Here is a 136,039-nt window from a genome sequence, read left to right on the forward strand (position 1 = left end):
AGTAATGAACTCATTCCTTCTGTAAAAGATATTTTTAAGAATTTTGGAATGTTTCTTAATCTGGGAATACTGTATGTTATCAAAATTTACTTCCATAGAAATCGAATTCTCATTTTGGTGGTATCTCATGTTTTTGTAAATTTGTTCAGTTTTCTTTTTTGCCTGAAACTTCCTTCATGTAATTATTTTGTAAAGTTCCATCTTCATTGCATTCCTTGGCTACCTCATCAATAGCATTGAGACAATGCATCTGCCACATAATTTTCTGTACCCTTTACATAGCAGGTGATGTGGGTCTTGTGATCACTGGCGAAAGCGACTGGGAGAAGGTATTGGAGGTCATCAGCAAATTTGAACTTGCATCAAGTGCGAAGCTAATCAACATAAAATCATGCATCATGAAAGTGGGGTGTGGAATATTTTTGCAAAACAGACGAGACCTCAATGTGGTTGCCCATACGAAAATTTAGGATATTGACTACAGGTCTGATATCAATCGTGCTACTGCAGGAAACTCTAGGAAAATCCTTCACAGCGTTCCAGCTAGCATCGGAGAACATAGCGCGAGAAGACTCGACGACATCCAAAAGCCAGACTCTGCAGATATGTACATGGTCTCTGAAGTCAACTGTGTGGCACAGGTTTTACCAGTAAAACGTGAAACAGCAGCAATATTTGTCACAGCTTTGGGTCATTTTGTAATTCATGGTAACATTTTCAAGGTAAAGTTTGACATGTTGACCATTTCCGCTGGAAACCTGGGGGATAAAGTCTCACCGATGCTATGGAAGAAGACACCCACGATCATCATGTCCCACTTACCAGACGAAATTACTCCAACTGTCTTGAATCAAACCTTAGATGTAGAGCACATCCCCAATGGCTTTTATCATTGTTCACAATTTTCATTTGAACTCAGGTATACTCGAAACAGAGTTCGCCCATCGAATATGGTAGAAGTTAGGAACATATATGTGGAATTTATTGGGAAGCAAAAGCAGAAATGTGACTGTACAAAAGAGCTGCACCACAGCTAGAAGGTCATTTGGATAAATATCAGCAGCCCTCCCGTACCAACAACTGTGCAAACTACTAGCACAGGGCGGTAAGCAGGAAAGTAGCAACCACAGCAAAGCGTGAAATCCATCTGAGAAATTGCGACCTGATAGACATAGAGGAAGACACGATTGTGTGCGCTTCACCGAAGGACGTCTGGCGAGTTATCAGACAATTGATAGCCACAATAACGCGAACTCTACCTTGCCTGCCGATTTTTTGAATCCTGGCGATGTAACATGTCCATTTATAATGAAGAAATGCTGTAAACAGAGTTAAGTCATGCCCTTGGTGCTACTCACAAACGCCAAGACTGCCTGTCTAGACAAGCACAGTGTTATGCTTGGGAAAGAAAGGTCATGTACAATCCGTATGTATGCAACAGAACAAACATAAACGAAATTGTAGTCACAAGCCCCATGTAATCAATGCAGTCTAGTCAAAGCCTGCTGGAGGCATCAGCATAACTAGCAAGCGAACAGTTTCTTCAGTGCAGTTTCTTCAGTGGGCACAAAAAGTTTGTGGGAAAACTTATTGTTCATTTGCACATTAGTGGAAAACATGTGAAATTTCAGTTGTACACAAGTGTCTCAGTAACATCGCTGAATCGTAACTTTTAGGTTCCCCACGCCTGTTGTAAGTAGGTTGTTTAGGTTTTCTTATTGGTAACGCCACGTAGCGCTCTGTATGAAAATCACTGGCTGTGCTGTGTGAAGTCTGTGGCTGGTTGGCATTGTTGGATTACTCGCCATTGCAGTGTTGGGCAGCTGGATGTTAACAGCGCGTAGCGTTGCGCAGTTGGAGGTGAGCCGCCAGCAGTGGTGGATGTGGGGAAGTGAGATGGCAGATTTTTGAGAGCGGATGATCTGGACAGAGACAATACATTTGTAAGACTGGATGTCATGAACTACTATATATATTATGACCTTTGAACACTATTAAGGTAAATACATTGTTTGTTCTCTAACAAAATCTTTCATTTGCTAACTATGTCTATCTGTAGTTAGTGCCTTCAGTAGTTTGAATCTTTTATTTAGCTGGCAGTAGTGGCGCTCACTGTATTGCAGTAGTTCGAGTAACGAAGGTTTTTGTGAGGTAAGTGATTTGTGAAAGGTATAGGATATTGTATGTCAGGGCCATTCTTTTGTAGGGATTATTGAAAGTCAGATTGTGTTGCACTGAAAATATTGTGTGTCAGGATAAGTACAGTCTTGTATAATTGTTCAAAAGGGGACGTTTCATACTGTATAAACCTAGCACGTACCTGATGGCTTATAACAGACAAGACATTCCTGTTCTCAGAACACGTACTTTGCCTGTCATGTATCGCTCACATTCGCGAACTTTAACTTTCAGTGTGCTACAATCATGCGATTGTGAGAACTTATTTGGCCTTGACTCATTTGATTTGTTTGGCTTTCAAATTCAGTACAATGTGCTGGCATTCAATGCATTCAATGCTAAAGACAGTGTAGCTAGTTTGCTAAAAGAATTCCCTTAACTCTTTTCTGAACGTTTAGGCAAGGCTAACAGTTTTGTTCCACATATTGGTCTACTATGAATTTCTATGGTCAACGTAAATTTTACCAGGCTAGAACTGTTTCTATTGCATTACTGGACGAAATAGCCTCTGGAAATAAAGAATTGCAAGCTATCGGAGCTATTGTTCCCATTGGTTTTTCTTCCAAACTTTCAGGTCGCATTCGCCTCTGTTCAAGTGCATGGTCAACCCACAAACTGTGATTCATACTTACTCCTTACCTCGCTCAGAGGATCTCTTTGATAGATTAGGCGCTGGTCGCTACTATTCAAAAATTGATTTGTGTGATGCGCGTCTTCAAATAACGCTCGATGAAGAATCTCGAAAAGTGTGTATAGTGAATAGTCATTTGGGCTTGTTTGAATATTTGCGTTTGCCTAGTGGCAGTGCTTCCACACATGATGTTTTCCAATGTTATTAGGAACAGCTGACTGCTCAAGTGCCAAACTGTTCAAACTATTTAGACGATATCGTTGTAGCAGGTCGTACACCTGAAGAACACACTGCAAGTTTGCGTGCTTTGTGTGTTACCTGATGCAGGACTAAAGTGTAGACTGGACAAGTGTGATACTTTTTTAAACATGAGTTACAGTATGTTGGTCATGTCATAAACAGTCAAGGTTTACATCCTCTTCAGTAGCATTTGTTAGTCATACGAGACCTGCCAGTTCCTCGCTATGTCACAGAATTGCAGTCAGTTTTAGGGAAAATGAACTATTATTCTCGGTTAATACCGAATGCTGCAGAAATTGGAGCTCTATTCGACCGCTTGCGTCGCAAGCATGTCCCCTTTGTTTGAACAGATAAGTGCCAAGTAGCTTTTCGAGAACTTTAAGATGCGTTGCTCAGTGATCGATGCTTAGTTGACTTTGATCCTGACAAATCAACTGTATTGCCAGTTGACGCTTCCTCTTATGGACTCGGTGCAGTTCTTTCACATAGATTTGGTGATAAAGACAGGCCTGTTGCATTCGCATCAAAAGTGTTTTCCAAAGCTCAGTGTAATTATTCACGAATAGAGAGAGGGGCACCGGCTATTGTGCATGGTGTCACCAAATTCCACCACTATTTGTATGGCATGAAATTCTACTTAGTAACGTATCACAAGCCTTTGCAGTCATTGTACCTACTGGCCAAAAATTGCAATGATGGGCTTTGTTGTTGTCTCAATATCAGTACGAGATTGTAAATCTTAAGACAGATCAACATGGTAATGCGGACGTACTTTCACGTCTTACGATGGACCCTGATACAGACTTCGACGCTTCTGCAGCATTTTGTTGTCACATCGATGGTCAGGATCTGAATTGCTTCAACCTTTGCCTCTGAACAACAGCAAAATTGCACAGGCCACGGAAGCTGATTCAGATTTGGAGATTCTGCTAAACTACATTCGCACAATTTTGCCTCGCTCATAGTATAGCATTAAGAAGTCCGTAGCACGACAATACTTTGCACGTCGGCATAGCCTCGCTATAAAGCGAGGGGTGATTCTTGTTCAGAATGATAGTGGACTGACACTGGGGGATGATTACGAAACAGCGCGTCGAGACTGTACTCGGGAGGGTATGGACAGCCAAATAGAACAGGGTCACGCATGTGGGGAAATTCGGTCCGCTCCACCATACAAATTCTCTTCTTGGCCGAAATCGCAATCACCATGGCAACGTGTGCACATAGCTTTTGTGGGATCTTTTTGGTTGCTTGTGGTATACGCTTATAGCAACGATTTCTCACCTCCTATCGTTCGCATCCACAAGATGGACCATCGCTGGCGGACACTGCTCCACCTGCTCCACCATCCTCAATATCCGGCGTCGAAGTACGGACGCAGACGGTGGGCGCGAGGCGAGATCGTTCGTCGACTTGGTGCTTGCGTGTATCCCATTTCAGGCCCAGACGGATTGCAGCGCCGAGATCAGGATCAAATTCGCCACTGTAATGTGCACAGTGATACTTGCGTATCTCTTCGCCCAGATTCACAGATCCCGAGGACGCTGTGGCCACAACAGCTGTCAAAGGGTGTCGTCACGACACCACAGGACGACCCCGTGGAGACGGAGGCGTCGCCTCCTCCTCTCGTCCTACCCAAGGAGCTGGACCCGCCAACGCCGCAACAGCTTGCGGCTTCTCCATCTGGTTATGGGTCTCAGGAGTTGGATGCTTGCCCTTCTGTGCGTTTTCCGGGGGACGTTTGCACCTGAGCGCAGACCAGATGGCGGGCTACAACTGGAAGCCTGGCGTCCAATGCAGCCACAGTTTCCAGTCCACCGCTGCCTCCACACTCCTGCCTTCCCTCCCGGTGTCGCGCTCCTTATACGACGAAGGTCCGTCGTTTTGGGGGGAGGAATGTTATGGCGTAAAGTCGAGCGCCGGCACGCCGGTCGGGAACGATAGAGCAGACAGGGCTGTGAAGAAGACGTCACCCAATATCACGCTGACCGACCTCTATCTAGGACCACAACGCGACAGCTGCGGCCTTCAGGGGAAGAGAACATGAGCGCCATGCCCAACTTGTCGCGGCCACTTCTACAGCAGAGATTAGTCACATCAAGACCAGTGACTTAGGAATTGTTTATACTGAAGAGATTTCTTTCTTCCATGTCGCCCTTTGTTTGCAGCACTTCTGTGTTATTGTCAGAGTTAAGTAATGTCATTGATTCATTTCGTAATAAAACTCTTTATTACGATTTGCTAGAAGTATTGACTAGTGATCCGAGAAGGAGGTTTCCTAGGCCGCTGGTATTCAACAGCTTGACAGTATACAACAAAATTCAGTCTGGAATCGGAACTAATGTGTCGTAAGTACTGGTAATAACACCAATTTTTAACTGCAGACAGAAGTTGCTCGACTGTCAGCACATTAGGTACAGAAGTAAATTCAGTGAAAGATCTCAAATGAAGATGTATTTTAAGTACAGAGCTTATGTGTCGGCAATCTAGATATAAGGAAATTCATAAGAGTTTTATATAAATTCCACATAGCACCAAACATGCGTCTAAAAATTATTTTTCAGTAAGAAAATATTGTAGAAATCTGGTGTTCATTAGTAATAGAGAATTATTCGGTTTGTTTTGAACTTTCACCAAAAGGAGAGTCCCTCTTTGAACTTATGGTAGTCCATAAACACTCTTGGTGTTATGGTATCTGCGTCGTTGTATGTACTACGTACATTAGGGTGCAAACCAAGACTGGAGGATAAACTTTTCTGTATTCTTTATTTTATAAGTAACAAAGATTACATAGAAGGCTTTTTTTATTTTACTCCAGAGTCGTTTGCACTATATTTAGCTTGATCGTAGGATGTCTACGAGCCGCTGGTGGTTGTTCCACTCGGCTAGCGCCAGCGGCGTGTCCCCACCGTTATTCCTGACTTCCCTGTCGGCCCCTGCCTCCAGTAGCGCAGTTGCCGCGTCTGCTTGTCCACGCCGTGCCGCATCGTGCAGTGGTGTGTCCCCACTGCTATCCCTGGCGTTGCAGTCGGCAGAGGATGCCGCCAGCAGCCGCACCACAGCCGCCTCGTTATTCCATGCAGCATGATGCAGAGGCGTGTTCCGCCAGCGGTCTCTGGCGTTGACATCAGCTCCTTTCTCCAGTAGAAGCCTCGCCACCTCCACGTGTCCCCTGGCTGCTGCCCAGACCAGTGCGTTGTGCTGGTTCTGGTCCATCGCCTCCACGTCCGCCCCCTCTGTCAGCAACGCTCGCACATTGCTCACTGACCCCTCCTTAGCTGCCGCAATCAGCATCTTGCCCTTCTCTTCTCCAGAAAGATCCCTGCAACAAACGGAGAATACTTACAAATATCTCCAAACACGCACGTCTGAGGACGAAACACTATGGCAGAAGCAGAACTGTGATGAGTCCCTAAAAGTCAAGAAGGTTACCGCAATGCACTGGTGTCCAAAATTAAAGCTTCTAACTGCGATTTTTCGTCCTGTGCCCAATTCACGATGTAATCATGCAAACTGTCAACAGATGTCTGCACAACCGTGTTCTACATGGAAGTTAGCATTCCAGTCAACGGATAACCACGCCCACGACGAAGTCAGCGCAGCTAGCAATGGGGTAGTGTTTGCTGGGTACTTCCACATTCGCAATCGCTGTAGACACAGTCACAGATGGTGCAGTATAATACAGAGAAGACGCATCCCAGGCTCTCTGCAGTGGAGGGCCATTGGAAGAATGGGAGGAGGACAGTCACAACCTGATGTGGCCCGATGGCTTAATATGAATCGCACTGTTGTTTCTCAGATGTGGCGACTGTTTGTAGAGACGGAAACTGTATCTCGAAGACGAGGGCAGACCACGTATGATACGAGAAAGGGAGAACCGTTATTTGGTTAAAAGGGCAACACGGTACTGCCTTACTACTGCACGGCAACTGGCACCTCACCTTGCAGGATGCAGTGGATGTGTTGTATCTAGGCAAACGTTATGCAGAAGATCTCACCAGAGTGCCACTTATTGTGAGGGGCCTGTTGTTTATGTACCTCTGACACTTCACAGAAAGAAATGTGTAGAGTGAAGTCGTCAACATCCCACCGAATGGCCGAACAGTGGGCAAATGTTATCTTCACACGTGAGTCCCAAAATGGTGTGGAGAGTGTTTCTCGACGGATTTTCATATGGAGGGAACGTGGAACAGAATTTCGTGACCCAAATATCGTGCAAAAGAGACTGAAATCAGGGAGGTTCTTTAATGGTATGCTCAGCGATTACGTGGACTACCTGAACACCTCTTCATGACATTGTATGGGTGAATTGGCAAGGCTTAACTCCTGTAAGGTATCGTGACGAGATCTTGGAACCTCATATGCCGTCGTTGCGAGGTGCTGTGGCCTACACTTCGTATTGATGGACGATAAAGGTACGCCTCATAGAGATCAGCTGATTGAAGGTTTCTTGGAAATTGAAGATATTGCACATCTGGGATGGTATGCTCGACCTCCCAATTTGAATCCCATAGAGTATGTCACGGATACACACCTCTACCAGAAAACTTCAGTGAGTTTGTTTTTACTCTGCACGGCAGAGTATACGAGAGGATGTAGAAAATCGTACATTCAAGGCTACAGCGAAGAGACAAAAGAGAAATACGAAACGTATTGTGGTCTCTATGACGCCAACCCATTCTCCCCATGAACAATGGAGAAGAAGTCATAACAACAATGATTGAAAATAGAAGACAGAAGTGGTAACAAACTGTAGAAAGCATCAACATAACTCACAGTAGTCGGAATGTGGAGACTGCTCGAAAATTAGGTGGTATACCTACAGATACACCAGGCTTTGTTGGCAGTACAGCAAACCAAATAGCCTTCCAGTAGCTGAAAAACGGTAAAGCGAAACACAGACTGAAGAAAGGGCATGCGAGTAGACTAGATGCTTTCCATAAAGAAAATAATGATACACTCGATCATACATTTACAATATCAGAACTGAAAGAAGCAGTCAAAAGTTTAAAGACTGGGAAGGCCGCATATTAAAAATGAACAGATGATACGTCTTGGTGTCGGCTCTAAATTGTGGCTGTTGGAGTTTATGAACTGCTGTTGGGCGAATGGATGAATTTGAAATCTGCAGACAGGCAAAAATAACTGCAATTCTTAAACCTGGTAAGGACCAAGACGATCCTAAGAGTTATCGGCCAATCTCTCTGTTGTGCACAACATACAAACTGTTTGATACTAAACAGATTCAATGAGCTGATTGAGGGCACCCTAATAAAAGAGCAAGCAGGATTTTGACCTGGTAAATCTTGTACCAGTCAAGCTCTCAGCCTAACCCACTATACTGGAGATGGGCTTGAGAAAAGACGAACTACAGGAATGGTGTTTATAGATTTTATGGAAGCATATGATACCATCAGTCTCAGAAATCTCATTGCAAAAGTGCAAAAAACAACAAAAAGCCCTCAATTCACTTCTGTACTCAAATCAGTTCTATTTAATGGAAGGTATTTTGTTGAGTTCCAAGGTAACAAGAGCAGATGGTGACTACAAAAAGATGGACCTCCCCAGGGCAGTGTTCTTGCCCCCAGGTTATTCAATATTTATACAAATGACCAGCCTATTAGTCCCTGGTCAAGATCTTTTATTTATGCTGATGATAGGGCAATAGCAGCTCAGGCATAAAACTACAAGGATATTGAGGAAATACTAGCTGAGAACCTGGAAAATCTTACCAACTATTACAAAGAAAACCAGTTGAAACCCAATCCAAGTAGGACCCAAACTTGCCTATTCTATCTTAACAACAGAGAGACGAAGCAAGAACTGAATGTTTGGTGGAATGACACAAGATTAAAACACTGTCCTCTCCCTGTGTACTTGGGAGTTACTCTTAATAGGACACTGTTATTCAAGAGGTATATTGAGAAGAGCAAGGCAGAAATACAATCACGGAATAGCTTACTTGGCAAGCTAACAACATCAAAATGTCGAGCTAATCCAAAAGTTTTACTCACCACCGCAATGGCACTCTGTTTTAATATTTCTTAAATTTAAAGAACCTCTCTCACACCGGCCTGATTTAACTTCACTGATTAGGATAATAAAAACATGCGTATATTAAGGGAATTTTCATTGACAAAGCAGGCTTATCACATTCACACAGTTCAATACTGTTCTGTCCTGATTAAATTAAGCTTAAATTCCGTAAGGCAGTGAAGCAATTTCGAAGTCTCGGTGCGACGAAAATTGTCAGTCGATCTCCTGGAAACATTTGTAATAATAATTATTTTTCGGTGATCACATGGGTAAAACCGGAGATCTGCTGGTAAGACCGTGTTAGCCTATTTATTTGAAGTAACTGGATATCTTGAGCATTCAAAACGGCAGGTTCGTCCAGTGTAAATCAGACGTTCCCCACTGATCCCGTGCAACACGGCGTAGTAAGCAGACACTGTCAATAATAATAATCCGTTAAATAATACTCAAAGGCACTTACTTTAGTTTAGTTCATGTATTAAACTCCTTCCCATACAGAATCTCATCAAGATGGCGACTCGCTCAACAATACATACATATAGATCCTTCTTTTACGACTAATCGGCAAGAAGTCCCTTTTCTTTTCATAAGAGAAAACATAGATAGCAGAGAAGCTATTCCATGGAGTAAATGGACACTCCAAGGAATAATTGGGGTTGAAACTACTTTGCATTGATAATCGGTAAGATAAGAAGAGATATTTCGAGATATGTACTGAGTTATATAATTTATAAAATTTCTGAAAATATCATCGAGAGACCGCTGCAAGAGACATTACACTGTTACTCTGCTGCTGAGTTTGCAAGTCCTAACTTGGGAGCAATGATGCCACACAAACAAGCAGGACACTGTCCTGAACCAGATGTGTAGACATATTACTGGATGTCTTAAGCCAACAAGAGTAGAACACCTACAATCCTTGTCAGGAATTGCTCTGCCAAATGTCCGACGTTCAATACAGAGCAGAATTGAACGAACAAAACAGGTTCAAAATCAACGTCATCCGCTCCATGGGTACCAAATGTTACCTAAATGCCTTACGTCAAGAAGTAGTTTTCTCCACTCAACCCAACCACTCACAGGTTCACCAAAAACTTCTAGAAAAAGACTGTGGCAGGAACAACAAGAACATGCACACGATTCTGAGGAAGTGCTGCCATCAGGTGCGGAACTTGAGTGGGAGAGATGGAAAACCGTGAACAGGCTACGTTCAGGAATAGACAGATGTAACAGAAATCTGCACAAGTGGGGAATCAGTGAAAGTGCTTTGTGTCCATGTGGGAGCATCCAGACGATGTCCATTAGTAAACCACCCAAGAGCGTGCATGGCCCAAAACCTGATGACATGCACCGAAGTAGTGAGGGCATATGTGGACTACTGGAAGAATGACATGTGAAACAAAGACTGTATAAAATTTTATTATACTGTATATAGGTTTCCATGAATTTTATTTTATAAATTAGCATTGTAATATTGAAAATTTTATAGAGGACAAATTATTCTATAATGTGTGGATTTATTGTAAATTGTTTATAGTATGCATACGAAATATATGTAGTAGTGAGACGGGTTGCATCACTCAAGCATCCACCAACAATTCCATAAGACTTGCGAGTAGCTCTGAGGGAGAAATGGTGTTATTGCCTCCACATGAGATTGATGACATCATTCACAGCTTGCCTTGTCGATGTCCTTACCGCAATAACCATATCGTTGGTAAACTTTAAGTTTCATTTCTCAGTACTGCAATATGTTATCCTTCTACCCTGATTCTTCTGGTCGACTCTCTTAAACCTCACTCTACTCTTCATAATTACTAAATCTATGTTTACATCTGGGTACACCTTACATCCCAATATCTGATTTCGGAATCTCTGTCTCACTATGATGTAATCCAGCTGGAATCTTCCAGTGTCTCTGGGTCTTTTCCAAGCTTATTTTTTCCTCACATGTTTGCTGAACAGAGTATTTGTTATTACCATCTCAATTTCACTGCAGAAATCAATTAGACTTTCACCCCTCTCATCCCTATGCCAAGCCCATATACCCCATGACTCTTTCTTATTTTCTTTCCGCTGCAACTGCATTTCAGTTGCATACTTCCTCTCTTTTCTCATTTTGCTTGTGTCGTTACCATGTGTACCTGAACTATCGTTGTTGGCGTTCGTTTGATTTCGAATCTGGTGAGAAAAACTCTGCCATAGAGCTGTTCACAGTAGCCCACGCTCTCTCCTACTTCTTATACATAATGAATCCTACTCCCATTACAGCATTTTCTGCTGCTGTTGATTTTACCCCAATGTGTCTTATGACAAATCCTTAGCCTTCTTCTGTTTCACTCCAATGACCCCCCACCGTATCTAGAATGGGGCCTTTGCACTTCCGTTTTTAGACTCCCTAGCTTCCTAATTACGATCAAACTTCTGAATTCAAAGCTCCAAGTCGTAGAAGGTTAGCCCTTCGTAAATTATTCCGTATCTTTTCCATTGTCACTTCGACCTTGGTAGTCGACTCCCAGAGATCCAAAAGGGTAACTTGTCCGGAATCTTTTCTCAATGCAGATTGTATCAAGACAGTTTCCCTGTTAACGACGTACGTCCTATGGATACACGTTATGTGGTTTTAATTTATTCGATTCCATTGCCTTCTGCATCCTCGCGTCATTGATCATTACTGACTCTTCACCCTTTTAAGGGCAGTTTCCCACCTCAAGGGAAAGGGAGTGCCATGAAGCTCTATCGTTCCTCCACCCTATTTGACAAGGGCTTTGTCAGGAAAATGACGACTTCTTATGCTGGACGTCTTTGCTGACACTGCTGTTAATTTTCGTTCAGAGGTTAAGCAGTGCCTGTGCTGGAACCTGGGACACAGAAAATTTTGACCACTTGTCAATGGCGCACTCCTAAGCCATTGGTATATAAAAGCAGACACTGTCCCAACGTTTATTAGAGTAACGTATAGAAATGTGAAGTATGTCGTTCAAGAACTTTTTGAGATTTTGGTAACATTGTTAACAACGTCTTTTACTTTCGAAATAGTACAGCACCAAGAAGAAGCAGTGCGACATAAACGAAAGTTGGTAGGTGTGTTTCTAAATCTGGAATATTATGTATTTTCAAATTTCAATGCAGTTGCTCAAGAATGGCGATAGTAGCACCACTACGAGGAAGCCATTCACGCTTGCTTTAAAAACACGCTGTAACGGGCTTGAGCGTTAGTTACCTTTGAGTCTGGACGCAGTGAGTTGATGTAGGGCAAAAATGCCTTTGAGACGACAAAGACGCTGTTAATAACATCTCATAGAGACTAAGCGAAGTCTGTACTAGGGCTACGAGATTCTGGTTGTTCCTTCCGTGATGTAGAAATATTTCACAGTAATGTACCCACTATACATGCCTGATGGCAGCGGTGATTAGAAGAATATTCGGTCGCAAGAAGACTGGGTTGCACACGGCCACGTGGCACTACTGAGAGGGAAGACCATCCTGTTCTGCGTATTACTCTGGCGCATTGTAATACATCTCCAGCAGCAGTTTGAGCAGCAGTTGGCACCAAGTAACACAATGAACTCTTACAAATCGGTTACTTTAAAGACGGCTGCGAACCAGATACCCTGTAGCATGCGTTTCACTGATCCCAAACCACCAGCCTCGGTGCCAGTAATGGGCATGTTTTGATTAGGCCAGTTGGGGGCCTACAACCAGCCTTTCTGTGTGTTAACACACTGGACCTGCACCTGGAGTTATGGTCTGTGGTGCTATTTCGTATGACAGCAGGAACATTCTCATGGTTATCCCACACACCTTGTCTGCTTCAATCTGGTGATTCGACGCATTCTACTGCCATTAACGAACAGGATTACAGGGGTAGATTTTCAACAGGATAACGCTCGCTCACTTACCGCTCTTGTAACCCAACATGCTCTATAGAGTGTTGACAAGGCTCTGGGCATTCTCAATCATCAGGTCTGCTTCCAGTAGAGCAGATATGGGACATCATCATACAGTAACTCCAGCATCATTCACCAACAGCATTAACCGTCCCTGTACTGACCAACCAGCTGCATCAGGCATCGAACTCCACTATAAATACTGATATCTGATACTTGAGCAACACAATCCATACATGTTTGCATGCCTGCATTCGACCTTTTGGCAGTGCTCCAGCATTTCGCGTGTCCAGTGGCTTATCTCGCACTTACATTAACTTGCGATCCTGCAATGTTAATCAGTTAAATATGTTACCCTGGCAAATCTATTCCCGACGTTTCACTGTTCTATATTAACAAATTTTCGGTTTTGTGATTCTTTTAAATCCGTGTATTTATAACTGTAAACTATTTTTGTTTAAAGCTGTTCTCGCTTTTAGTCTTCCAAAGCCTATATTTATGTAGGACCTCTTACTAGTCACCACAGACGTCTGATGCCGAAGAAAAAAGGAAGCTTTGGCTCTCTTTCGCCCTGTACATTGTTACTCACATTACTACCATGTTACGCACGATCTGCTCTCCAGGCTGGTTTTCTTAACTCACTCTCAATAAACTTTTCACTCCATTATCGAGTATTGTCCTAATATGTTTCATTTCCTGCTCTTAATAGTTTATTTCCTCATGCTTATGTTTCTCTGGCGCATTTTAGCCAGCTTTCTCCTCTTTTTGTATTAGTCTTTTTATGCAGAAATATTTTTCCCGTTCCATGTCTTGTCTCTTATTCAACAACAATATTTTATTTTCTAATTTTTTTTCAGCTCCTTTTCTACTGATATTCTGCTAATTTCATATCCAGTACGTGTAACGTAATTTACAGACTTTGCCTGAGATCATAGACATTAATTATTTTTGATTATGCTGCATCATCTTACATTGATGAGTTTCTGGTTTATCTACAAAGTATTCTTCGAGGTACTCTCTATCTTTAGTCTTTCCTGTTACACTTACTTCTCGTTGGTTGTCTTCTTATATCAAATGTCTGATGCTATTTGTATACGACAAATTGGGTAAATACCTATCAGGCCCTCAATCTTATAAAATTTCAGCGTACATTCTCTGCAGCTTTCTATATTATCAGACCCATGGATGAAGTTTTGTTGACTGCCTGTGTGCATAAAGCTTTTAGACTGGGAAAAGTATTCTGAGAAGTATTTGCTCAATTTGTGGACCACTCGAGTAAATGATTTGGCCACATCTGTGGCTGACCATAATAGGTAATTAAAGCCCGAAATCCTTGAATCACTGGGAGAGAATAAGTTTTCTTAAGTCCACTGAAACATTACTGATCCCATTGTCATTGTTAAAATACCTGGTAGGGTTCCGTGTTTTCTCCTGAATAGGTACACACTCCTCTATTGCCCAATAACTTGTTGGATTCTGCTCTGATTAATTGTAAAGGCACATTGAATACTCTCAATTGCCACTTTTGGGCCTGTTGAATTCAGGCATCAACTGAACTGTGTCTTGCAACAATATCAGTTCACTATCAGATAGGGTTTCTATTTCACAAAGCGAATGTAAAACATCGGTGACTACCACTATAGATCAATGATTTCAAAGAAGAAAAGTGAAGTGATGACGAATTTACGCTGAAACTTCTGTCACTTCGCCTGTAAAACTCCCTGAGCTACAGAAGGTTTTACAGCTGGCGACATATGGCTACTGTGTCCATCTCCACTCAACCATGCCCACACAATAGGATTGTCCTGATTTTTATTGATCCAAAATGGCCTCCTTCATCACTTGGACACCGACAAGTCCGACTTCCACTTTCGTAGAAGCTCATGTTGCCACGAATGATTTCCAAAAACTGCCAATAGACGTTGTCACATACGTCTCTCGTAGTAGGATAAGCTACGGATCTCAGCTCATTTGACTCCCCCAGCTACGGTGTTACCACACACCCTGTGAGAGAATTTCTCATTATGCCGTTAGGAGAATAATCGTGGAAATGCAAGTGAAGGGTTCTTCCCTACATGGGTAATTCATGAGATAGGAAACCATGTACGTCTACGTCTACGACATTACTCACAATAAAGCGCCTGGCGGAGGGTTCAATGAACCACCACCAAGCTGTGTCTCTACCGTTCCGCTCTTAAACGAGGTGCGGGAACATTGAGTACTTAAATTTTTCTGTGCGAGATCTCTTATTTTATCGTGATGATCATTTCTCCCTATTTAGGTGGGTGCCAACAGAATGTTTTCGCAATCGGAGGAAGGAAACTGGTAGTTGAATTTAATGATAGGATCCCGTCGCAATGAAAATCGCGTTTGTTTTAAAGATTGTCAATCCAATTCTTGTATCATGTCCGTGGCACTATCTCCACTACTTCGCGTAATAAAAAATGAGCTGCGCTTCTTTAAACTTTTTTGGTGTCATCCGTCAGTCCCACCTGATACGGATCCCATATCGCACAGCAGTACTCCAAAATAGGATGGACAAGAGTGGTGTAAGCAGCCTCTTTAGCAGACGTGTTCCACCTTTTAAGTGTTCTGCCAATGATTCGCAGTCTTTCGTTTGCTCTACCCACAACAATATCTACGTGATCGGTCCAGTGTAGGTCATTTGTAATTGTAGTCCCTAAGTATTTAATTGAATTTACAGCCTTCAGGTTCGTGACATGTATCGCGTAATCGAAATTTTGTGGATTTCTTTTAGTGCTCGTGTGAATAACTTCATACTTTTCTTTGTTCAGGGTCAATTGCCACTAATATTGACCAGGAACGATAGAGGGCCTGTAACAATTCCTTGGGGAACGCCGAATATTACATCTGTTTTACTCGATGTGTTTCTGACAGTAAATCACGAATCCAGTCGCGCAACTGAGGCAATATTCAATAAGCAAGCAGTTTAGCTTGGAGACGCTTTTGAGGAAATGTGTCGAAAGGCTTCTGTAAATCTAAAAATATGGAATCATTTTGACATCCCCTGTCGATAGCACTCATGACTTCACAAGTATAAAGACCTAGTTATGTTCCACACGAACGATATTTTTTTAAGCCCTTGATGATAATGTGTCAATAAATCGTTTTCTTCGAGGTAATTCATAATGTTCAGACACAGCATATGTTCCAAAACCCTACTGTAAATCGACGTTAGTGATGTGTTGTTGTGGTCTTGAGTCCTGAGACTGGTTTGATGCAGCTCTCCATGCTACTCTATCCTGTGCAAGCTTTTTCATCTCCCAGTACCTACTGCAACCTACATCCTTCTGAATCTGCTTAGTGTATTCGTCTCTTGGTCTCCCTCTACGATTTTTACCCTCCACGCTGCCCTCCAATACTAAATTGGTGATCCCTTGATGCCTCAGAACATGTCCTACCAACCGATCCCTTCTCCTGGTCAAGTTGTGCCACAAACTTCTCTTCTCCCCAATCCTATTCAATACTTCCTCATTAGTTATGTGATCTACCCATCTAACCTTCAGCATTCTTCTGTAGCACCACATTTCGAAAGCTTCTATTCTCTTCTTGTCCAAACTATTTATCGTCCATGTTTCACTTCCATACATGGCTACACTCCATACGAATACTTTCAGAAATGACTTCCTGACACTTAAATCAATACTGGATGTTAACAAATTTCTCTTCTTCAGAAACGCTTTCCTTGCCAATGCCAGCCTACATTTTATATCCTCTCTACTTCGACCATCATCAGTTATTTTGCTCCCCAAATAGCAAAACTCCTTTACTACTTTAAGTGCCTCATTTCCTAATCTAATTCCCTCAGCATCACCCGACTTAATTAGACTACATTCCATTATCCTTGTTTTGCTTTTGTTGATGTTCATCTTATATCCTCCTTTCAAGACACTGTCCATTCCATTCAACTGCTCTTCCAAGTCCTTTGGTGTCTCTGACAGAATTACAATGTCATCGGCGAACCTCAAAGTTTTTATTTCTTCTCCATGAATTTTAATACCTACTCCGAATTTTTCTTTTGTTTCCTTTACTGCTTGCTCAATATACAGATTGAACAACATCGGGGAGAGGCTACAACCCTGTCTTACTCCCTTCCCAACCACTGCTTCCCTTTCATGTCCCTCGACTCTTATAACTGCCATCTGGTTTCTGTACAAATTGTAAATAGCCTTTCGCTCCCTGTATTTTACCCCTGCCACCTTTAGAATTTGAAAGAGAGTATTCCAGTCAACATTGTCAAAAGCTTCCTCTAAGTCTACAAATGCTAGAAACGTAGGTTTGCCTTTCCTTAATCTTTCTTCTAAGATAAGTCGTAAGGTCAGTATTGCCTCACGTGTTCCAGTGTTTCTACGGAATCCAAACTGATCTTCCCCGAGGTTGGCTTCTACTAGTTTTTCCATTCGTCTGTAAATAATTCGTGTTAGTATTTTGCAGCTGTGACTTATTAAGCTGATAGTTCGGTAATTTTCACATCTGTCAACACCTGCTTTCTTTGGAATTGGAATTATTATATTCTTCTTGAAGTCTGAGGGTATTTCGCCTGTTTCATACATCTTGCTCACCAGATGGTAGAGTTTTGTCAGGACTGGCTCTCCCAAGGCCGTCAGTAGTTCCAATGGAATGTTGTCTACTCCGGGGGCCTTGTTTCGACTCAGGTCCTTCAGTGCTCTGTCAAACTCTTCACGCAATATCGTATCTCCCATTTCATCTTCATCTACATCCTCTTCCATTTCCATAATATTGTCCTCAAGTACATCGCCCTTGTATAGACCCTCTATATACTCCTTCCACCTTTCTGCCTTCCCTTCTTTGCTTAGAACTGGGTTTCCATCTGAGCTCTTGATATTCATACAAGTCGTTCTCTTATCTCCAAAGGTCTCTTTAATTTTCCTGTAGGCGGTATCTATCTTACCCCTAGTGAGATAGGCCTCTACATCCTTACATTTGTCCTCTAGCCATCCCTGCTTAGCCATTTTGCACTTCCTGTCGATCTCATTTTTGAGACGTTTGTATTCCTTTTTGCCTGTTTCACTTACTGCATTTTTATATTTTCTCCTTTCATCAATTAAATTCAGTATTTCTTCTGTTACCCAAGGATTTCTACTAGCCCTCGTCTTTTTACCTACTTGATCCTCTGCTGCCTTCACTACTTCATCCCTCAAAGCTACCCATTCTTCTTCTACTGTATTTATTTCCCCCATTCCTGTCAATTGCTCCCTTATGCTCTCCCTGAATCTCTGTACAACCTCTGGTTCTTTTAGTTTATCCAGGTCCCATCTCCTTAAATTCCCACCTTTTTGCAGTTTCTTCAGTTTTAATCTACAGGTCATAACCAATAGATTGTGGTCAGAGTCCACATCTGCCCCTGGAAATGTCTTACAATTTAAAACCTGGTTCCTAAATCTCTGTCTTACCATTATATAATCTATCTGATACCTTTTAGTATCTCCAGGGTTCTTCCATGTATACAACCTTCTTTCATGATTCTTAAACCAAGTGTTAGTTATGATTATGTTGTGCTCTGTGCAAAATTCTACAAGGCGGCTTCCTCTTTCATTTCTGTCCCCCAATCCATATTCACCTACTATGTTTCCTTCTCTCCCTTTTCCTACACTCGAATTCCAGTCACCCATGACTATTAAATTTTCGTCTCCCTTCACAATCTGAATAATTTCTTTTATTTCATCATACATTCCTTCAATTTCTTCGTCATCTGCAGAGCTAGTTGGCATATAAACTTGTACTACTGTAGTAGGTGTGGGCTTCGTATCTATCTTGGCCACAATAATGCGTTCACTATGCTGTTTGTAGTAGCTTACCCGCATTCCTATTTTCCTATTCATTATTAAACCTACTCCTGCATTACCCCTATTTGATTTTGTGTTTATAACCCTGTAGTCACCTGACCAGAAGTCTTATTCCTCCTGCCACCGAACTTCACTAATCCCCACTATATCTAACTTCAACCTATCCATTTCCCTTTTTAAATTTTCTAACCTACCTGCCCGATTAAGGGATCTGACATTCCACGCTCCGATCCGTAGAACGCCAGCGTTAGTGATATGAGCCAGTAATTCAGCGTATTACTCGTATTTCCCCTTTTGGGTATTGGTGTGACAAGAAAAATTTTCCAGTCTTTAGGTGCGGATCTTTCTGTGAGCGAGCTGATGTATGTAATTGCTAAATATGAAACTTTTGTGACAGCATATTCTGATAGGAATCTGACAGATATACAATCTGGATTGGAGGCCCTGCCTTTATTAAGTGATTTAAGCTACTTTGCTACACCGAGGATATCTGCTTCTATGTGTCTCACTTTGAAGTTATTCTTGATAGGAATTCAGGAATATTCATTTCTTCTTGTGACTACGTAGGCTTTCCCGGCGTAATAAGTCTTGAAAGTCTTTTCGGGTTTGCTGCCGGATCCTAAAATCAACTTGACTCGATATTTCGGCGATCCAGCTGGTCGCCATCTTTAGGAAAACACTGCTTCTGCTGATGAGTCCCGCTGAGAACTGTTCTCAGCGGGACTCATCAGCAGAAGCAGCATTTCCTGAAGATGGCGAACAGTTGGATCGCCGAAATATCGAGTCAAGTTGATTTTAGGATCCGGCAGCAAACCCGAAAAGACTTTCAAGATTTATTTCTTCTTATTTGGTCAAGACGTTTCGGAAAACTATGAACAATAACTGCTTTTGTGGCACTGTCACCAGTGACTTCACCATTGTTATCACTCAGTGAAGGTTATTGACTGCTTCTTTCCACTAGTGTGCTTAATGTATTACCAGAATATCTTAGGGCTTTCTGCGAGGTTACTAGGCAGAGATTTCGCTGAAAACTGAAATTGCTCCCAACACACCAGCAAAGTCGTTATTTTTGGGGAAATATTTAGTGTTATCTTACGCAAGTCAGCTGTGTTAGGAACTGAAAACGAGTCATGCAACAAACCTGTAGAAGGGTGTATAGATCCCCTTATATCCTTGCCTCGTCGAACGCCACAATTAATGAAAGGAAGAACTTTATACTAGACCTACAACTTCTGCTTCGTCAAAAACGTAAAATAGCGACATTCGATTTCTTGACTTTATCACTTGGCTAATTGCCCAACATGTCTCTCTGTGATTGTGGACAGTCTACACGTAAAGTGACTGAACTCACCGCAGGAGAGAGATGGCGACGTCATCAGGCTGCGGAGTCGTCTGGGGAGAGGTGGGGGGCACAGCTGTGGCTGGGCTCCGGCCGTCGTCGGTGTGGCCACTGTGCGGCTGCGAGGAGGGGCCGGTCCTGCTCTCCCCAGCGCTTGGCGTGCTGCACAGGAGGAACACTGCCTCAGAAAGGGTTTTCACATCGAATCCAGTGGTCAGATTACCACAGACTGTACATCTGAGGTACTGTCCACACACAGATAATAGAACACACACTGCCAACGACAGTAGTGGCCCACGTAAGACGAATGACAGCATTCAGGTAATCATACTTCTTCCTTCTCCTCATTTTCTCATACCTGTAGCCTAGCATATTACACAGTATTTGGTACAAAATAAATATAAGATGCGTACAAAGCTCAACAACTGTGCTTACAACACCCATTGGTCAACATAATTTCAATATACAACAGCATAAATCACTAAGAAATTTGAATGACAGTAACCCTTAAATGCACTTAATGTGGTACTACCGTCATGAGATGGTGTTTGTAGCTCGTATGTTAAGGGGGGTTGGACGTCAAACGGACCGACTTGGAGCAGAAGAGGCACCAGAAGATACTAAATTCTACTGTCTATATTTTTACAAATGAATTCATAGAATTTTTGTCTGCATGACCAGGATTCACAATCATAGCAGTGGAAGTTCAAAAACATAGGTAAATAAATTATTTTTACATGTAAAATTTTATAATTTTTTCACTTACTATTGGTTGCATTTTTTGCTATAGGTACACTTTTCTTCATAAGTAAGAGAGATTCTTCGATGAACTTTGCAGTATACAATCCATACATAAAGGTATATGAAATTCTAGAATTTATTTCAATTTCAAGAAAATGAATGACCTGTTACATTTTAAACTTCATGTTTAGAAAAAACTCAAATTTTATAATTAATTATGTCAAACTTTACGACAGTTTTTAATAGAGATGGAAAATTCTAGAGTTTTGCATTAAGGAGTTTGTGTTTAATAAGGATACCACGTTGGAAAAGGAATGGCATATTTATTTTGGGTGTTACATGTACCTGAGAACAAAGATTTGTGTTTTGCAGAAAATGGCCATTAAAGCTTCTGGCTGCATTTGGCATCTTTTAGAACTGTCCAGCACCATAAAGAGGTTTTTTTTCCAGTTTGTAAATCAGTTTTCGTCTTTTCCACACTCCTATGATTCACTCATTCCGAATTTATCACTTCCAAAAATGATTTATGTTCTTTCACTACACGTTCTGTGTTTATTGCATATAAAGCTTTGATGCAGTTCACTTTGCCCTTGATTCCCATTTTCTCTAAAATACATATCCGGCTTTACACACTATCATAAAAAAAGGAAACTGCATCATAAACACCAACAGCAAGTACATCTCTTCCACACAAAAATTGGTTTTTGGCAATCTTTTCCATGCACATTCATTAAAGCTTTCATTGGGGTTTGGGTGCCGCCATCAACACGTTTCTTCTATGTCAATAGTCTTTTGTTACACGTATGACCATCTCTGGCGCAAATATAAACATTCGAATTTTACACAGCGAAATACACGTATGTATGACAGCAGACGTCTGTGGTAAGGGGTGTAGCGCTTACTCTGGGTACACACAAGACCAGATAGCGTGCCTTATAATCACTGAAATATATATGTTTTATACATCAAACTTTTCAGAAAGATTACAAAACAGACATATTTTCGAAAACTCGATTTTTTTTTAAATTTTTGACTCCCTACCCGCTTAGGAGACAGGAATCCGACTATAGGGGGAAGAAATAGGAGATAGGTATCTAAAAATCTCTTTGGGTTCTTTCGTCGCTGTGGTCTGTCAGAATGATGCGAAAATAAACCCAGAACACGAAGAAATGGGATATAAATCAAGAAGGGGATGAATTATGCCAGTGATATGATGTTGTGCAACATTACTGATGGCCCAAAACAACACAGGGACCGCAACGCTCTCGTAACGCGATAGCACATGGGGAATGGCTCCATTTCCGCCCTGGGGCCACGATGACGACAGCCTAAAGGCCGGTTCCCACTACAGCGCGGCAGCGCGGCGTGCGGCAACGGCAGCGGCAAGCGTTTTCCGCGTTGACGCGGCGGCTCGCGGAATTGGCGTTCCCACCTGGAAGCGGCAGACGCTAGCGGTAGCCAATGACGGACAGCCACTGAGGTACGGGCTGGGACCCACCGAAACGACCGGTGTGTTTGAATAACGATATCTTACACCTACATGAAGGAAAGACGAAGTTGGGTGAAGACATACCAATTTTTCATTTTCTGTACAATGTACTCTTTCACATATTTCATTATTCATGTTTTCTCATTTCAACATAAACAGATGTCATGACTACCGTTCATGATTGTTCACTATCCCCTAACATATTGAAACAATGTACGATAAAAGAGATTATTCAGATAGTTAAGCAAGACAAAAATTTAAAATGTGATACGGTAGCAGGTACAGGAAAGCACTAAAAACACAGAGGCTTGGGGGAAGGGATGAAAGTGGAAGCCACCTGAGAGAATTTAGCACAGAGCATAATGTAATCATCGCCAGCACCTTGCTTAAGAATCATGAAAGAATAATACATACTTGGAACAAAGTTTTCGAAACCAGATTTTAAATTATAAGATATTTCCTGGTGCAGACGCAAACCTACAATAATTTATTGGTTACGAGCTGTGGTTTACAACTAAAGAGACAGTAAACGGTAGCAAATTAAGGAAATGGAACTTGAATAAGTCAAGACCCACAGTTTATCGATAATCTTAAAGTTACCGTAATGCAACAACTGACTGAAACAGAGAAAGGAATCAGCTAGAATACGAATGGATATCTTTGAGAGAAAAAAGTGGTGAATGCAGCAGAGTATGTGAACGGGAAGAAGGTACAGTAGAAATCGTTAGATAAAACGTGATATATTAAATTTGACACGAGGGAAATATATAAAAATGCAGCAAATAAAGTAGGCCATGGGAAATAGAAATGTCTAAACATGACGTTGACAGAAAGTCCAAAATTGCAACGCGATTTTGCACTTGGAAAACAGGGGAATGAAAATGAGGAAGAACAAAGAAAACTTTGCTCAAAGGAGAAGCAACTGCCAAGGACTCATCTGGCAAGCCAGAAATAAGCAAATAAGAGAAGGCTAGAAAGTGGAAAGAATATGTAGAGAGGAGAGGGGGAGGGATTGTACAAACTAACATAAGCACAATGTTAGATTCCTGTGAAATGTCTGAACACGCAAGGCAATACTGATCCTACCACTTAGTTAAGTAGACACACTGAAGAACTGCGAAACTGTGTTTATAGCATTTGCATGTTTAGAGAAAGATTTTGACAATCTTAATTAAAACATTCTTTGAAGCTCTAAAACATAGGGCCACAAGATTATCTACAACTTGTACAGAAACGAAACTGCATTTCTAAGACTTTAATGACTTGCAAGGGAAGCAGTAATTGAGAAGGCAGAAGTAGAGAGGATATAAAATGAAGACTGTGAATAGCAACAAAAGCGTTCTGAAAAAGAAACTTTGTTCACATCGAATATAAATTCTAATGATTGGGTACAATTTTACAAAGGTATTTGTGTGGAGTGCAGCCTTGTATGTAAGTGAAACGTGGGCTATGAACAGTTCTGTCAAGAAGACAATGGACGCTTTCAAAATGTGGTGATCAATAAGAATGCTGAAGATTAGATATGAGGATCGTGTAACTAAAGAAGAGGAACGGAATTAGAGCAGGAAGAGGAAGAGGAAATTACGGCACAACTTTGACTACAAGAGGGGTACGTTGACAGGACATATCATGAGGCGTCAAAGAGTGAGGACAAAGGGGTTGGGTGATAGTATTCTGATAATAATCATCTGTTGAAATGCTATTCTGCTGTTTTATCGATTAATGTAAGCAGTGAATTTACTATTCCATGCACTTCTCTACGAAACATTTAAACCAGAACAGAAATCAGCTGAACACCAAATCTTTCAACCACTGTCAGACAACTACTGCATTCTCTTTCAACTTTCAATAACTATCACTGGCTAGCCACACACACATAAAGATATAAGGAGGACAGAAATAAACAAACATTAGTTTTCAGCATATAATTCTTTAGATTGGCAACATGCACATAAACAAACCAAACTGGAAGGGACATGAGGTGAACACACTGTAGTTATGACTTCAAATCAGTGTTTTCGGTAAAATGTCTACAGCAAGTGACAGAAGAAAAAAGAGCGAACATGAAAATGTGCTTATGTTCCATAATCTAAGTTTTAGTTCAACCTCCAGCATGTGACCAGGTCAGGGGAAACGTAGATGTCCGCCAAAACCTCGATTCACTGTAAGTAATCAGTTGTTGTTGTTGTGGTCTTCAGTCCTGATACTGGTTTGATGCAGCTCTCCATGCTACTCCATCCTGTGCAAGCTTCTTCATCTCTCAGTACCTACTGCAGCCTACATCCTTCTGAATCTGCTTAGTGTATTTATCTGTTGGTCTCCCTCTACGAGTTTTACCCTCCACGCTGCCCTCCAATACTAAATTGGTGATCCCTCGATGTCTCAGAACATGTCCTACCAACCGATCCCTTCTTCTAGTCAAGTTGTCCCACAAACTTCTCTTCTCCCCAATTCTATTCAATATCTCCTCATTAGTTATGTGATCTACCCATCTAATCTTCAGCATTCTTCTGTAGCACCACATTTCGAAAGCTTCTATTCTCTTCTTGTCTAAACTATTTATCGTCCAAGTTTCACTTCCATACATGGCTACACTCCATACAAGTACTTTCAGAAACGACTTCCTGACATTTAAATCTATACTCGATGTTAACAAATTTTTCTTCTTTAGAAACGGTTTCCTTGCCATTGCCAGTCTACTTTTATATCCTCTCTACTTCGACCATCGTCAGTTATTTTGCTCCCCAAATAGCAAAACTCCTTTACTACCTTAAGTGTCTCATTTCCTAATCTAATTCCATCAGCATCACCCGACTTAATTCGACTACATTCCATTATCCTCGATTTGCTTTTGTTGATGTTCATCTTATATCCTCCTTTCAAGACACTGTCCATTCCGTTCAGAGTAATCAGTTATTCACGTAAAAATAGATGTGAACTGTTTTATAATCTGCAAGTATCACATATCAAAACAAAACTGAATCATTCTAGATTCCACCGAAGATGCCTTAAAGTAAAAGGCGAAACGCGTCTTGAACCAATAAAGTACATTGGATAAAGAAAAAAACGTTTGTTACGTCCAAAGGAAATAATCAATAGCTGTAGGTAATTAGCAAATTACATCTTATGACATACCAGCAAATTAGTCTCGGTTTAACTTCTCATTACACATGCTATTAAATGCTGTTTAAAAAAATTAATCTATCCCTTCCGAAAAAACTGTAGTTTCTTTCATATCTTGGTAGTTAAACAGATTTTGGATATTTATCATGCGACGAAATACATGAGTTTTTACAAGTTATCGTTTGCAAAAAAACACGTTTCGATTTCTTGAACCGTTTGCGAAATTTGCAGTTGATACAACCACATGGTTTACGACGAGAAGGACGAAGTATCGGTCGCGTCGCGAGCGACCCGCGCGCGGTCACCGCACAGCCCGTCCGCCGACATATCATCCAATATCTCGAGAACGGTGATAGCTATCGTTCTGCTCTCAGCTTTGAAAACAATTTCGATATGTTGACTAAATTTCATACGCAATAATGTATTACCTAAAATGAACTGTACGCAAAGTCCACGCAATGCGTGTTTACCTCTGCACACTCATTCAAATTTCGTGTAAAGGTTTACGTAAATGCGATACAGCAAGTAACTACGACGAATAACGAAAAGAAATTCGGTCCTTTATCGAGAGAAGATATCAGGCTGTAACATGCCCAAGAATCAAATTTTTCTACCGAATAGTTTCCTTGGAATCGGATGATAAGTATTTCATAGCTGCCGCCGCGTCCGCGCCAGCGGTTCGGCGAAAGTTCGTGTGGCCCGGGGGTCCGTACCTGACGTCACGCTCAGCGCGTTCTATGATTGGCGGCGCGCACCTGGAGCGCGGCACGCGGCAGCGGAAGCGGTTCGACATGGTCAAACCGCGACGCAGAGCCTGCCGCGCCTTGCCGCTAACGCCATTTCCATGGCAACCACGCCGCTGACGCGCGGTTTTGACGCGCGGCAGCCCTAGTGGGAACCGGCCTTAAGTCGCCAGCCACCCCAGGCATCGCGTCGCCCCCTGGGTAAACGGCAGACAGCAAGGGGGCTGCATCGGGGGTCACCACTGGGTGAGGCGAATGCCGCGCCGAAAACTGGGGTCGACCTCCATGTCTGTGTACAGCGAGAGAAACTCGACAGCGCCGAACTGCTCCTTTGCCAAGAAGACTACCGTCACAAGGGACGTCATTTCCGTCTCGCCGCTCGCTACTCGCTATCAAAGACAACTGAGGCGTAAGGTATTTATGGTATAATGAAAAAGTTGATCTATGAATACTAGAAGTACACATATAACATGTAGGGATTAATTCTTGTCACTTTACTGTTCCATCAAGTTGTTAGACCTCCATGAGCCTTAAAAAAGAGTGCTCGTACGCCATTGCTGAGTAATGGCTCCTCTGCGAGTTTTTTCTGTATGTTGGTATTTTAATGCCTCACAAGGAGGTGACAAAATAGCCAAATACAGTATGTCTACAAGGCACAATGTCGTTGATAAATGTTGCATAATATGAAACGAATGAGGTACGATAGAAGACAGTTACCGAATTTTCAGATGTTTAAGTGAATTTCGCCCACTTATGGTGAATAGAAAGAAACGCTTGTTGCTTACTTTGATGTTCCTTGCATAAAATTGCACGATAGATCGTCATGTGGTCGAATGAGTCATTTTAGGTGAAAATTGCCAGTTAATTTATACATCTATTTCTACTCTTAACATCACCATACAATTACTATTCTTTTCCCCCAAAATGGTAACAAGAAATACAGATTGAGTTATCAGTTCCCATCCATAACTTTTTACATATTACAAACATAGAAAGTCTTCTACAGAGTAGAAGGAGTTCTCAAGCAGAAACTTTTTCAGTTTATTTCCAAATTTTACCATACTGTCTGTTAGACATTTTATATCACAGGGTAAGTGGTCAAAATTTTTTGTTCAAACCTTAATGGCAACCTAAAGAAAACCTTAATGTTCAGTAATGAATGTAATTTTTTCTTCTATTATTGTGATCATGTACTTCATGGTTCCTTTTGAACTGTAGTAGATTGTTTACAACAAGTTTCATGAGGGAATAAATATACTGTGAAGCGGTAGTCAGTAGGCCCAACTCCTTAATCAGATGGCTACAAGACGATCGTGCGTGAGCGCCACATATTATTGTTACAACTCGTTTTTGGGCAATGAAGACCTTCTTTCTTAAAGACGAATCACCCCAGAACATTATTCCATATGACATTGCTGAATGAAAAGAAGCAAAATATGTCAACTTACTGATTTATCTCTTTTCAAAATTTGCTATGATTCTAAGTAAAAATGTAGCGAAACAAAGTTTTTTTAGCAGTTCCCAAATTTATGTTTTTCCAATTAAAATTCTCATCAATATGGACACCTAAGAATTTTAAAAGTTTCCACCTTATGTATTACTTCACCACCATGTGTTACACTTATCACAGATGCAGTACCCCCAGAGGTGCAGAACTGTATATAATGTGTCTTTGTGAAATTCAGGGTGAGACAATTTGCAGAAAACCAAACAATGATACTTTTGAGAACTTTGTTTACATTTCTTCCAGTTCTGTATGAGTACTGAGAGTGATAACAATACTGTTCTCATCTGCAAAAAGAACTAATTCTGCTTGCTGTGCATTAGATGGTAGATCATTAACATATATGAGAAACAGTAGTAGACCTAAGATTGAGCCTTGGGAAACCCCATATGTGACTTCAACCCAGTCAGAATTATGTCCCTGAATTCTGTTGGTTGAGTTACTACTAAATACAGCTTTTTGAAACCTTTTGGTTAGATGTGATAAGATGCATTGGTTGACTACACCATCAACCCTACAAAATTTATCTAGCAGTATATTATTATTTACACCATCAAATGCCTTGGATAGGTCACGGAAAATACCCACCGGTGCTGTTTTGTTATTTAATGCTTGTACTATCTGGTGTGTGAACATTTAAATGACATTCTCAGTAGAGCACCCCTTCTGAAAGGCAAACTGTGATTTGGTGACAATATTATTGTTGCCAAGATGTGATAATCTTCTACAATACATCGCCTTCTCAAAAATGTAGGTAAATGATAGAAGCTGTGAAACAGGTCGGTAGTTGCTGATGTCTCTCTTATCTGTGAAATAAAAGGTGTCACATTCAAATTCAAAACTGAACGCTATTCAGTCTGTGAATCCAAAGAAGAGTGAAGACACCGATTGAAACAAGTGTACTGTTACAAGTCACTGTTTCAGAATTAATAATGCGATGTGTGACAGATAAATTGAAGCATATCGAAAAAACGGTGAGATGTCATTCTGGCTTCTTACACAAACGCACCATCAGCTGCAGTGTAACTGATCAGGGTCTCAAATCTCCATGACAGGTAGACCAGACACCACAGCACGTTTATATAATGCCCATGAACAGTGTCAGATGTTGTGTGATACTTGTGAAGGATACAGAGACACTTTCTACGCATGTGTTACCTGCAACTGACATAATTTGGAAGCTGCTCCACTCTTGATCTCCAGTTGCGTGGCTGGTATAATTGTGCAGCAATAAGATTTTGGGGCATTTAGATGTTACAGTTGAGTTGCACATGACCACGAGGGCAGGCATTATCGTTGTCAAGGTTACAGTCTATCACGTCTGGTCAAGACAAGGGAAGAATGCCATATTGCATACTGGGCTCACAGTGATCCCTTTACAACTGTGCCTACCATCTGAGACCAAATAATGGTCTTTTATCAGCAATGTGTTATCCTGCACCATGGTTCAGAGATTCATTTATTGGTTTATTTATATATTTATGTCATTTTTGCAATACCCTGTTGGGTGGAACAGCGATCATTGCAATTTATAAATAACAGACTCATTAGCCAGAACATTATGATCACCTGCCTATCATCGATTAAATGTGTACTGGCAATAGCAGCGTCACTTCATGAGGAATGACTGCTAGTCAGACGCATGCACAGTCGATGTAGGATCAGCAAATGTGCTGTCCATCTGTAGATGGGGAAGGTATGCTGTATGTCCCAGTTTGAAGGAGGGAATTTTATGATGACCTGAACGCTTATCACGAGCATTTCAGAATGCATGATTTGTTGAGTGTTCGAGGAGCGCTGTGGTGATTGCCTTCGACATATGGCGAAACCAAGGTGAAACTATGTCCAGACGTCATGGGGTTGGGTGGCCATCCCTCATTACATTCTCGAATGTTGTAGGCCGGGCAGACTGGTAGAACGCGACAGACGGTGCAGGCTACAAGTGTGTCTGAACACACAGTGCCCTCAAGACTCCTAACAGTGTGCCTCTGCAGCTGACAACCCATACATTTGTTAATGTTAACATCATGACATCAGCAACTATGACTAAAATGGGCACATTAGCAGCTCCTGGACACCTATGCTGTGGGACCGAGAGAAACTGGCGCTTTTTCCAATGTGCTCTAGGGAAATTCACCTTGACATACATAGGTCCAGTAGAGATTGTTCTAGGCACCATGATGGCCAACAAGTAATATACACTTGTTTCAGACCACATACTCCTCTTCATGAGGATCATGTTTCCCGATGGCAGTGGCGTTTTTCAACCAGGTAATGCACCATATCACAAGGAATGGAAGTGATGGAGTATTTCGAGGAACAGAGTGGCGAGTTTCAATTAATGTGCTGGTCCCACAACTCACCAGATGGGAATGCGATCGAACACATCTGGGATGTGCCTCGACGTGGCGTAACAGCTCATTCCCCTCGTGAGGAATTATTGGGAATTAGGTGCCTTGTGTGGGCAGTGTGGCGCCAATTCCCTTCCAGATCATGATGCGTCACTGCTGCTATCCGTTGCAAAGGTGGACATATCAGGTATTACATAGGTGATTATAATGTTCTGGCCGATGAGTGTTTATGTTTTAGTCCTTAGTAGCAGTTTTCATTTAGTCTACTGGTTACTGGTTTTGGTATACAGTACCACCTCAGGACATCATCTGCCATGCTCTCGGGAAACTACTAGGTACCTCAAATATGTCAAGCTTGTAATAACTCTTATTTCTTTCTTATTTTGAACATTATAATATGGTATGTCTACAATATAAGATTTTCACTATCCTTATTTCTGTCTACTAGTATGCTCCAACATTCATATGGATATCGATGTGGTGCTCTACATAGTGGCATTCGTTATTTCAAATCATCTTGCCTAATTTTGCTATTTCATTTTACATATTGCTATTAACACCACAATGAGAACTGATACTGTAATTGCAGTAATAAACAATATAACTCTTACAACTATTGAAAGCCTCTATTAATACTGCATCACCATGAATTTTCTCTAGAATCTACAACTACTACTGTTACTACTATGTTACTACTGACATTTGTTACTAATATTAACACTAATACAAATACTTATACTGCAGTTACAAAAGATAACATTATATTTTCTGCCTCAGATAGAAAGGTTACTAGCTTACTGCCTTGTATAGCTTTGCTCTTTCCATGTACCGTAATCTAAGGTGGACACACATACACACGCAATTTATTAGAAGGTGGGGTCAAATAAAAGCAGCCAGAGATTAGAGTTCTATAGTACAAAGCAATACAACAAAGTAAATGCAGCACTAAGATGACTATATCAGCTGTTGAAAATGACCACCATTCATCTCTTGATGCTTTTGGGCCCTGGTCGGTAGGATGCTGAAGGCGGATCGAAGGTTGGATGCTTGAATTGCTGCAGTCTCATCTGGAGTGTTCTGCTGCAGTTCTTGATGACTGTGAGGGTTGTTGTGATTGTCTCTGCTCTTGAGGGCTCTCGTGCAGTGTAATAACACACTGACAGATCAGGTGACAAAGGTGGCCAGGTAGGGCCCCAACCAGGCTGACCTAGGCTAACATCTGTGAATCATGAAATTGTGTATCTGTGATCAAAGGTTCGGCTTGCTGTATGACCAGTTGCTCCATCTTCTTGGAAGTAACTCCATTAAAGCTTCCACAAATAGCTCCAAAATGTTGGCAATGTGATAGGCCAAAGTCAACAGCTGATTGAAGAAGGTGAAACCAGTAATGCTGCGTGCAGACATTGCACACCAAAATCCAACCTTATGATCGTGCAAAGGTGTTTCGTGGAAGTTCTGCTGACTCTCTGCTACCCAGGACCTGTGATTCTGTTAGTTGACGTAACTTTCAGCTGAAATTAGTCTCCATCAGGCATAAGGGAAAGATCCATGTCCAAGCCATTCATTGTTATCTCAGTGAATGGACATTCACAAATGTGGAGGTGCTTAGGAACATCTGCTGGTTTTAATGCATGACCAACAGACATGCGATAGGGATATACAGGGTGGTCCATCGATAGTGATCAGGCCAAATATCTCACGAAATAAGCATCAAACGGAAACACTACAAAGAGAGATACTCATCTAGCTTGAACTGGGGAAACCAGATGGCGCTATGGTTGGCCCGTTAGATGGCGCTGCCATAGGTCAAACGGATATCAACTGCGTATTTTTAAATAGGAACCTACATCTTTTATTACATATTAGTGTAGTACATAAAGAAATATCAATGTTTTAGGTGGACGACTTTTTTCGTTTTGTGATAGATGAGGCTGTAATAGTCACAAACGTACAAGTACGTGGTATCACGTAACATTCCGCCAGTGCGGACGGTATTTGCTTCGTCACGCATTACCCATCTCAAAATGGACCGTTTACGAATTGCGGAAATGGTCGATATCTTGTTGATATATGGCTATTGTGATCAAAATGCCAAATGGGCGTGTGCTATGAATCCTGCTCGGTATCCTGGACGAAATTATCCAAGTGTCCGGACCGTTCGCCGGATAGTTAGCCTACGTTATTTAACGAAAGTGTTCAGCCACATGTGAAACGTGAACCATGACCTGCAACAAATGATGATGCCCAAGTAGATGTTTTAGCTGCTGTCGCGGCTAATCCGCAAATCAGTAGGAGACGAATTGCACGAGAATCGGGAATCTCTAAAACGTCGGTGTTGAGAATGCTACATCAACATCGATTGCACCCTTTCCATATTTCTGTCCACCAGAAATTGCATGGCGACGACTTTGAACGTCTTGTACAGTTCTGCCACTGGGCACAAGAGAAATTACGGGATGATACTACAAGATGTTTCACTGCATTATAGAATGGCGATGTACTTCCAACATTATGGATGTCTGGCACATAGCTCGCGTACGGTTGAAGCGGTATTGAATAGTATATTTCATGACAGGTGGATTGATCGTCGAAGCACTATACCATGGCCCGCACGTTCACCGGATGTGACGTCCCCGGATTTCTTTCTGTGGGAAAAGTTGATGGATATTTTTTATCGTGATCCACCGACAACGCTTGACAACATGCGTCAGCGCATTGTCAATGTATGTGCAAACATTTCGGAAGGCGAACTACTCGCTGTTGAGAGGAATGTCGTTACACGTATTGCGAAATGCATTGAGGTTGACGGACATCATTTTGAGCATTTATTGCATTAATGTGGTATTTACAGGTAATCATGCTGTGACAGCATGCGTTTTCAGTAATGATTAGTTCACAAAGGTACATGTATCGCATTGGAGCAACCGCAATAGAATGTTTAAACGTACTTACGTTCTGTATTTTAATTTAAAAAAACTACCTGTTGCGAACTGTTCATCTAAAATTGTGAGCCATATGTCTGTGACCATTACAGCGCTATCTATCACAAAGTGAAAAAAGTGGCCTAACTAAAACGTTCATATTGCTTTATGTACTACTGGAATATGTAATAAAAAATGGGGGTTCCTATTTAAAAAACACGCAGTTGATATCCGTTTGACCTATAGCAGAGCCATCTAGCGGACCAACCATAGCGCCATCTGGTTTCCCCCTTCAAGCTAGATAAGTTTTTCATTTGACGCTTATTTCTTGAGATATTTGGCCCAGTCAATCAATGGACCACCCTGAATATGCAGGTCTGCATAATTAGTGTGATATCCTGGTGTCTTGTGACAGGTGTTGGATTGATTTGGTAGGTCTCTGAAACATTTTCTGGCGCACTGCAGCCATGTTTTGTAGTGTGCAGGGGAGTTAAGGCATTTTTTTTTTTTGCTGGTTCAAAACAGATCCTGTTTGACATCAATTTCGGATTAAGCGTTGCATGGTACTCGTTGCTCACACTTTAACACCACTAAATTTCGCAGAAAACAACTGACCACATCGTTTCCACGACTTAGTTCTCACATAACTTTTCACAACGAACGCCTGCTGCTCCACTGCGAGTACCATCGCCCCCTTTGCTCTGCTCCACTCACACTGGCACAGCCCGCACTACAATCTGAACTGATGTGGATCACGTGGAGGATCACATGGCGTGCATGTCACAGGGTGTGGCTATATGCATATATTCCCGTGCAATCGTATCCAACCTCCCAGGCCACTTTCATTTGCTCCACACTGTACTAACAGAAGTATCTCTCTAGGTTTGGAGCCAGATTGGCCACGCCATCATGTCCGGCAATATTTTACTGCCTCGAGACAGCATTGCAACCGATCAAAGTGTATCACTTGTATTTCACTCATTTTTCTAATCTTCTTAGATACACAAGTGGTCAACTCCCTTAACACTTTTGTTATTGGACCAGCCAATCGTAGTAATGTATTGTTTTCTTCACAGTACCTAAGACCAAGAGCATGTCTTCGTCCCTGCATTGGTGTCAGAGGCCACTAGCAGATGGACTATGGAATTATTCAGCCACGTGTAGCTGTCATTACTACCAACACAGAAAAGGCTACTACTGGAGTGGTGCTGTGAATATAATGCATAGACTACTGGCATTACAGCAATGAATCACATTTTGTACTGGCCCAGATGAGTATCGTCAGGCACTATGGCGGCGACCTTGGTCGCATTCTTTCTGTTTTCTGGAGACATGCAGCAGTGTTACTTCTGGGGTCATGGTATGTGGATCCGCTGGGGATGACCTCGGCTCAAGACTCATAGTGACTGAGGACGCTGTCGGCACAATGGTATGCCACTGCCATCCCATGTCCCTGTTTGCTACCTCTCATGTAACAGTATTGTGACATCAACAATCAACACGAAAATGCTCACCCACACATGGGATGTATCTCCATAAATTGTTTGCCTGATGTTGAAATACCCCCATGTCCCGAAAGACATCCAGATCTAACATGTCGGGGGTCAATCCATTGCAGTGCTAGTAACTGCGATATCAAGGACGAGTTGCAACGGTTATGGCCCACTTTCCGTCAGGAGAGGATAAAATGACTTTAAGATTTACTTCCCAACAGAACCAACGCATGTGTCCTGGTAATTGTGGTTGCAATACCAAACTATAAATTGGTTCATACCACTAAGTTATGTGTAAATTTGACTCGATTTTTCAATGACTGATATAATGTCACATACTGTATCAACATGTGAAGTAACATTTCGTTTCGTCAGGCCTTCCGAATACTTCAGTTCTTGTTGATGCAATGTATATTTAAACATAAACTCTACATCAAACGATGTTCATAGTCTTACGTGGAGGTTATCTTTCCAGTCTTACATGCTTCACTTTCTCCAGACTCTACCTTTCTCTTTTGCAGCTGATAAAGTCCATAGATTTATGTTCATGTATGATACTCATATAGCAACGCACCAGCAACCTACTTCCAGATCCATTCCCTTCCAGTTTAATTTGGGAGATATATAACCAACAATGAAACTAGAAACTCCATCCACTACATTAATATATACAGAAACTTTGGAAAAGAATTTTAGCTTAGGAAACAAGCCCCATACTACAACACTGAATGAACATAATACAAAGAAAGATGTTGACATCGATTAAAACAATAAGTTTACTGTTAACCATTGCCATCTCTGCTTTTTAGAAACTAAAATTCGATTTTTTCGCCATAATACTTCGCTAACGCCACCCTCCTCTAATTTGTTTAAATATATGCTTGTGTAGTGACAGAACTCACGACATGCCACAGACGGAGGTTGAGTGGGGACCTGTGGTCTGCACAGCTGTGACGAGGGTCCGGCCACAGTCGCTGTGCTCACTGTGTGGCTGTATATTGGGGGTTGGTCCTGCTGTGTCCAGTGGCTGGCCCACAGTGCAGAGGTAGACTGTTTCGATACATGTATTCACACAGGGACCACTGGGCAGCTGTCCATCCACAGATGATGGGACCAACACAGCCAAAGGCGACAGTGGGTCCACTAACCCACTAAGATAAATGACTTACTAGTGAGACAATCAGTTTACACGCTGCTTCTCTTGAGTTCCTCATACTAGCAGTTTAACATACCAAGTTACAGTCACTCAGAAGTTATATTGGCAAAACTTTTAAATGTACTTAATTTGCTACTATGTCCATCAGATGGTGTTCGTAGGTCATATGCTACAGACTGGGCGGTAGGGGGAACATACAGTAAATATGATGACAGATACTTCTGAAATGACCAGAGAAGCAAATTCAGAGAAAAATGGAGCACAATATCTGTCATATTACGAAGCTACTGCAGTAAAAATTTAACTTCCATTAAAACCTTTATCACAGAGTTGGAACTTCGGCCAATACATTTATTTTATTCACACTGGCCAATGAGCACCCACACGAAACAGGTGAACATTGAATAGTACCTGACTGGGAGGCTGAACGAATCTATGAGTATGATCAGCAAAATAAGCAGACACATTAATTACATAATATATATTTATGCCTAAGTGCTGATCACAGGTTGTCACTCACTGAAATTAAGAATTTTGTTTCGTTACTGTGTTCAGTGTAATGATTTTTATCAGACTGTGATTAGTGTGTGTGTGTGTGTGTGTGTCTTATATTAGTGCTTAATAATTTAAATATAAGTGCAATGCACAGACAAAGGAACTATGCTACATATGCTACTTGATGGAAGTTTGTATGCAGTGTGATAATCTGTGAAAAAGTTGTGGCTGGTGTTTGGACAATGTGGAATTTACAAGTGGTGCTTATGAAGCAAGTGCTGTGATGGAAAAAGAAAAGTATTTCAAGAGCCGTGCAAACCATGCTACATGTAGCAGTGGTGTTTAATGGCAGTAACTGTTGGGAGATCCGTGTATCAAATGAGAACTACTGAAGATGTGGCAGTTTCTAGTTTTGCCAGTTGTAGTTTTGTTCTGTGTGTGTGTGTTGGTTAGCGTTTGTGATTTCTCATGAAGAAATTGGGCAATGAATTTACCATTGACATAAAAAGAGAGGCTTCATGTATATGCATGTAACGTGGATGGATACTTGTGTGAAGTGGCTGTCATGGTAAGCAATGCAATAGTGTACATAGCTTGACGCAATGAAGAAGATACTGGTTGGGTTTTGTGACATGCACCCTATTTAAGTTAAGAAATGCGTTTCCCAAATTTGCTTCTAAATAATTCAGATAGAATTACATATTTAAAGTTAATGTGTAAATAATAGGCATCTTGAAAACATAGCTGTGGCGATAAGCAGTTTCATTCAAACATTAATTCTCGTTTATAATTATGGGATACACTTCTGCAACAATAAAAATAAATGAGAAATGAATCACCGAGTGTACGGATTATTATCTGAAGGATATGAATTCCAGTTTTTGAAGCAGCTCGGTAAGTAGTGCATAAATATTCAGACATATCTAACAATAAAAGTAATTTATGAAATTTACTTGTCACTAGCATTGTAGTGAGTATTTATATTGTGATATGTTGATTACAAAGAATAGAAGGATCTGAAGATCTCTTTCATTTTGATGTTGTTAGGAATGGACCAATAACTGGAACAGGTCAGATAAGGAAACCCCTAAGCTCTAGCAGAAGAAAACACTGCAGGACTAATCTTTACTAAAGCCACTGGGAAAATTAAGCAAATACTGGTCAGTAGATATTTGGCAGACCCTTCTCTAAGAGCCAAGTACGGAGTTTTCACACAAAAAGCGCCTTCCTTTGTGTGTTGCACAAGCTAGTGACTGAAGTATGTCAATATCACGAGAAACAACAGACTAGAAGTGGGAAGGAAATGTGAAGGAAGACAAAGCATTATGCGGAACTGCCTGAAGCGGCAGAGCTGTTGTGAAACCCTGTCGCCTTTCTTGGGAGGTGGTCATGTGGTGTTTAAGAATTGTGTTTTTATACACCTTCTTTAAGAGAGATGTTTCATATATGCTCCGATTGAGAATGACAACATTTTCCTTAGAGCATAGTAAACTTCAAAAATCTTATTTCTAATACCCCTCGAATACTTCGTTAGAGTTAATGAATTTTGTTACAGAACTTGTCAGCGAATCCCACATATATATCTAGAACGTAAAAGGGAGATACAAAACACACAAAACTGTTGTACTGATTTGGGTGCAGCGACTATTGTGACTGACTACTCCAGTACCACGAATATTTCAAGATTTGCAGAATGAGAAAATCAAATAGGGAATTTAAAACACGTTGCTGCCCACCTTGAACTGTGCTGCAGCATTCTAAGGTTCACTATGTGATCAAAAGTATCCAGACAACTGGCTGAAATTGAATTACAAGTTCGTGGCGCACTGTGTAGGTAATGCTAGAATATAATATGGAATCAGCCGACCATTATCCTTGATGACAGCTCCTACTCACGCAGGCATACGTTGAATCAGGTGCTGGAAGGCTTCTTGGGGAATGGCAGCCCATATTTCATGGAGTGGTGTACTGAGGAGAGGTATCGTTGTCAGTAGGAAAGGCCGGGCACGAAGTTGGTGTTCCAAAACACCACAAGATGTTCTGTAGGATTCAGGTCAGAACTCTGCGCAGGCCAGTCCATTACAGGGATGTTCATGCTGAGTAATCACTCCGGCACAGGCCGTGCGTTATGATCAGGTGCTTGATCAGGTTGAAAGATGCAATCTCCGTCCACGAATTGCTCTTCACCATAACCGCCTCCGAATTTTACTGTTGGCACTACACACACTGGCAAATGACGTACACCAAGGATTCGCCACACCCACTCCCTGCCATCGGATGGCAACATTTTGTACCGTGATTCGTCACTGTATCCACTGCAAGTACAATGACAGTTAGGTGGGAGGTGACAAAACTAGGATTTCATGGTCTAACGGCTGCTCTTAAGCCACACATCACGAAGGTAATTGCCTGGTGTAAGAAGCGAAAGCATTGGACGGTTGAGCAGTGGAAAAACGTTGTGTGGAGTGACAAATCATGGTACACAATGTGTCAATCGGATGGCAGGGTGTGGGTATGGCGAATGCCCTGTGAACGCTCTCTGCCAGCATGTGTAGTGCCAACAGTAAAATTCAGAGGCGGTGGTTTTATGATATGGTCGTATTTGTCATGGAGGATGCTTGCACCCCTTGTTGTTTTGCGTGGCACTATCACAGCACAGTCCTACATTCATGTTTTAAGCGCCTTCTTGTTTCCAACTGTTCAAGATCAGTTGGGGGATGGCGATTACATCTTTCAACATGATCGAGCACCTGTTCATAATGCATGGGCTGTGGCCGAGTGGTTGCATGACAGTAACGTCTTTGCGAAGGACTGGCCCACACAGGGTCCTGACCAGAACGCTACAGAACACATCTGGGATATATTGGAACGCCAGCTTCGTGCCAGGTCTCACCGACCAACATCGATACCTCTCTTCAGTGCAGAATGAGCTGCCATTCCCCAATAAACCATCCAGCACCTGATTGAACGTATGGCTGCGAGAGTGGAAGCTGAGATGAGGGCTAAGGGCGGACCAACACCACACTGCATTCCAGCATTACCGATGGAGGGCTTCATTGAATTTGTAAGTCATATTCAGCCAGGTGTCTGGATACATTTGATCACACAGTGTATACAAGAAAATGGATATAAGTAGTAGTGTATTTTACTGCACATGCACATCTAATAAAAATTTGTGGTGGACATTGTAGGCCTGGCAGTACACACACGTATCGCTGTGTAACGTAGAATTGTGACTTGTCTCACGCTTACCTGGTGTCTGTCGGTTTCTCTGCAATCAGGTGAGTCAACTCCACAACAGTTTGTGGGTCGTTGACTACAGCCTCAGCCCAGCCCTGCGTCGCCATCACATGGAGCAAGTGGGCCTTTATGAAGGCGACGGCGGCCTGCTTCAGCCTGTTGGCGGAATGCTTAATCGCGATAACACCTGCAGCTGCCGCAGTCTCGACAGACAGCTGGGCGACCACCTGTTGCTCACAGTGCGCTTTCAGTACCGACAGGCCGTATACGTCGGCGGCGACCAGCAGCTTTGGGGCCATGCTGGGCAGCTGGGGCACCTGCAGGGTGTAGAGGTATGCCAGCACCTGGCGCAGCACAGGACCCTCTGTGTCCGAGTGTACGAGCTGGCTGCTGCTGCCCTCTACAGTGACGCGACGGAACATGTCCGCAAACACGGGACTCCTGGCGGCCAAGACAGCCCTGTGAGCCACAAGCCGCGTGTGCCCGGCCAGCAGAGTCACCACAGCGCCGTCCCCGGCGTCCAGCAGGGCTCCCAGATCCACGGCCGCGGCCTCCTCAGCCTCCTGAACTCGTCCCACTGTGAGCGATTCTGAAACACAGTTTCCCAAATGTTGGAAAAAGTGGGAGTGGCTGTCAGTGCAGAGTTAATCAATGCCACAATTTAAAGGCATTTCTAAAGCTGCTATCAGGATAAAATTTACACCCAACATAGATTATAGTGTGTAGATGAAGGAAATAATACTTTTGAAAATCTATTGCATCTCCTCTTAAAACTTCCCTATTTGCCTGTACAAAATGCCACAGAAGGAATAGAGGCCTCTTTCTACAATTACCTGCTCAAAATATCAAAATGAATATCTAGCACAAAACTGAGAGCATACATTGTTCAACACCCAGTCCCGATTTCTGCAGTTATTTCAGAAAACAATGATATTTCATGCCTGAAATCTGTATCCCTCTGCCCTTAACTGCTATACCAGCATGTTTCTTTCCAGGAATTGATACAGGGGATCAAGTAACTGCTGTCACAGTCTGGAATGACTTTCTAGAAACGTGACATAGAGGTGGCGGGCATAGCTAGATGGCAACTTCTGACATATTCCAATATGACAACACCCAACATTTTGTAGGGTAGTGGCATAACGCCCCCCCTCCCCCCCAATGGATAAAATAAAATTTTATCTGGAGTACAAATAACTGTGCCTAATTGCGTTTTGGTCACAATACTAAATTATTTCTAAAAGATCATGTTTATCATGACTATTTCGCAACAATTTGTAGCTATTACATAATTTACCATCAATAAATTTTTATTTTCAAATAATAGAAGTAATGAATGACACACTGTGGTGCACGCTACAGCTTGTCAAACGAATGTATGAACTTCATCTTCCAAACATAATGCTCCTGCTGCACACAACAGTTTTCACTTTGTACCATGATGGAGAAATCGAGACATATAGATCACATATGTTTCAATATCTCATAAAAATTTCTAGCAAATGACCAGAAATTTCGTCATCACTCACTTCATAATAATAAATGAAAAAATATTAAACTTCAACTCAACACTTACTATGTAATGGCTACTATTGTAGTGTAAGATGTGTACAGTACTTTATTTTTATTATTATTTGTGGCACCTAGTCAGACACAAAGCCTTGGCAAGTTAAAATCGTTCGATTTCTGACACTGCAGAAGTAAGGAGTCCAGCAATCAAGTGATTCAGAAACAGTAAGCAGAGTGCATGAATTTTCACTTGATTGATTTTAAGTAAAGGTGCAGGATGAGGGTGACGCAAGTGTCAATAGAGATAGAAGTGGTGTAGAGGAAACAAGTTTTGTAACAAGTGCATAACTTCACTGCAGACAGTTAGTTAACTTCCATTTTTGAGTAGTCTTAGACGCAATGAGAAAGGCTACATCATTACAAATAAGAAGTACCAATTGTATAATTGACACATTAGTCTGAGGTTTAATAAAGCATCTACAAAAGCTAAGTATCATTTATCTTTCATCACTTTCAAAATAAGAATTTTCTAAGGAAATATTCTTCTTACAAGGGAACCTCCCCATCGCACCCCCCTCAGATTTAGTTATAAGTTGGCACAGTGGATAGGCCTTGAAAAACTGAACACAGATCAATCGAGAAAACAGGAAGAAGTTGTGTGGAACTATGAAGAAAATAAGTAAAATATGCAAACTGAGTAGTCCATGCCAAAGATATGCAACATCAAGGATAGTGTGAGCTCAGGAGCGCCGTGGTCTCGTGGTTAGCGTGAGCAGCTGTGGAATGAGAGGCCCTCGGTTCAACTCTTCCCTCAAGTGAAAAGTTTACTTTCTTTATTTTCGCAAAGTTATGATCTGTCCGTTCGTTCATTGACGTTTCTGTTCACTGTAATAAGTTTAGTGTCTATGTTTTGCGACCGCACCGCAAAACCGTGCGATTAGTATACGAATGGACGTGCCTCTCCAATGGGAACCGAAAACATTTGATCGCAAGGTCATAGGTCAACCGATTCCTCCACAGGAAAACACGTCTGATATATTCTATACAACACATGACAGGAATATGTTGACGACCCACCTAACTTGTAAACTTGGCGAATGGGTAAAAAGATTCTTCTACCTTGCCCGATTTAGGTTTTCTTGTGGATGAGATAATCACTCCCAAAAAAGTGATGAAATCACAAGAGCTTGTCTCATAAACTGCACCAAATGAATGCAACAGTTTCACAGTCGCACAGTTTTCCCTGTGCTCTGCCAAAACATATGTTTTTAACGTTTTCAAATGTTTCCATGTGTATACCGTCAAATCCTGCATGTGTACAAGTAAATCTGAACATGTTCTGGAACTTTGGAGAGCGAGGTTGATTGTGTGTGTGTTCCTGAACTTTGATAATTGTCTGAAAATAAAAAATTAAAAATTTTCACTCAGGGGAATACTTGAACCAAGGACCTCTCGGTCCACAGCTGCTCACGCTAACCACAGGACCACAGCTCTACTGAGCTTGTTTACTCCTTAAAGTTGCCTATCTTGAGCATGGACTACTCAGTTTGTACATTTTGCTTGTTTTTTTAATAGTTCCACACAACTTCTTCCTGTTTTCTCGATTGATCTGTGTTCAGTTTCTCAAGGCCTATCCACTGTGCCAACTTATAACTAAATCTGAGGGGGGTGCGATGGGGAGGTTCCCTTGTTAGTGGAGTTTAGTTAATCGCTAAGGATGATGACTTGGTGTGTGTGTTTGGGTGTTTGGGTGGCTGGGAAGGGAAGGGGGGAAGTGGAGCTCTAGCTAGTGTCTGTTTGCACTCTGGGATAATGCTCTCAGAAAGGTTGGGAGCCATTACTGTAGGGGGATATGTCAAAGCCAGTCATAGAGAATATGCCATCTTTTCAACACACATTCTTTCCATCATTTCGTAATTGATGACACCCTACCAAATTGTTGCAGATGGTACTGATAACTGACCTTTGTTGTTGTAAGTTATTCATTACAAGCTGTAATTAGCGCTGAAAATAGTCACAGTTCCAGTTCCTACATTAGACGACCAGGTTGATCCTTTAAATGACGTTTTAAATTACTATTATTTATTGCAGCTATTTTCTATCAGCTATCTCTGAAAATCTGAGAAACAAGGAAGCCCTGGGATAGACAACACTCCAGCTGAATTTGTCGAACCTGGAAGGATTGAAATTAGAAATCTGTTAAATACTCCCTTGTGTAACATATAGGAACAGGGGTAATTGCCCTCAGACCCTATAGAAACATTATACGATATTTATTCTTAAAGGAGGAATGTCTTAAAATACAAAAATTACCGAAGTCTTAGCTTAGTCGTGAATGTCACATCAAATAAAAGCTTCCTCTGTCTTCGAACAATTGACACACGATTATCATAAAGTCAGTTTGGATTCGGAAAAAAACCGAAGAATTCAAGAAGGAGTAATATCTTTAAACTTAATTTTAAATTGTAAATAAATAGCTTTTGTAGGTATACAGGAAATGTTTCATGATGTAAAATGGCCAAATAAAGTTTGAGGTACAGAAGAGAGTAGGAATATGCATAGAGAGTGATATGTTATGTGGAAGCTGTATAAAAAGGAGAGGACTTCTATTGGAGTGCACTCTACACAGGTTCTACACATATTCATGAATGAATCCGGCAAGGTAGTGTACTATAAACAATTATCTTTAATCTATTCAACAAACACGTACTTAGGAACGGAGAGTAGTGTTACATATAGTATACAGGAGAATAGAGCAGGTATGCGTGGCACAGCTGTTTTATCTGAAAGTGAGTCCAATCTAGGCCCTTGCTAGTGGCCTCTGGGTGCATCAGAACGAGAATGCAGTCCCAAAAGTGCTCCTCCAGGATGAATTTGGATAACGGGATTGAAATCATCTTCCAAAACCTTCACATACCGTTCGGTAGTCACCAAAGGAATACCGCACCGATTATTCCACGAGTGGACACTGCACACCACACAGTCTCCCGTTGAGGGTGAAGTGACATCTCGATCGCCAAATGCTGACTCTCAGTCCCCCAACTGTGCCAATTTCACTTAGTAAAGCATCCATCCAAATAAAAGTAGCCGACAACAACCTGGCGTGTTCGATGGGCATTCTAATTCCCATCGTGTCCCGCGCCTGTGGCACTGGACTGGATGAAGAAGACCCATTGAGTTCCCTCCATGGTCGCCAGATCGAACAGCTACGGACTTTTACTTGTGGGGAACTGTGAAAGATAACGTCTATCGACGTGAGCCACGCACGCTGGAGGAGATGACAGCGACATGTGCAGCGATCTACACAGTAACAGTGACTGACATAGTTGCGACGAGCCGGCCGCTGAGGCCGAGAGGTTCTAGACGCTTCAGTCCGGAACCCCGCTGCTGCTACGTTCGCAGGCTAGAATCCTGCCTCTGTCATGGATGTATGTGATGTCCTTAGGTTAGTTAGGTTTAAGTAGTTCTAGGTTCTAGGGCCATTAGATGTTAAGTCCTATAGCGCTTAGAGAGTTGCGACGACCGCTCGTCGTTCTGCTATGTGTAAAGCCGTCGACTTTTTAACACTTGAAGTAACCATATGCTAAGCTAAAGGCTGTGCAACATATGTGATCGATTATTAAATGTAAAATAAACACATAAGTAATACTTTTCGTTCCTTATGGTGTGTATACATTTTTCTGGCGGACTGTATATAAAGAAGAAAGAAAAAACGTAAATTAGTTACGGAGTTCGGCGTGTACACATTTTATTCAAAATGTAAACGTCACAACATATATTCGGATTAAGGTTATGACATCTTCGGTGTGACAGCCGTCATAGGCAATGACGTGGCGCAGACGAATAGCGAAATTCTGCGTGACCCGCTTAAGTGTCGGAACATAGATGCTGTCGATGACCTCCTGAATGTCTGTTTTCAGCTCAACATTAGTCTCGGGGCTATTGCTGTACACCTTGACCTTAATACAGCCCCACAAGAAGAAGTCGATGTATTCAGATCAGGAGAATATGGCGGCCAATCGAGGCCCATGCGAGTGCCTCCTGGGTACACCAGAGCCAGAATGCGGTCCCCAAAATGCTCCTCCAGGACATCAAATACTTCCCTGCTTCGAAGGGGTCGAGCACTATGTTGTATGAATCACGTCTTATCGAAATGATCCTAACTTCGGATAATCGTGATGATATCATCTTCCAAAACGTACAGTTCGGTAGTCACCAAAAGAATATTGCACTGATTATTCCGTGACTGGAGACTGCACACCACACAGTGCTCTGTTGAGGGTGCAAGACTTCTCGATCACCGAATGCGCAGTCTCAGTCCACGAAATGCGTCAATTTCGCTTATTGACGAACACTTCCAAGTGGATGTGTGCTTAGCCGCGAAACGAAACCATATTCACATCAAAGTCCTGTTCGTCAATTCTGCAGACAACAGTGTAGGCGAAACATGACTGCTGGCTTAACGGCTGAGAAGCTTGAATTTTGTATGGGAAAAGATGCGGGTCTTCAACAACTACATGCCGCAGTGCCACCCAGTTGATTCCCAGCTGTTGTGCAGCTCGTGTGATAGATTTCCTGGGGCTGGTTTGAAACACAAGACCTGTCATGTTGATGTTTTCAGTCGTTTTCATCCATTTTGGACGACAGACATTGCGAACACTGTCAGCAAGAAAGCTACCCGTTTTCTCAAATTTTCCAAACATATTCTTTATTATTAGCACACACGGACCGGTTGTCTTCAGCTTGATCTCGGTCGCACCACTACCTTTGAGCCGCATTTGGGCTGCTATTACTAGCGTAGCAGGCCTCCACAAGCGGTATATGTTCAGGTACACTGTACCGTGACGTTTTCTCGTGCACATGGCCGACACAACAAGTCACACGCGCATGCACATACTAATTAACATCATCCCCCGCGGCCAAGCATGCAGTTTGAACGTCATAAAGCAAACCGTTCAGAATCTATGAGGATTTCATTTCATGTAGGTCAATAATTGCACCCTCAAACTGCCTGACAGATTAAAACTGTGTGCCGGACCGAGACTCCAACTCGGGACCTTTGCCTTTCCAGGGCAAGTGCTCTGTCGACAGGACTACCCAACCACTACTCACGTCCCGTCCTCTGGGCTTCAGTTCTGCGAGTATCTCGTCTGCTACCTTCCAAACTTCACTAGCACTTCTGCCAGGAAGTTGCATATCAGCGCACACTCCGCTACAGAGTGAAAATTTCAACCTCGAATTGTCACCCTTTATGAATAACTTTCCTTCCTGATTTCCATCGTAAACATGTTGTTGTTGGTGTTGTTGTTGTTGTGGTCTTCAGTTCAGAGACTGGTTTGATGCAGCTCTTTCCTGTGTAAGCTCGTTCATCTCAAAGTACCTACTGCAGTCTACATCCTTCTGAGTCTGCTTAATGTATTCATATCTTGGTCTCCCTCCACGCTGCTCTTCAATACTGAATTAGTGATCCCTTGATGCCTCAAAAAATGTCCTACCAACAGATCCCTTCTTCTAGTCAATTTGTGCCACAAATTTCTCTTCTCCCCAATTCAGCACCTCCTCATTAGTTACGTGGTATATCCATATAATCTTCAGCATACTTCTGTAGCACCACATTTCGAAAGCTTCTATTCTCTTTTTGTCTAAACTATTTATCGTCGTGTTTCATATCCATACATAGCTACACTCCATAAAAATTCTTTCAGAAACGACTTCCTGATACTTAAATCTAAACTCGATGTTAAGAAATTCCTCTTCTTTGGAAACTCTTTCCCTGTCATTGCTAATCTACATTTTACATCCTCTCTACTTCCACCATGATCAGTTATTTTTCTCCCCAAATAGTAAAGCTCATTTACTACTTTAAGTGTCTCGTTTGCTAATCTAATTCCCTTAGCCTCACCTGATTTAATTCGAATATATCCCATTATCGTCGTTTCGCTTTTTTGATGTTCATCTTTCATCCTCCTTTTAAGACACTGTCCGTTCCATTCGACTGCTCTTCCAGGTCATTTGCACTCTCTGAGAGAATTCCAGTGTCGTCGGTAAACCTCAGAGCTTTTATTTCTTCTTCGGATTTAAATTCCTACTGCGAATTTTTCTTTTGTTTTCTTTACTGCTTGCTCAATATATAGACTTAATGACATTGTGGATAGGCTACAACCCTGTCTCACTCCATTCCCAACCACTGTTTCCCTTTCATGCCCCTCGGCTCTTATAACTGCCATCTGGTTTCTGTACAAATTGTAAATAGCCTGTCACTCGTTTGCTAATCTAATTCCCTTAGCCTCACCTGATTTAATTCGAATATATCCCATTATCGTCGTTTCGCTTTTTTGATGTTCATCTTTCATCCTCCTTTTAAGACACTGTCCGTTCCATTCGACTGCTCTTCCAGGTCATTTGCACTCTCTGAGAGAATTCCAGTGTCGTCGGTAAACCTCAGAGCTTTTATTTCTTCTTCGGATTTAATTTCAGAATTTGAAAGAATTGTCAGAAGCTTTCTCTAAGACTAGAAATGCTAGAAACGTAGGCTTGCCTTTCGTTAATAACCCAAATAACGGTAAACATACGCCAGTGTATTGCCGTTACATCTTTCACGTTAGTCAAATATATTTTTTTCAGCTTTGGAAGGCAAGAGTTAATTGTGAATGGAAAACGAGCGCAGTACTGTTATGTCGTCCGTCAGTCCCTCCAGATGGGGATCCCACACCGCACAGAAATACTCCAGAATAGGACGGTCAAGCTTGGTGTAAGCAGTCTCTTTAGTAGACCTGTTGCATCTTCTAAGTGTTCTGCCAATGAATTGCAGTCTTTGGTTTGCTCTACCCAAAACATTATCTATGTGATCGTTCCAATTTAGGTTATTTGTAATTGAAATCCCCAAGTATTTAGTTGAATTTACAGTCTTCAGATTTGTGTGACTTATCGCATAATCGAAATTTAGTGGATTTCTTTTAGTACTCATGTGAATAACTTCACATTTTGCTTTATTTAGGGTCTATTGCCACTCTTCGCAACAAACATATTTTATCTAAATCATTTTGCTGTTCGTTTTGGCCATCTGATGACTTAACAAGACTGTAAATGAGATCATCATTTGCAAACAATCTGAGAGAGCTACTCAGATTGTCTACTATGTCGTTAATATTCTTCAGTAAAAACGGAGGGAAAAATTTGGAAATTTGTGGTAAGGTCTTATGGGACCAAACTGCTAAGGTCATCCGTCCCTCAGCTTACACGCTATTTAATCTAACATAAACTAACTTACGCTAAGGGCGACACACAGACCCAAGCCCGATGGAGGACTCGAACCTCCGACGGGGGGAGTCACACGGAGCGTGACAAGACGCCCAAGATCGCGCTGCTACCCGGCTGGGGAACAACAGATGACCGATAACACTTCCTTGGGGAACGCAGGATATTGCTTCTGTTTTAATCGATGACTTTCCGTCTATTACTACGGACTGTGATCTTACTGAGAGGAAATAACGAATCCAGCAGCACAATTGAGGCGATTTTCCATAATCATGCAGTTTGGTTAGAAGACGCTTGTGAGGAACGGTGTCGAAAGTCTTCTGGAAATCTAAAAACATGGAATCAATTGGACATCCCCTGTAGATAGCACTCATTACTTCATGAGTAGTTGTGTTTCGCAACAACGATGTTTTCAGCATCCGTGATGACTGTGTGTCAATAAATCGTTTTCTTCCAGGTAATTTATAATGGTCGAACACACTATATATTCGAAAACCATACTACAAATCGACTTAGTGACGTGGGCCTGTAATTTAGCGGATTACTCCTACTTCCATTTTTCAGTATTGGTGTGACTCGAGCAATTTTTTAGTCTTTAGGTACAGAACTTTCTGTGGACAGGTGGTTGTTTATAATTCCTAAACATGGAGCTATAGCATCGGCATAATCGGAAGGGATCCTGAGTGGGATACAGTCTGGACTGGAGGCCTTACCTTTATTAAGTGATTTAACCTGCTTGCTACACCGTGGATTTCTACTTCTATGTTTCTCATCTTGGCAGTTGTTCTTAATTGGAATTCAGGAATATTTACTTTGTCTTCCTCGGTGAATTAGTTTCGGAAAACGTGTTTAATAACTCTGCTGTGGTGGCACTGTCATCAATGAGTTCACCGTTGTTATCGGGCAGTGGAGGTATTGATTGCGTCTCGCCACTGGCGTGCTTTATGTATGACCTGTCGCTGTCCATTTTCACTGTCAAGTGTCCTCAGAGCCAGTGATAGGCCGCAGACACGCACTGCCGCAGGAGGAACACCTGTTTCTGGAGGTGAACCGTGCGCCAAGTCTTATGACCATGGAAAGGGGTTGCTTGGACGAAAAATGCACTCTCGTCTACCTCTCGCTAAAGGGTCACTAAAGGTGGCATTTGGACATTTAAGCTGCTGATTCAGAACAGCTGACACCATGAACTTGCCTTTCACATATAGGAAATATTGAAACAGGTATAGCTACGGTCGCAGGTTCGAATCCTGCCTCGGGCATGGATGTGTGTGATGTCTTTAGGTTAGTTAGGTTTAAGCAGTTCTAAGTTCTAGGAGACTGATGACCACAGATGTTAAGTCCCATAGTGGTCAGAGCCATTAGAAACCATTTTGAAACAGGTATACAGAATCACTGCATACACACATACATATCTTTCGTGCATTGCCTGGTGGATTTCCCTTTCACACATTTGTAACCACACGGAAAACGTTAATATTTGGTGTTCTGTCAAACATTTCGGTAGTTATGTCACTTTGTACGTATATCCACACACGACTCTCGGTGCTTACTCATTAAATGCTGTTGTCGTATGTCTCCCTGTGGCCGCCACGCCTACAGGAGAGATGACAGGCTGCTCCCTGCGGAGGACACAGAGCTGTACCTCACCATGGTCGTCGTATTGCAGGACAAAACAACTTGGTGGCCAAGGAATAAGCGTAGGAAAGATGTTTTGCTCAAAATGCAAGTCCGTCTGGAGACTACACACCCTGTTCCTCGATGCTCAAAAACTTGGTGACGTTTTCACAATTCTTCTCTTACTTTCGTTTCTATCCCTGTGTGGTCAACAGAGAACAGGCGATTGCTCCAGTGTTTTTCTTTCGTCCGTGAACATTATACTGCTGTGTGCATTTTGTTAATACTCTACGGTTTATCTATCATATCTGGCCTCATTCCTGAATAACGAAAGACGTCTCTCCTGTATGTATAGTACATCTGTTTGCTACCAGGTTTTCTGACACAAAAATTAAAGATTTCTGGGACACAAATTAAAGATTAATAAGATTAACTTAAATTGTATAGGCACTTCAGTATGTAGCAACCATAATACTATTTTCAGTTTTTATATATCTTGTGTACTTCACCGTCGTAAGTAAAATTGAGTACGCCTGTCACAAGACTTTCATTTTGCTTCTACGCATCCACCATTCATTACCTTATCTGTTGCCCATAGAAAGGTACATTTTCAATTGCTTGCTTTTTCCGTATGTACTTGCAAATAATAACCCATCTGAAACGTACGACCACTAACAGCCATAATTATTAGTCTGCAAATGGCGCAAGTACTGATATAATATTGTTTAGTACTCTGTTCTCACTCACCAATAGAAATATATGCACTTATACCCATTACACCATGTATGTCTACATGTAGGATGGTGTCTGATCTGTACGTATAACTAACTACACACACTAACGCTGAATATTATACACTGAAAGGTCTCTGTTGGATTCCTTTCATGTTAATTTCTTAAATCTGTTGTCATTTACAGCATACATTCCATTTCTAAATTTACTGTGGTGTTTCTGTCTCTATCTGGGAGGAGACTGAGCAGTGGAACGTGTTACTTTTACACATAATCAAGAACGATCTGTCACACTACTACACTTTAAAACACAGTTTATATGTAATTCATGTCACACAGTCTCATACGGAACCTACATCCGCTTTCTTTTATATACTGTATATGATAAGATACTGTCATCCCCTTTTCTTCTGTGTGAAAGGATGGACGAGCAAATGTATTTCTAGTTGCATGCTTGATGGTAACAGACAAGCCTGTCTGCTAGAGAATAGTAGGACCAACGTCGGAACAAGTAGCTACGCTTTCTAAAAGCCAAGAGGTTTCTATTCTTAGCATGGTCCTGTCCATCCCTTGTCATGTTGGTATAGGAAGCTGCCTCTCTGGTCACCTCCGTTTTGTATCTGGAAGCGTCCTTGGTAGAGGCCCAGGGCAGTTTGTCCACAGTGAGCGTCTCAAGTGGTAAGATCTCCGGCTAAGCGCGTTTCTGCCACGACCACAGGACAATGGATCTCTTAAGTTCAGCCTAACTGAAAATTTAATCACCTTTATTTCAGGTTTAGATCTAAAATATCTAATGTTATCTTACATTGCAACGCAGTGTAATTCGAGTGTGAAGTTCAGAATATCTTCCAGTAATTGCTTTGTCACTGCTTTGTCAGTAAAATGGAACCACGTGAGGATGATCCGTAACTCTAACTAAGATCATCAATCTTACATGTGAATGTGAGTGAGATTATAACGCCTCGTCTTGACAATGTTTTTCAATATAGCAACTTTTCTTTATGTTCAACCCACGTGGGGTGTACTTTGTGAGACCAGTACCACGTGCTTATACAATTGTTTGACCTATCATGTTAATAGTAAGACGATAGTAACCAGTTCGAGGTTTTTCTTTTCTAATTTGTGTTTCGATGTTATTTATTTTAATTATCAAAATTATTGCGGAGTTACACTCTTTGTGTAAACCAAGTTGACCATATGAAGCATGTAGTGTAATCATCAAAGTAGCCCTCAGCTATTCTTTTCGGGAAGATTTCACGGAGAGTTAGTATGAATTTAGTATGCCAGTGTGTGGTAATTTCATGATGGACAGGATTGCGCTACGAACGTAACTTCTTTGGGTGAAAATTGAATCGATTGGATGTGGTTAATTTCCTCTTGCATATGTTTCAACGTTCTTCGGATGTTATTTTATGAATGCAGTGTTGTATGCAGTCTCCCAATCTTGGCTCCATATTTGATGTTCCGTAAGATTACAAACTCACATTTTCTCAATCCTAAATAAGGCACCAGTTTAGTTATGAATCAAGTTTAATATGCTAAAATTTTAACCGAACAATGATCAATGTTAAAATAAATGTCCAAATATAAACTGATTTATTTCTTTTTATTTAAATTGTCTTTTTATATATATATCGCCGGCTAATTAATTACAGAAATTTTAAGTTTGAAAATATTTCGTAATTTCAAATGTTTGTAAAAAAAATGATTTTAACTATACATTCAGAAGAAGTACTTATGACATCGAAACTAAAACATATTATAAAGTAATTCTATTTCATAAATTTTAGATCGAAAGACTACATACTACGTTTGAAATTATATTAAAGTTTTCAGAAAGGCAGCTGAGAATATTGACCTGTCCAGGATTCGGAAAATAATACTGGTATAGACAAGTAACGTTAGGGAAAAGTAGTGCTAGAGGAGGATGTCCCATTGCATGTCCTCTTACTTAAGTTCAGGCTCTAGTTAAGAACTGTGCGAACTGCGTCGGATAGAAGAGAGAAGCCATTCCGTTAGTTGGCTTAGTTCACCTCAGTCTACAGTACCTGTGTCTAAATATTTCCTTCTCATGTTAAGACTTAATTTTTGCGAAAAACTTAATAAGAGCGAGTTTTTCCTATTTCTAGATCTCGTCAGATGGAAAATTAGATAGCAAATAATCGCTTTGGTTACAAGGAGAATAATTTAATCCTTCGTGCTTCCCACTTCCTGGGTTCCCAACTAAATACTTAGGATAAAACTGAAAACGCTCAGCCCATTGTGTCAAAAAGACTGCATATCAAAAATCATAGAAATATGTAGTCTGATTTGTTTTTAAAGGTCTGAGTCATAGTTCGTCTCACATAGCTATGACGCGCCAATGTCTGCTCGCGTCCTGCCCATCGTGGAGTGCAGGAGCTCGATTTCTTTGTTTACTCGCCACCGCGGCTCCGTGCACTGCTCCCTGTTACGAGCGAGCCGTGGCGCACACTGAACGCCGGGTAGCGACCGGGATCACTTTTCAAGTTGAATATGCACGGCTACGACCTTTCGAAATTGAGTTGTGCGGCATGATGTTAGCCTGGACCCACAGGATGTAACTGGCATTCAGTTTTCCATTACTGGAAACGTTGTAGGTGTCAATATGCACACCAAAGTATTGTGCACCGACATTGACATCCACAACGTGCCAAACCTCAAGGACCCTGACGGACGTGGAAGGGCCTCCATTCGATTAGGGTCTTTGAGCTCCCGATTGAGGTCCCACCAGACATCTTCATGTCGTCTTCCAAGCCATATGCAATGTATGCAGTCACCAGGCCGACAGATGGAAAACCTTTGATACCTATCCTGTTCTCAACAGTGTCTGTCAACTGAAATTTGAATTAGTGAAGCATGTGCCATTCTAACTGGTTGTAGGACGATGCAGGGCCATCGTCAGATGCAGCCCCTTACCTGTGCCTACTGCAACTAGGAAGGAAATTCCGCCAAAACTGCCCCTGGCGCTGGCCTGGAGAGGCACCGCTCAACGACGCTGCCCCCATTGCGACGTCCACTGTCCATCCTGTCACCGATGCTGTGGTCACGGCATGAACTGCTGATCTTCAGCACTACTCACATGACCCATTACAAACGATGACTGCCATCGCAGAGACTGATCTGGCACTTATCACAGCATTGGAACCAGAGCTGTTAACTGGAGGAGATACTCACCTGCCTAACACCGATGACACAAACACAGAAATGGATCCTAGTGATGTACTGACTTCTGCCTTCCTTCTGTCAGCCATTGAGCCAATGGACAATTGCTGCCATAACCCTGAAAAGCAAGTTTGCAAACAAAAGCCTCAATGGAAAAGCCAGAAATGGCACCATGACCATTGGATGACTACCAGTAACAAATGGTGCCTGATGAGGAACAAATGTCTGATGACGCCAAGTCCTCTGACACCTTTTCCCGTGATTGCTTAATGTCATAATGACACAGTGGTGCCAATCCTTTTTGCGTACAATCCAGGTGGCATAACTCTTTTGGTATCGACTCCACTTGTGTGCACGGCAGACGACACAACATCTATAGTAATGAGCTTCTGGGAATATGAGGTAGAGGATGACACCACACTACCGCCTTGCGCTACCGAAGGGAGTGTCCAGATGGAGGCATAGGGCAGAGCAACAACACAGTGACTGACAATGCTACAGACGTCACAGCTGGTGTACCATGGACAGCCACTGACAGAGTGCATGTAACTTCCCAGTTGGGCATGGGGACTAAATAACACTGACAGGCCATGCTCAATGTCAATAACATCAATGCACACCATAAACTGACAATGTTACAAGGCTCACAGAACACAGGAGGAGATCTATGTCATGGATTCCGTCAGTTATTTCAGATATACCACTCATGTTTTCCACGTATCTGCCATTGGCAGTGGCATGACGTCCTTCTCTTTGAAGGCTTGATTGCCAAAGATTTCACTTTTCTCCTTAACAGAAGGGGCATGGCACTCACTCTACATGGCATCAGAACTGTAAACATCTACACCATCTGCCAAATACACACCATATGAAGCCCTCTCCACGATTCATTAAAATGTAAATATCGTGTGACTGGCGCCTCCCTCAGGTAGAACATTCGCCTGGTGCAAGTCTTTCAATCTGACGCCACTTCGGCGACTTGCGGGTCGATAGGGATGGAATGATGATGATGAGGACAATACAGCAGCCAGTCCCTGAGAGGAGAAAATCTCCGACCCAGCCGGAAATCGAACCCAGGTCCTTAGTACTGGCATTCCGTCGCGCTGACCACTCAGCTACTGGGTGCGAACTTTCGATTCGTTGACACGTGGAAATAAGTACATGGTGATAGGGAGGGTTTCACACACCATACCAGCAATTCCCATCCATATACACGTCATCTCTCTCTCAAGCCCAGTTGTTTGGGGAACATGAGCAGCTGAAATATGGTCCATTGGTTTTTCAGACCATGCAGCCTATATAGGCACTTTCACCTCACGATGCCCCTGGAAACTGAACGTATCTCCAACATCTGCCTGAATGCCGACAGCTCATGGAGGCAATATGGAAATCCGGCACCCTAACTGATTCCTTGAAGAGTGGAAGCATCAGTGTCTATTGATCCCTGTTGCTCCAGAACTCTAACATGAAGGTCTTTACTTGACTTTTTACACCACACCTGAGAAGGGTTGCCTGCTTTGTGGTCTCCCACAATCAGGCGTCTTTAGGAGGTTGTCACAACATCTGCACTGCCTTATGTCGGTACTGTAACATTACTGTGCTTAGGCAGACACTGTGTCTGATGGGAGTCTTCGCTTCCCTTGATTTCAGCTAGGCCTTGGAAAGGGTTCATCGCTCTTATCTGGCAGCAGTGATGCCAAATATGGGATTCCCAGACAGCTGAGGTGCACATCTTGGATCCTATGTGATGGTCGACTTATGCTGTCCAACCTGGTATAAGGATTGGTGTGGCAGATGCTCTTTACATACGTTCTCGCCCTGGAACCGTTACTTTGCGGCCTCCGTCAACTCCTCAGTGAGTCTGTGGGCGACTTGGTCCTTGTCCTGCGCAATAGAAACGATGCGGGTGGAGTACTAGGGAATTGCTTTAGGCAGCGTCATTAACATTTGCAAATCTCGCGCGTTGCCTATAGGACGTGGGCTGCCTGCTGAATGCATTACTCTGCTGTAGGTCCGTGACGTGATAACATGTCTAGGCATTGATTTTTACTGCCAACTTGGAGCGATTTGTCGCCCTTAACAATAGGCGCTCATTATGCTGGATCCCGGCAGAGCTCCTTTACAATTGACTCTGAACCCTGCACATCTATAATGGACGCAGTATGCAAACGTTTGTCTTGCATCGCAAATCCTGCACATGGCCCAGACTTTTCACATCACGCCGTCAATGGATACACACGTGTTAGCCAAGCTGGCATGTTGTTTAAGGTCCGCTATGAGTCCCCCGCCCTCGTGAAGCGCAAAGAAGGCCTCAGTTTTTATCATCTCCAACATCAAACAACTGTCCTCTTTAAATTCTTGGACGCCAAGATGTGGCAACGTATTTCGACTTGTCTGATTAGCCAATTGACTAGTCTCTGCCCCAGTGCCGCTGACAAAGGTCCCAACGTCCTTTTCCTGCTGGAACTATTTCTTTCATGAATTCAACTACATCTGGACCCCGCTTCTCCTTCCACATCTACCGACGGCCAAGGTAGCGTATGTCTCACTGCAATTGCAGCTTCTGCTGAATGTGATTGAGGAAAAACAGCCCCTTGTCTCGTGGAATGCTGTATAGAGGGAAGTGCAGGCCCTGACTATTGCGTCAGATGTTCACTCCACCTGATACATGATGATTAATGGAAAGCAGGTATTAAAGTCTCTTCTATGCAGGATACACCTCATAGCATCGCCATTACATACCACATGTGGCCTACAGCGATGGTTGTGAAGGCGAGGTGAATGATGTTTGGCCTTTGGTCCAGCAGATGTCGGCATTCATCTCACACATGACTCCTGACACCACTACAGTCCCAAACTTCTCTTCCCAGGCATGGACTATTTCCTGTGGACTATGACTCAATCAGGAGCTTGGATTAGCGGACATGCTGCCTACTACCTGTTTGGTGGTGGTCCCTCGATTTGTGGCAGTACCTTAATGACTGTTGTTGTGCAGTTGTCAAGAATTCTACGAACCAACAATATTTATCGAACATTCTCAAGGGTGCTTTCTGTAACCACCTTCGCAAATGGATCATACATGCTAGGAACAGCAACATACCTTCCTTTCCTCCATTTTACAGAATCTATCCCCTGAACAGTTATTCATACACACTTGTGAAAAGATGTGCGTCAGTGAATTACTAACTCTTCCCTACCACCCAGATGCTCTCCCAATGATGCTGAAGGCTATTGCCAGTCTTTGTGGGGATGTGCTAGTGCGGCGGAGATGGCTTAAAAACACAATTAAAAAAGACCTCCGTTGTATCCTCCTTTCCCCTTTGGTAAACATTAATGGTGTCTTATCAACTGGGGCTGCACATGAAGTTGAGGAGATCATTTTCTTTTGGGGGGGGGGGGGGGGCTTCGTTTACGATAAGAGTGGCGATGGCATTAACTTCTTCTTTTCCTTTGTATGCCTAGGTATAGCCAAGAATGTTAGAAACATGGTGAAAAAAAGTGGTCAGTGAGGCATAACTGACATTTTCTCCACTCAGGGACTGGGCGTTGTGTTGACTTCAACATCATGTTATCCCAATCGACACGCAGGCGCCGAGGTGACTTCACCTGAAAAACCTTGCAACAAGTGGCTGGACTCGACACAGGTGAGGCTCCTGGCCTATCCACAAGCATCATCATTGTATTCAGTTTTGTAGGCAATAACATTATTAAATTTTACTTTGTAATTATTGCGGCACAGAGTGGCTGCGAGATTTAGGCGCGATGTCACGGACTGCGTGGCCTCTCTCGCTGGAGGTTCGAGTCCTCCCTCGGGCGTGGGTGTGTGTGTTGTACATAGCATAAGTTAGTTTAAGTAGTGTGTAAGTCTAGGGACTGTTGAACTTAGTTTGGTCCCTTAGGAACTCACACACATTTGAACACATTTTTTCTAATTATTAGTTTGCGGGTTATTATTACTGCTCTTGATTTTTGCTCATTTGAACTACTCCATCCAACTAATTCAACAAGAAGAAATACCTCTAAGGGAGTAGTTATGTACAAAGAACTGCATCGCCCATCTCTCACGATTTTTGTAATTCTGTGGGATATTTTGAAAAATTTGAGCATCATTTTGTATATGATTGCTGTGGCTTTGCGGAAGTTCGTTGACAATGTGATGCATTGTGTTGATTTATTGGTTGTCATTCCTCCAAATATAGAACAATTGTGTTGCATAACGTTCAGCAAATGCATCATGTAGCTGTTTCTCACTGATATTCGTCTCCAAAGTCAGTTTTGCACATATTTCTATAATACCAATAATTTTGGAAGTGCTTTCACTTCATCAGTGGCTTCTGAATGAGGTTCAGATGAAAGAGCTTTGTCAAGAAGCAGCAGACAAGAAGACGAGTGGGCCACCAAAGTGCTCTTCATTTTCTCTCAACTCTGAGAATACCATGAACTCTTTTTCGTTCTGTAGTGCATTCGTCCCTCATAATGAACTGACGTGATTGGAGTTCTGTACCCATTACAGTAGATTTGTGGGTACTGGATGGAGATATCGCGGTGTTGAACAGTCGACAGTAAGTTAGTTGCTGAAAGCAATGTTTGGCCACTATCGAAAAGAGTTGCTCAGTTCCAGATGGTGCAGCTGCAAGGGTACTACTTTATTCCGACCACATGTTTTCAAAATAAATGAAATGGACAACGTTCTGATGTTGCCTTCTGGGGCATGTAGGATATACTGTCCACGACATTGACTTGTAATTGTATGCATGGTTGTGTCATAGCCTATATGTTGTTCTGGAACCAATCCCAGAAGATTCGTTTGAACAGATGTGCCCAATTAGTCAACGTCACAGAGTGTTTCCCATTGCTTATTGTGAACGAAAACGTTGTTTGAGGCTCGATTCGGGGCAGCCACTCCCAATAGTTTGTTAGGGACTGATAAGCATATGTCGTCCATCGAAACCAGTATCTCATTATTGAGGTTTGGTGTGAATCGAATGTTCGGGTTTTGATTATTAGAATGCATGTATGTTAACCCTCAACTGGAAGCGATATTTTAACGAACATAACTATAATCGCTAGTCCAGATGGACCCTTGAATATAAATTAAACACGATCCCCATAAAAGATATAATTCATATGTAAATGCATAATGACTGTATTAAAATAAATTTTATTTCTAATATAAATAAACTTTTATTGAGTAAAAATTTTACATTGTGTTATTTGTTTAACTTTAAGTCCTATGTTTCATATTTTACAAGAAATTTTAGTATGTTAGTTTGGAATGTTACATGATTGCTTACATCAAAAAACCTAGATATACTGTGGGGTTTCTCATAACCTCCGCTTAACATAAATAACGACTCTACATGCCACCAGTCATAAACAAAAATAATGAAAACGAAACGTGGAGGTGTCCGAATGTTATCTATATCAGTACCTGAACGCAGAACGGCACTTGGTACACAACACTGCTTTTACTGCATGCCGTTTACAGATGAATTTAAAACAAGTGTCGCATTTTTGTGATTGTTTGCTGTTAGTTTTAGGACCACATCAATAACATTTTCCTCTTTTTCGTAATCCACATTGATTACATTGTGAATTTTCTGCTCATTGTTCATTTTGTGGTTCATCAGCTGCCCCTAGAAAATTATCTATCCTGCTCTCAAATCTACTGAATATGAATAATCTTTCTTTCTGTGATAAAGGGCCTCATCAACTTTAGTCCAATTTCTTTTATGTAATGATTACTTTTCATATGTTTTACACCATTTGATGCCTTCCATAATACGAATCCACTTGCACTCGCAATATTCAATGTTCTTCTAGAGACTGAATAATTGGCGAATTTCTGATCTCATGTATCAACACCACCTTTCATTCTGTTGTAAAATTCAATTATCTCAGGTTTTCCACTATTTTCATTGACTGAATTCTCATGGTGCATTGATGAGATCTCCACTGCGCTTCGATCCTCTTTCTGGACAAAAGTTGTCAACGTTTTATCCTTCATGAAACCAAATAACGTAGATCATTCTACCTGTTGTTTATTGGCTAAACGTTCTGGTGGTATTTCCCTTTTAATTTTGTTCATCGTTCCAATGAAGGTCAAGCCATTTTCAATCAGTTTGTCAACAAGCTCCACAGGAGGAAACCCATTATCGGCAATCATATTTCTATTTGTTCGAAATAAAGGTTCTGCAAACTGCAGTACATTCTCTATTGGAACTGAAAGTTAGCTTGTTTTATAAGTAATTGCTTTGCCTGTATAGATAAAAGCATTGTATAGACAGTGTATTTTAGCGTCGCAAAGGCACTTACTCTTGCTGCCATATTTAGCAGACTTTGAGTTCATATAAAGCTTGAAAAAACATTTCCCTCTAAAACGGCGAAGCAGTTCATCAACCGTCAAATATTCTGAGCAGCTATTATTATTATTATTATTTTTTTTTTTTTGACAGTTCAGAATGGAATCTCCAAATATTTCAGAGTGAGAGTAGCGCGTTCATTAGTTCTTCTTTCTTCCCTGAAATTCACATATTGAAATCTCAAAGCAGATAACAGGAACATAAATCGCTTTACTGACATCGTTATTCTGAATATATCTCGGCTTGTTACATCAGTTGCACATAAACTCTGTATGTCTTCATGGCCAGATTCCAATACACTTGATAATAGTAACAACCCAAAGGATGCTTTCATCTCCATAATACTCACATGGTTAGTATAAGTAGCATTATTTTAATACTTATCTGAATATTCTGTTATTTTCTGATTATTGTGAGTGGAAATGCGTGCGATCATTTCATCTGATATCAGCAACTACCATGACTGAATTGGTGACATGCTCCGTTTTTGACGAACTGCATCGATGAGACCAGGCAGGTGAGTGATGATGGTGTGGCTTCTGACTCTGGACCTAGCTGGTGGATGAGTAGACCACTTTAATCGATTTTTACGTCAAAAATATGAACTACTTGAGAACCGGCTAACTCTCTCTACTAAATCTCCAGACGATGAATTACTTGAATCGAATTTCTTGTTGTGTATTTTCATCGTCACTTATGCCGTCATCACTTATGTTCTCTTAATCACAAGGTTGAAAATCACTTAAAGTTTCAGTGAGGCCCCGCTGTATTCTGTGCCTCGTTTTAAAGGCGATTATATTCCTTAAGGGCTCCTAAATAAGCGGAACGTAGCCTACCTGATCGTTTTCTCTTCTCAGTTGTTGGAAGGATATCGGCCTACCTACGCTGATTAACAGTAATCGTAAACAAAGGCAATCTGCATTGTTTGGGTGAGTAGTATACAAGCGGCCTAACCCGTCGGACGACTACAAATTAGGACGGCTTGCAACTGCTCTACTTTGTTGGCGACGTTGCAACTTGTTCGCTGATGTTTTCTGTTACAGCGTAAAGTCAAGCGCCGGTATACCAGTCGTGAACGATGGAGAGGAGATGGCTATGAGAATCGCACGCTGGCCGAAGCTTCTCCAGGATGACAACGCCAGAGCGGCGACCCCTACGCGAAGACGACATAAGCACCACGCCCGACTGGTCGCGGCCCAGTTAAGTTGTAGCTTCAAGGTCAGCGATTTCTGTAGCAGCTTGGAGGTTAGGCACTTGTATATCAGCAACTTAGGATTGTTTATACTGAAATAAAAATGGTTCAGATGGCTCTGAGAACTATGGGACTTAACATCTCAGGTCAGTCCCTTGACTTAAAACTACTTAAACCTAACTAACCTAAGGACATCGCACACATCCATGCCCGAGGAAGGATTCGAACCTCCGACCATAGCAGCAGCGCGGTTCTGGACTGAGGCGCCTAGAACCACTCGGCCACAGCGGCCGGTGTTTATACTGAAGATCATTGCTTATTTTGCATGTCGTCCTTTGCTTGCGAACATCTGTGTAATTGACAAAGTTTTGTTATCTTTTCCTTTTGTAATAACACTCACGAATGCGATTTGTCTGAGTGTTGCCTAGCGATCCGAGAAAGCAGGTTTTCTAGAAACCCCATATTTGACGACTAGGCTGGATTTAACATTTTCCATGCGTAATATGTTGACACGTGAGAGTAAAATTGCGTCTTATCAAAAGTAATGGCCATGCACAGTGAGAAAAGTGCTGGTAACACAGTTCGAGGTAGTGACAATCCCCTTGCACTGCATTTTCTCTATGTGACACACACGCTCTGTCCATTTTGAATATGAACTATCAAAGGAAAAACTATGTCAATCGTGGCTTCGAAGAGAAGAAAAATGCACTATACAGCTTCTATGTTACAGGGTACCAGTTAAAATTGGTCGATTTTATTGATATATGCTTTCCACTGCCCTATCACTCCTTTTGTAGCCTGGTTCGCAAATGTACTTGATCCATTTTACCAAATTCCACTTCTCGGTGTGAGACTTGCACGTTTCCGCGGAAGACGGTGAATTTGGTTTCTCCTAATGATTATCTACTTCAGTATCATTGTTACATAGTTTTATTAAAGTGATCGATTGTCTGGTATCTTCAGTCAATGGTCGGCGACAAAATTGGTATCCGTCATTGCCAGGTGCAATCTCGCCGACAGTCATCTTTCGTTACTTTTCCTGCATTTCCCGACAGGCATGTAAGGAGAACCGGTGTTGCAGAAGTCATATGGACTACAAATCATGTTTTTCTTGAAGGCTTCCATTAGATATGGGTCAATGTCGACTTCTGGTATTTGTGTTTCTGCTGATGAGTTTGAAGTGGATTCGATTTTGTGGCCAATAAAATCAAAATGTATTCGTGTGATACTCCTCTACTTTGCCGTTCAACGGAATACATGCAGCAGCGTGTCTCTCCAAAACCATGACGATCGGCAATGAAAGTTATTCAGAATTTCAATGTCTGTATAAAGTCACGCGCGGAAAATAATATGAGATTCAGGTGATGACCCTCCAGTGAACCTAAGTTCTTTTACTTCACATGAATGGTTGCATCTGAATATGTTAAAATAACCTGAGTGGCCATTTGTGGAAACAAATGTCATTGTACCTTGCGCGTTTCATTCATGTGCAGTGAGGTAAATAAGGGAACTCTCTGGAACGCCATTTGGTTAAATTTAATCGAATGTATTACTGGAACAATTGTTGACATTTCAAGATCTGATTTTCAGCTTTTTCACGAACCATCAATCGATGTGAATAGTAATTCGTAGCTCTAATTTCCTTATTTGTTTCCTTAGTACTCTCTCAATTTCTTAGCTTTATATTGTGGCCGGCCGCGGTGGCTACAACTTTGTAGCATCAGCAGGTATTCATTCAAGGCCAGATATGAACTATAGTCTTAATTCGTTTGTAGATCGAATAAAATTTGTAATGCAGTGACAATTTCTCCTTTAGCACCTATACTGAACTGAGAACGTTAACCAACATATTCATGGATGTTTGCCATGAAGTAAATTCGAAATAATTTGTATCTATAATTGTCTACGCTAGTAGAGTTCCTGTAAGATGACATATTTTCCCTTGTACTGTGAATATTGTGACAAAATTTTCACACATTATACATGTAGCACCGGGTAATGTCATTTGGAAACGTGAGGTGTACTAATGTTTCTATAAAGTCAGGCGTAGAAAATATTATGGCATTCAGTTGATGACCCTCCAGTGCACCTAAGTTGTTTTACTTCATCCCATGAATGGCTGCATGTGGGTATGTTAAAATAACCCGAGTGGCCATTTCTGCAAACAAATATTTGATAGGTTTAAGTCACCTGGTACTAACGTTGATAATGTTGAGGGTGATGAATGTAATTTCGTCTATTTCTCTTATCCACCTGCTGAGTGCATTGCTGGTGTTTCATTTTAGAGGGCACTACAAGTTTAATTATCAATTTTTACAATAACCCCACCTGTGTGATGCCTCAAATCATAATTAGCGCCACAGTGTAATGCACCAAGATATAGATCGGTATGCAGTGCTCGTCTGAATCGGAAAGCGCGTAACCGATTTATAGGAGAAAGGGAGGAAATTGGGGCTCAAACCCGTCGAGATCTAGGTCGGAATGTTTCAATGAGGAGGAAGGAATCCAGCAGTTCCCTTTCAAAGGAACCACTCCAGTATTTTCCAGAAGCGACAAGGTAATCACGAAAACTTAAATCTGGATGTGCAGATTCGAAATCTTCATCTTCCCGAATAAGAAAATTTGCTAACGACTGCATCATCTGGTTCGCTTGATAGAAAAAGTGTTGCTTCGCGGAAACTATTACAATTAGTTTGTCAAAAGAAGAGAAAATTGTGTCAGTTGTGTTATTCCGAGTTGTAGTTTGAAGTTTATAATTAACACCACTTGCTACGTCACACACGAACAGAAATGTCTATATCTGTGTTCAACTCACTTCACATACTTCATACATACGGAAACGCAAGAACTGCCGCTGAAGAATGTGACACACACAAATATGTTAAAAGGACACGTGCACCACCTATTCGACAATAAAATTTGAGTACATGTCTATGGTAACGCCTCAATGTTGACGTACCTGCACGCACGGATAGCGTTTTCGCCTGCCGCCACTTGCATTCAGTTGAAAGTAGGCAGCTTCCGAGATGCCTCTCAGTTACATTTCCATTGTGTGTTATTGCTGTTAAAATGTTTGCTTAATTTTTTTCATTAATTGCTCACGTTTTTTCTTGGCGTGTTTTTTTTTTCTCGACACTTCCAGTTTCCAGATTTTCCTTCGACAACTTTAATACAATCCAGAAATCTCCTTTTGTTGACACATAACAAATCAGCAAAGTTTAATAGCATATGATCGAGTAGTATAGAATCGAAGGAGGGACAAATAAAGAAACATTCATATACATATCACAGTTCTTGTGTGGAATCTTATTGTTTTTGTAATATGTGCCACAGAAGCAGTTGAATATGCGCATGAATCAGGTTACGTAAAGCTGAACCGCCGTTTTCGGGTATGGAAAGCTAGTTCGATGGATAACCACATATGTGCATCACCTTTCCTATACTCTGTCCCTCCAAATGCTTATTACGAAAGTGCTTTGCAATCGCCATTCTGTCAGATTTATGAATGCATCGGCTGCTTATTTTTAAGGTGTTTTGGCGTGATGGAACACATCAGCCACTAATAGTCGAAGGTTGCACAACTCGAGCCACATTAAGCTACCACATGCGACAACAGCAATAGAGTTCTACGTAGTTGCAGAAATTACTGGTTCTCGACAGACTTGAAGGTATCTTCCCCATTCTTCCTCCCCTATCAGTGTGGTAACCACAGACCACATTCTTTCTTACAGACCTTTAGCAATCCCACCAGCTTATTCAAAGGAGTTGTGCGGAGAGTTTGCAAGACAAACTCTTCTGGTAGAGAGGTTTGAGAGTCTCTAGGAACTTTATTCTGCCGTGATTAGCAGCAAAACGCAACAAAATATGCCTTTTTGGTGCGAACCGACAGAACGATCAAAGGAAGCTTCGCGTTTCGTGGTCCGTGCAGGCGAACGCATGGACAGTCGGTCGACGCGTGATGAACTGGAATATCTCCTCTATACAGGGAGAAGCTGCTAAGACAGGCCTTCAGCGCTACTACACGTAATAAAGTGATTCTGGAGAAACAATACCGCAGGTAGAATTTCATCTGGAGTTAACGGCAGTGGGGATCCACGTCATTAAGCATTTCATATTTTCGGGAGTTGTCGGTGTTTCATCACAGACGTTTCGCTCTAATTTTCGCCACGGATAAATCTCTGTTTCCTGATCTACCGTTCCGATGCTCTCCAAATATCCTCTTAGGAACGTGTGTCATTATTCACTGATGAGCTTAAAAACCTGTCAAATACAGAGACATGCAAACAGGCAGAACACGGCACTGCGATCGGCAGCTCTCATATAAGACAACACGTGTCTGGCGCAGTTGTTAGATCGGTTACTGCTGCTACAATGGCAGGTTATCAAGATTTAAGTAAGTTTGAACGTGGTGTTATAGTCGGTGCACGAGCGATGGGACACAGCATCTCCGAGGCAACGATGAAGTGGGGATTTTCCCTTAAGACCATTTCACAAGTGTACCGTGAATATCAGGAATCCGGTAAAACATCACGTCGAAGCCATCGATGTGGCCGGAAAAAAGATCCTGCAAGAATGGAACCAACGACGACTGAAGAGAATCGTTCAACGTGACAGAAGTGCAATCCTTCCGCAAGTTGCTGCAGATCAACGCTGGGTCATCAACAAGTGTCAGTGTGCGAACCATTCAAAGAAACATCATCGACAGGGGGTTTAGAGTCGAAGGCCCACTCGTGTACCGTTGATGACTGCCTGACACGAACCTTACGCCTCTCTTGGGGTCGTCAACACCGACGTTGCAGTGTTGATGACCGGAAACATGTTGCCGTGTCGGACGACTCTCTTTTCAAATTGTATTGAGTGGACGGACGGGTACGGGTACAACCGCGTGAGTCCACGGACCCTGCATGTCAGTGGGGGACAGTACAAGCTGGTGGACGCTCTGTAATGGTGTGTGCTGTGTCAGCTGGAGTTATATGGGACCTGCGATACGTCTAGATACGACTTTGACGGGTGACACGTACGTAAAATCACCTGCGTCCATCCACAACCATTGTGCGATCCGACGGACTGTGGCAGTTCCAGTAGGTCAATGCGACACCCCACACGTCCATAATTGCTAGAGAGTGCCTCCAGGAACACTCTTCTAAGTTGAAACACTTCCGCTGGCCACCAAACTCCCCAGACATGAACATTATAGAGCATATGTGAGATTCCTTGCAACGTGCTGTTCAGAAGAAATCTCCACCCTCTCGTATGGACAGCCCTGCAGGTTTCATGGTGTCTGTTCCCTCCAGCACTACTTCAGACATCATTCGCGTCCCTGATATGTCGTCTCGTGGCACTTCTGTGTGCTCATGGGGGGCCTACACGATAACGGCCACGTGTACCAGTCTCTTTGGCTCTTCAGAGTGCGTCCAGAATGGGAGGGACATCCGTCGTGTTGGTGCCACACTGATTGCCTTGTTTTCAGTGGAATGTGTTCCAGTATTTGCGGCAGCAGCTTATCTTCGGAACTCAACTTACTTGAGTGTACTTAGATTCAAATCAGTAAAACAGGGACCAACGACGCAGGTCTTGAGAAACACGCATCAAACGTTAATGTAGCAAGAGGGCAGTTTTTAGCCTTTTTTTTTTCCTTAGTTAGCGTGGAACTTGAACTGACGATTAGTACACATTGCAAAGACTGGCTTGACCATGGTTGAAAACGATGATTATCTTTTAACACAATTTAGCGTAGGTACGCCACACCACTTTACACTTCCGTAGATGATGTTCAGAGAACTGTAACCAATCTGTTGCCATGAAGTTGTCGATGAAGAGAATGAAATGCGATTGATGTAGAATTCGCAGAACACTTGTTCTTGTTAGTGACATGGTGAATGGGTGTAGATACAAATATCATCCACGTACTGAAGAACTTTGGCGTTGGGGATAAGTAGTCTTCAGGTCGGCGACATGAAGGGTGTATGGTAAGGGACTCGGTATCGCATCCTGTGGAATGCCACAAGACAGCACGCGAGGCCCATATGACACTTCTTTCTGGTCACTGATGTAAACGGTACGACAGGCTAGTAAATCATAGATAATTCGTAAAAGTGCGAGGTGCAGCAGTAGTACAGTCATAAGCTCCTGAAAAATCAAGAAATTAAGTCATAAGGTACCCACAAGTGAGCAAGATTTTTTCAGTGTCCATTGCACCGGATGTGAAGTTGTCAAAAATACTTCTACCCTTAGAAAATCCGTATTGCGTCTGGGGGAGCTTTTCCTGTTTTTTTTAACCACCATTCTAATCTGATAATATACCTTACATGCGGTGACTTCTCGCTGGGGAACGAGGGAAATGGTGCATCCATTACTGCACAGTACCATGACCAATCCGCCTTCAAGACGAGCCATTTCAGACGTGACCTGTTGACCGTTACAGGGATCTGTGTGAACACTGATACAAGAAGCGTGTCGTGACTCGATCCCACAGGATGAAAATAGCAGTCCATGCAAGGAACGAGGGAATAGAAAACAAGGTAGGCGGCTGAGGGTCGCTGACCCAGTAACAGGAGTAATGTAGTCGAATCGTCACTGAGAACGACAAGATTGAATTCCTCAAGAATCTTCATAATCTCGGCACCCAGTTTATCATGCAACACGCCTGCCCAAAATGTGTTGCGCTCGTTAAAATCGTCACAGAGTAGGAAAGGAGGTTCCAGCTGCTGTGCAATGCATATGACTCGTCGGTGGAAATATACCACAGCCGACAGTCACAATGGTGATTCCACCAACTGGTGACGAGAACCTGACCGCTACCGCTTGAAAGCTGCGATAGCGTCGTGGAACATCAGTACTGGTGTGTGGCACAGTACACCACTGATGAAGAGCGCAGCTCCTTCTCGGTCTCCCTCTCTGTCTTTTCAGTATACCTGATATCCCCAAAGGGGGCTGCGGTGTCAGGTTGAGAACCTGTATCAGAGATGGTTGCCAGTGCTGTTTTCCACGTCCAAAGGTCTTGTGTGAGTACATGCTCGTTGGTGAACGCAGATAGCGCATTCCATTGTTGTACCCTAAATCCTGCCATAGCCGCTAGGAGTTGGGAGGGGCGTTAATCGTTGTCATAGAGTCAATTATTCAAAATGATAGTCACAATCGCATTATTTATTTTGTCGCCAACCGGTTTCGACCCGGTTGGCGGCAAGCGACCAAATGGTGTAAATTGCCCTGAAGATGACCCCAACGCGAGTTGAAACCAGTTGGCGGCAAAATAAATAATGCGATTGTGACTGTCATTTTGAATAATTGATTATAAGTAAATTAATCGCTGTTTATCTCCATACACATATGTGGTCTAAGAATTGTCGTATGGGCCGCATTTGTAAAGTGGCAGGTGGCTGTCTCTTTCCAACTGGGATGCCAGTCGCGGTGGTGACGGTCTTGTGGAAGTTTTGTTTAGCGATGGGCGGTTATGCCGCAAACCTTGGAGTTAGTGGCGGGATATCCGAGCATATTAGTGGAATGGGAGGCTGTCGTACACGATCTGAGAGTGTGTACTGTGAGCTACCAGTTACCCTTCCCGACGTGGCGTAGGCCCTTGTACGTTGTAGCTCTTGTTGATGGAGATATACCACACATCGTCTATCTGAAACTGAGCGCTGACCAGAGCATTTTAAGCAAGGTGGAACCGTCGCCTTGCACGAATCGCCACACCTGCTTATGCACTGGTTCGCCAGTGACGAAAACGTCAGAAATTTCTATACGCGATTATAGAGGCAACCTAAGGTTCATAACACGACCGGTTCTTTCTCAATTAGTAATATACCCTAATGTTCCTCCTGATAAAGGATTTTAATCTGACCGTGACTGTGTCTAATGGTCAAGGTATGGGACTATTTTCGTTTAAGCATTCCTATTGAAAGGAGGCAATAACAGAATAAACGAGACTAGAATCCCGGTTCTATTAATAATAATTACACGCAAGGAAACGGTCGCCAGCCTAATTAGGAAAAGTGGTATCAAGAGCGAGCACGGTTCATAAAGGGAACTAACTATTGGGATTGACTTTACTTGGTACTGAAATTATGTTTTGGAAATAAGACACTAAGCAGTAGCACAATTTATCAAGCAATGTAACAGAAGTTTTGCTTGAACAACACAGAAGGATAATAAGCGTTTTTGCAACAAGTGGCCCACAACAACACTTACATATTAAGGCAGACACCGAATGATTATTACAAGTGAACAATTATTAACTGTGGAGTAATACTAACTTCTACAAGAGGTTCCTCGATCAGCTTACTTGTTGGAAAATAGTGTCCTTGAAACATTTTCTACCCTTGCTCAAATGGGAAGCAGGGATTGAGAAGGGAGTGAGACAGGTTTGTAGCCTATACCCGATTTTATTCAATCTCTGTTTTTGAGCAATCAATAAATGAAAACAAAGAGAAATTTGTATGAGCAAATAACGTCAAGAAAGGAGAAATAAAAACTTTGAGACTTACCTATGACGCTGTAATTCTGTCAGACGAAGCAAAGGAGTAGGAAGAGCAATAGAACAGAATGGACTGTGCCTCGAAAGAATGATATGAGATGAAAGTCACAAACGCGAAACGAGGGTAATGGAATTTAGTCGAATTAAATCAGGTGATGCTGAGGAAATTAGATTCCGAAATGAGCCACTTAAAGTAGTCGATGCGGTTTGCTATTTGCGCAGCAAAACAACTGATGATGGTCGAAATGGAGATGATATAAAATGTAGACTGGAAATGGCCAGAAGAGCATTTCTGAAGAAAAGAAATTTGTTAACAACTAGTATTGATTTAAGTGTAAGGGCAGCTTTTCTGAAAGTATTTGTATGGAGTGTAGCGATGTATGGAAGTGAAACGCGGGCGATAAAGAGTTTAGACAAGAAGAGCATAGAAGCTTGTGGTGTGAGATGTATGTCCACACCACCACATCTCATCACACAAAACACTGATTTGAGTAATGAAAGAGCCCAAGAGTCATTTATTTGCCAATGTATAATATTTAACTATGCATTGTAATGATGTTGAAAGTTTACCGTCTTACCTCCTTGCTTAGGAACGCCAGATGAAAGTTGATGTCAAGCCCTGAATGAAAATTGCGCAACGGATAACTGGGGAGGGGAGCTTGAGAGCGCTACCTAGAGAGCGTGTCCTTTCCGTACGATACTAGGCAAGGGGCTGGAGGGCTCACACGCTGATGTGTGGGGCCCTGCATTCTATAGCTTTTATTTTAAATGAATTCCTTTAACTTGACTTCTTTGAGATTTTTAAGGTATGTTAAAGATTGATGGCAGTTGATTATTATTTATTTTAAACATTATCACTCGACTTTACAGCGATAGCAGCAATTGTTTCAGTTTACAGATATTACAATTTTACAACTTATAGCTCGAGTGTATTATATACTAACCTCCACGCACATTTCTACGGGTGAGACGGAATTGCGTTGGCCAAATGTGGCGCCCGAACAGCGACAAGAATCAAAATCATAGCTGATCCTCTTGTTTTTAATATCATGTGGGACCAGGGACGGAACTTTTCTGGAAAGGACGGATGTGGATCATATTCTGGTCACTACCAACACAACCGTAAAATACAATTGGAGCCCGTAATTGCAGTTGCAAGTCGCTGTTTCAAGACAACGCAAAGTGAGTAGAATCCTTTGGGTTTGGGAAAACCCTGCTTCGGTAGTGCATTTTCTGACATTCAAGTGCTGCACTCATTTAAAATCCAGCTTTCCCGCCAAACCCCGCTTCATTTCGAAAATTTATTCAGATTAGTTATCTTAAAAACTTTCTTTGAAATTTTTGAAGTCAATTTTGTTGAATTACAAAATTTTTATTGTTTGTAGTTGTCTGTATATGTTCACTTGTTGTCATTCTTGTCATTCAAATCCAAGATGTGGAAATATAGCGTTGGTGGGGGACGGCACCGTTGTCTTCAATTGTTTACATTTAGTTGAATCCAAATCGTCTCTTTTGTGTCGCGCTATTCAGTTTTCATTGCCGCCAGTGACAATTGACTGTTTAGGTAACTCAGAGATAGATACCCCGTGTGAGCAGTACAGTAGTGTATCTAAAAATATTACCAATTGGTCTATCGCGAAATCTTTGGTTGCAAACATGGCAGAAGAAAAGCGAGTGGATAATTCCGCAGATGAACTTCCCGAAACAAACGCGGGTGCATACCACGTCCGCTCGCGTGTACTTTCTAATCGCCTGGAATCTCGGCAAGGCCTGTTAAATATTGAGGACAAGGAGCGTGAGCTAAGATTCGGACAAACATCACAGATGAGTCAATCGGATAAACTTGACATGTGTACTGAAATGTGCCAGAGAGAAAAACGGGAACGTGATGAGAAGGAAAGGCAACGCAAAGAGAAGGATAGGGGTGAGGAACCAGCCTTGTTGTTCTCCAACTTAAAATCGGACATGGAAACTGAATTTGATTCTATGGGAGGTAACTTAAAGGCAAATGTACGGACTAAACTTGACTCAATGAATAGTAATTTGAAGGCCCAATTAAAATCGGTTACTGGTAAACTCGGATTACAAATGGTTACAGTAAGGGAAGAAATTGACTCAGTAAAGGGTATTATAAGAAACAAATTTGGAACAGTCAAAAACAAGATAGATTCGGTAAAGGACGAACTAAAAGAAGGTCTCAAAGGTGAAGTAGATGCGATTAAAACCGACTTACGTGCAAAAATAGATAGTAAGATTTCCACGGTGGCAGATCAAATTGTGAAGTTGGAAAATGGCATGAAATCAATCGCCAAGCAACTTCAGCTTCAAGTAACCGCTTGCCAGTCTGAGGTGGCGAAGACGCTGAAAAACTACGAGGAAGTGTCAGGAAAGGTCAACCAGCTTGAAGATAATATCAAGAAAATAGGCGATAAAATGATAGAATTGTCAGATGACATGTCTAAGTTGAATAATTGAAAGTAAAATAAAGCATGGCTTAGACACGTACACCACGGAACTGAATAACAGATACGAAGATTGGGTGGAGACCAAAGACAGAGAAATTTCCGACAAAGTAACGACCGAGCTCAAAGACACCGTAAAACCAGCCACCTTATAAGTCTTAGCTGCTCTCGGAAGTTCAGGAGACGCAGTCTGTAGCGAGTTAAGACACATTCGACGTGTCTTGATGAGAGATTTACAAGAGTGGAAACGCAAACTTGAGGGTCAAATTGAGACAATGCTACACCGCTTAAATGACCTCCAAAACAATGACGCGCATGGGGAAACCAAAAGCGAATTACCAACCGTAAACAACTCGACGGAATATTTCGACCGCCAGCAACAAACTTCCGCACGATCAGTACTGAAGCAGGACTACCGACCTTTACAGCCGGAACAAATAGCTCAAGTATCGCTTCGGGAATCTATTGAAAGAAGAGAGCGTATTGAAGCATAGAGTCTTTCAAATATTCATACCAGAGAAAAGAAACATTCACCATCTCGTATTTTTAAAAGGATTTTCTGGCTTGTTCCAGAAAGTGGGTCACACAGCCAAAGCATACAGTTTGTTATCGGATTCATTCAAGGAGAAAATGCGTTATGGGGAACAGAGATGGTCGATAGATATCATACCTATGCCGAATTCGAACACCAATTTTTGCATTAGTTTTGGAGCTCAGGAGTACGGCAGAGACTTCAGAAAGAAGTGAGTAATGCTGAAGCTTTTCATGCCAAATTTGTGAGTCTAAGGAGGTATTCTGAGAAGTACTTGAGGAAGATTCGCCCTTGGGATACACCAATCACCACTAAAGATGTAATGACGATTCTCAAGTCGAAATTGCCTATATCGATATGGGAAAAATTAGTAAACGTTCCGGATGACGACCAGGAGATGTTCTTATCCGTGTTGGACAGTTTAGACCTCATCTATAAAGACGCGCGTGTTCAGGACAACCACAACTACGGATATCAGACGCCACGCGCACCGACCGCCGAAATACACGGCAGCCAACAGGTGAACGCTAACTGGCAGTCAAGTGACGGGAAGAACAATGGCAACTATGGGAAGGGCAACCAGCGGAACAGACGTAACAATAATTACAGACTCTACCCCATTTGTAACGACAATCCGAAAAACCATGGCAATGGCTACAAACGAAGTAGATACGGCAATGGTTACCAACGTAAGAACTACGGTGGGAGCCGATACGGTGAACAAAACAATGAAAGCTACCAAAATGGGTCGCGAAATCATAACAGTTTTCAGCAGCAGAACCAAGTCATGCAATACCAACAAAATGCACCACCACAGAAGCAACGAATGCAAAATATCAGCAGCAGTTTAAACAAAATCAGAAGCTGCGTGGAACATACAGTCCGACCATATTCTACACCCAAGTCAGGCCGCCGCCGAACTACAATTTTTGCAACCAACCGGAATTCGTGCCAACGGTAACATGGTATCCAAGCTCTACCGTGACGATAACTGAAGACAATAGCAGGAGCGCTACGTCAAACGGTAGCAGCTCAGCACAAAGGAAAGCGGAGAACTGGAAGCAGGTCCAGGCCTCCGTGGGTTGGCTGCGGAATGCGCAGGGGGCGGCTTCATGTCGGAGTCAATAAATCTCATGCACAGAACTCAGGTATATGTGAACAATTAATCGGAGAAAAGGTGACTAAACCAACAGAAGACGTATGGCAAGACCGAGTACAAGCTTCTGCGCTGATCTATATATCGCTCATTTACCCATCATAACAATTATAGACACAGGTACGAACGTGACTGCAATGTCGTTGTGTGTTTTCAGAAAAGTATCTGCCATAATCAAAGTACCCACTTTACCTGTTCAAGGCTGTACAGTCACGGGTGCTGTCGGTTCCATGATTCAAAGAGTAAACCAGTCCGAACAGAATCAGTGACAATTGCGTGTGTGTGCTTAGTCGTGAAAAATCTATCCATTCCTTGCATACTCGGTGTGGAGTTTCTCCGCAAGACAAGAGCAGTAATTGGTATTTATAACGGTACACGGGTACCCGGGTTCGATTTCCGGCGGTGTCAGGGATTTTCTCTGCCTCGTCATGACTGGGTGTTGTGTGCTGTCCTTAGGTTAGTTATGTTTAAGTAGTTCTAAGTTCTAGGGGACTGATGAACATAGATGTTAAGTCCCATAGTGCTCAGAACCAGCCTATAACGGTACATACAAGCTGACAGTCAACGTGATAGCAATTACGGTTCAACTTACGCGTGACAAGATAAGAATAGCGGATGGACAATGCCATGTTTTGATGCACCGACTGTACCGGAGGGGTAAAGCACGCAGCGATCACCTGTTGCATTTCAGCTAACACGTTGCTGATCGAATACGAGCAAATACCGGCTCAAGAAGAAATAATTCGCAAAACCATGGAATCGCTTGAACTAATAGACGCCCAGCAGCAGGATTTACTCCATCTTTTAATGAGATATTCGCCCGTATTTTCTACCAAGCCAGCGATAATAAGAGGCTTCGACATGATCATTCCCCAAGGCACGTACTGCAAGACCACCTGAGCGCCTGCCAGTGTGGCCGAGCGGTTCTAGGCGCTTCAGTCTGGAACCGCGCGACCACTACAGTCGCAGGTTCGAATCCTGCCTTGGGCATGGATGTGTGTGCTGTCCTTAGGTTAGTTAGGTTTAAGTAGTTCTAGGGGACCGATGACCTCAGATGTTAAGTCTCATAGTGCTCAGAGCCGTTTGCACCATTTGAACCACCTATGCGGTTTGGCAATCCAAGAAGGCAGTCGTTAGAGACGGGATAAGATAAATGATCAAGTGTAACATTATCGAAAACTCTGATTCACCCTATTGCAGCCCCTTAGTTCCTGTTATGAAGGAAGATGTCAGTGTAAGGTTGGTACTGGACGCTAGCAACATTAGTAAAATAATTTCACCGGTTTGCAGGAGGCCTCAACCGCTCGAAGAGCAATACCAGAAATTTAGAGGTGTAAGGTATCTGTCTAGTTTTGACCCAAGACGTAGCTACTGTCAGGTCTGGCTGTCACAACAATCGAGGAAGTATACAGCATTTATTTTCGCCGACCGGTCGTATCAGTTCAAAGTAGTTCCGTTTGGTTTGAATGTCAGTTCTAGAATATTTATTGCGGCTTTGGATTACGTTCTGGGACCAGAAATTTTAGACGTAGTACGGAGTACGCCGATGACTTGCTAATTGCCACCACTTCATGGGAAAACCACATCCAGCTGATCGAGAAAGTGTTCAGAAGGTTCACGGACAACGGAGTTACTGCCAACCCCCGTAAGTCAAAATTCGGTAAACAAGACATCAAATTCTTAGGCCATGTGTTATCTTCCGAAGGAATTAGACCGGATCCCAAGAAACTTTCAGCTATAGAAAACTTTCCTACGCCCACCACGAAACGTCAGCTTAAAGGGTTCATTGGCATGGTGTCATTCTTTCGGCGTTTTCTATCCGGACAATGCCCTAACCACCCGTCATTACACAACATGTTGAAAAAGAACGTTCCGTGGAATTGGACGGAAGAGTGTAAACGAGTTTTCGAGGAGATAAAAGAAGCATTACTCCCTAGTGATATCTTGAACCATCCAAATTTAGATGAAGACTTCTGTATATCTTTCGACGCTTCCTTTCAGGGTGTCGGCGCTTGTCTCTTCCAAGAAGAATAAGTAAACGGAGAGAAGAAAATCAGAATTATCAGTTTCGCGAGTCGCGTATTGACGGAGTGTGAGCGAAACTACTGAGTAACGAAATTGGAAGGTTTAACCGCCGTATAGGCGTTTCGGAGATTCAATTATTATATTTATGGTCGAAAAATAAAAGTTTATTCCGACAACGTCATAGTCCATGTCCTATCACGCATGCCGGAGGGAATGCCCGAAAACTGTGAATTTGAGGGAAAATTACGGAACAGACAGATATTGTTAATGGAAGACCCGATTCACTGAGACTACTACCTACAGCTGTGCAGACAAATGAAGACCCTGCATGACGCCGATCGAAAATGGAATAAACTAAAGAGAATACTTAAGATAAATCCTCAACATCGGTTAGCCGGCTGTAGTAGCCGAGCGGTTCTAGGCGCTTCAGTCTGGAACCGCGTGACCGCTACGGTCGCAGGTTCGAATCCTGCCTCGGGCATGGATGTGTGTGATGTCCTTAGGTTGGTTAGGTTTAAGTAGTTCTAAGTTCTAGGGGACTAATGACCTCAGATGTTAAGTCCCATAGTGCTCAGAGCCATTTGAACCATTTGAACCTCAACACCGGTTAGCGAAATTTTACAAATTACTTGAAGGAGTATTAGTTCATCGGACAACAGAAACCGGAAGAAGATGCGTGTGCATACCCCATGCCAATGTGGAACATTTGTTATGGTATACCCACCTGTCTTGGGGACACTTCGATCCTATAAAATGCAAGAAGAAAATATCGATGTATTGCTACGTTAGTAATATGCATGGAAAAAGGGTACACAAACTCCTAAAAAGTTGTCTAGAATGCCAGAAAGCCAAGCCATTTAATCTGTCTAATGGTTTTCCATTAAACCCCACATTAACCCAGAAACCAGGGCACGTAATAAGTATAGATCTCGAAGGACCACTCCCGACAGTAAGAATAGGTGCGAAATAGCTTGTGGCACTTCTAGATCTGTTTACAAAACGTATACGTACGCGACGAAATCGTCAGACGCGCAGCCGATTATAAGAAGAATACAGCAGGATTACTTCCCACGTTTCGGCAAACCGGAGGCCATACTTCCAGAAAATGCCTCGAACTTTATCGGCAAACAATGGAGAGGTTTTCTCGCAAGGAACAACATCAAGAAAATTTTGATTTCGAAATTCAGACCACAGTCAAATTTGACAGAACGCGTATTTAAGGAATTCAACCGATTCATCCGCACATAAATTTCGACACGCCAAACAAAATGGGTGGAATTTGTAACCCCGTTGTAGCAGATAGTCAACAACCGGCCCCACATGTCAACTGGTTACACGCCACCAGAACTACTGTCGAATCAAAGGGAACGCAACGAGTGGATCGATCCTATACCTAAACTTCAGAGCGATGAAGAAGAACTCGATGTAAAACAGGCTATGATTTCACATACTGTCCATGCGAATATCAGAAAGAGAGCACACGACAAGAAGAACGGGAAGTGGTAGACTACAAACTTAATCAAAAAGTACTAGTGAGGACGCATTGCAAACCTTCATTACTGTACCGTCTAAATAAAAAGTGGAGGTACTTGTACGGGGGTACGTACATAATTTTGCCCAAACGACACAATGGTTACTATCTCATATTCGATCCCCTGTCTGGAAGAATAAAGGGTCTATACCACCATTAGTACATTAAGAAGTATGCTTCGAGCCAAGAAAATAATAACGACCATTGAGGAAGTGTTTGCCGATCATATCTACAAAAAGACCGCTGAAAGACAAGAAGAAGAATGAATCCAAGAGTCAAGACACTGCCGCACAGAAAACAGGAAAGAAGAAAAGAAAATAACTAAGGAAAGTCGCCGACCACATTTACAGGACATTATGGAATTAGTTTTAAGTTTGTTATTAAGAAGATGAAGTCCTACGCTACTGCTGGCCGTGGATGACGATTTATATTGAGGTTTTATTTGAATACAAAGAAAGGACGTAGCCGTTGAGCCGACTTCAGACATTCTACATGATGAATTTTGTAGGATGTAAGACGAAGGAACAGACGGCGCGACACGATAGTGTGAGAACAATTATTCCTAACCACCGCATGTAAAGACAGATATAGACGTGCGGATGATAAAAGAAACTCGAGCGGCAAGTGAGATAATGAACCACGCGGACTGAGCGATAAGAAGGAAAACAAGGCAATGTACGACGTGACCCTGACAGAAACATTCACAGAATTTATCAGTCATTTGTCCCTTGACACGCCCAGCTTAAATATTTGCGGAACACCGCGCAAAGCGAATACTACAGAGCGCAGGAAGACGGGTTAATGCGACCACGCCTATTCAAAATGAAAGTTTCCACATTTAAAGATATACCCCTCTGAGAATGCTAGTTCATTGACCTTAACAGTGGCAATTCAAAATATATACAGGGACATTTCCCCGAATATAGAGACCAATATAACAATAAATGCATCCGAACTAAAGACTTATGTCAAGTACCAAGTGTACACTAAACACGAACAGTGGTATATGGTTCTTCTATTTCTCCACTCGTATTTTATGACGAAATAAATCTCTGGTGAACACCCTCGTATGAGTGTGCATAGGACACAATATTTCGGCAATCCACCACGTTGCCATCATCAGGTGCGCTGATGCACCCGAGATTTATTTCGTAACAGTGGTACGGTCAAAAAAATGGCTCTGAGTATTATGGGACTTAACATCTGAGGTCATCAGTCCCCTAGACTTAGAACCGTTTAAACCTAACTAACCTCATCCATGCCGAGGCAGAATTCAGGCTGCTCCGCTCTGAAGCACCTAGAACCGCTCGGCCACAACGGTCGGCTGGTATAGTGATTTCGGAGCGGAAGTATGGTATTACTGAACAATGTATAAATGAAGTAAGCGAGTACTCACGCTACGTTTGTAAATCTGATGTTCACATCCTTATCCCTTGCCCTATTAGTGTTAAGCATAACCTAAACCACGATTTTTTTATTGTTTCATGATAGAAAATAGGCACCAAAAGGAACAGAAGTCACGGACATTTATCTACATGGATGAACAATTAACATAATGAGACTCCAGCTTCTCAGCGTCCTAGTCTTGCCCACGTTACTGTAGCGGGACTTTGAATTTCGCCGCGCTACACTCGTTCCCTCAGACATAAATTATACCGTCGCAGCGGTATGAGCGCTCGACGGCAGAGAAAATACCAAAATTGTAACTCTTTTTGTGTTTTCTATCCGTCTATTGTCTCTCGAGAGTGGAAGCTTAATGCAGACGTAAAAAACTTATTAGCTAGTCTTGATCTGATTTTAATGTGTAGACATATTGAGGAAGTTATGAAATTCGGAGGATGGAAGTAGCAAAGTAAATTAAATTGCATGCAGTATCAAGATGATTTTAATTGGTATAAATTAGGGATTCCTGGACGATTGCAAAATTTCGGAGCAGACTTTTTACGCAGAAATGAAGTAGGAGATTCTTGAAGACCTGGAAGCCGCACGAAAGAAGACGTGTTAACATGGTAAAGGATGAACTCTTATTTACACCATTTCCCCCTGTCAGTTACATTTTGTTATTCTCTGTTCTTTTGCAATAATTTTTGTAGTGGAAATTGGTTGAACTTTTGCTCAAAAACGCCACAAGGGCCAACCCAACAATAGCTTTTCCGAATCACGAAGTCTGATAGCTTTTTCTCTAATACGAAGTCCGATTTGCATTTCATTCTTTCCCTTTCTCACGGTCATTTACGATTTTAAAACCCCTTTTCAATCACCATTTCTTCCCACATTTTCAACCTTTTATTTTCTTCTCTTCTTTTTCTTCTTTTGTATTAACCACTACAACTGGCGACCGTGACAGGGCAGATTGCCTAGTAACGCCAGACAATCGTCAAACCGATGAGTTTTGCGAGCCGCACGCTCACGGAGTGCGAGAAGTCGTACTCTGTGCGGGAGCAGGAGGCTCTTGCCATTATTTGGGCATTCCATACGTTTCGCTTCTTTCTTTGGGGTAAACATACTCGCATATACACAGACCATCAAGCCCTTTCTTTCTTGCTACTTTGACAGTGGCCCACATTTTGTTGGTCTGCCCCCTTTTAGTTGTTGTCAGGCAGATATTTGCGCTGCCTGATACGCTCCCTGCCCTTTTAACTGGTGACCCAGCTATGGCTGGCCTAGTTTTACGTTTTATTCGGGCAGGGGGTTTTTACCGTTTAATCTGAGCGTTTGTTATGTCCATTTGTCTTGATTCTGGGCTTTGGCCTACGATTTTAGTCTGAGTTTTTAATGTGTTTCTCGGTGGTTGGCATTTCCTTTTTTATTTCTATGATCGGCCAACCACCGTCACACTCTGTGTGATTTTAGTTCGTCTTGTCCGGTCTTTGTCTAAGTTTCTTTTGTTCTGTGTCGTCTGTGATCTATTCTGTTAATCGTTTTTATTCTCTGTGGGTGTTTTTTAGTATTTGGAAAAAGGGACCGATGACCGTAGCAGTCTGGTCCCTTTAATCCCACAAACCAACCAATCTTTCTTGCTATCATACAAATTGCTTCATTCATGACTCACCCGGTGGTGCCTTTCACTTCAAGAATACAGCTTCGAAATTACTTACATTAATGGTAAATCAAGCGTAGTAGCCGATGCCCTGTCCCGTTTGCCGCAAGGCATACAGGGTCGTTCAATTTTCAACCTTTTTTTTTTCTTTTCTTCTCTTCTTTTTCTTCTTTTGTATTAACCACTACATAACCAAGTCAAGATGCGGTGAGACAAGACCACAAACTACCATCGTCAACCCACGGCGTTGAACGTCAAAGTGTTTTGTGTTCGTGTGCAACATGCAAATTTATTAGTGTAAATTTAAGCGATAAGTAAATACCGCGCAGTTCACACAAAAAAACTCTACAGAAGAGACAAAACCCCTGAACAAACTAAAACATCGTACAAATGTACAGACAATGATTAGTGTATAAGCAATCTACCTTTGATTTTAATGTTAGGTTATAAGTTTCTCTCTTTTCAGCAGGACTGAATTTATTAAATAATATGGAAGCTAGATCAAAGTGTTGTACAGTTACTTTTCAAGAGTGAAGGTCACCGCCTGTGCATAGACAGAGGAACACAAATAAGTGTGGCACCGACCACAATGAACTGAAGCATAATAGTGCGAAAACAATGGACTTTAAGTTCAAGGCATGAACACTTCTATGCACTTATTTGATAAATATTGTGGATATTATGATATATATGCAATGTTAATTAATTTAAGAGTGTGATTTTGACAATTTAGATGATTGGATGTACTGTGTGCAACTACAACATCACTGGAATTATGTACATTCTCCACATGGGAGGCGATGAGATGCATTTTCACACTGCCACATCTCGTCATACAAAACACTGATCTGAGTATGAAAGAGTCCAAGAGCCATTTATTTGCCAATGTATAATATATAACTACGCATTGTAATGTTGTATTTTGACGATATACAGGGACCAATGAATCCAGCACCACTGACGCGCCTAAGAAACTATAGACAAATTCAGCGCGCATCTAAAAACATCGATATTAAAGACAGACTCTGAAGACAGTTGAATACTAAAAAAAAAAACAAGCGCGCACCCATCGTCCACTGCTGGACGATATCAGTCTCTTTTTATCTCCTGTATAATACGGACGCACCATTACATAGGGGTCATTATTAGACTTGTCATTTGTTAAATCCTACAGATAAATACTGTCATTTTGTTGCATGTGGGACTAGCATATGTGAAAATCGCAGATTGGTTAATGAATGGACATTTCTACGTGATTTGTAAACTTTTCAAACCACTCAAGTTCTGTCATTGTTATTGACGTAAGTGTTAACATGTTATATGTACGTTAAGTCCAAGTTCGTAAATATAGTGTCAATTACTCTAAATTTGTGTTTGCTTAATCATTTACTTTCTATGCGCCAAGTATATTTTACTGTCTGACGTGTCATTGCGCGGACAGAACAGTCGAGGCCGACGTTGACATACTGCTTATATTCTCCCCTTTTAATCTTCCTCAAACTCAGTTTTAAAGTGGCCCTTAGGTACATTTTCAGTGCGAGTGACGTCCGGGAATTTCTTAGCAAACTTTACTTCTCCTACCGCACATCGCTCGCACAGAGCCACACTGTTCCACAACACATAATCAATGAGGAAGTACGAATAGAAATGGAGAGAACAGATACTGGTGGCACAACCTAATTAGAAGAAGGGATCTGTTGATAGGACATACACTGAGACATCATTGTTGTTGTTATGGTCCTCAGTCCTGAGACTGGTTTGATGCAGCTCTCCATGCTACTCTATCCTGTGCACGCTTCTTCATCTCCCAGTACGTACTGCAGCCTACATCCTTCTGAATCTGCTTGGTGTATTCATCTCTTGGTCTCCCTCTACGATTTTTACCCTCCACTCTGCCCTCCAATACTAAATTGGTGATCCCTTTATGCCTCAGAACATGTCCTACCGTCGGGTTCGATTCCCGGCAGGGTCAGGGATTTTCTCTGCCTCGTGATGACTGGGCGTTGTGTGATGTCCTTACGTTAGTTAGGTTTAAGTAGTTCTAAGTTCTAGGGGACTGATGACCATGACATGACCTACCAACCGATCCCTTCTGCTAGTCAAGTTGTGCCACAAACTCCTCTTCTCCCAAATTCTATTCTGTACCTCCTCATTAGTTCTGTGATCTATCCATCTAATCTTCAGCATTCTTCTGTAGCACCACATTTCGAAAGCTTCTATTCGCTTCTTGCCCAGACTACTTATCGTCCATATTTCACTTCTATACATGGCTTTTGTTGATGTTCATCTTACACCCTCCTTTCAAAACACTGTCCATTCCGTTCAACTGCTCTTTCACGTCCTTTGCTGTATCTGACAGAATTACAATGCCATCGGCGAACCTTAAAGTTTTTATTTCTTCTCCATGGATTTTAATACCTACTCCGAATTTTTCTTTTGATTCTTTTACTGCTTGCTCAATACACAGATTGAATAGCATTGGGGAGCGGCTACAACCCTGTCTCATTCCCTTCCCAACCACTGCTTCCCTTTCATGTCCCTCGACTCTTAAAACTGCCATCTGGTTCCTGTACAAATTTTAAATAGCCTTTCACTCCCTGTATTTTACACCTGCCACCTTCAGGATTTGAAAGAGAGTATTCCAGTCAACATTGTCAAAAGCTTTCTTTAAGTCTACAAATGCTAGAAACGTAGGTTTGCCTTTTCTTAATCTAGCTTCTAAAATAAGTCGTAGGGTCAGTATTGCCTCACGTGTTCCCATATTTCTACGGAATCCATACTGATCTTCGCCGAGGACGGCTTCTACCAGTTTTTCCATTCGTCTGTAAAGAATTCGCATTACTCTTCACGGAGTATGATATCTCCCATTTCATCTTCATCTACATCCTCTTCCGTATCTATAACATTGCCCTCAAGTACTTCGCCCTTGTATAGACCTTCTATATAGCCCTTCCACCTTTCTGCTTTCCCTTCTTTGCTTAGAACTGGGTTTCCATCTGAGCTCTTGATGTTCATACAAGTGCTTCTCTTTTCTCCAAAGGCCTTTTCAATTTTCCTGTAAGCAATATCTATCTTACCCCTAGTGAGATAAGCCTCTACATCCTTACATTTGTCCTCTAGCCATGCCTGCTTAGCCATTTTACACTTCCTGTCGATCTCATTTTTGAGACGTTTGTATTCCTTTTTGCCTGTTTCATTTACTGCATTTTATATTTTCTCCTTAGATTCCCACTTTTTTGCAGATTCTTCAGTTTTAATCTGCAGTTCACAACCAATAGATTGTGGTCAGAGTCCACATCTGCCCCTGGAAATGTCTTTTAATTTGAAACCTGGTTCCTAAACCTCTGTCTTACAATTATATAATCTGTCTGAAACCTGTCACTATCTCCAGGCTTCTTCCATGTATACAACCTTCTTTTATGATTCTTGAACCAAGTGTTAGCTATGATTAAATTGTGCTCTGTGGAAAATTCCACCACGCGGCTTCCTCTTTCATTTCTTAACCCCAATCCATATTCACCTACTACGTTTCCTTCTCTTCCTTTTCCTAATATCGAATTCCAGTCACCCATGACTACTAAATTTTCGTCTCCCTTCACTATCTGAATAATTTCTTTTATCTCATCATACATTTCTTCAATTTCTTCGTCATCTGCAGAGCTAGTACGCATATGAACTTATACTACTGTAGTAGGCGTGGGCTTCGTGTCTATCTTGGCCACAACAATGCGTTCGGTGTGCTGTTTGTAGTAGCTTACCCGCATTCCTATTGCTTTATTCATTATTAAACCTACTCCTGCATCACCTCTATTTGATTTTGTATTTATAACCCTGTATTCACCTGACCAAAAGTCTTGTTCCTCCTGCCACCGAACTTCACTAATTCCCACTATATCCAACTTTAATCTATCCATTTCCCTTTTTAAATTTCCTAACCTACCTGCCCGATTAAGTGATCTGACATTCCACGCTCCGATTCTCCTGATGACGACGTCCTCCTGAGTAGTCCCCGCCCAGAGATCCGAATGGGGAACTATTTTACCCCCGGAATATTTTACCCAAGAGGACGCCATCATCATTTATCCATATAGTAAAGGTGCATTTCCTCGGGAAAAATTACAGCCGTAGTTTCCCCTTGCTTTCAGCCGTTCGCAGTACCAGCACACGAAGGCCGTTTTGGTTAGTATTACAAGGCCAGATCAGTCAGTCATCCAGACTGTTGCCCCTGCAACTACTGAGACATCAGGAGAACACTAATTTAGTACTGGAGGGAAGCGCGGTAGGGGACGGGAGGGGGGAGGGTGTTAGAGTCATAGAAGGAGCCCAAGTAATGAATAAAGTAGACAGGTTGAGAGGGATTTAGGTTGCAGCAGTTACTTGGAGACGAAGAGGCCCGCACAGCATAGAGTATCATGGAGAGCTGCGTGAAATCAGTCTTTGTACTGAAGACCATAATAACAACAACCTTACCGTTATTTTAATTAGCATTTGCTTCTTTATACTATTTATCACAAATGGGACATGTCGTGCCTGGATGTAATGTAATTTCAATAGTTGTAGACAGTTGCTTATTATAGCACACAAATATTAGAAAGCTTGCACGTGCACATCACTAATGCTGTAACTGTTACATGAAACTTAAATTTGCTTCAGCTGTTAGCATGAGGACCCTGAGACTAGTCCATCAGATGAAGGCTGTACATTTTAGTCATAACACGATATGAGATACACTATTAACTATGTATACATGACATCATAAACACTTTAACTTCAGACCTGCACAATCATCATTAAGCTTGCCCTTCAAGCCTAACCAGTCACTGTTATGAAATTAGAACAGATAACTGTTACACTGTACTAATATTTTAAGATGAACAATCTTTAAGTTCGATAATTGAGGTCTATTCTTGGCAATTACACTTTAATAAAAAATCAACTATCCTTGTAAGAAAAATACGTGGAGTACGTCAAAACTTGACCTGACTGAATACTTATAGTGTCAACTACTCCACACAAGTTATTGGTTTTTTATGGGAGGTAATTAGTTTTCAGTTCAATGCTGAGATTATAGCAGCACTTGGAATAGGACCTTGTTTAAGTAAATGATTGCGCGTAAAATAAGAGTGCCAAACCCATTGTTTACGGAACAAAAACTTATTATTCATTAATAGAACAGATAACTGGTCTATGCAATTAGTCAGTACTCAAATGATTCTGTGAGATGCAGGTGGTGGCAGTGTCGTTCTCATGTGGCTATTCAAAAAATGTGCCAAAAATTTCCATGGCTCTTGCTGTATATTCTCTTCTTGGTACGGTATTTCAGTGCTAACCAGTGAATACCTTGAAAAATGAGCCTACGTTTTTCGACATCCGAGGCTACATAAAATAATTTTGCCGCTCTTCTTGCATCGTTCAGTTCACATTGTGTGAACACTTTGCATGCTAGCCACCTATTTACTGTACATGCAAAGGAGCCTTTCTTTCAAGTTTCAGACGATTACACACCTACTTCCTGCTTGCATGAACCAGTGTTTCAAGTGAAGTTCTAACGTTTCAATTCTTTCACAGACTATTAATTCTAGAATTACATCAAATTCGAGTAGCAATACACTTACATTGTACACACTAATTTATCTGCATTGAAGCAACACGTTGAGTCCTCCCTACCAAATAAATCCTCAGTTAAGTCACAAATTTCGCATCATACCCCATATAATCTTACTTTTGGTAATAAGTGTGGTTATGGCAGTGAGTCAAATGATTTTATCGAAAATCCGAAATTACTGCATTTACCTTACTGCCTTGATTATGGCTTTAAGGATGTCATGACGGAAATGTGAGATGTGACAGTTTTAGAAATCCATACTGATTGGCAATGAGCTCCTTCTATTCAAGGAACCTCATTACGTTTGAGCTGAGAATATGTTGAAAAATCCTATAAGAAATGGATGGCAAGGATATTGCACGGTAGTTTTGTGAATGACTCCTGCTGCTCTTCTACTAGATGGGTGTCTCCTCGAACTTCTTCCAACTACAGGGCACTGTTATTTGTACTGGAGATTTACAATAGATTTTGGTTAAGAGAGGGGCTAAATCAGACTCAAATTCGGTGGAGGGTCTGATAGAGATTCCATCACCCTCTGGAGCCTTGTTAAATCTCAGCTGTTTCTCAACACTAATGACACTAATGGTACATCTATATCTGTCATCGTCACAAATTAGAGCAATACCCCACAATACCACCTCTAAAGAACCATTTCGGGATACTAATTCAGAGTTTCTGATTTTGCTTTGCTATTCTTAATTGCTGTCATTACCTGGTCTGCTAGTGTCTGAACACTAAATTTGGTACCAGTTTTACATAATACCGGCATTTTCTTGGTTTTGTGAGAGATCATTGCTATTCTGGTACAGTATTCTTAGTAGGAGTCAAATTATGAAAAATCCAGGATGGAATGTAACAATATTACAAAAACGAAAGTTGCAACTCACCATAGAGCAGAAATGCTGAGTTGCAGATATTGTTGTTGTTGTTGTGGTCTTCAGTCCTGAGACTGGTTTGATGCAGCCCTCCATGCTACTCTATCCTGTGCAAGCCTTTTCATCTCCCAGTACCTACTGCAACCCACATCCTTCTGAATCTGCTTAGTGTAATTATCTCTTGGTCTCCCTCTACGATTTTTACCCTCCACGCTGCCCTCCAATACTAAATTGGTGATCCCTTGATGCCTCAGAACATGTCCTATCAACCGATCCCTTCTTCTGGTCAAGTTGTGCCACAAACTTCTCTTCTCCCCAATCCTATTCAATACTTCCTCATTAGTTATGTGATCTACCCATCTAATCTTCAGCATTCTTCTGTAGCACCACATTTCGAAAGCTTCTATTCTCTTCTTGTCCAAACTATTTATCGTCCATGTTTCACTTCCATACATGGCTACACTCCATACAAATACTTTCAGAAATGACTTCCTGACACTTAAATCAATACTGGATGTTAACAAATTTCTCTTCTTCAGAAACGCTTTCCTTGCCATTGCCAGCCTACATTTTATATCCTCTCTACTTCGACCATCATCAGTTATTTTGCTCCCCAAATAGCAAAACTCCTTTACTACTTTAAGTGCCTCATTTCCTAATCTAATTCCCTCAGCATCAGCCGACTTAATTAGACTACATTCCATTATCCTTGTTTTGCTTTTGTTGATGTTCATCTTATATCCTCCTTTCAAGACACTGTCCATTCCATTCAACTGCTCTTCCAAGTCCTTTGCTGTCTCTGACAGAATTACAATGTCATCGGCGAACCTCAAAGTTTTTATTTCTTCTCCATGAATTTTAATACCTACTCCGAATTTTTCTTTTGTTTCCTTTACTGCTTGCTCAATATACAGATTGAACAACATCGGGGAGAGGCTACAACCCTGTCTTACTCCCTTCCCAACCACTGCTTCCCTTTCATGTCCCTCGACTCTTATAACTGCCATCTGGTTTCTGTACAAATTGTAAATAGCCTTTCGCTCCCTGTATTTTACCCCTGCCACCTTTAGAATTTGAAAGAGAGTATTCCAGTCAACATTGTCAAAAGCTTTCTCTAAGTCTACAAAGGCTAGAAACGTAGGTTTGCCTTTCCTTAATCTTTCTTCTAAGGTAAGTCGTAAGGTCAGTATTGCCTCACGTGTTCCAGTGTTTCTACGGAATCCAAACTGATCTTCCCCGAGGTTGGCTTCTACTAGTTTTTCCATTCGTCTGTAAAGAATTCGTGTTAGTATTTTGCAGCTGTGACTTATTAAGCTGATAGTTCGGTAATTTTCACATCTGTCAACACCTGCTTTCTTTGGGATTGGAATTATTATATTCTTCTTGAAGTCTGAGGGTATTTCGCCTGTTTCATACATCTTGCTCACCAGATGGTAGAGTTTTGTCAGGACTGGCTCTCCCACGGCCGTCAGTAGTTCCAATGGAATATTGTCTACTCCGGGGGCCTTGTTTCGACTCAGGTCTTTCAGTGCTCTGTCAAACTCTTCACGCAGTATGATATCTCCCATTTCATCTTCATCTACATCCTCTTCCATTTCCATAATATTGTCCTCAAGTACATCGCCCTTGTATAGACCCTCTATATACTCCTTCCACCTTTCTGCTTTCCCTTCTTTGCTTAGAACTGGGTTTCCATCTGAGCTCTTGATATTCATACAAGTCGTTTTCTTATCTCCAAAGGTCTCTTTAATTTTCCTATAGGCGGTATCTATCTTACCCCTAGTGAGATAGGCCTCTACATCCTTACATTTGTCCTCTAGCCATCCCTGCTTAGCCATTTTGCACTTCCTGTCGATCTCATTTTTGAGACGTTTGTATTCCTTTTTGCCTGTTTCACTTACTGCATTTTTATATTTTCTCCTTTCATCAAGTAAATTCAATATTTCTTCTGTTACCCAAGGATTTCTACTAGCCCTCGTCTTTTTACCTACTTGATCCTCTGCTGCCTTCACTACTTCATCCCTCAAAGCTACCCATTCTTCTTCTACTGTATTTATTTCCCCCATCCCTGTCAATTGCTCCCTTATGCTCTCCCTGAATCTCTGTACAACCTCTGGTTCTTTTAGTTTATCCAGGTCCCATCTCCTTAAATTCCCACCTTTTTGCAGTTTCTTCAGTTTTAATCTACAGGTCATAACCAATAGATTGTGGTCAGAGTCCACATCTGCCCCTGGAAATGTCTTACAATTTAAAACCTGGTTCCTAAATCTCTGTCTTACCATTATATAATCTATCTGATACCTTTTAGTATCTCCAGGGTTCTTCCATGTATACAACCTTCTTTCATGATTCTTAAACCAAGTGTTAGTTATGATTATGTTGTGCTCTGTGCAAAATTCGACCAGGCGGCTGCCTCTTTCATTTCTGTCCCCCAATCCATATTCGCCTACTATGTTTCCTTCTCTCCCTTTTCCTACACTCGAATTCCAGTCACCCATGACTATTACATTTTCGTCTCCCTTCACAATCTGAATAATTTCTTTTATTTCATCATACATTTCTTCAATTTCTTCGTCATCTGCAGAGGTAGTTGGCATATAAACTTGTACTACTGTAGTAGGCGTGGGCTTCGTATCTATCTTGGCCACAATAATGCGTTCACTATGCTGTTTGTAGTAGCTTACCCGCATTCCTATTTTCCTATTCATTATTAAACCTACTCCTGCATTACCCCTATTTGATTTTGTGTTTATAACCCTGTAGTCACCTGACCAGAAGTCTTGTTCCTCCTGCCACCGAACTTCACTAATTCCCACTATATCTAACTTCAACCTATCCATTTCCCTTTTTAAATTTTCTAACCTACCTGCCCGATTAAGGGATCTGACATTCCACGCTCCGATCCGTAGAACGCCAGTTTTCTTTCTCCTGATAACGACATCCTCTTGAGTAGTCCCCGCCCGGAGATCCGAATGGGGGACTATTTTACCTCCGGAATATTTTACCCAAGAGGACGCCATCATCATGTAATCATACAGTAAAGCTGCATGCCCTCGGGAAAAATTACGGCTGTAGTTTCCCCTTGCTTTCAGCCGTTCGCAGTACCAGCACAGCAAGGCCGTTTTGGTTATTGTTACAAGGCCAGATCAGTCAATCATCCAGACTGTTGCCCTTGCAACTACTGAAAAGGCTGCTGCCCCTCTTCAGGAACCACACGTTTGTCTGGCCTCTCAGCAGATACCCCTCCGTTGTGGTTGCACCTACGGTACGGCTATCTGTATCGCTGAGGCACGCAAGCCTCCCCACCAACGGCAAGGTCCATGGTTCATGGGGGGAAGAGTTGCAGATAGGCACAACAAAAAAGTCTCAGGGTTAAAGCTTTTGGCCAATGAGGCCTTCATCAACAGTAGACATGCATACACACACACACACACACACACACACACACACACACACAGACACACACAAACACACACGCAACTCACACACATTACTGAAGTCTCAGGCAACTGAAACCACATTGTGAGCAGCAGCACGAGTGCATTATGGGAGTGGCGACTGGCTGTGGAGAGAGGAGGAGGCTGTGGCAGGGAGGGGAGCGACAGTATGGTGGGGTGGTGGACAGTGAAGTGCTACAGGTTAGACAGAGGGCAGCGGAGAGGTGGGGAGGGAGGGGAAGTAGCATAAACGCAGAGAAATAAAAAGACTTGGGGTGGTGGTGGAATGACGGCTGTGTAGTGCTGGGATGGGAACAGGGCACCTTACTGGATGGGTGACTACAGCGACTAACAAAGGAGGACGCCAGGCGGGTTGTGGGAACCTTTGTCAGTCACTGCCCTCACCCATCCAGCTCCTACCCTATTCTCATTCTATCACAACATAACAGTCATTCCACCACCAAAGACAGTCTCTCTATTTCCCTCCTTTTCTGCTACTTCCCTCCCCTGCTACTTCCCTCCCTCTCTGCACCATTCCCATTCCCACCATCTAACATGCAGCACTTCACTGTCCGCCACCCCTACCCCTCCCCACCCCAACCGCCTCTTCACCCCCACCCTGTCGCCACTCCCATCATGCAGTGGTGCTGCTGCCCACAGTGTGGTTTCAATTGACTGAGAGTGCAGTCGTGTGTGTGAGTTTCGTTTGCGTGAGTACGTGTGTGTGTGTGTGTGCTTGTTGTCTATTGTTGACTGCAGCCTTAATGACCGAAAGCTTTAATTATGAGTCCTTTTGTTGTGCCTATCTGCGATTCGGTAATCTTAGTAGGTTAGACGAAATTCTCTTTCATCAGCCAAATACATCTCATTTAGCATCTTCCTACATGTAGCCCCACGTTTTGCCTAGCATTCATTGACCAGTTGTCTCTTTTTCTTTAGATGTTTCTTTAAAATGACTGCAGATTGTGGAGTGTCCTTCTTATCATGAACTGCTCTACATATGTACAAAGTGTACAGCTGAATGTTCTTATAAACCTGAACCACAATTTATCTACATGTTTTTCTCCAGAGCTAAATATTTCGAGATTTGTATTCAAATAGGTCACAACTGCTTCTATATCTGGTTTGCTGAACATATATGTATTCTGCTACTTGTTTTAGTTGCCATTTGTACGTTGTAAATCATTGTTGCTTCATGGTCATTGATATTAGTTTCTGTGTGAGCTTCCTCAAAGAGTTATGGTCATTTTGAAACTATCAGATGCAATATCACTAGTGGGCTCCCAAACAGTCTCTTTTAGTTAATTCTCAGACAACTCATTTAGAGGTGTTTCACCAGACATCTTGACACCCCCACCTCTTACTAAACTGTCATTTTCGCAGTCGATTGTTGCACAATTAACATCTACTTCAACAATGAGAGTGTGACTTGGAAACTTATGTAACAGTGCTTCGGTTTTCTCTATAATTTTTGGTAGCATCTGGAGTATATCTAGAAGTTGACAGAGGGACCTGATTCCAAATTAATGCCCACCGATGATACTGAGTCTTTCCCAGACAGCCCCACACACAGTTTATATTTCTGTTTTGGTTGGTACAATTTGTTTGTGACCTGGGACAAATGCCCTACTATCTCCATGTATATTTTTGATACACGCTGAAATTTTTATCAGTATCTCACTGCTGTCAGTTCCGCGTTTCAAACTGCCTTCTGTACTGGGTATTATGTGAGCTCTACTGGGCCAGCTTCAAACCTGGCACGTTGTTATCAGTGCTTCAGAAGTTAATCACTTGAATTGTAATACTCTCGCCAGTATGTGACTCTTCTTTGGAACTATTACTGACACTTTCTGGTCCCTATCGTTACCTGGACTGGATGAAGAGTAGTCTAATCTGAAAACCGATGTGTCCACTCCGCACCCAAACAGCTACCTGAGCAGCAGCTGTGTACCAAACACCTGACCCATTTAGGGTCTCCATAGAGTTCTCAACCCCTTGACGCAAGTCCAAGATATTTCAGGCTGCTTTGTCACAGAACCTTCGAACTCTGAGTCAGTAGTTACATTCGATTCAGAATGTGGGGGGCACGACCAGTTTTGCACTGCAGCAAATTGTCTCACTGAAATTAGATGAGTGAGACCACCACTCTCAACCTTCTCTGACAGTTGAATGATCCAAGTGAGGCCGCAGAGCGCGGTCAGCTGCCGGTAGCACCACGTTCCCTCAGCAGTTGACGGAATGACCTCTTCGGCAGGCTGAATAAGGCTTCCATCCACGGACAGTGGGTACACTTAGTCTTCCCTCGCATCGTTTCTTGCATTTCCCTAACGGATACATTCACTTGCCATACATTTCAACTCCCTAGTGTTAACAGATGCTATCCTTTCGTGTTTGCCTCTTCTTGACACTGCACATACCATATTACTCAAAAGCTGCTCTTAGTCTCAGTGACTCAGTTTCGATTTCAGTGGAAGCCTGCACCTCCTATTTGTTGGTTAGGGTGATAGGTACCGCGTGCTGGGTCCTCCCTGGTCCCCGCTCTACTGTCCACGCAGCCTAGTCCTACCACTGACAGACCGCTTACAGCCAAGTGGATGGGCGGTGACAGATCATGTATTTCCGGCAGAAACTGCTGACAGCCAAGTGGATCATGTATTTACTGTAGAAGCTGCTGGCAGCCAAGTGGCTGAGCGGTAATACATCATGTACTTCCTGTAGAAGCTGCTGACAGCCAAGTGGATGAGTAGTGACACATCATGTACTTCCTGTAGAAGCTGATGACAGCCAAGTGGATCAGTGGGGACAGATCATGTACTCCGTGTAGAAGTGACAGCAGGAGATAGTAACAGGTATCTGTGGTATATCTGATACATGACTGCTGGTAACTCTCCAGAAACACCCATATACAGCAGCTTCCAGGCGACTGATCTTAACTTACGAACGTCAGCTAACTCTTCCCACGTTCGAGGACGGTGTTCACAGTAGGTCTGCAGTGTGGCTGGTGTAATGTTTTACAGAACAGTAAACAAGTATCATTGAAGTAAGCCTGCAGATCCTTTCTTATGTTCTGGGCCAGTTAAGCTCCAAGTACAGCAAGTTACCGTTAAGATCTGAAGCTGTCCGTACGCTAATGGATATTTCCTTTATAGTGCAGTATCATCTTCTATAAACGCTACTAATCTCGTGAGATTTTTAGAGGTTGTAGTTGAAAACCAAACGAAAATTATCGTTAGTTTACAGTAAATGCAGACAATGGGATACATGTTACTTACAACAAGCGCTACAGAAACACTGATTTTATGCGACAGACGTACTACACGTCACTGGTAACTTATTAAATTTTTAAAAAATTTACGTCTATTCACTTTGATACACAATTAAAGATTGGATAAATGTTTCTTTGAATGAGGCTGCTACTCCGATAATTTTTACGGAGGATAAATGTTGATCGCAGCTGATGTTACAGCACAAAATACGTATCTGATGGTACATAGCGCACGAAAACGGAATATATTACAACTCAAGCAGGATTTAAATACAGTTAACATGAAATATGTTTAAAATTGATGTGAAGTTTTAGGACGTAACTCTTAGAGGAGAATTTATCTGTCATATCTGATTTTAATTGGACACGAAGGAAATAGAGGAAGTCGGTTTGTATACGAAATTATGAGTAAATAGCCATGGGAACTGCGGGACTCTCCAATTCAGCTGGCTTAGTGTCACATTTTGAACTTGCATGTCCAAGATGAAATCTGTAACATACGTATGTCTCTAAAAAAAAAGTTACGGTGTGGAACATAACACAGCTAAGTAAACCATTGCGAAAATTTTACCGATACGTTACACATACAGATTAGTTTTATCACTTTAAGGGTCTATGGAACATTCAAGATGATTTTTTCAACTATGTACAAACTCTAGTGACTGATCAATGAGAGGATAAGGGACAAAAAATGTCTGATGATGCCCAGAAATGCACGATCCGTATGCCAGAGACCATTTATTCAATCATACTTTGTTACAGAAGCTGCAGTGTAATATCATGCAGCTACAGTTACAGTATGCATGATATCCTCATAGAGGGTGGTACTGTTTATCGCACATCATGACCTAGGATGCAGGAAGTCGTGAAGGACGTACCCGAAATGATCAGACACTAGAGTAGCAAGAAAATGTAATCAGCACTGTGGAAGGCGACCGCCATCTCAGTGGCAGGCAGTGGACCAGCCTGTACAGGGTAAGCCAGACGACCGTGTGGGACAGTCCCCATGACGATTGTTACTACCCTTATCACTTACAGCGTGTGCAGGGCGTACTAGCGACAGACTTCCCACATAGGGAACAGTTCTGTCATTGATTTGTTCACCAGGCAACCACGATTCCAGGGTCTGTGTTATCCATCATGTATTTCCTGCAGAAACTGCTGACAGCCAAGTGGATCATGTACTTCCTGAACAAGATGCTGACAGCCAAGTGGATGAGTAGTGACACATCATGTACTTCCTGTAGAAGCTGATGACAGCCAAGTGGATCAGTGGGGACAGATCATGTAGTCCGTGTAGAAGCGACAGCAGGAGATAGTAACATATGGTAATGGGGCCACCTCAGAAGTATCGCGTACGCATAGCCTATTCCAGATGTGGAGACACTGGAGCAGCGTATTTATTCCGCCTATGAGGCAGTTATGGTGCACCGTTACCCAAAGCAGTTATCCCAACAAGTTCATTCCGGCGTGTACCACGGGTAGGTCACGCCCGACTCTGCCAGTTATACTACTGGGAAGAAAGTAGCGTGTGACGTACGTATTGCCTATCATCGAGGAGCAATGTACAGTACTGATACAAGATTGTGTTACCCTTGGATGAGACAATTATTTTACATCGTCTATCGCTGTTTTAAAAACAAAAGCTCGATATTTTAAGTAGCAATCTAGTGTGTTTGAATACGATCGCCACCCCACGGTGCCGGGGTGGACTTCTCAGACCACCAGATGAGACTGCCGTGATTAAATATAATAGCACCAAATGATCCACGTGGACCATGAGGTGTCTGTAGTAGTAACGGATCAAACACTTACCTGAGTTGCCGGTTGTTAAACTATGTACGGTGGCTTCTGTATAGGATTCGGAAACAGAAATTCGTAAAAATCTCAATGAAAAAGTTAAACATATTGTTCATTACTTCACAAAAATTCTTATCCGTTATCATAACCAGACTCCTATGAATCGAAGAAAGTAAAATTTTTTACCTGTAACAGAAACTGGGTGACTGCAGCCAGTAGATACGACTACCGCCACAAAAATGCGGACGAACCAACTAAAGCCTCTGCAGAACATGGCAGAAGGTCTCAGGTGTCGAGCCAAGTAAAGAACTTTTCCCTCAGAATAACTTCACCAAACTTGTAGTCTGCTGAACAACCTGAAATTTTACGAACAAGTGTAACCACAAAACACATTTTTTTCCACTACCTGTATAGTAAATAAAGTAGCGTAAAGTAATATGGATTACACCATTTTACAAGGTGGATGCCACTCCGTTGTTCCGAATATACAGGGTGATTCACGAAGGTATGCAAATATTTTAATTTTTTATTTCACAACTAAAACTAAAGTAAAAAGTTCATATAAACATAGGTCCGCAAATGTTTAGTTACGGAATTACGGCTAATAAAAGATTTTGCTTGAAATGGAGCAACTTCCTCAATATGAAGCCATCGAATATCAGTACGAGGTTTAAGTGAAGCCCGATTTCCATTTATTTTGTTGTTCTTGGTCTGGTGAATCTAATAAAACATGTCCCAACGTGTATCTGCAGTAGTTTTCCAGAAGATCCTGAGAAGCAAAGACGTAATTACGTAAAATTTTTTATTTATTTACTACTTCGCCTTTTTTTTCAAAAAAAAAAAATTCCAGACAACTGCGCTCTAAGAAACACAGGGTGTATCAAAAATTACCATCCAATTTCAAAAATTATAACAATTATGTTATTTGAGATAAGTTCGTGAACAACTTAGTGCTGAAAATAGCAAATTCTCGAGTTTTACTTGGTTTCCGCCAGGTAGCAGCAGTCTGCGCCCATTTCAGTTCTGGTAAAAATGGTGTCGGAACAACAGAGAGCGTTTCATGTTATACGTTTTGCGCAGTGCTGGTCAGTAATAACAGTTCATCGTGACTTTCGTACTTCGTATAGTGTGGGTCCGCCTACAGCACAGAGCATTAGATGATGGCATGAACAATTCCGAGAAACAGGTTGGTTGTGTGAAAGAAAATCGCCGGGCCGTCCCCGAGTGTCTGACATAGACGTCGAACCTATCCGCCATAGTTTCACAAGGAGTCCGCAGAAGTCCGTATGACAGCTCAACATGCCCAAAATGTCCATCTGGCGTGTGTTGCGTCGACGTTTACGCACGAAACCATACAAAATTCAGCTACTGCAAGCTCTTCGTGAAGGTGACAAACAACAACGTGTTGAGTTCTGTAATTTCGTTCTCAGGAAGATGGAGGATGACAGTTTTCTTTCACGTTTCGTGTTTAGTGGCGAGGCAACATTCTGTTTAAACGGAAATGTGAACCGTTATAATGTGAGAATATGGGGTACGGAAGAACCACACGAAGTTTTACGACATGAGAGAGATTCACCAAAATGTAATGTATTTTGTGTAGTTTCACAGGAAAAGGTGTATGGTCCACGTTTCTTTTCCGAGAACACTGCTACGGGAAGTTCATACCTTGATATGCTTCAGAACTTTCTTTTTCCACAATTGGAGACTGATTCGGACGACTTCATTTCCCGACAAGGTGGGGCACCGCCACACTGGCATCTGAAGGAGCGGGAATTTTGAAATCAAAGCATTGCTGAATGGTGGATCGGTCGCACTGCACCAAACGATTAAGCCTTACATCACTGACCTTCAAACTAACAGGACCTGACTGTATGTGATTATCTCTTGTGGGGGTTTATAAAAGATTCTGTTTGTGTGCCTCCATTACGAACAACAATGAAACAACTTAGACATCACATAACAGCAGCTGTGGAAGCTGTAACTCAAGACATGCTCGCTGTAGTGTGGGAAAAATTTTAATATCGCTTTGGCATATGCTGTACTGCTCAAGACGGGTATATTACACACCTATGTAAAAGCATGAAAAAAAAGTTTTTTCTGTTTCCCGTTCCCGCTCCTCAAAAAACAAAATTCGTGGTATATGTTTATTAGTTTCAGAAATATAGACGTGCCACATATAATGATTGTTTATGAAATACCCTGTATAACGTTGGCAACTGGGTGCTGACTCGAATAGGGGCGATCTGCTAAACACGATATCATGAAAACAAAGATAGCACAGAGATGTTGGCGAAGAAACGAGCCCACCGCAAGATCGATCAAAATGTTATGATAATTATTACAAAGCGTAGGAATACTTTTCATGACCAATATTGTGACAGGCCATTGATAATTAATAACTAACATGCTCTTCGGGCTGATGTGTCAAATGAAAGCTATAGACGTTCGTAAACACTACAAAAGTAATATTACACGTATTTAACTTGCTCTATTTTGTAGCAGTACGGTTGTATAAATGTGCCAATACTCTGAACTTGCCGCAGCTGCACGTAATAAAGAGTTAGTTTGAGTTATTTAGTTGCATGCGTAATCATAATTGATGGTGATACCGTAATTAATGTTGAATGCTATTTCAGTCTATGTTTACTGATTGATGAAAATGGGCGTTAGTGAAAATACTAAATAAAAAAGTAAAAGATGCATTTTATGTAACGTCTTAGAGAATAAATGAACAAATGGCAGATGGGCGCTCCTCTTACATGAGCGATACATAATCCTATTTCTTTAAGTAGCATAATTCTTGTGTGTACAGAACAACTTACTTGAATATGATTTACATTTTTGTTAATATCTTACGCAATATTGCAGTTCTCATGTTTTGAGTGGCCATAAAATGACCGTGATACGTAAGGATATTTTTAATTTAATTATTTTGAATTTAATGTAAAGTACGTATGTAGGACAGCCTTAAATGTGAATATTGCTCAGAGTTAAACGTCATGTCCGTGATACGTGACGCCACAGAGTGCGCGTGAATCACTGCTCGTGTTGTCTTTGCTTCTTTCGTTTCTTTCGTTCTATGGTGTTTCGTCGTTTGAGTTTCGGCAGCTTGCTGGCTTGGAAGGACGTTCCGGTAAATCTGAAGAGACATCTGCTCTGCAATATAGCCGTGCGATTTAGCGGGAACTATTTCTGGGTGTGGAGTGTGGGTTTCCCTGAATTTACTGAGCTCTACCCCACACTTTCGCTTCGTGCAGGATTTGAAGTACCCTGAACACAGATTATTTTGGAACACTTGTTGGAACTTTAGCTTCGTACTTGTGAGAATGAAGACAGAAGTGAACTTATAGGTTGACAATTATTCAAGTATATGAAATGAAATCGCCATAACTTATCAACAGTTTGCGTTGAAAGTGCAGGGTTGGCAGATGAGCGTGATGGGGACTAGTACGTGCATGCGTTTGGTTTGGCCTAGCCATGAAGCACACTTTAATTTTCATGGGTTCGTCGATAAGCAAACCTGGCTCATTTGGTGGACTGAGAATCCGCATTCAGCGATAAAGAAATCTCTCAACCCTCACCGGGTCACGTAGCAGTCGGTGCGATAGTCCTTTGGTGACTATCAAAAGGTACGTGAAGGTTTTGAAAAATGATATCATCCCCAATATCCAAAGTGACCCTGATTTCGACAAGATGTGGTTCATGCAAGATGGAGCTCGACACCATCGAAGCAGGAGAGTGTCTGATGTCCTGGAGGAGCATTTTGGGGACCGCATGCTGGCTCTGGGATACCCAGGGGCCCCTGGCATGGACCTCGACTGACAGCCATATTGTACGGATCTGAACACATGCGATTCCTTTTTGTGGGGCTATATGAAAGATAAGATGTACATCAAGAACGACAAGATCATTCCTTAGCTGAAAACAGCCATTCAGGAGGTCATCGACAGCATCGATGTTGCGACACTTCAGCGTGTCCTGCAGAATTTCGCTATTCGTTTGCACCACATCATCGCCAATGATGCCAGGCATATCGAACATGTCATGAGCTAAATTCGAATATTTGTAGTGGCGTTTACGTGTCTAGCAAAGTGCGTGCACGCCTGGTAGTTTGTGACCAATTTATGATTTTTCTCATATGGTTTAATAATCGTCACCTTGTAGATTATTTTGCTACAGCTGATGTTATTGGTCGTATGTGATGATGAGCAGTGAACGATGTTTGGTATCGTGTTCTGTAAAGGAACAAAGTTTCTTGAAATGTTTGTACAAAGTAGTATGGTATTCTGCCTTAAAGAAGGTCTTGTCGTTGGTTAAGCCTCTTTCACTTTTTTGCAGTGAACACACAGTGCGTAGTCGGGCGATCACTCTGTTGTATAAGTAATTCGAAAGCCAAGATCACATAAATACTGTTTACTGGGTAACCTGTTTCAACACAGGAAAGGTGCCATCATTGAATCTGAATCTAGCTTGACATTTATAATCCATTTTTATTTAACGATACATGAGGCAGACCAGCTGATATAAAATCATTGTCACAAAAAAATTAAAACCATCTGCTCTCATGGTCATTCTTTTCCATCAGATATGTAACACTGAAGTCACAAGATAAAACTACATATCTGATGGAAAAAAATGACCATGAGAGCAGTTGGTTTTTTTATTTTATTTTTTGTGACAATGATTTTATATCAGCTGGTCTGCCTCATTTATCGTTATATCCAAATGGTTTATAAATGTTAAGCTACATTCAGATCCGATGATGGCACCTGTAGTGTGTTGAAACCGGTTATCCAGTAAATAGTAATTAAGCGGTCTTGGCTTTTGAATTATTTCTCTTCCACTTTTGTCTGTCCATTGCCAATCTTTTCATTTCTGGATATTCGTCTCCTTTGATATTGTCCTGCATTTGATATAATTTTGTTCACCTTTCCCTTTTTCCCTCCACCATTCCTTCAATTCCTTCCTTCAATAAGCAGTCCCTCCTCAAACAATGTCCAATCCAGTTCAGTTTTCTCTTTCTTATGACTTTCAGCATGTTTCTTTCTTCTCCAACTCTCCTCAATACTTCTACATTCCTTACTCGGCCTTCCAATTTCACTTTTTCCATTCTTCTCCATATCCACTTCACTAGTGCCTCCATCTCTCATCTTCCTTTCTCGATGTCCAGGTCTCCGCACTCCACAGTGAAATGCTCCAGATGTAACATTTGGAAAGTCTTTTCCTCAGATCTTTGTTCAGTGGTCCGCAAAGTAATTTTTGTTTTCTCTTGAATCCTTCTTTTGTCATTACAATTATTTTCCTAATTTCCATACATATCATCCATAATTAGACTTCCCAAGTAATTGAACTCATTCACTTGCTCAATTTCCTCATCCCCTATCTTCATATGGCATTTTCTCCCCTTTCCTTCAGTTACCACGCATTTCGTTTTCTTTTTATTAATCTTCATTCCGTATCCTTATAATTTTGTGTTTAGGTCATCTAACATTTCTTCCATCTCTCTTGCACTCTCTGCCCTCACAACTATGTTGTATGCAAATCTTATACTGGTTTGATAAAAAAAGATCTGCATGCACATGTTTTGCGTCTATGCTGCACTTCTGCACTTTATTTATGATTATTTGTTAATGGCATTGCTTTGAATACACACTCAAGTGAGATCACCATTCACTGATATTTCATTAATATCAATAAACATTCATGAACGTTGAACTGTAATGCTATTGCGTTAGTTAACGTTATTACCCATACTGATTTATTTGTACCAGTCATTTATCAGTACTTCACCAAACAGCCCATAAATTGTTAGAAAATAAATCATTTCTCATCTGCACACCAACGCAATAAAACGTCAGTGTGCGACCAACCTCTGTGACACATAAAGGCGAACCAGCCCGTAGTGCAGGTCTGATATTCTGGCCTGGCTGCCAGAAGATACGGAGGAGACACATTTGTAAATAAAATGTACAGTTTAGAATTTGGACATCGAACAAGAAATTTTTTTATACGTAAATTCACGAATTCTTTAGAAAGTCAGGATATATAAAGATTTTTATTCTCAGCACAGAACTTAATAATTGGAAAAATAAATTATTTAACGAAGCCATTCTATTCTACTTTTTGCAAGTCCTGTAAACAAAAGACAATAACCTGCATGATTCAACGAATTTGAAAGTTAAAATCTATATGCTGACTTCACACAAAATCCTGAGTAGTTTTTTCCTTCTGTTAAATCAGCTAAAGTACTAAAGCCATATGTCCTGACACTACGGACTACAATGGCGTCGAAACGAGGTATAACAGCTGACATAGTAAACCTTGTTTCCAAATAAATGTCCACTGGACAGAGATATAACTGAAATAACTCTACAGAGGAATAGCCACTGGACCTGACAGAATGTCAGTACATTTCTATGTAGAGTATGCAAAAGAATTTTCTCCTCTTCTAGATGCAATGTATCGTGTATCATTTGAGCGGCGAAGCGTTGTAGATTTGGAATTCTCTCTTTACAGTTTCTAGTTGTATTAGGGATAGATAAGGAAATGTAACGTTATCTACAACTTGTACAGAAACTGGACTGCAATTATAAGTGTCAAAGAACATGAAACCGTAGCTTTGAAGCCTACAGCGTATGTAATTAAATCTACACATTAATCGTCCTGTGAAGAAACCAAGGACAAATTGATAAAGGAAAAAAAAACTAATGTAGAAGAAATGTAAAATTTAAGGCTATCAGACGAAATATTAATCATGTCAGAGACAGCAAATGATTTGAAAGATCAGTTGAACATAATGGATATAGGCCTGAGAAGAGGTTGTAAAATGAACATCAATAAAAGTGTGACAATAATTCTGAAATTTCGTCGAATTAGATGAAGTGACGAGTAGAGAATTAAGTTAGGAAATGAGTCACTAAGGATAGTTGCAAAACTTTGTTATTCGGACAGGAAAAGGACTGTTGATTCCCCATGTAGATGCGATATAAAATGCAGATTGGAACATCATGAAAGGAACTGCTAAAAAGGAGGAGTCTATTAAGATCCGATATCAGTTTAAGTGTTAGTTAATGGTATCTGCTACGAGTGCAGCCGTGAGTATAAGTGAAACGTGGATGATAAATAGTTCAGACAAGAATATAATAGTAGATTTTGAAATGTGGTGCAACGGAGAACGTTGGAGGTTAGATGGGTAGATAGAATAACAGATAATGAGTTACTGAATCAAACTGCAAGAAAAAGAAATTTACGTCACAACTTGAATGAAAAAAGAAATCCGTTGATAGGACATATCATGATACATAACATAGGAAAGTGGGGGAGGTAAGAGTTTCGGAAGTAAATCTAATACTGAATACTGTAAGCAGACCTAAACAAATGTAGGTTAGAGAAGTTATCCCGAGATGCAGAGTTTTGCACAGGAAATATAAGCGCGGAGAGCAGCATCGAAGCAGTCAGTATTCGGACTAACGGCCATGGCTACAGCTCAGTGATGCTGTGAAGTAGATTAATGTGGGTTTAGAGACAGCTCTGATATCAGACGACCTTGCACATGTTGCCTCTGGTGGCTGCCAGCATTATCAATAGATTGGGCTTCGCTAGGCGTGCCCTACACCTAAACAGAACTGGGACGAGAAGATTGGTACAGCTGATTCATGAACATAGAGCAGATGGACCTCGGGCAGTAAGATGCGTTGTGAAATACCTCATGACACTGGCAGCAGAAATAGGTCTTTGCTAGGATAAATCCATACAACAGGTTTCCCTGCCTAAATACTATCTGCAACAATTTAAAAAAATTTCAATCAATGACACTTAAGACAGATTCTAACACATCTTCTACATGTCGTAAGGAAAAAGAGACCACTGATAAAAGCAATACAGGACACATCACAAACTTAACAATCATTCATATAAACATGCATTAGATACAAAATAAAATGTAAAAATTTGAAGCTGAGTTTAGTCGTTGAGCTGCGCATTACTGAGCGTTTGTCAAGAGACACAAAAATCGAATATGCAGTATTGTCGGTGCATGAAAGGACACTCTTACTGAATGACTACTTCAAATGGCGGAGAGTCACGTATATATTTCAGAAAAGGATCATACACTCCTGGAAATGGAAAAAGGAACACATTGACACCGGTGTGTCAGACCCACCATACTTGCTCCGGACACTGCGAGAGGGCTGTACAAGCAATGATCACACGCACGGCACAGCGGACACACCAGGAACCGCGGTGTTGGCCGTCGAATGGCGCGAGCTGCGCAGCATTTGTGCACCGCCGCCGTCAGTGTCAGCCAGTTTGCCGTGGCATACGGAGCTCCATCGCAGTCTTTAACACTGGTAGCATGCCGCGACAGCGTGGACGTGAACCGTATGTGCAGTTGACGGACTTTGAGCGAGGGCGTATAGTGGGCATGCGGTAGGCCGGGTGGACGTACCGACGAATTGCTCAACACGTGGGGCGTGAGGTCTCCACGTTACATCGATGTTGTCGCCAGTGGTCGGCGGAAGGTGCACGTGCCCGTCGACCTGGGACCGGACCGCAGCGACGCACGGATGCACGCCAAGCCCGTAGGATCCTACGCAGTGCCGTAGGGGACTGCACCGGCACTTCCCAGCAAATTAGGGACACTGTTGCTCCTGGGGTATCGGCGAGGACCATTCGCAACCTCCATGAAGCTGGGCTACGGTCCCGCACACCGTTAGGCCGTCTTCCGCTCACGCCCCAACATCGTGCAGCCCGCCTCCAGTGGTGTCGCGACAGGCGTGAATGGAGGGACGAATGGAGACGTGTCGTCTTCAGCGATGAGAGTCGCTTCTGCCTTGGTGCCAATGATGGTCGTCTGCGTGTTTGGCGCTGTGCAGGTGAGCGCCACAATCAGGACTGCATACGACCGAGGCACACAGGGCCAACACCCGGCATCATGGTGTGGGGAGCGATCTCCTACACTGGCCGTACACCACTGGTGATCGACACTGAATAGTGCACGGTACGTCCAAACCGTCATCGAACCCATCGTTCTACCATTCCTAGACCGGCAAGGGAACTTGCTGTTCCAACAGGACAATGCACGTCCGCATGTATCCCGTGCCACCCAACGTGCTCTAGAAGGTGTAAGTCAACTACCCTGGCCAGCAAGATCTCCGGATCTGTCCCCCATTGAGCATGTTTGGGACTGGATGAAGCGTCGTCTCACGCGGTCTGCACGTCCAGCACGAACGCTGGTCCAACTGAGGCTCCAGGTGGAAATGGCATGGCAAGCCGTTCCACAGGACTACATCCAGCATCTCTAGGATCGTCTCCATGGGAGAATAGCAGCCTGCATTGCTGCGAAAGGTGGATATACACTGTACTAGTGCCGACATTGTGCATGCTCTGTTGCCTGTGTCTATGTGCCTGTGGTTCTGTCAGTGTGATCATGTGATGTATCTGACCCCAGGAATGTGTCAATAAAGTTTCCCCTTCCTGGGACAATGAATTCACGGTGTTCTTATTTCAATTTCCAGGAGTGTAGTTTGAAGCAAGAATGACCTTAGTACGGTAAGTGAAGAAAAACTCTCTGATCTATTGACTATTGCATGGACAGGACCACATAACGCCAAGAAATTAATCAGCGTGGGTTTGTCTCAATCTCCTGGAGAGAGTGTGGACATTTTTCTCAATAAATTAGCAGAAGTACTTGCAAAAATTGCAAGTACAATAGTCTACATGTTGTTGTGTAAAGACATAAACATACACACAGGTATCATAAATGAAACTAGTAGCATCCTCAGAAATATCGTTCAGAATTTTGGGATATCCCTGTTGGTCAATAATACAGCAATGGTTACTACAATAATGGCATCAGTGATTCATCATGTGGCCAAAAGTATGGACAGGGAAAAGTGTGACATAGCTGTACAAGATCTTGGTCTATCAGAGCGTTTCTGTCAAATAACAGTAAAAACGGGTATGGAGAATTCTCTAAATTGCAAGTTTATGGAACACAATTATCAGAAATCATAATACAAGATTTTCCAAAAGAACCAACAAACCAAACTTGGGATGAAGTGTATTGAGAAACGAATGTAAATGTAAAATCGTCTAAATTCTCAACACTTAAATTGGAGTTTCAAAAGACCTTTTGAAAAACATCTAAATCAGTAAAAAATGTCTCACAAAAACCAATGGATAACAGCAGTTGTTAAGAAGTACTTCCAAATCATGTGTACCTCGGTTATATTATAAACAATCATAATGAACCAGAATTATTAAATCTTTAACGCAGTTGCTAAAAGATTTACAAAACGTTGCTAACTGCTGCAAAAAGGCATAAGTGCAATTTTCTTTCTACATCATCAGAGCAAGAAGCTAGTAAAACTATGCATAAGTAAAATATAAAAGGTCAGTAGGATTAGGCGAAGTAACAATGTGTATACTGAAACACTGCACAGAGAATATACAATCTCCCTTAATAAACATGACAGACGAATTTCTTCACATCAGGAAATATCCAGAATGTTTAAAACTGGTAAGAGGTGTACCCCTACTAAAGAGAGGTAAGCAGAATGTATATGTATGTAGAAAATTAGTGGCCCATTTCCCTGTTGTAACCATTCTCGAAAATAATATAAACTCTTACAAAAGACGGATTAATGAGTTACATGAATAAATACAAGATTTAAGTGAATCATTGCTGTATTTCGAAGTAGTATGATTACAGACCCCCTCACCCCCCCCCCCCCACCATGAACCATGGACCTTATCGTTGGTGGGGAGGCTTGCGTGCCTCAGTGATACAGATAGTGGTACCATAGGTGCAACCTTAATGGAGGGGTATCTGTGGAAAGGCCAGCCAAACGTGTGGTTCCTGAAGAGGGGCAGCAGCCTTTTGAGTTGTTGCGAGAGTCTATATGATTGACTGACCTGGCCTTGTAGCACTATCCAAAACGGCCTTGCTGTGCTGGTACTGCGAATGGCTGAAAGCAAAGGGAAATGGGAAACTCCAGCGGAATTTTTTCCAGAGGGCATGCAGCTTTACTGTATGGTTAAATGATTATGACGTCCTCTTGGGTAAAATATTCCAGAGGCAAAATAGTCCCCCATTCGGATCTCTTGGCGGGGACTACTAAAGAGGACGTTGTTATCGGGAGAAAGAAAACTGGCGTTCTACGGATCGGAGCGTGGAATGTCAGATCCCTTAATCGGGCAGGTGGGTTAGAAAATTAAAAAAGGGAAATGGATAGCTTAAAGCTATACACAGTGGGAATTAATGAAGTTCGGTGGCAGGAGGAACTAGACTTCTGGTGAGGTGAACACTGGATTATAAACAAAAAACAATTGTGGGTAGTGCAGGAGTAGGTTTATTGATGAACAAAAAATAGGAGCGCGGTAAGCTACTTTTAACAGCTTAGTGAACACATTATTGTAGCCACGATATACACGAAGCCCACGCCTACCACAGTAGTACAAGTTTATATGCCAACTAGCTCCCCAGACGACGAAGTGACTGAAGAAATCTATGATGAGATAAAAGAATTTATTCAGATAGTGAAGGGAGACGAAAATGCAATAGTCATGGGAGACTGGAATTCGACATTAGAAAAAGGAAGATAAGGAAAAGTAATAGGTGAACATGGAATGAGGGTAAGGAAAGAAACAGGAAACCGCCACGTAGAATTTTGCACAGAGCATAACTTAATCGTAGCTAACACTTGCTTTATGAATCATGAAAGAAGATTATATACTTGGAAGAGGCCTGGAGACACTGAAAGGTTTCAGAAGACAGATATTTAAGAACCAGGTTTTAAATTGCCTGCCATTTCCATGGCCTGATGTGGACTCTGACCACAATCTATTGGTTATGAACTGTAGCTTAAAACTGAAGAAATGGCAAAACGGTAGGAATTCAAGGAGATGGGAGAAGTTGCAGAGAGTTTCCGAGAGCGCATTGGGGAACAACTGATTACAATGGGGGAAAGAAATATAGTAGGAGAAGAATGGGTAACTTTCAGAGACGAAATAGTAAAGGCAGGAGAGGAAATCCTTGGGTAACAGAAGAGATATTGAATTTGATGACAGGAGAAAATATAAAATACAGTAAATGAAGCTGGCAAAAAAGAATACAAACCTCTCAAAAATTGGGGATATGACACTGCGTGAAGATTTTGGCAGAGCATATAAAGATCTAAGTGGAAACAAGGCTCCACGAGTAGACAACATACCATTAGAACTACTGATAGCCTTGCGTGAGCGAGCCCTGGCAAAACTCTACCATCTGATGAGCAAGATGTATGAGACAGGCTAAATACCCTCAGACTTCAAGAAGAATGTAATCCCAAAAAAAGTAGGTGTTGACAGGTGTGAAAATTACCGAAGTATCAGTTTAATAAATCGCAGCTGCAATATGCTAACACTAATTCATTACAAATGAATGGAAATACAGGTACAAGGCGACCTCTGGGAAAATAGGTTTGGATTCTGTACAAATGTTGGAACACAAGAGCCAATACAGACATTACGACTTATCTTAGAAGATAGATTAAGGAAAGGCTAACATACGTTTCTAGGATCTGTAGACTTAAAGAAAGATTTTGCCAATGTTGACTGGGATAATCTCTTTCAAATTCTGATGGTGGCAGGGTTAGAATAGCGAAAGGCTACATGCAATTTTACAGAACTCAGATGACAGTTGTAAGAACACTGAGCAAGCAGTAAAGGAAACAAAAGAAAAATTCGGAGTAGGAATTAAAATCCATGGCGAAGATATAAATACTTAAGGCTTCCTAAGGACATTGTAATTCAGTCAGAGACAGCAAAGGACCTGGAAGAGGAGTTGAACTGAATGGGCAGTGTCGTGAAAGGAGGGTATGATATCAATGATATCAATGAAAGCAAAACAAGGATAATGGAATGTAATTGAATTAAATCGGGTGATTCTGAGGGAATTAGATAAATAAATGAGACATTTAAAGTAGTAAAGGAGTTTTGCTATTTGGGGAACAAATTAATTGATGCAGGTCGAAGTAGAGGGGATATATAAAGTAGACTGGCGATGGCAAGCAAAGCGTTTCTGCAGAAGAGAAATTTGTTAACATTGAGTATAGATTTAAATGTGAGGAAGTCGTTTCTGAAAGTATTTGTGTGGAGTGTAGCCATGCCTGGACGTGAAACATGGACGAAAAATAGTTTAGACAAGAAGGGAATAGAAGCTTTCAAATGTGTTGCTACAGGAGAATGCTGAAGATTAGATGGGTAGACCACATAACTAATGAGGAGGTATTGAACAGAATTGGGGAGACGAGAAATTTGTGGCACAGTTTGACTAGAAAGGACCGGTTGGCAGGACATGTTCTGAGGCATCAAGGTATCACCAATTTATTATTGGAGGGCAGCGTGAAGGGAAAAAATTGTAGAGGGAGACCAAGAGATGAATACACTAAGCAGATTCAGAAGGATGTAGATTGCAGTAGGTTCTGGGAGAAGAAGAAGCTTGCACAGGATAGAGTAGCATGGAGAGCTCTCTACTTCGACCATCAACTGTTATTTTGCTCTTTTCCTAATATTATTCCCTCAGAATCAGCATATTTAATTCAACTACATTTCATTATCGTCGTTTTGCTTTTGTTGTTGTTCATATTATATCCTCCTTTCAAGACACTGTGCATTCCGTTCGACTCCAGTAGCAGGCCCTTTGCTGCCTCTGACAGAATTACAATGACATCGACGATCCTCAAAATTTGTATTTCTAGTCCATGGATTTTAATTCCTACTCCGAATTTTTCTTTTGTTTCCCTTACTGCTTGCTCACTATACAGATTGAATAACATCGGGGATAGGCTACAACCCTGTCTCACTCCTTTCTGAACCATTGCTTCCCTTTCATGCCTGTCAATTCATATAGCTGCCATCGGGTATCTGCACAAATTGTAAATAGCCTTTCGCTATTCTATCCCTTCCACCTTCAGAATTTGAAAGAGAGTATTCCAGTCAACATTGTCATAAGCTTTCCTTTCCTTAATCTATCTTCTAAGATAAGTTGTAGGGTTAGTATTGCCTCACGTGTTCCAACATATCGAAGGAATCCAAACTTATTTTCCCCGAGGTCGGCTAGTAGTTGTGTTTCCATTTGTCTGTAAAGAATTCTTGTTAGTATTTTGCAGCTGTGACTTATTAAACTGTTAGGTCGGTAATTATCACATCTGTCAACAACTTATTTCTGTGGGATTGGAATTATTGAATTCTTCTTCAAGTCTGAGGGTATTTCGCCTGTCTCATACATCTTGCTCAGCAGATGGTAGAGCCTTGTCAGGGTTGTCTCTCCCAAGGTTATCAGTAGTTCTATTTGAAGGTTGTCTACACATGGGGCCTTGTTTCGACGTAGATCTTTCAGGGCTCTTTCAGACTCTTCACGTAGTATCATATCTCCCATATTATCTTCATCTACATGCTCTTCCATTTCCTGAATATTGTCCTCAAGTGATCGCCCTTGTATAGACCCTGTACATAGTCCTTCCTCCTTTCTACTTTCCGTTCTTTGCTTCAAACTGGCTTTCCATCTGAGGTCTTGATATTCATACAACTGGTTCTCTTTTCTCCAAAGGTCTCTTTAATTATCCTGTAGGCATCATCTATCTTATCCCTAGTGATATATGTCTCTACATCCTTACATTTCTCCTCTAGGTACCCTTGCTTAGCCATTTTGCACTTCTTGCCGATATCATTTTTGAGACATTATATTCCTTTTTGCCTGCTTCCTTACTGCATTTTTACATTTTCTCCTTTCATCAGTTAAATTCAATATTTCTTCTGTTACCCAAGGATTTCTTCTAGCCCTCGTCTTTTTATCTACTCGATCCTGTGCTGCCTTTACTATTTCATCTCTGAAAGCTACCCACTCTTCATCTACTGTATTTCGTTCCCCTATTCATGTCAGTCGTTCCCTAATGCTCTACCTGAAACTTTCTACAACCTCTGGTTCTGTCAGTTTACCCAGGTCCCATCTCCTTAAATTCCCACCTTTATGCAGTCCCTTCAGTTTAAATCTACAGTTCATAGCCAATAGATTGTGGTCAGAGTCCACATCTGACCCTGGAAATGTCTTACAATTTAAAACCTCGTTCGTAAATCTCTGTCTTACCATTATATAATCTATCTGAGACCTTCCAGTATCTCCACGCCTCTTCCTTGTATACGACCTTCTTTCATGATTCTTGAACCAAGTGTTAGCTATGATTAAGTTATGCTCTGTGCAAAATTCTACCAGGTGGCTTCCTCTTTCATTCCTTTCCACCATTCCATATTCACCTACTACTTTTCCTTCTCTTCCTTTTCGTACTATCGAATTCCAATCACCCATTACTATCAAATTTTCGTCTTCCTTCACTATCTAAATAATTTCTTTTATCTCATCATACATTTCATCAATCTCTTCATCCTCTGTGGAGCTAGTTGGCATAAAAAGTTATACTACTGTGGTAGGCATGGGCTTCGTGTCTATCTTGGCCACAATAATGCGTTCACTATGATGTTTGAAGTAACTTACCCGTGTTTCAAATATTTTAGTCATTATTAAATCTAATTCTGCATTACGCCTATTTGATTTTGTTTTGATAACCCTGTAGTCACTTGACCAGAAGGCTTGTTCCTCCTGTTACCGAACTTCACTCATTCCCACTATATCTAACTTTAACCTATCCATTTCCTGTCTTAAATTTTCTAACCTACCTGCCCAATTAAGGGATCTGACAGTCCACGCTCCGATACGTAGAACGGCAGTTTTCATTCTCTTGATAACGATGGCCTCCTGAGTTGTCCCCACCCGGAGATCCAAATGGGGGACTATTTTACCTCCGTAATATTTTATCCAAGAGGACGCCATCATCATTTAACTATACAATAAAGCTGCATACCCTTGGGAAGAATTATAGCTGTAGTTCCCTTGTTTTCATATACATTTAATTTCACTTAATGATTCCTTCGTTTTTGACAAATAATTTCATTCTGTTTGAATTTAACTAAATGCCTGTCTCGGTGTAAAGTTCGAAGCAACCTCTGCTGTTGCTCTGTGAAGTATGAGTAATCTTGCTAGATGACCTCAGAGTAATAAGTATCTTTAAATTTTGTGATTATGTAATATGTATAATTCTTTAATGACCGACTTCTGTAATTTTTCTAGAGGTCGACTTTGTTTGATGAATTCGTATTGTGTGCTAGATTGTTTCATTTGGCCACCCGGTCCTTACCCATCCAACCGAGTTCCCTGCTGTCTGAAGTATTGTACGCAAGGGATAAACCGAATGAGGTAGCACTGTCTTTAACCGACTGGTCTGATATTCGGGAGGGTGGATGGTCCGCTCTTCATCCTCCCACCCTAATTTAGATTTTCGTGGTATCCGTAAATCATTTTAGGTAAATGCTAGGTTTGTTCCTACTATGAGGCCACGGCTAACTACTTGTCACACTTTTTCCATTCTACGTCTGTAAGCCTCTAATGTCTCTATCAGTGAATTTCGTTCACTTGTAGTTCTTAAATTGTAATACCAAGACGTGTCCGATATGCCTGTAAAAAGTGATCTACTAATAAAAAAAACTACTACTACTGCTACTAGCATTACTACTACAACAATTACACACAAATGCTAAAGTACTCTTACATACCTGGACAATACATGCATGGCACAGTGATCACGAGTATTCTGGACACAGTGTAACATATTCGTCTGGGCTTATTACCTCATTCGTTCCTCAGTTTATCAACATTCAGAGGTACACTTTTCAGTCCTTCCTTGCCTTCTACAGATAATGGTCGACCTATCGTAGTCGGTACGTAGCACGCCATACAGCTATAACTACTGTTACCAAAATCATACCCAGTATCTGAGCTAAGAGGCAATTGCTACTAAATTTGTGGATGGGGAATGTGTGGAGAAAGCGAAGCACAATTTATTAGGCAAGAAACTAAAAAATTATGAAAAACCGTTTATCAGTGCCACAGTGCCGTGTCAATCTCTGCTATAGCGATTATGGTTACTTCTTCAAAGTGGGAACAAACCCAGTACAGGCGCAATAGATTTATTTCTATTTTAATCTGGTCCTGAGTTATTAAGTCCGTATCTAAGCATTTAATGGTTGGGGCCATACTTCCTGACAGACTTCAATGAAGTGTGGAAACAGAGATCTGCAAAAATGCAGATGCTGGCCGGTGTGGCCGTGCGGTTCTAGGCGCTTCAGTCTGGAACCCCGTGACCACTACGGTCGCAGGTTCGAATCCTGCCTCGGGCATGGATGTGTGTGATGTCCTTAGGTTAGTTAGGTATAAGTAGTTCTAAGTTCTAGGGGACTGATGACCTCAGATGTTAAGTCCCCAGAGCCATTTGAACCATTTTGAAAAATGCAGATAATCGAAATTAGTTACAGACTTATTAGAGTCCTTCAGTTCTTTTCAAAACTCTATGAGAGTGTGGCTCGGATACAATACTGATTTGTGTGACTGACCACAACTTCTTAACAGCCGCTCAGTTTGCCTTTCGCAAAAATTTCTGTATAGAGAAAACACTACTGAATCTCAGAAACTGAACGATTGTCGAGGTAAGCAGAATTAAAGATCTCGCTGTATATATTGTGAAGTTGACAAAGTCTTTGACTGTGAGGGCCACAAAGTTCTACAGAGAAATCAATTAGATGTAGTATTAAATGGCATCCTTTCTCCATTGGTGGAGTCTGACCTACATAACAGAAATCGTAGGGTGTCGCCGGAATGAAACTGACCTCGGAATGGGGAAAAATGGCGTGCGAGGTCCCATAAAGACATCGGTAAAAGGCACACTCTTGTTGTTAATCCTCATAAAACTATGTCGCCATCCAGCGACTTTAAAGTGAGGTCTCAGACAAGCAATAATTACCTGCTGCCAACAGAAGTATGCATTTCAGATCTTAAACTAAATTAAACGCAGTGTGTATAAAATTCCTATTGCTTCGTGCGTCAAAGAGAATACTTTAGTCCTATATAAGAATTTTAAAATGTGCAAATTTTTTAAAGACGAAAGCGAGTTAGCTGAACCAGGGATGTGGTTATGTAAAGGTGGGCCGAAGGAGAGTCTTGTTTTATTAGTAGGGAAAGTAATGATTTTACTCAAAAGAGTTTAGTAATAGTCGGAGGAAAAGAACTATAGCACGCAGGCAGTGGAAGTAGTTTGAGCACCCAGGGACTAAGGAAAAGGTAAAGTAGCCAGCAAAGTAACACAGCAGCACTGTCGCATTAAAATAGAAAAATGTGTGGAGAAACCATTATTCGTTTCGAAATTATTGACAGAGAGGTAAGAAGACAGAAGGAAAGAGAAAAGGTCCAAGAACTCAAATTTCACCTGTGTATCGACGGAAACGATATAAGATTATCAAGAAGACAAGGGAAGTACGAGAAGGAACCAATAGTTATTACAGAACACGGGTATACGTTACACTAAGAGAGAATGTGTACGAAATAAAAGAGTTATTTCGTCTGAGAAATAGAGTGAACTACAGCAATGGTGCAGACTTTGATATAAAACTTGAGTGTGTACCGACTTGGTGGCTGAGCGAATGGAAAGTAATAAACTGATTAAGTATTGCACAAATTATTTGATGTCAGGACCAAAACACACGTTCTCAAAAGTGTGACATCAAATAACGTGACGCCATCCAACTTGAGTGACGGACCGTAAATTTTACGGCAACATGTGTTAACGAAACTGAACTTCTACAGACACCGTGTCATGTAGACGATGTTGTTGATATGAGAAGAGATAAAAAACGTTAAGAGGCGTCCGATGAGGGGAGCGCAGGAGACATGCAAATTGGTCTCCCCATTCGATCTAGTGACTGGGATATGTGGCATCGTGTACGTCACGTACTTGCACGCGTAAGGCTGCAGGCGTTCCAAATAGTCGTCGTTTCGAACAGCTACAGTTGTGCACAACGTTGTTGAGTAAACTTCTGGAATCAGCCTGCACATAAACTGAACATCCAGCTTTCCTCCATGTTGTTACTTAGTTTAGTGAAAACATATATGAACCCAGAGCATCTGAATTTCTTCCTGCTGGCAAACAGATGTTACGTACATTACCGCTCTGTAGAAGTGTTCCAGCAACTGTCGCCTGAAACGTCCTGGCAGATCAAAACTATGTGTCGGACCAAGACTCGAACTCGGGAACTTTGCCTTTCGCGGGAAAGTGTTCTGGCAGGAAGTTTCATCTTAGGCACACTCTGGTGCGGAGTAAAAGCCTCTATATCTACATCTACATACATACTCCGCAATCCCCCATACGGTGCGTGGTGGAGGGTACATCGTACCACAACTAGCATCTTCTCTCCCTGATTCACTCCCAAAGAGAACGAGGGAAAAATGACTGCCTATATGCCTCTGTACGAGCCCTAATCGCTCTTATCTTATCTTTGTGGTCTATCCGCGAAATGTAAGTTGGCGGCAGTAAAATTGTACTGCAGTAAGCCTCAAATGCTGGTTCTCTAAATTTCCTCAGTAGCGATTCACGAAAAGAACGCTTCCTTCCCTCTAGAGACTCCTACTCGTGTTCCTGAAACATTTCCGTAACACTCGCGTGATGATCAAACCCACCGGTAACAAATATAGCAACCCGTCTCTGAATTGCTTCTATGTCCTCCCTCAATCCGACCTGACAGGGATCCCAAACGCTCGAACAGTACTCAAGAATAGGTCGTATTAGTGTTTTATAAGCGGTCTCGTTTACAGATGAACCACATCTTCCCAAAATTCTACCAATGAACCGAAGACGACTATCCACCTTCCCCACAACTGCCGTTACATGCTTGTCCCACTTCATTGCGGATGCCTCACCTGCTTCAGTTGTCATTTAGATCCGACAAGTATACATCAAAAGCAACATTCGTTCTGAAACCACTTTCAAAACCATGCAACTCGGGACAATAATAACTACTGCTAGTAGCACCATTATTTCCATTGTCCTGTAAGAATCAGTATTTACCAAAGATCATAGCTGACAGGAGACAATGCAGGAGTTCATAATAAGAGCTGTCACGCTACAGGCAGAGGAAAATAGTTGGGAAAAGAGAAAAACAGCTCGGTCTCACTTTACTTTTTCCCTGTTTTCATACCCGCCGCTTTTAAGTGTGGACAACACTGAGAACAGGAGATTGACGGAAGATACACGCACAGTATATTCTTTACGTTGATGGAGGGAGTACGTGGAGACTCACCAGACACGTCGGGCGCCGCGGCAGCCAGTGCAGTGGTGGTCGGCAGCGAGACTCGCCTCTTGTCATGGACTGGTCTGCCGCCTCCCACCCACTCTGTCCGCAGTTTTCCTCGAGACCCCCTCCCTCCCCCCACTCCTTCCCCCCTCCCCCCTCCGCACCACCAACGATAACCCTTGCATAGGTCTGACATTCGAAGTATTTTTCCCGTCTCATCTTAGTCGAAGCACTGAGAAATCTTGCTCTTACGCAAACCCAGTAAGTGAATTCAAGTCGCGTATTGTGTCATCCAGTGGCCATACTGGCATCGTAATGCAAAGTGATGCATTTGGTATTTCTAAAATGTTTCAGCGCGAAATGCGGTCCCTCCTTTCAATCATCGCACGAACACCGAAACTGCAGAGACTGAGATGAGCGATCGCGGAACAGAGTGGCTGGAACCTCTGACTAGCAGAAAGCCACGTGGGCCACATCAGACGCTGTTTATTCCCAGCCTCAGCCCACTGCATTCTCACAGCGACGTACTTGCCCACCACGAGGTGGTCATTTCAGTCGCCTTTCCCTCTCCTTCTCCGAGATACGCACCCCGGACAGACCACTATTCGCCCTCTGGAGGCGCCTCTCACTTGCCGTCAGCACTACGTCCAGCCGTGGCAGTGGTCTCGTTCCAGCGATGCGCCCTACAATTGATGACTACATTTGTAGAGCTACAAAATTGAGAAGATCTTGACTGCTTATTTTCACTCGCTCTTCCTAACGGTCCTTGGCCTTTTCTATATCCTTCCTGTTGGACGAGAAGGGGTTCGCACCTGAAAGTGTACAAAACTGTCGATAATTTTGTGATTGAGGGGGGAACCACACGAGGAAGCTGTTTGACACCGAATTTTCGGGATTCTTTTGGGGAAGGAAGATTTAATTAGAATTTTAAGCAATTTTTATACCACTCAATTCATATTTCGAACACGTTTTGTGAATTTCTTTCAATAATTTCAGCCAAAATTAACAAAGTTAGGCTGTGATGTCAGCTGAAGGTCTTGAGTATAGTTCTCCAATTGCGTGCAGTGCAGCCATTCCGATTTTCATCTGAAATCAAAAAGTTTTTGATTTTACATTAATAGCTTATTTTCTAAGAATATGAAGCTCAGTGCAGATGAAAATAATGAATATTAAAATGTCTGCAGGCGTTGGAACAATTTACCTTGATTTTCAGGATTGTTTTTCTCTAATTAAGCAAAGAAAAATACCCTTAAAACCATGATATCATCTCACACGATAGTTGAAATATTTCGTAATTTTATAAATAATCGTACTATCAAATTTCATAATGAACGGTTCTGTACTTTTTGAGTTAGACTGCATGCAAATATAGAAAAAGTCATTTCGAGATAAAAGCGTTTGAAAAATAAATTCTCGCAAACTAGAAATTCCAGGAAGTTAACAATAATGTAAAATTCTTTCCGATCAATCTGCAATTCCAGCAGCATATAATAACCCTTCCTCTTCCTCATACGCTTCGTTTTGCGCTAGCAGCAGTACTTTCCTAATTTTCCAACCTTCTTTCGATTCCAATCAACTAAGTGTAAAATACGATGACCTGATAAAATTGCACCTATTCTGTTACTTGAGATATGTGCGTGAATAATGTACTGATGGAAAGAGAAAATACTCAAGTTTTACATGGTTCCCGCGAGGTAGCAGTCATGTACGCCCACTTCAGTACTAGTAAAGACAACAGAGAGCGTTTTGTGTTGTACGTTCTGTGCAGTGCGGGACGGTAAAGCTGTTCACCGTACTGGGTGTGGTGTGGATGCTCCAGCAGCACAGAGCATTAGACGATGGCACGAACTATTGCGAGAAACAGGTTGTTTGTGTAAAGGCGAATCGCCGGGCCGTGCCCGAGTGTGTGACACAGACGACGAAAGCATCCGCCATAGTTTGACAAGGAGTCCGCAGAAATCCGTTCGCCGTGCAACTCGACAGGTCAACATCCCCCCGATTTCCGTCTGGGGTGTGTTGCGTCGACGTGTGTGCTCGATACAATACAAAATTCAGCTAATGCAAGCCCTTCGTGAAGGTGACAGGCAGCAACGTGTGGAGTCTTGTAATTTCTTCTCAGCCAGATGGAGGGTGACAGTTTTCTCCCACCCTTAGTGTTAAGTGACGAGGCAACATTTCACTTAATGCAGAGGTGGACCGTAATGCTGCGAGAGTATGGGGTACGAAAGAACCATATGAAGTTGTACAACATGAGAGGGATTCTCCAAAATTGAATGTGTTTTGTGCAGTTTCACACAAAAAGGTGTACAGTCCATGTTTCTTTCCCGAGAACTCTGTTACAGGAAGCACATTTCTCCATATGCTTGTGAGCGTTCCTATCCCACAGTTGGAGACTGATTCGAACGACTTCATTTACCAACAGGATGGGGCACCGCCACACTTGCAATTGGAAGTGCGGGAATTCTTAAATCAAAGGATTACTGAACGATGGATCGATCGCAATGGACCAAATGATTCTCCCTTACATTACTGGCTTCCAGGTCTACGCTCCTTACTGTATGTGATTATTTCTTATGGGGGTTTATAAAAGACTGTGTTTATTTGCCTCCATTACCAACAACAATGAGTGAACTGAGACATCGCATAACAGCAGCTGTGGAGTCTGTAACTCAGGACATACTAGCTGTAGTGAGGAACAGTTTGAATATTGGATTGACATTTGCCATTCATGTCAAGGGAAGCATACTTAACACCTACGAAAAGGTATAAAAAAACCTTTTTGAGTTTCCCGTTAATGATAAAAGCGCTACGGTCGCAGGTTCGAACCCTGCATCGGGCATGGATGTGTGTGATGTCCTTAGGTTAGTTAGGTTTAAGTAGTTCTAAGTTCTAGGGGACTGATGACCACAGCACTTAAGTCCCATAGTGCTCAGAGCGATTTGATTTCTTGAATGATAAAAGATAATTCATTGTACTAGGGTCATTAAGTAAGTAATGCCCCACATTATTTTGAAAAGTCCGTTAATGTACAAAGACAAATGTCCCTGTTGATGCTTCACATTTTATGTTTGTTTTGTGCCCGGTGAAGTTTCGAACCGTTCTGGCAGATGGCAGATCCGTAGTACAGCGTGAAAATGGCATCTACATACGACTCACGTTACAAGCAGCGTGCTGTTATTGAATTCTTGTGTGCAGAAAAATGAGCCGTGTATGGCGATGTTGCAGTTGATAGGAGTACAGTTGGTCGATGCGAGAAGAAAGTTACAGCCTCAGGAAATCCAGAAAGAGAACCCCGTGATCAGCCACGCTCGGTACGTCCTGTCTCAGCCACTGCTCCAGACATTCTGAGTCGAGCGGAAGCCATTATTCGTGCCGACTGGAGCAACACAAATCGATAATTAGCTCTACAGTTGTCGGTCAGCATTGGAAATGCGTCTGCAATGATCGAGACTCTCGGATATGCAAAGAGGTGCCCACGACTGGTTGCACAAATGCTCACAGCGAACGACAACATTCAAAGAAAAGCCATTTCATCTGGAGTTTTGAGACTCACAGAGGGACCCTTCTGTCACGGATCGTTACCGGTGACGAACGCTGGGTGCGCCACTTTGTGCCGGAAACAAACAGGCCGTCGATGGAGTGGCATCATCCTCATTCACCACAAAAGAAGAAATTCATTACAACCCCCTCTGCCGGAAAAGTCATGACGGCAATATTCTGGGATTGTGATGGCGTCATTCCGGTAGATGTGGTGCCATGGGACTCAACAAGTCAAACATCAATTCATTGGCATACGTGAAGACTCTGAATAAACTCAAGAACCGTTTTTGACATGCCCGATCGGACAAGAAACCAGCAGAAATCTTGATCCAACACGATAATGCACGCCCGCACATAAGTATGAGTACCCGGGAACACATCGTCAAACTGGGTTGTGCATCATTGCGGCATCCATCCTGCCGTCTAGACCTGCACCCCCCCCCCCCCCCCCCACACTTGCATCTCTTTGCGCCGCTTGAAGATTCTCTATGGGGGACACTGATGATGACGAAAGGTCCAGTTATGCAGTGAAAACATGGCTACGCCCGCAGGACAAGAGCTTTTACCAGCGGGGAGTACATGCTCTTCCACAACATTGGGGTACAGCCAAAGATTGTGATGGAGACTACGTAGAAAAATAGGACATGAACAAGACATGTTGATGTATATTGTCACAAAATTCTGAGTCTTAACAGTATATACGTTCTGAGGAAAAAATGTGGGGCATTACTTAATGAACCAAACTCCTATATCTTTGTTAGTTTCAAAAATGTAGACGTTCCAAATCGGATGATTCTTTTTCATACACCCTGTGTAATGAAAACGACGATATAATTTGACGTGAACTGTATATTAAACATATCATAAAATGTGCAGACAGAGAGTGACTTTACGTCTTTTTCCTCATATGCAGCGCCCTTCTTCGCAGTTTGTCTGTTGCTCAGCTGGTGAGTAATTACATCTCAGTAAAGAAAAAATAAACCTTGATAGCGACTGCTGGCGGTCGGGGGCACTGGTTGACAAGCGATATGCGGCGCCTCGCCTTCGCTAAGTCGGCGGCTCCCTACGTCACACCGACAGAGCGCGGTTCACTGGAGAGGCTGCTTCAGTTCCCAGGGTTACAACATGGCGAGCGAGGCAGGAACGTAGTGGAACCCATCCTACCCCCACCACCTCGAGTGTTTGTGATATGACGTAGAAATTTAAAAAGATTAGATTATTCAAACATATGTTCATTTTGTACTGCGCATCTTTCTCGAGGGTTTGATGTATAAAATATATATGTTCGAGGATTTGTAAGACAAGTTATTCGGTCTTAAGTATGCGAAACTGGAGTGCCACGCTTCTTCACACAGCATTCATCTATCACACGTCACTGTATTTTTCTCTGTGGAATTCGATCGTGTATATTTTGCAGTGGAAGCCATCAAACGTATATTCAGGACAGTGGAAAATAAAATGTCCTCTAGTGCCTTTCTTGTTTCTAGTCATTCGGATCCACATCCTGTCCCCTCCTAAATAAGAAGGAAACAAAACAGTAAAAACAAGAGACCATCAAAACAATACACATTTGTTCAATCCTTAGGTCCCAGCATTTTTTGTTTCTAATCATGCTACAGATTTACATGCTGCGCTTTCCTTCCTGTGAAAGAATCTATTACCTCATCAAAGTCCGTCAAACGGTCTCCTATATCTAAAATGAAGACGTCGTCTTCTAACACTGTAAAAGCTGTTAAAACGCGTAGTACCCAAGACTGGTGTAGTTTTTCGATTTCATTAAGTCTACTTTGCCAGTGTCTGCTACATAAGTTGAACTGGCCTTCCCAATATTGCTGCAATTGAAAACACACACTAAATAAGGAAGACTGTGTTGGCACAAATGATCATTTTTATTTACCTCATTTACGTAAGTAACATGGCAGAGCATAATTCACGAAGTATCAATATCAAATGCCTTGTAAGGTGTCAGGCAAATCCAACACCTTCCATGAAAACCCTGACATGATAAGCAAATCCAGTAGTATGTCACATAGCTCCGAATAAATCGTGACATTAAATTAATCGAAGTAATACGAGTAACGAGTGAGCAAATGGAATACCACAGACTAACACAAGAATGCCTAAATGCATCATACCTTCCCACCGTGGGACAGACGCAGTTCCGAGGGGAGAAACGAGAACAGAAGACGAGAGCAGAACCGTGTTAAGCTCGAAGGCCCTACGATAAGGGACGGGCGGACACCCACGTCGCCAGCTAACCGTTAGGACCACACCACCCGCAAGTTTTTAGCGTGAGACTTTTTCGCGTCTCTGTTACGTTAGGACTACCCCCCAGCCCATGTTAAAAAATAGAGCCCTCCAGACGAACAGTATAGATCTTATGATAACGCTAAAAGGACCACACCAGCTGCAAGTTCTAGCGTGAGACTTTTTTGCGTCTCTCTTACGTTGTAAACTTTAAAAACATCGCCCCACCACGAAAAGTATAACGTTTCTCATTGGATGGGCAGAATATTTGTAGGCGGAGCTTAAGCTTCACATTGAGACCCTGATTGGTCAGATGAAAATACAGCCAGACAGTTTTTTTTAAACCAGTTTCGGTAAATTGAAGTAAGGAGAAGTTATGACGAGAGTTGCTTCGGAGATGGCGAGGTGAGCAGAACTGTGGTGGCCGCCGCCCCCTGACGAACACCGACAAGGTAATGAACGCACGCGATGCCGCATTTTTGAGCGCATAAGGCTTCACTCAGAACTGCAGAAGTCTCATCTGTTACATCCCCTTTTTACGTAATACTAGTTTCGATCGTCAATTAAAGCTCATGGCGTTCACATTTGCCACTTGAAGTAAAAATCTCAAACGCGATGATTTTTCTGTTATATAGTTATTGAGAAGCCACATCAGCCACTGTAATTTACGACAAGTTTGATAACTAATTAAAGATAATTAAGGGTCACTGTAGACCATTTTGATAGTTTTCTCTTTTGTGAAACTTAATTTAAACCTAGATTATAGATGTGATATGGCATAGTCATCCTTCGATCCATTGTAGAACTTGGAAACCCATTCAGGGAATATTCGTTCACATTTTTGTTTAACGCAGTTAGTTTTTACCATCCTGTATTAAAACATTTCCTTTTATCAGAAGTGCAATTTATAAACAATGTTTTGTGAGTAGAATAAAATTTCCAATGGTAAACTTAACTGCTATTTCGACGTTATTTTACCAGCTAACTAAAAATAGGAAAGCCTTGAATCCCTTCTACTAAATTTAGATAGTATTAAGATTCTTTTACAGGGAGTGCAGTGGAGCTGACGCTGAAAGCATTAAGTATTGGGTTATATCATCGCTAGTCTCATTGAACTCTTCTGAATTCTACATGTTATGTGTGGTCTGGCGTCTCCTTACCAGCAACAGGTCGCAGGTTCAAACTAGTCAATTCCCTAAAAAAAACACCAAGCGCGGTGGCCCAGTGGTTAGCACACTGGACTCGCATTCGGGAGGACGACGGTTCAATCCCGCGTCCGGCCATCCTGATTTAGGTTTTCCGTGATTTCCCTAAATCGCTCGAGGCAAATGCCGGGATGGTTCCTCTGAAGGGGCACGGCCGACTTCCTTCCCTAATCCGATGAGACCGATGACCTCGCTGTTTGGTCTCTTTCCCCAAAACTAACCTACCAACCTAAAAAAACACGCTCAGAGCGTCGTTGCGTGAAAGTGGTAGGGAGACACGATATAGAATAAACAAACACCACGCAGAATGTTGAGAGCCTATTACGCCTACTAGAAGCAGAAAGTGTTATATTAAGAACAAGTATCACGTTTCGTTCATACGCTACACTTTCTTAAGCATGAGATCGAAAAGTAGTAGTACCAAAGCTTTTATATTAATTTTGAATCGTCATATTCTTCCATATAATTTGTGTGGTGTCCCCGTTTCTTCTGCTTTCTCGTTCTCACAAAGAATCTTTTCATCACGAATTCTGTAACTATTCCTGCCATTGTGAAAACTTATTCTCAGTTTAATTTCAGTACCGCTGCCAGCACCACAGGTTCAGTTATCCCGCGTTTATTCTCCGTTCAGGCGTCATTACGTGTTCGTAGGACGCGTTTTCTGCTCTCTACCGTGAAGAGAACTTAATGCGACTGCTAACCGGAGAGAGTACAACTGGTAATATAGCGATCTGGCAAGAATTACGTACAGAAGATAATATGTAATCTGTCTTACCAGTTATTTACACTCTGATTGTCTCAATTTACGGATTTCACTAATAAAATAACAACGCTGATAATTCGCACTCCACTTTGGTAGCATTCATCCGTTCGGGTTATTCAGCTCAGCTCGTATAGCACGTTCCTCTGTTTTTGTTTCCAGACGCGAGGGAAGTCCCTGGTAGAGATATCACTTATACTATGTATACATGCGAAAACAACTTGTGATTCTTTCGAAAATCAACTTAGAATGTGTTCAAAAATGTTCAGAAAACCACTGATAAGGATAGCAAAATCATATGAATTATTGATAGACACATGCAATGGATGTTAATGCGACATGTGAAACAGGGTTTTATTCTTCAAGAATATGAACGTGCCACCCCGTGAAATTGCCGCTCTGGGCGGAAACTCTTTTCTGCCCTCCCGCCCCCCCTCCCCCCTAAATCCCGGCCTGTACTTTTCTCATCGCGCCGTCCTCAGGTGAGCGAAGTATATGTTGAGAATTTTCACGTTAGGTCGTTCATAGTCATGTGAATTAACGGGTTTTATGAGGCCTTGATTATTTTAGTCATGTGAATTAACGAGTTTTATGAGGCCTAGATTATTTTAAACGACGTCGTCATTGATAGGGTTTGTGGATGATGTTCTACATGTGTTCATGTTCTGGTTTTAGATCTGCTCTTCTCCGCCCTTACATTCGAATTTTGTTCATTGAATCAGAACCGGTAATCTCAACGTTATCTTACCTCTTGTTATCTATTGAAGATAACACGGAGCAAAAGAGTATTCATACTGTCAGTGGTGTCCGGTTGAAAATTCCAATATCAGGAAGCTGAAGAACATCGCAGACACCTGAACAAGAACGACCTGTTTATCGTCGGTCCCTGGAGCAACCGAGAGTAGCTAGCGACTGCAAAGAGGCGCAGGTCATTTTTATTTCCAGTAAGGATTATAGGACACTTTGTTTTTGTAAACAGATCTGATGATGCTCATTATAGACCGAAACCGGGAATCTGTTAACAAAATGTTTGTGACCGTAGACGTAAATCAAAGGAAACTTACTGATTATAGGAGAAATGCACATAATAAAACGCCTATATCGTTGACATCAACCAAGAATTATACAACATGTGTTACACTCACATAAGCCTGCTCTGTAAAAATCAACATGGATTCAGGAAATATACATCTTGCGATACTCAGCTTGCTGGTTCTTCTGTAAGGCCCAGGACGGTGTATACACCGGTGGCCAAGTAGGTGGCGTTTTCCTTGACTTCAGGGAGGCATCCGACACAGCCCCAACACTGCCGTCAGTGAAACAGAAAAATCGGGGCCGTTATGGTGAGAGATCAAGCACTTCCTATCTCAAACTCTGCACGAGCGTCTTTGTAGCAGCTGCAGTGTGGTGCAGAGCATCGTCGTAAAGAGGGACACTGCCCAACGGCAGGGTTCCCCTTCTCTTGTTCTGGACTGCCCCTTGTGGTCGATTTTGTCGAATCGCCTTATCCAACCAGTGACCAAGGACGTCGGCTGTCATTCGCTTCCTTCCCTGACCGCCTGCATCAAGAACATCCTGCTTCAAAGATCTCGCATGACTTCCACTCTTTGCTATCACACGTGACGGTTGTGTTACATGGGCCGCATGAAATCAGGCTGAATCCCTCAGCATAAAGAAATCGAACTGCAGCACACACTTCTCACCTGGAGAGTGTCTCTATTGCTTACGCCACCAGTAGCTGCTCACTTTGCGCTCAGAGCTGGAAGGTGCGACGAGGTGCGACCAGAGACACTGCACAGCACAGCAAAGTGGTCTGGAGTACATTCGACAATAAAATCCGACAAATCACTAGCATTTCCCCGGAAATATGCGCAACCACCGGTTGTGATCTTAAACAGCAGTGAACGAAAAAAAGGAAAAACAAAACGAAGTGCAGAAAAATCGTCCAAAGAAATCTTAAAGTGATTTAGTCCAAGCTTCAGTTAATACTGCTTACATTGATCAAAATTAACTTTCCTTCTGGATTATGGCAGCATCAGGCCTAGGATGTACAGTAACTGTTACGTCCGTACATTGGGCGTGAAAGACACTCTCCCACATTTGGTTTTCAACACGTCTTGGAAAGCATAAATTGTTACACTTTTGCCAGTGTGATGAACTCTGCCTTACGATACATCAGGTACGGTTTCAGTGAGATGGAAAATATCTGCGAAAGTATGTCGAACGATAGAAACTGATATCGTGAATCGTGATTTCAAATCCATGAGCAGAAGTACAGGCTTCACCGTCCCACTTATCTGGAGATATATTGTCGTTGAAAAGTGAAACCATCTGACTGCGATATGAGGATTCCTCCAAACGATATGCCGAACTTCACCACGCAGTTGATTCTCAAGGCTGTCGTTTGTTTAATTTCTCCTCTAGAGTTCAAGTGAATTGGGTTCAGGTGGAATGAAAGTAACAAGGCCATTTAAAGTGAGGAAACTATTACTGCATTTACATCTGACAAGACTAGCAACAGCACTGAATTCAGCTGATGAGCGAAACGGTGACCCAACATTACATTAGAAAACTTGTCCACACAAATGGCCGACAATAACTGCAGCTCCGTCGTAGCTCTGACAATGTTCAGTGCTTAAAAAAAAATCTTTGTTCGGCTTCTGCCAGAGCTGTGACCTAGTGAAGGATTGCGAAGACGTACAAGAAAAACTAAGACTAAATTCAGTTCATGTATCCCTTTTCGTATTTTTTGCGCGAGGGTCGTTGGAACAGACGTAGTCAAGTTATTCTGTATTAGATTTGACACTCCTCTAAGCACAGCAAAAACCTTCTAAATTTTGCTTAAGCTATTTATTCGTTGTATTCACGGAGAAGAAATTCAGCAGCTTAGTTACTATTTTTGCAAAGAATAATGAAGAAAACAACAGCATTTATCGAAATCTATTGTATAATATCGAATGTTATTTTATCGAATATTATATTCGCCCCCAGTAGCTGAAAGATCATCACGACAGAATGTCAGTCCTAAGGGCTCGGCTTTGATTCCCAGGCGGGGTGGGAGATTTTTCTCCGCTCCAGGACTGGGTGTTGTGTTGTCGTAATCATCATCATTTCATCTCCATCGACGCGCAGGTCGCCGAAGTGGTGTCAGCTCGAAAGACCTGCACCCGGCGAGCCGTCTACCTGACGCGAGGCCCTCGTCACACGACATTTACATTTACATCGAATGTTATGTTATTTAGTCTGTATAGTGAGTAAGCAGTAAAGGAAACCATAGAGAAATTAGGAGTAGGAATTAAAATCCATGGAGAAGAAATAAACACTTTGAGGTTTGCCGATGACACTGTAATTCTGTCAGAGACAACAAAGTACCAGGAGGATCAGTTGAACGGAATGGACACTGTCTTGAAAGGAAGATATAAGATGAATACAACAAATGCAAAACGAAGATAATGGAATGTAGTCGAATTAAATCAGGTGATGCTGAGGAAATTAGATTAGGAAATGAGGCACTTGTACATGAGTTTTTCTATTAAGGAGGCAAAATAACTGATTATGGTCGAAGTAGAGAGGATATAAAATCTAGACTTTGAATGGCAAGGAAAGCGTTTCTGAAGAAGAGAAATTTGTTAACATCGAGTATAGAATTAAGTATCGCGAAGTTCTTTCTGAAAGTATTTGTATGGAGTGTAGCCATGTATGGAAGTGAAACATGGACGATAAATAGTTTTGACAAGCAGAGAATAGAAGCTTCCTAAATATGGTGCTACATAAGAATGATGAAGATTAGATGGATAGATCACGTAACTAATGAGGAGATACTGAATAGAACTGGAGAGAAGAGGAATTTGTTTCATAAATTGACTAGCAGACGTGATCGGTTGGTACGGCATGTTCTGACCCATGAAGGGATCATGATTTTAGAGGGCAGCGTGGAGGGTAAAATACGTAGAGGGAGACGAAGACATGAATACAGTAACAAGATTCAGAAGGCTGTGGGTTGCAGTAGTTCCTCGGAGATGAAGATGCTTGCACAAGATAGAGTAGTATGGAGAGCTGCATCAACCCAGTCACTGGACTGAAGACCACAGCAAGAACAACAATACTGAATTTGTTAAACTATCTAAGGAGCGATATTAAATGTTAATGTTCGTTTTGGCTTCACCTTTGTTCAGACCTTTTAGGGTGATGGTGTGGTGGTAAGTTCCTATGGGACCAAACTGCTGAGGTCATCGGTCCCTAATTTTACACACTACTTAACGTAACTTAAACTAATTTACGCTTAGGACAACACACACACCCATGCCCGAGGGAGGACTCGAACCTCCGACGTGGGGAGCCACGAGGACTGTGGATATTCTTATGACTGTAATTTTTTTGCACAAGCCAGCATTGACTATGCAAAACAAGCCTGGTCTGTTTTATTTTCGGCACTGATACATGTCTTCTTATCAGCTATAGCCTTAGGGAGCTTGATATAGCTGGATCCACCAATTACCGGATCATAAACATGTGTATTGCTGTCCAAATGTATGGTAGTAATCGGGTGAGTGATTTAGCTGAGCCACCAACTTTCATCTCGGAAGATTGGGCCATTATAGCTCTCAGGATGGATTCATGAAACCACTCGGTGGCTAATGCGGTCTGCGTTATCACGCCATTATCCCCCCCAAAGGTAATGAAGAATTGTCTCTTCAACACCAAGGGCAACTTTGGGAGGGGAATGACAGCTCGATACACAGCACCATACCGCATTTAGTGGCAGTATACCATCGATCATTAACGACTGTTGAGCTCCATTTCCCTCACAGGGTCGCGGAACCGTCCTGCCAGATTCTCGAGTCTAGTGAATGAGATTCACTTTTCAAAGGTGTCTGCAATCCGATATGGTGTCACTGACCTGATGTCCTTCACTGAAAGGACTGGAGACAGAGTTGCCACTAGGTGCAGGATCATGACTGTTACTAATAGTATAACTACTGTTAGATGCACACCTGCTTGTGATGTGGTGTTGAGGGGAATGTGCTGTACCTTGCGAGCCACCGAGGACGAGAAGGCAGGGGGTGGGGGAGAAGACGCCGCAGTATGAGGCCAGTGCCAGGAGCCTGGCTGTGGCTGCTGCTGCTGCAGCCCTGACACGCCCGCCAGGGAGAGGGTGGCCCGGGGATGCCGGGGCAGAGCAGGTGTGCGGTCAGCAGCGAGCGTGGGACCGCCAGCCGTCGTGGCTTCCTGCCTGGTGACTAGAGGCACCCGTGCCAGTGAAGCCTGCCTCATTGCCCCCCCCCCCCCCACCCCCCACCCCCTCTTTGGCGAAGCAAGATTCGCTTCCCACGGTACCCCCGCCACGATGTAATGTGGAAATTGTTCGCCAGGTGTGGCCGCTGTAGAAGAGGGAAGGATTGCGAAAATTAAGTTCACCATCCAGTCAGCACCAGCTGCTGCTCTTGCAAGGAAAGAAAGAACACAGATTATTATTTTTACTATTATTTATAAGCAGAGTGAGTATGTATTACCTATTTCGCTCTGTCTCCTTGGAATCTCTCAGGTCTTCCTCCACCTCCTCCCCCGCTTTGGCATTTCGTTGTCGACTGAATTGGGAAACAGCCATCTTTCCGTCTCACTGATACCTAAAACCACATAATAATTATTTTTCTTAAATGTACTTACACAAGATTTAAGATAGCTGCTGCTTGTCCTTGACACATACCTGTTCCTCTTGTTATACCACAAAATAATCTACAACAACAAGAACGAATATGCACCATATTACATATACGTTCAAATGTTTCACAAACAGCGACACATTACAGCATCTCAGCATTCATTTCATCCACAATTTGGCAGACATATGCTGAAAAAATAAGACGAAGTTCATTTAATGTCGCCACTATAAAGCTCTTAGTGGAAAAAGAAGTTGCGATTGCCGATTTGAATATTAAATTACCAGCTAATTCTCACTGCGTCGGGCGTTTGCCGCCACTGGCTTTGCTGCTGTTATTATTGCCATGCTTAATTTTTCCAAATAAAAACTGGTAGCATGCGCACGATCTAAGACACTGGCACTAACTTGGTGGGAACCAATAGGATTGCAGAATTCAGCGATAGCATGGTTGGCAGCTTTCAGCAGGTTCGTTCATGCATGCACAGAAAGCAAGTGACCACTTGTGACAGAGAGAGAGAGAGAGAGAGAGAGAAAGAGAGAGAGCATGTGTTCCGACAGGAATTTCTCAGGTATCAAAATGAAAAGGTTACCATCAGCTGAGACTTTGCTGAGGCATTAGCGCGACTTCGGGCCTGTACACCACATAGGCCGGTGCTGTGTGTACAGCAGGTAGTGTGTGAGGCGTTTGGCGGTGAGCCAGCCGACAATGCCCTGAGCCCCAGTGGCTGTCGTGTGGCTTCTCTGCCGACCTGCACGCACAGGAATACACAAAGTGGCTGCTGTGTCCACCCTGCGGTCAGTGTGAAGACGGGATCGGGAGATTTTTAACAGTGTAATTATGTGCAGAGAATCATATACTGCAGGATCCTAAAAAAGATATCGGTTCGATTAGCTCTTTTCGATGTATTTTACCTCAATTTCCCAAAGCAACAGAGGTTGATGACCTTTCCCCGCCAAATAAAAGAACATCCAACCACTGCGAATTGAACTTTACAAATAAACAGTATATCCCCTGCTATATAATTTCTGGTTCGTGTAATGGATCATATTACTCCTTTTTTTCGTTCTTTTCTTTTTATGCATGTGGGCTATAACTTAACCTATGGTATGATAATAAGTTATTTTTGTACCCCCGGTAATGTTGGTTTGGTTGGTCGGTTGGCTTGGGGGATTAAAGGGACCAGACTGCTACGGTCATTAGTCCCAGTAATTTTGGGATACAAAACAAAACAAGTAGATATACACTCTTCAGTTGATTAATTTCTGTCTCTGCACCTGTTTCTATAAGTGGTAGTGGGCAGATGTATGACGAGTTCCACCATGTTAGTATTGATCAGAAATTTGTATTCCAACTCTGCTTTGAGGAAGTGTTATAAAAGTTATTATGGAGGCTTGGTTTTCATATGAGGACTTACATTAATAAATCCACCTATTCATCATTTCGCCTGCGCTGAGAATCCTGCATCAAGAGGATAGAAGCAGACAAGAGCAATTTTTGTGAGCAGAGGAGGGACGATCCGGAAACAGCTTTGTCATAACCAGCTCTATGCACAATGGCGTGGACGACATGTACGAAAATGTAAATGATGAATGTTGATCTTAACCGCATTGAATATTGAATGTCTGTTAATATTAGTGCCAGTTAAAGTTAACTTAAGATACGTATACCTTCCAATTTGTTTCAACTATACTTTCCAACTTCTTTTAATTATTCAAGCAGCAATTGTTAATCAGTTTCCTTTATACGTTATAGTTTTTGCCCGCCACCCTATTCTGCCACTATTCAATGGCGACCGTGAAAGGATGGAGCCGAGCAGAATACGAACAGACGTTTTAATTGTTGAGATAAAATTTTTTGAGGTAAATGATCCATTTTATTGTTACAAGAAACCAAAGAGACCTTTGTCGAAATTGTTACATGTCCGTGACATTGGGAATAATAAAGAGCGAAATAAAATTAAATTTTGCCAACATACGAGACACGCCGGGAATGCTGACTTAAGCATACGCCGTATGCTTATATGGCTGCACTTGGCGCACCTTCACTCTCGCAGTAGATAATCTCTTTTTCTTCTGGCTAATATCCTTTATGGAAAGTGCATTTCTATAGAAAAGAAGAAAATTTGTGTAAACTTAACATTGAAGTGCAAAATAAGTCATTCAAATTCTATAAGACTGTATCAGAGAATAATCAGGTTGATTAATGAATGAGCACATAAATCTAATTAATTGAAAAGTACCGATAGAAGCAAAATTCATTTATGAAAAATTGTTTTCCTAATTTCGTTAATCGCTGTTCACAATGGAGTCAAAGGAAATGGCCATTGTTGAAAACTCATTACAAAATGCAACATGCCAAGATGTCGGATATGCGAGCTTGGCAAGAGTTGAAGGTAGCGCACCAACTCGTGAACTGACCGATAGCTACCAAAACAACGGGGTTAGCGTCCTACTATAAAAAAATGATGACAGTGGTAATATAACTATTTATGATGACATTTTTATGATGCTCGATGAGACAATTTCTCAGTTCCCACATTGAAACATTCCGTGAAATAGTGATACTGAAGCGCGCGATGGCGAAAATTCCTTTGATTATTTGCTCACGACGACGAGAACGCAAGAACAGGAAACATGTAATGAAGGCAACGTAAATACTAGCGAGACACACAATTTGACGCAACTCATGCAACTAATAACACAACAGCTTACACAGCAGTTCACAAGACATCAGGAAAATAGTGGACAACAGCTTAGACAGCAAAATCAGGTATTTAACGATTTCAGGAGTAGTATTAGTCAACAGTTCAGTGAGGTGAGCCAAACTCTACGCACTTCCGGCAGTTGTGGCCGAGCGGTTCTAGGAGCTTCAGTTCGGAACCGCGCTGCTGCTACGGTCGCAGGTTCGAATCCTGCCTCGGGAATAGACGTGTGTGTGGGCCTTAGGTTAGTAAGGTTTAATTAGTTCTACGTCTAGGGGACTGATGAACTCACATGTTACGTCCAATAGTGCTTAGAGCCATCTGCACCATTTTTATACGCAATGAATATTACCTGACAAACTATCCGGGAAGTTGACAGAGTTCGGCAAACAAGTGAAACGAGAAATAATTACCGACATGTCTCGCAATATAAATACGTTCACGGAAGGAGTAGCACCCGTAGATTATAAACAGGAACAGCTTGCAGGTGAGTTACAAAACGTTAATGAAACACTTCTCAGATTCAGGAGACGCAATGAAAGTGAATGCGTCGTTAAAAAATGTGGCGAACGCAGTCAGCGAGCTGCAAGACGTACACAAGTTGCCGAAAGAGTAGCGTCAGAATGCATAGCTAAAATAGTTTCAGGTTTAAAGGAAGCAGAGGAAAGGTTACCAGGCAGTGTGGCTAAAATTACTGACATTCCAAAACAGTGTACGGCAGAAGACTAACCCATGCTTTCAGAGAAGTTAGATGCCTTCACTGGTTACCCACAATACGGATTAGCCTGTCAAAGGAAAACAGCGGAGGTTGCATAGTGCAAACAACACCTGCCGGCAGTTGCACCTGTCGAGCAAACGCAGTTGCCATGGATACGCCACAAGCGAACATAAACACGCCTGTTGCTGACAGCGCGGCGTGTTTGTCAACATTACTTGCAGATGAGGGACTACTTAGCCATCGACAATTTCCGATATTTACCTCTGAAGAGAAAAGAACACATTCCGTGGTACTTATCAGAGAATTTCGAAATGTTTTGACACGTACCTGGACCGAAGCCTAGAAAATTAGATTCGTTGTTGGATGCACACAGGGTGACGTTCTGCAATGGGCTACGGACATGGCGGAACGTTGCCACTACTATGAACAGTTTTAGAGACCCTTTCTGGATAAACATTGGTGTGAGACCGTACAAGAGAGGCTCGGACGTGAAGTATTCAACCCAGCTCCATTCAGTAGCAAACATGGATGCTTAAGGGGCTATTTTGAAAAATATTGAATAATACCACATCCTGGAGAAGCCCGGTATCTCTAGTATAAGTGCTGAAAATTTTAAAGCGCCGTCTTCCTGCTCACATTAGAGAAAAACTTATTACCATTCAGGAACACGATACCGAATACTTCCTCTCTGTACTGGACTCGGTAGCTTTAATATACGAAGGGAGACCAGTACACCCCAAGCCTGTTAATGGGTGTAGTGTGCTGTCCTTAGGTTAGTTAGGTTTAAGTAGTTCTTAGTTCTAGGGGACTGATGACCATAGATGTTAAGTCCCATAGTGCTCAGAGCCATTAGAACCATTTTCAACCAAGCCTGTTAATTCGCCGATACCGCCACAGAGATTTACGGTCCAACAGATAAACAACGGATTCCTGGTATAACACGGATGGTAACCTTACCCCACTCAGACATTAGGCAATGGTAACGATAATCACAACGGCAATGGAGATAGCCCTAAATTCAGAGGATGATATAAAGGAAATGGGCAAAATTAAGCAAAAACAACTACAACAGGCGCGAAGCGTATGGCCAGCCTGTACAACATGTACAGACACAACCTATCGGTAATAATCAGCCGATCGCATGGTAATGCAAAACAATACCAGATAACCGAATAACCCACAGACTGCAGAATGCGGCCAGCAAAGTAACACACATATGTCGAGTAACGCGCAGAGGGAAAGAGAATTTCAGTACAGAGTGTCACGGGATACTAATTGGCGTAATCAGACACCAACAGTCCAGGAAGTGAAGTTACGCCAGAGATCGATGCCACCACGATGCCGGAAAACTTGAACCGGTCTCGGTAGGCCCCCGCTGGAGGAGATTGGACGCAGGAACTTCATCGACACTTGTTTTATCAGATTCGATCATGGTAGTGTTGAGGGAGATGCTCTGCATCAAGTTAATGAGGGTACACAGAAAAACTTAGCAGAAGACAAGGTACAAGCTACTATTAACGACAAAATATTTGACCTCGATTTACCCATTGTGCTTGACACAGGTGCTACGACTAGTTTGATGTCACGGGAAATCTTTCAGCCCATGTCGCGCGCCATTTGATGTGCGTAAAGTAGTAGGTCTATGTCGTACACATCCTGTAAAGTGTATCGAGCATCCTTGAAACGTGCAAAGAGCAGTATCTGCATCTGTAGTAATTCTTATGCACTATATGGTTATATTGCTGCAGACTTATTCCAATTCCGTTCCTCACTGTTTTTTTACTATGCTTTACTATTTCACTATTTGTCCCTGGAGAAGGGATTTGTGTCTCCCTGTCGTACGAGGACGATGATCTACGAGACACACCACCTGTTTCTCGGCACAGTCGACCGTGTACGATACGACGCATTCCGCTGACTCATCTTGCAGAAATACAAATATTTCTCCTGCCTCTTGGTTCTCTCTCTGAAAAATTCCTTGGCTTCCTCTCTGGAAAAATGTCGTCTCCGGTAATTGTGCTTGCAGGTACAGTGAAAAGTTGGCTTTGGGTTGTTTTGAAAATCAGTCTTATGCAATCACAATTAGTTTTGTAGAGCTTCGTGGGATATGCTTGGTTTGGCTTTGAGATATTCATTTTACTCTAAAACAAATTTACAGAAATAAAAATTTGACCTACAGAAGGTGACACATAGGTGTCAAAACATGCCTGGGTAAATACAAAAAACTAATTGTGTCTGCATAAGGCTGATTTTCAAAACAACCCAGTTTTAAATCGCAAACACGGTAGAACATCAAGAGGAGCTTCAGACGTTAGTGAAATGAGTGATATTTGCTTTGTTTATCGTTGCCATCGCTCTGCCTCGTATCAACATCACTTTCACTGTAGCACTGTTGTGAGTTAGTAATCGACTAAGCGGCGCAACTGCGCTCTGCAGCCGCGCGCTGGTCTCGCCACTGGGTACCTCCAGCCCTGCCCTCTGTTCCCATCAGCAGCCGATGTTGTGGGGGCGTGGTTGGCCATACGTAGGCTGCCAAATGCCGTAGACCTCACTCATCTTTTGAGACTTGGCACTCACGGGGTTCCTTGTGAGGCACTTCGGATCACGGCTTTATGGGCTCCTTCGCCGCCCTCTTTACACCGACGTCGCTAGGTGTCCAGAGCACATTCCACCGGCAGTTTCGTTCCTGGAAGCACACGCTCTGCAGAGTCCACCACACGTGACCACACTCGGTTTTGAACTGTTCAGCTTCCTAATCCATCATATGAAAATGATTAATAACTGCACGTAGCTTCAGTCTGTTGATTTTCTAAAGCAACTGGTACAATAGCCACATGAGACACTAGTCGTGAATCAGCTGTCTGACGCACCTGGTTCAAATTACGTCAGAAACCTTAAAGTATCAAGTGTACCCTTTGACAAAATTTTTCAATATTTCATAAAAATGGTCCAAACCATGACTGAATGACAGTCAATGGCGTAGATTGTGCCAGGTGGAGTGAATGTAGCAACTGTGCGTATCCCGCCCTTTTCTTCGAGATTGGAGGGCACTACAACGCTGCTGGTAACAGAATGTCAGTCCTACAGGCTGCCCACTGAATTAGAAAAGCTGTCTCTTCCTGGAACAATACTCATTAAGGCCGAATGTTGTAAATACCTTGGACCTGTTTCAGTGTAATTTTAGCCTAACTTGCTTTAAGCGAAAAATAAGCTCGTGGCGCAGCAGTAGTATGCACCCAACTCGATCACATGCGTTGCACTGCTGGCAGCGTATACTTTGGTAAATATCCTGCCGTCCTTTGCCGCCGCAGGATCAGGAAGAAAAGCTATTAGCAAAATATTACTAGTTGTCTTCACTTTTATGAGCGCCTGCAGCTCCGTTGTATTGTTAAATAATGAGGGCACACTGTCAGGTAAGATGTTATGGAGGTACTATGGTAGTTCTCCATGAGGACCTCTGGGTGGGGGATACTCGGTAGGACGTTGTCAACAGAGAACAATAAACGAAACTGGCGTTCTAGAGGTCAGAGAGGGGAGTCGG

At 42.1% G+C, this 136,039-nt stretch overlaps 1 protein-coding gene across 1 annotated transcript; it reads right to left on the minus strand.

Annotated features, from left to right (window-relative positions):
• Positions 1-5,796: 5,796 nt before the first annotated feature.
• LOC126442772 (ankyrin-3-like) lies at positions 5,797-115,745 on the minus strand. The gene is made up of 5 exons (XM_050090802.1): positions 115,671-115,745; positions 95,637-95,806; positions 39,411-39,987; positions 20,155-20,304; positions 5,797-6,371 (listed from the first exon to the last, which is right to left on the minus strand). Exons 2-5 carry the CDS (start codon positions 95,722-95,724, stop codon positions 5,885-5,887), a joined length of 1,302 nt encoding a protein of 433 aa, XP_049946759.1. The 5' UTR covers positions 95,725-95,806; positions 115,671-115,745; the 3' UTR covers positions 5,797-5,884.
• Positions 115,746-136,039: the final 20,294 nt, after the last annotated feature.

This window comes from Schistocerca serialis, unplaced genomic scaffold (genome assembly GCF_023864345.2).
Source record: "Schistocerca serialis cubense isolate TAMUIC-IGC-003099 unplaced genomic scaffold, iqSchSeri2.2 HiC_scaffold_1406, whole genome shotgun sequence".
Classification (NCBI taxonomy): domain Eukaryota; kingdom Metazoa; phylum Arthropoda; class Insecta; order Orthoptera; family Acrididae; genus Schistocerca; species Schistocerca serialis.

Coding starts and splice junctions, on each gene's coding strand:
- LOC126442772 (XM_050090802.1), bottom strand. CDS start 95,724: ATGTTCTGCAGAGGCTTTAGTTGGTTCGTCCGCATTTTTGTGGCGGTA. Junction 39,988..95,636: donor TCACCCAGTTTCTGTTACAG/GTAAAAAATTTT, acceptor ACTGTGTTTCAG/AATCGCTCACAGTGGGACGA. Junction 6,372..20,154: donor GTCGCCATCTCTCTCCTGCG/GTGAGTTCAGTC, acceptor CGTTTGTTGCAG/GGATCTTTCTGGAGAAGAGA.